Source organism: Excalfactoria chinensis, chromosome 1 (genome assembly GCF_039878825.1).
Source record: "Excalfactoria chinensis isolate bCotChi1 chromosome 1, bCotChi1.hap2, whole genome shotgun sequence".
NCBI lineage: Eukaryota > Metazoa > Chordata > Aves > Galliformes > Phasianidae > Excalfactoria > Excalfactoria chinensis.
The window spans coordinates 43,594-181,684 of NC_092825.1; the positions used below are offsets into that span (position 1 = coordinate 43,594).

The 138,091-nt window shown below is 53.4% G+C and overlaps 5 protein-coding genes and 4 non-coding genes across 14 annotated transcripts; 6 read left to right on the top strand and 3 right to left on the bottom strand.

Annotated features, from left to right (window-relative positions):
• The first annotated feature begins 62,132 nt into the window (after nt 1-62,132).
• MELK (maternal embryonic leucine zipper kinase) lies at nt 62,133-80,229 on the top strand. The gene is made up of 18 exons (XM_072340681.1): nt 62,133-62,241; nt 62,696-62,844; nt 63,130-63,215; nt 63,545-63,661; nt 64,224-64,367; nt 66,303-66,371; nt 67,429-67,521; nt 68,619-68,717; nt 70,177-70,245; nt 70,812-70,910; nt 71,849-71,935; nt 73,240-73,368; nt 74,869-75,015; nt 75,701-75,923; nt 77,469-77,562; nt 78,034-78,202; nt 79,060-79,163; nt 79,788-80,229. The coding sequence occupies exons 2-18, from the start codon at nt 62,781-62,783 to the stop codon at nt 79,963-79,965; spliced, it is 1,971 nt and encodes a 656-aa protein (XP_072196782.1). The 5' UTR covers nt 62,133-62,241; nt 62,696-62,780; the 3' UTR covers nt 79,966-80,229.
• Nucleotides 80,230-83,725: 3,496 nt separating this feature from the next.
• RNF212B (ring finger protein 212B) lies at nt 83,726-87,449 on the bottom strand. The gene is made up of 12 exons (XM_072355270.1): nt 87,231-87,449; nt 86,798-86,850; nt 86,517-86,585; nt 86,325-86,440; nt 86,196-86,256; nt 85,548-85,573; nt 85,428-85,474; nt 85,309-85,351; nt 85,163-85,215; nt 84,880-84,916; nt 84,356-84,799; nt 83,726-83,826 (listed from the first exon to the last, which is right to left on the bottom strand). Exons 1-11 carry the CDS (start codon nt 87,346-87,348, stop codon nt 84,673-84,675), a joined length of 750 nt encoding a protein of 249 aa, XP_072211371.1. The 5' UTR covers nt 87,349-87,449; the 3' UTR covers nt 83,726-83,826; nt 84,356-84,672.
• Nucleotides 87,450-87,501: 52 nt separating this feature from the next.
• On the bottom strand, nt 87,502-108,054 carry CARMIL3 (capping protein regulator and myosin 1 linker 3). 6 transcript variants are annotated; one of them, XM_072336345.1, is made up of 36 exons: nt 107,684-108,054; nt 106,560-106,650; nt 106,038-106,088; nt 105,532-105,591; nt 104,729-104,850; nt 104,317-104,396; nt 104,022-104,092; nt 103,370-103,443; nt 102,990-103,065; nt 102,450-102,538; nt 101,184-101,278; nt 100,624-100,710; nt 99,880-99,989; nt 99,456-99,533; nt 99,305-99,381; nt 98,658-98,762; nt 98,509-98,578; nt 98,330-98,411; nt 98,151-98,247; nt 97,803-97,857; nt 97,535-97,707; nt 97,394-97,462; nt 96,778-96,871; nt 96,605-96,703; nt 95,891-96,013; nt 91,811-91,924; nt 91,245-91,426; nt 90,164-90,251; nt 89,752-89,832; nt 89,359-89,425; nt 89,200-89,270; nt 88,330-88,394; nt 88,128-88,198; nt 87,926-88,019; nt 87,693-87,797; nt 87,502-87,619 (listed from the first exon to the last, which is right to left on the bottom strand). In XM_072336345.1, exons 1-36 carry the CDS (start codon nt 107,980-107,982, stop codon nt 87,556-87,558), a joined length of 3,429 nt encoding a protein of 1,142 aa, XP_072192446.1. In that variant the 5' UTR covers nt 107,983-108,054; the 3' UTR covers nt 87,502-87,555. The 6 variants fall into 6 exon arrangements, with proteins under 6 accessions (XP_072192446.1, XP_072192428.1, XP_072192437.1 ...); XM_072336327.1 differs by adding an exon at nt 88,710-88,771 and having other exon boundaries at nt 87,926-88,198; XM_072336309.1 differs by adding an exon at nt 88,710-88,771 and having other exon boundaries at nt 87,529-87,797.
• Nucleotides 108,031-112,026, top strand: LOC140252051 (dehydrogenase/reductase SDR family member 4-like). The gene is made up of 8 exons (XM_072336354.1): nt 108,031-108,267; nt 108,732-108,909; nt 109,450-109,551; nt 109,723-109,793; nt 109,898-109,949; nt 110,227-110,361; nt 110,756-110,811; nt 110,909-112,026. The coding sequence occupies exons 1-8, from the start codon at nt 108,155-108,157 to the stop codon at nt 111,021-111,023; spliced, it is 822 nt and encodes a 273-aa protein (XP_072192455.1). The 5' UTR covers nt 108,031-108,154; the 3' UTR covers nt 111,024-112,026.
• Nucleotides 112,027-113,644: 1,618 nt separating this feature from the next.
• LOC140247499 (U2 spliceosomal RNA) lies at nt 113,645-113,835 on the bottom strand. Its single transcript, XR_011902685.1, has one exon. It is a non-coding gene; the product is annotated as a U2 spliceosomal RNA (small nuclear RNA).
• A 3,407-nt stretch (nt 113,836-117,242) lies between these two features.
• On the top strand, nt 117,243-117,433 carry LOC140247500 (U2 spliceosomal RNA). The gene has a single exon (XR_011902686.1). It is a non-coding gene; the product is annotated as a U2 spliceosomal RNA (small nuclear RNA).
• A 2,514-nt stretch (nt 117,434-119,947) lies between these two features.
• LOC140247504 (U2 spliceosomal RNA) lies at nt 119,948-120,139 on the top strand. The gene has a single exon (XR_011902690.1). It is a non-coding gene; the product is annotated as a U2 spliceosomal RNA (small nuclear RNA).
• Nucleotides 120,140-130,033: 9,894 nt separating this feature from the next.
• On the top strand, nt 130,034-136,196 carry LOC140258489 (C-type lectin domain family 2 member B-like). The gene is made up of 6 exons (XM_072348812.1): nt 130,034-130,270; nt 130,654-130,794; nt 130,892-131,011; nt 131,541-131,725; nt 135,157-135,263; nt 135,358-136,196. The coding sequence occupies exons 2-6, from the start codon at nt 130,707-130,709 to the stop codon at nt 135,497-135,499; spliced, it is 642 nt and encodes a 213-aa protein (XP_072204913.1). The 5' UTR covers nt 130,034-130,270; nt 130,654-130,706; the 3' UTR covers nt 135,500-136,196.
• An 888-nt stretch (nt 136,197-137,084) lies between these two features.
• LOC140247501 (U2 spliceosomal RNA) lies at nt 137,085-137,275 on the top strand. Its single transcript, XR_011902687.1, has one exon. It is a non-coding gene; the product is annotated as a U2 spliceosomal RNA (small nuclear RNA).
• The last annotated feature ends 816 nt before the right edge of the window (nt 137,276-138,091 follow it).

The window sequence follows — 138,091 nt, forward strand, 5'->3', positions numbered from 1 at the left end:
GGAAGGGGTTACACATGTGTCTGTGTGTGTGCGCACAGGGCTGCACTACAGGATGTGGACGCGTGAGTGTGTGTGAGCACACAGATATTGTGTACACGCAGTGGCACAAACGTGTGCTTGCACAGGGGTGTGCTGAGGAGTTGGGTTGCACACAGGTGCACACACAGGGATGTTTTCTGGCAGTTGTTGGCACATACGCGTTCCCAGGGATGATTTGCACACGTCTGTGAATGCAAATGAGGACACACGATGCGGCGCGTGCACGTGGGTGTGCAAAAGGAGCAGAGTGGCGCACGTGTGTGCGTGTGCGTGTGGATAGGAGGAAGGCTTGGGTGCAGGTTGCCCTCTGCCGTGGTGAGTGGGGGCTCACGGTGTTGCTCAGTGGTAGATTTGTTCACGTTGAGTGCTCTCAGGAAACTCGCTCAACACTGAAGGCCTTGCAGAAGTCTGGCTGAGGGATGTCAGTTGCTTTTCCTTTCCCCACTGATGCTGTCACTCTGCTGTGGAAGGCCACCAAAGTGAGCAGGCTGCATGTCTGTGTTTCCGCTGATTCTCCATTTCCTTCTTGTTGCTCCCTGTGACCAGCAGGTTCAGCCGTGCTGCTTTCCTGCCTCCTCTGCTGGATTTCATGTGGTCGGGATGGAGCTCAGAGCTCCAGCTCTGAGAAAGTTTTTCTGAGCAAGTGACCATCTCTTTTCCATTCCTTTGCCCCTCAGAACAGTTTTCCAGTGGCTCTTGTCCAGTAATTCTTTGAACAGCCTGCAGCTGACTCTGCTGAAGCTCAGGGTCCTGACTTTGCTTTTTGCCAGGCTCGCGTTCCTTGAGATGAGGAACTCCAGGAGGGCATGGTCACTACAGCCCTGACCACCTCCAGTCTTAACCCCTGGCGTGCACCTTGTCCAGTAATGCTTCCCTTCTGCTTGATGTGCTCAATGCTTGGGCCACACAGTTCTTCTCAGTGCACTCCTTCAGTCTCTCAGACAGCTTGCAGCCAGCCATGCTGATTTCCCAGCCTGACTGGAATCCCCCATCAAGTTGAGTCAGTGAGCGCGGTGCTGCTGGTAGCTGCAGTAAGCAGGGCCCGTCAACAGGCTCCCTGGGCCAGGCGGCCTGGAGCAGACCCTCACCTCCAGAAGCCCATGATTGGTTCAGTCCCTAATTTGACCCGCAGGTTCTCAACGTGTTCATGGCTGTTCTTAGTCCTTTGCAGTCAGCTTCTTCATAAAGAGGGCAAATCCCTTGCCCTCCTGAATTCCATAGTAACAATCACGTCTGCTTTGTGTCAGGCTTTTGCTCTATTTGTTTATTTATATATTTATTTATTTTCCTTTCCCATTTTCTACGTAGGAAAATTAATTTCTGAGCCAGGAGAAGAAGAAGCGCAACATGCAGCAATCTTCCTTGCACTGCGCAGTTTGCATGAGTAGCCAAGTGCTCCTCAGGTCATGTGTGCTGCAGAGCTGACCTTGGTGGCAGGGGCCATGTCTTCATTTTCTACCTGCCCCGTGGGAACATAAGAAGACTATTCAGAGCAGGAGCTGCAGAGCAGGATGAACAGCATGAGAAGGTAAGGCTGGGAACCAAGGACACAGCTTTTGTGTCACTCACCCACCTGTGGCAGAGGTCAGGATTTCTGCAGGTATGGGAGATCACCCCATCACTTAGTGCCTTACAAGGAGCTGAGAAGCTTTTCTTGCTCAAGTCCTGCTTCCCAGCTTAACCACCTCCAGGGAAGTAGATGCCACTTTTCTGGTGTCCTTCAATTCCGTGCCCACATTTTCCCAAAAGCAAAAGAATTTGGAGGTAACCACCTGCAGTGAAGTGAGCGATTTCTGTGCCTATTTCTGATGGTGGCAATGACTTTGGAGGTCACACTTAATTGACGGTGCCTGTTTCCATTCTGACAAAGGCTGTTGTAGCAGCTGACTTCCCAAGGCTGCCATACGTGGTGATGATGCAGCCTTGGGCTTCTGCGTTTGCATGAATCCCACCTTTCCTTTCTCTGTCTTGCAGGTCAGCTGGTGCTGGAAGCGGACGGTATCTCAGTAGGAATGAAGGTGAGCGCAGGAGCAGATGCTGAGGCGAGGAAGGAAGTCCATGCTAATGAGCTCTGAAGCATCTGCAGGTACGGTACCGGAGGAGGCAGCAGTGATGCTGGAGGGCACGTGGTGAGTGCGTGGACAGGGTGGAACAAATGCGTGCGTGTGCTGAGGAGTTGGGTTGCACACAGGTGCAGACAAAGGGATGTTTGTGGTAGGTGTAGGCACGTACGTGTTCCCAGGGAAGGTCTGCACACGTCTGTGAATGCAAAGGAGGGCACAAGATGCAGTGCGTGCATGGGGGTGTGCAAAGCAGGCAGGGTGGCGCATGGGTGTGCGCGTGCACATGGATAGGGGAAGGCTGGGGTTACAGGTTGACCTCTGCTGAGGTGAGTGGGGGCTCATGGTGTTGCTCATTTGTTCACACTGAGTGCTAACAGGAAACTCACACACCCTTTTTGTTTTGGCTGTGTTAGGGCTGTGATCCCTTGCTGCTGGGATGGGGTGTTGGAAGGATGGTGTGCGTGCCGAGCTCCCATCTCTTTTGCAGGAATCAAGTGTAGAGACAAAGGGATGTTTGGGCCAGGTGACCGCAAGAAGGCTGGCTGTTTGGGATGGTGGCAGCTGATGGAAACAGGTATTCCAGGCTGAGAGAGCTAGGACTGTTAATCCTGGAGAAGATTCCGGGGAGATCTTATCCATGTGCAAATATACTGAATGGAGGATGCAGAGAATGGAGGTGATCTGCTCAGTGGTGCCATTGCCAGGACAAGAGACAGTGGCTACAGCCTCGGAGAGAGAAGGTTCCATGTAAACAATAAGTGTTTGACTGCTGAGGAGATAAAAGCATGTGCTCTTGAAATGAAGAAGGCTCAAACAGCAGACTTGAGGGTGCTTTTCCAGTTTTCTGGTTTGTGAAGACCCATTTATTTTCTTCTTGGAGTAGAAACACAGACTGAAGCCAGCAGAGTGCATGAGATCCAGCAAGAGGAAACACAGATGAAGGCAAATAAAGCTGAATTCCTCAGGTGATCAATTCTGCCTGCCAGAAAGCACAGTCACCAGCCTGGACTGTGGCCCGGTGCCTTTGCAGTGCAGCCCAGCCCAAACACAGCCCGAGTGCCCCGACAGCGTCACCTCCAAGCAGGACCAAGTCAGTGTCACTGAGGAGAAGCCGAGCCCTTGGATGGGAACCTGGAGTCAGGCCTGCAGTCCCAGGCACCAGGCAGCAACACGAGCTCTGAGCCACTCTCTCCTCAACAACAGAGAATGAGTCCCATCTTTCCCCGTACCTCTCCCGTCCTCCTTTCTGCAATTGAATAAAGGCACTCTGGTGCTCAATCAACGCCTTGACTGTGTTCCGAGTCTTCATTCACAGGGACCGGGAAGAATGCAAGAAACAGTCTGATGGCACTGCTGAGCCAGGAACAAGCTGCCCAGCGTGGCAGAGCGTGGTGCAGAGCTGTGCTGGGACCTCCTCCCTTCCTCTGCTGCAGCTTGGCGTGCAACCTCACCCACTTCTCTGACAGACCTGCTGATCCCACGCGTGCCATCGGGATGCTCTGGCACGGGATGTGCCTCCATACAAAGCTCCTTCCCACCTCCCAAGGGAAAGCAAAGCAACCCAAGCATCGCCAACAAACCTGCCCAGCAGACAGCAGGGAATGCAAACAGCTTCTGGCTGCTCCCCTGCACTCCCGTCCTTGGTAAGAGACCCCACGAGGACTGGCTGGGAAATCAGTGCATGACACACGTGAGTGTGCACAGGATTGTGCAAAGCAGTGGGGTTCCACGAGTTTGTGTGCATGCGCGTGTGTGTGTATTTGTGCATGGGTGCTGTTACACACGTTTGTGTTCATGTGTGTACAAAGCAGTGGGGTTGCTCTGGTCTGTGCATGTCAGTGGGTATGTGTGCAAGGACGAGCATGCACATATATGTGCGTGCACAGAGGTGTGCAAAGGGTTGGAGCTGTACACGGACAAAAAAATGCTGAGAGTGAATATGGCACCCTCCTTTGGAAACGTCAGGTGTCTGTCAGCTCTTCAGCTGTGCCCAAACACCTCCCAATGTGCTGCCACACCAGGACGTAATTCCAACCCCACACTGAGTTCTGCAATGTTGTGGTGCCATGTTGGAATCAGATGTGACCCCGTGGTCTTGCCTCCCCCCCTTGTGGGGGGTCATGGTGGAGCAGGCTGGTGGCCGTTGGTGATGTCATAAGCGGCTGGAATGAGGGGAGGAGCGGTGCGTTCTGTGTTCCTTTGTGGGCGAGTAGGAGTTCGGAGTGGTTGGTTTTCTTGTTGTTCTTGTGCGTTTAGTGCCTTTGTTTGAGTACCATCGTGCGCAGCATCCTGTAGGTAAGCTGAGCCAGCGTGGGATGGATGGGTGGGCAGCGAGGTGTTGAGAAGTGCTGGCTGTCAGCGCTCAAAGCACCATATTGCTTACTCTTGACCGTCAGACATAATCTTCCCCTGGTACACACATTCCAAAGGGGGTGTCCATAAAGGTGGCACCTGTCCCATGCTTCTTCCGTTGTCTTCTTTGCTCAATTATGGAAGCAGAGTAAGGTTGCTGGGTGGACAGGCATCACGTAGCCTGAGACTCAGCATGTCTTGCAGCAAGTGGATGGGACGGTTGTGCTGTGTGCGTTATGCCATGGCTGTCTTAGCCCTGCTCACTGACCTGCTCTTTCTCTCTCCTCTGCCCACCCTCCGCCCACTGCCTTGGTGCAGCTTTTGCTCTCATAAGATCTGAGCAGAGTGACCAGGAACTGCTGCAGATAGCCTGAGGTGATCTCGTTGCCAGGTACGTGCCATGTTTTGTCCCACCACGTCGTTTTACATGCCGTGGGTTTCTTCACTGCCCTCCAGCTCAGCCCTCAGAAGGGTGCTGTCTAATGCCCTGCTATCGCACTGTCAGAGTGCTCTGGGTGATTGCATCTGCTGCTCTGTGCCAGAGTCCCCATCTGCTGGCAGAGGGATAGCAACTTGGTACAGCGCTGCCTAATAGGCTGTCACGTTTGAATTTACTGAAGCAAGGGGTAGTTTCTCGAACACTTGCCTATGCCGCAGAGTATGCAAGGGTAGTTCTGAAGAAGTCCCTCCATACTGTGCTGGGTGAATAGAGAAAACAGACGTGTGTTTCTTCTCTGTTCCAGCTTGTCACACCTGCTGGGATGGGCAACGCATGCAGCGAGATCAGATGTGAGCCCGAGGTGGCGGGCACGGAGGTACAGTATGAAGCTCTGGCTTGTCTTTGTTCTCTGTGTTGAGCCAGCAGAGGGAGCCGCAGATGTGCTCTCCTGCAGGAAAGAATGGGCCAAAAAGGGCCTGGCCACCTGTCTGCGCCAGTGCCATTGCTGATGAGTCTGGGTAGAGAGAGATGCATCTTGGCATGGCCTGGCACTGCACGCCAGGAAGAGAAACAACTGTGATGAGAAGTGCAGCTCCTTCTGAAGTGCTCCTGATCAGGAGGGAGCGCATTTCCTGCAGCTTTCTCTGCAGATGTGCTCCTCCCCTTGAAATCCTCCTGGTTTGTCCTCAGCTCCTGACCACGGCCTGTGCTCTGTTTTGCAGGCTGATAACATGTGGAAGCCGCAGCTGGTGCGTGCGGAGTCATCTTTCAACGTGCCAGCGATTGCGGCAGCCCATGTTATTAAGCGTTACGTCGCCCAGGGGCCGGATGAAGTCTCCCTGGAGGTAAGCAGTTACAGGCGTTCCTTGTTGTCATGCACGGGAGAGTAGTCTAGGGTGTGAACGGCTCAGGAATCTTCTCAGACACCTTCAGAATGTCTCACGAGGTGAAGCTTCGAAGGTTCGGTTCCAGCTTAGACTTGCGCTGGGTCAGGAGGAGTTCAGCCATCTCTCCAGTATGGTTGGATTGGGCATTTGAACCTTGTAATCAAGCAGATCCTGCCCAGTATGGGAGCCTGGTCTCTGAGCAACAGCAGACGGGTGTGTGAAGTGTGCAGATGTGTTCAGGAAGCCCTGCTAACTGATGCCCGTGGTTAAAGTGGAGCTCTTGCATAGCCTTTGGCAGAGAGCCAGCTGATTTTGAGACCTGTTTCCTACTGCACAGCAGTACTGTGTATGTTGTGTGACTCTTGTACCTCCAAGTTCAGTTTTAGAAGGGAAAATGCCTTGGGGCTGCATTGGTGCAATTGCTGTCTAGCTTTAGGATATTCTGTGGCGCAGAAGAAGGCAGTTATTTGAGCTGTGCTTTCCTGCCAGCTGTGCTGAAGCTGGGATTGACGTTTCAATCTCTTGCAGGTGGGAGACTTGGTGTGCATTATTTCTATGCCACCAAAGGAGCTGAGCCCCTGGTGGAGAGGCAAGCTTGGCTTTCAGGTAGGCACACGCTTTCGACTAGAGAGCCCAACTTCAGTAGAGTCAGGAATCTCAGCTTGGAGCTGCTCTGCCTGCACAGGATGGCTTCCGGATGCAAACGGTTGCCCTGTGTCACTGTCAGGGGACATTCCCTTTGGCTCTGGGCTCAGGCTAATGCCCTCCTCTTTTTTTGTTCTTGTTACAGGTTGGGTTTTTCCCTGGTGAGTGCGTGGAGCTCATCAGTGGAAAAGTTCCCGAGTCCCTCATCAATTCATTGCCAAAGCCAGGTACACATGTTACATTTGACAATGCGGGTTAGTAAAATGGGGTCAGAGCGTGGCTTTCAGGGCGTTCGTTAATGCCCGCGTTGAGCAAGCTTAGCAACAGGACTGCATTAAGGTCCATGGGAACACGCAGAGATCTGGCCCAATCCCACTGTGTTTATTGTTGGGCTTGGGGAAGTCACAGAATCCTCCTGGAATGGCTTGGGATTGGAAGGTGCCGAAAGGATCATCCTCAGGCTCCAAGGCCCCTGCCTCAGTCTGGGTGCCCAGCCTGCGCATTTAGCAGGAGTCGAGAGCAGGCTGTCCGGGGCCCCTTCTGACCTGGCCTTGGGCACGTGCAGGGACGGGAAAAATCCGTTCTTGCGTGTCCTTGTTGGGAATGTTCTTCCCGATGTTCCGTGCTCGGTCGAAGGCGTTAAGCTCAGCCTCGTCCAACTGAGCCAAGCCTGAAATGAACTGGTTTCTTTGTTTTGTTTCTTTGCAGTGCCGAAGAAACGGGGCAAGCTCAGCACCTTCCTTCGTTCGGTGGTGAAGGCTCGCCCCAGGAGATCGGAGCAGCCGGAGCCGGCGAAGGAAGGGGTGTTTGGGTGTGACCTGGGGGAGCACCTTCTCCGCTCTGGCCGTGATGGTAAGGAACAGCCCATTGCTGAGATCTCCCTCCGCTGGGCATCTAAAGATGAAAGGGAGATCATATCCAACAATTGTTTCAGTCTGAAAACGTAGGAAGCCTTCTGGCCAAAGAGAGCATCCTGCAGCCTTTTCCTAGCTCTTCTGGTCGTGAGATTGGATTCCTCCATTCCCCAGGGAGCTGTGATGGGACTTGCAGTGTCTGTGATTTTGCCAGAATTACTTTCTCCAGGCTGTTGCTAGGTGGTGGCATTTCTGGAAAGCCAAGAACATGTCTCTGTGCAGCTTCCTCACAGCTGTCTCTGCCAGCTTTCTCCTCTAAGGAGGAAGCAAGTGGTAGCCCGGCTGGGCTTACTGGGTGGGATGTGAGAAGAGCAGGGCCAGACCCAGGACTTGAGTCAGAAGCTAAGCTAACCGCTGGCTCTTGTTCTGTAGTCCCCCAGGTCCTGCAGAGCTGCGCTGAGTTCATCGAGCAGCATGGCGTGGTGCAGGGGATCTACCGCCTGTCTGGCGTGGCGTCCAGGATCCAGCGACTACGGTAAGAGTGCTGCGACTGACACAGCTGTCAGCAGGGGCACGTGCCATGCTGCGGGCGTTCAGAGGAACCCCTTCCTTTTCTTGACTGTATTTGTTGTGGCTTTGGACTTGCTTTCCTCTTTCTCAAAGCCCTCTGCTCAATCCTGTGTCCTTCTCTGCAGCCATGAATTCGAGTCGGAGCAGGTTCCCGAGCTCAGCGTCCGAGACATTCACAGCGTGAGCTCCCTGTGCAAGATGTACTTCAGGGAGCTCCCAAACCCTCTGCTGACCGAGCAGCTGTATGGCAAGTTCTCGGTAAGCTCAGGGCAATGTCTTGGAAATGACACGTACCTCTTCCCTGGGCGTCCTGGCTGATGGTTGCAGCAGTGCCCCAGCTCCGAGGTCTTCTTTCTGTTAGCCCCATGAGGCATGTCTTTGCCACCTCCTGCCTCTGGCTGATGCCACTTCTGGTGGTGCCAGGAGGTGCTTACTTAAACCATTCACGATGCTTGCGAGAATTCCCTTCCCTTTGCTATTCCCGCCTGGTGTCTGAATCCCTTCCTGCCTTTTTCCAGGACGCTGTTTGTGCTGCCACGGAGGAGGAGCGGCTGCTCAGAATGCAGGACACCATCCAGCAGCTGCCCGCTCCTCACTACAGGTCAGTGCTGCGCTCGGTCTGCTGAGCTCAGCCCTGCTGCCTTTCAGAGGGCCATGATGCGATTCCAGGTGTTGCCTCACGCTGGCAGCATCATGCCTGTGCACGCTGAAGCGGCTGAAGGCTGCGTCGGGTCGGTTGACTGGGTCGGTTCCTTGGCACGGGGGCACGGTTGGTGCAGCCGATGGCTGCGGCTATGCTGTGCTGGGGCTTGGTGCTGCAGCGTGGTGGCACTTAGTTAAGTTTTACCTACTTCCTATTCGGGGACAGTAGCAATGACAACAACCAGCATGAAGTGAGGTTTGTTTTGTGCACTGCAGCACGGCTTGCTTTTTGGTGCTGAACATCTGCCCCTCTTGTTTTCCAGGACGCTGGAGTACTTAATGAAACACTTGGCGTCTCTGGCTGGGAACTGCTCCGTGACCAACATGCATGCTCAGAACTTAGCGATAGTGTGGGCTCCAAACCTCTTAAGGTAAACTTCTTTTTCCGTTTCAACACGATGCTTACTTCTGCTCCTGCCCAACGCCAGGGGCACAATTTCCAGATGACAGTTTCTAGTCACTTGTTTAGCTGGGACTGCTGTGTCCCTGCTTATCCAGGAGAATTTCGTCAGTGGCATCGCTGATTGCCCACTGCGGAAGTCTCCAGAGCCCAACTTGTCAGTTTTTGGCTACAGAAATTCAGACTTGGGGAAACGATCTTGGGGAAATGACTTGTAAGATCTGCCTTTTCTTCAGATCCCCGCAGAGCCAGTCTGCCTCCACCTATGGAGAAGCTGCATGCAAGGAGCTGCAGATGCAGTCAGATGTGGTGGAGTTCCTCATCACCCACACAGACGTCCTCTTCCCCTCCACATCCACACCAGCCGTGGGAGAGGGAGCAGGTGAGCGTCTTCCTCCATTAGCTTGATGTTGATCTGACACCTTGATCCAATCCAGGCCTTCTCCAAGACCTTTGAAAATGCTCTTACTGTTGAGGAGACAGCAGGCTTCTGGGTTTAGATTAGAATATGGTGCCCTGTTCCTGGATTCTGAGAGTGTCCAAACCCATAATTTACATGGAGAAAACCGTCACTGCCATTCAGATGTTTTGAGCCCCTCTTCTTCCAGTGGCTCTGATAAGCAAGTCTGAGAGAAATGCAGAACTGGGATGTCTGTGCTGCTGCTTTCTGATCCTCCCTCTTACCTGTGGTTTCCCCTTGCAGGGCACAGTTCTCTTGCTGGGCCCAAGTCTGTGTGGGTGTCTCCTCCATCTGCAAAGCTGCTCACGCTGCAGGAGGCTCTGGCAGAGAGGAGAGGCCAGAGCAGCTCTCCTGCTGCGACACGGAGCAGCAACACTGAGGTGGAGGAAGGCCCCGCAGCTGTAATGAGGATCTTCCACACAGTCCTTGATTTTCCATCTGAAAGGTAAAGAGGACTTCCCTTTCCAGCCCCTACCATCATTAGTCGGGTGGGTTTGCCAGGAATGGGCAACTGTCGTCAAGGGCTCGGAGCAGCTCTTCCCTCACCCTGCACCACGACTGGCAGCATGCTCTGTTTTCTCTCTCCAGACCAAGAGTGCCCAGCAAGAGGAAGCAGGCACCAGCTGGCAGTTGGCGTTCCTGCTTCTGCCTGGGCAAACCATCCCCTGCAGCCGAACGCCAACTGCAGAGCAGTGCCAGGGAGCCCTCAGAAGCAGAAGTGTTGGTCCTGGCAGGTAAGGGTGCAAATGCAGCTTTCAAAACACTGCTTGTCAGCAGCACAGGTAGGTTTCATGCTTTCAGTGGGCTTGTACCTCCTTCTGGCGTTCGAGCCCGTGCCTGACATCTTTGGTTCACCCCTGTCTTTCCCAAATGTGTCTCTTGTCAACACAAGAGGTGCACCTGCACGAGGATCACTGTCAAGACAGTGACACTGTTGCTAGAAGCCTATTTGCTTCTGCCCACCACCACTACGTAGCCAAATGTCAAGATCCTCTTTAAAGCACGATTCATCTTGTGAACGTTTGACACTAACCGCTGTGCATCTCCTCCTTCCTAGGTGACCCGAGCCCATGTGTTCCCCGAAGACGCCGGGCATGGGACGACAGCACATCCTGTGCTTCCATCAACGCAGAGCTGTTAGGAAGCACAGGATGCTGCATTTCAATCGACAGCCTTCCATATGGCACCATCAATGAAGATGAGAACGTCATCGTTGTTCAAGCCCTTGTTCATCCCATCCCTCCTGAAGCTGCTGACCTGAGCCTGCCAGACACCACAGGCACCAGCCTGGATTGGGACCCAGTGCAGGGGTCCCAGGACAGCACAATCCCAGCACAACCCGAGTGCCCCGACAGCAGCACCACCATGCAGGCTCAGGTCAGCATCAGTGAGGAGAAGCCGAGCGTCTTGGGTGGGGGCGTAGAATCAGACCACCAGTCCCTGCCTCCAAGCAACAGCACGAGCTGTGAGCCACTCTCATGATGATAAGGGAGGATGAATCCCACCTTTCCTTCAGACCTCACACCCCCTCCTTTCTCCTATTGAATAAAGGCCCGCTTGTGCTCAATCAACGCCTTGACTGCATTCCGAGTCTTCATTCGCAGAGATGGGGATGAGTGCAAGAAACAGCAAGGCAGCTCAGCTTGCACTGCTCTGGTTGTGGGGTGCGTGCAGGGACACTGTAACCATACAGGGAAAGGCTTCCACTGCTTCCTAAAGCTGTAGTCCAGCCCTGCTACTGCTCTGTGGCACAAAGCCCTGAGGGGTGTTACATATTGTTAACCCAAGAGAAGTCAGCTTCATGCACTGCGTTTTGTTGTTGCTGGGTGAGAGGGGGATGCACCTTGGTGAGAAGATGAGCAGCGCTGGATCTGCCTCTAAGAAGATGTCCTAAGGAGGATGTGAACACTGCTGGCACTTCCTCGTTGCACGTGCTTGGAGGATCTTAAGTTCATGCACATTTCAGGATGTCTGTCAACAGCTACGAGGAAATTCTCAAGTCCTGGGAATTGCATTAAGCAGTTGGAACGGGTAAGTGCCATCTTTGTACAGAAACAGCACGCCTAACAGTCTGTCTCACCACTCTAGAGTTAATCTGAGAATAGATTGACAGCTCATGTCGGTTCTCTATGTCAGGTTTCATTTGTATAAACTTGAAATTGGACTTTTGAAACCAGTTGGAAAATGATGGTGCCGATTACCTCTTCCTCTAGTATTACATTAGAGAAGAATTCACACTCAACTTTAAGCATCTGTATTTTGAACTGTGGGTGGTTTTGCAAAGGTAACACTCGGGCGGCATCTTCTTACTGGTGAAAGAGTTGCAATAAAAATCATGGACAAAGTTACTTTAGGGGTAAGCCAAAACGCATTTCAATATGATCGTATCTTCTGTTGGAGTTGTGGAGTTCTCAAGAACACGGGGGCAGGGGGATGGTACATAGGAATGCAGCCTGCTGGTCCCACTGGCTTTTGAAAGAAGCTGTAGAACTGGAAAAAGTTGAACAGAGCACCACAAATCTTGTTCCTCGCTGTTCAGAGGGCAATATTCTCTGGCTGTAAAGTGGAGGAAGTTCAACATCATGACAGCAACTTTCACAAAATGCCAATGAAAATGCTGAATGTTTTTCTGTTCAGTTTTCACAGATCTGCGTTCCAGAATTTCTATGGAGTGATGTCAGTCTTTGCTGAGTTGATGTTGAATTGTGCACTGTGCCATATGTGCTTTTTATGCTCCACAGCAGTCAGATGTGGTACCTGGTATGGCACAGTAGTTAGCGATTCCATAGCTTGCTTTCATGGTCTCTTAAGGATGACTTGCCTCGTGCTAAAACAGAAACTGATGCCACGAAGAACTGAAGTCATCCACATGTTTGCCCATTGTATCATGTAAGAGAGACACCAAAGAAATATTTACAGTCTTAGAGGTAAGAAATAGTTTCTGCCACACTTCGGTTTACTGTTTTTATCTTTAGCAGTAGACAATAATATAAAAATAAAGCTGAAATGAAATGATTCTGACAGATCTCAGTGGAGACTGGGTTCAAGATTCACTGGTTTGAAAATGAAGTAGGAAATGTGATATATTCTCTTTTTGTAGAAGCCATTAATCAGCACTCACGGTAAGAGAACTGGTTTTAATTCCTAACATATTTCAGTGTTTTGAAGTAGCATCTGCGAGGTCTGTGGGACACCAGAGCCCCCGAATGTCATCACCTTCTGAGTGATCTGTGCCACCCACAGCATGAATGCAATGCTTCAGTTACACAGTTTAAGGCCAGGGTCAGATTTCTTAGCTGGTGTGGTCTGCCACAGTGACGACCCAGGGCGTAACTGGAGCACTTGTGCATACTGCTCTGATTGAGCACGGGGAATGGGAGAGAGTCCTGTCGGTGCTGCTCCGTGCTTTCTGTGCTGCCGTTGTTACTGATCTTTCTCTGATACTTTCTAAATGCATTTTCAGATCACCTTATCTTACAGGGCATCTCTCTGATTTCACTGTTTCTAAATTGGAGAGAGAAAGTTACCCTGCTGTTGTGGTTTAACCTGGCAGGTGGCTCAGCAGCACACAGTCCTCCACTCCATTCCAGTGGACTGCAGGAGAGAACCGAAGGGGGGAAAAGTAACACAAAGTGAGATGGAATTATTTACTGAGATAGAGAAAGGGATGGTAGTTATGATGAATGCAAAAGCAATTGCTCACCACCTACCAGTCCGTGTCCAGTTAGCCTCCTGGTAGTGGAAGAGATTCACATGAAGTTCTACCCCCTTCAAAACTCTTTCCACAAGCTGTCGTATGGTATGGAACATCCCTTTGGCCGGTTTCAGTCAGCTGTCCTAATTCTGTTCCTTCTCACTTCCTTGGGCACTCAGCTGATGTTGACTTTGGCTTTGCACAACGCTGCCTGGCAGCAACTTCAAGCATCACTGCGCTGTCTACATTGCTTTTCTAGAACGAAAGCATTCATACTATCAGACACTGAAGAAAATTCAGTCCCAGCTGAAACTCAGACATCCTTCATCATCTTGTGCGTAGAATTCTTTCACTACAGGAAACGTTAGATACTTATTGCTATTTGGTACTACGTTCTGGAGCTGAGCTGGATTTTGTATCTTCCTCTGGAAGGGGAGTAAAGCATTATGCTCCTCATGGGACACAGATCTGATATGAGTGTTGGTTTCCCATTTTTGTTACACTCTTTGCTGCAGTTTGTATCTAGAGAACAGCCCTTGTGGTGTCAGTCTGTTGTGTAAACTGCTCTAGTTTCGTGCCTCAAGGAAGAGTGATCCTTTAAACAAATGGTGGCCATACAGAGGGTGTGGGGTGTGATGCATTCCTCTGGCCCCATCCAGTGGATTTTCTGTCACTGAAGACTTGAAGCACAGGTTAGGTACTGGAAGGCTTGAATCAGCCTCTGGCTGATGCCACTTCTGGTGGTGCCAGGAGGTGCTTATTTAAGCTATTTGCAATGCTTGCGAGAAATCCCTTCCCTTTGCTATTCCCGCCTGGTGTCTGAATCCCTTCCTGCCTTTTTCCAGGACGCTGTTTGTGCTGCCACGGAGGAGGAGCGGCTGCTCAGAATGCAGGACACCATCCAGCAGCTGCCCGCTCCTCACTACAGGTCAGTGCTGCGCTCGGTCTGCTGAGCTCAGCCCTGCTGCCTTTCAGAGGGCCATGATGCGATTCCAGGTGTTGCCTCACGCTGGCAGCATCATGCCTGTGCACGCTGAAGCGGCTGAAGGCTGCGTCGGGTCGGTTGACTGGGTCAGTTCCTTGGCATGGGGGCACGGTTGGTGCAGCCGATGGCTGCGGCTGTGCTGTGCTGGGGCTTGGTGCTGCAGCGTGGTGGCACTTAGTTAAGTTTTACCTACTTCATATTCAGGGACGGTAGCAATGACAACAACCAGCATGAAGTGAGGTTTGTTTTGTGCACTGCAGCACGGCTTGCTTTTTGGTGCTGAACATCTGCCCCTCTTGTTTTCCAGGACGCTGGAGTACTTAATGAAACACTTGGCGTCTCTGGCTGGGAACTGCTCCGTGACCAACATGCATGCTCAGAACTTAGCGATAGTGTGGGCTCCAAACCTCTTAAGGTAAACTTCTTTTTCCGTTTCAACACGATGCTTACTTCTGCTCTCCCCAGCCCCCAAGGCACAATTTCTAGATGACAGTTTCTAGTCACTTGTTTAGCTGGGACTGCTGTGTCCCTGCTTATCCAGGAGAATTTCGTCAGTGGCATCGCTGATTGCCCACTGCGGAAGTCTCCAGAGCCCAACTTGTCAGTTTTTGGCTACAGAAATTCAGACTTGGGGAAACGATCTTGGGGAAATGACTTGTAAGATCTGCCTTTTCTTCAGATCCCCGCAGAGCCAGTCTGCCTGCACCAGCGGAGAAGCTGCATGCACGGAGCTGCAGACACAGTCAGCTGTGGTGGAGTTCCTGATCAGCCACACAGACAGCCTCTTCCACTCCAAATCCACACCAGCCGTGGAAGAGGGAGCAGGTGAGCGTCTTCCTCCATTAGCTTGATGTTGATCTGACACCTTGATCCAATCCAGGCCTTCTCCAAGACCTTTGAAAATGCTTTTGCTGTTGAGGAGACAGCAGGCTTCTGGGCTTAGATTAGAATATGGTGCTCCGTTCCTGGATCCCGAGTGTCCAAACCCATAACTTACATGGAGAAAACCGTCACAGCTGTTAAGATGTTTTGCAAGCAGGTGAAGCTTGATTGAAATGTGGCAACAAAGCTTTCTGAGTTCCCTGCCCCCTAGGTTTTCTAGGGTTTTTGTTTGCCTGTTTTGATGCAGTGAGCTACTCTTAATTATGGCTGTGTTCTTTGCCACAAGCATACATCTGAGCACATACATCGGATAAGCAAGTCTGAGAGAAATGCAGAACTGGGATGGCTGTGCTGCTGCTTTCTGATCCTCCCTCTTACCTGTGGTTTTCCCTTGCAGGGCACAGTTCTATGGCTGCGCCCAAGTCTGTGTGGGTGCATCCTCCATCCACAAAGCTGCTCACGGTGCAGGAGGCACAGGCTCAGCGGAGAGGCCAGAGCAGCTCTCCCGCTGTGACACAGTACAGGGATATAGAGATAGAAGTGGAGGAAGGCCCCGCAGCTGTGCCAGGGAACTTCCACACAGTCATTGATTTTCCACCTGAAAGGTAAAGAGGACTTCCCTTTCCAGCCCCTATCATCTTTGGTCGGGTGGGTTTTATTGGTTTATTTTTATCCATGATGTCTCCAAGGACTCAACTAACATACAGTTGCCCAACAGGCTCAGTGGAGCCACACAAGGGTGCCATTCCTTCCTGGTTGGGCAGGCAGTCACAAGATGCAGAAAGCCACGCTGGCGTCTATCCTGGCCTGTGCTGGCTGTACCTGGAAATATTAGTGTTTTCCAGATTTCAGGGCCACGTGCCTGATACCAACTGCACCTCTCCTATAAGCAGAGCTGTTGGTTAGACTTGCTGGCATTAGAAATTAAAGATGGCAGTGAGCTGAGGCCAAGGAGGTATTAGCAGTAAGAGTCAGAAATGCTTTTGAGCTTCCCTTATGGCTGCACGGTTCCTCATAAAGCAGTTAACGCCTGCCAGCTCCTGTCCTGTCCGGCTGTGGAGCCTTTGCTCACATGCTCCGCATCTTGCTTGATATTGTTGAGAGGAATCTAGCCAGCAGGACTTGAGGGCTGAGCTGTAGGAATGGAAGCGTCCTCTGCTGTTTGAAACAGAGCGCGTTTCTAAGCTGTGTTTCAGCAGAAAGCAGGCAGGGCCAGGAACAGGCAACTGTTGGAAGCGCTCAGTGCAGCTCTTCCCTCACCCTGCACCGTGACTGACAGCATGCTCTGTTTTCTCTCTCCAGACCAAGTTCTCCCAGCAAAAGGAGGGAATCACCAGCTGGCAGTTGGTGTTCCTGCTTTTGCCTGGGCAAACCATCGCCTATGGCTGAACACCAACTGCAGCACAGTGCCAGGGAGCCCTCAGAAACAGAAGTCATGGTCCTGGCAGGTAAGGGTACAAATCCAGCTTTCAAAACACTGCTTGTCAGCAGCACAGGTAGAATTCATGCTTTCAGTGGGCTTGTACCTCCTTCTGGCATTCAAGCCCGTGCCTGACATCTTTGGTTCACCCCTGTCTTTCCCAAACGAGTCTCTTGTCAACACAAGGGCTGGACCTGCACGAGGATCACTTTCAAGACAGTGACACTGTTGCTAGAAGCCTATTTGCTTCTGCCCACCACCACTACATAGCCAAATGTCAAGAACCTCTTTCATGATTCATCTTGCGAATGTTTGACAGTAACACCTGTCTACACCTTCCTAGGTGAACTGAGCCCCTGTCAACCCCGAGGACCCAGGGCAAGTGACGATGGAGCATCATGTTCTTCCATCAATGGACAGCTGTTAAGAAGCACAAGTCACTGCAGTTCGGAAGACAGCCTTCTACAAGACAGGAACGACAGAGAAAAGGAGGTCATCATTGTTCAAGCCCTGATTCATCCCATCCCTACTGAAGCTGCTGACCTGAGCCTGCAAGACACCACAGGCACCAGCCTGGATTGGGACCCAGTGCAGGGGTCCCAGGACAGCACAATCCCAGCACAACCCGAGTGCCCTGACAGCAGCACCACCATGCAGGCTCAGGTCAGTATCAGTGAGGAGAAGGCGAGCCTCCTGGAGGTGGGCGTGGATTCAGACCACCAGTGCCAGGCTCCAAGTGCCAGGCTCACCAGCCAGGACTGTGGCCCAGTGCCTTTGCAACACAGCCCAGACCAAGCACAGCCTGAGTGCCCCGAAAGCGACACCTCCAAGCAGGACCAGGTCAGCGTTACTGAGGAGCAGCCGAGCCTCTTGGAAGGGGGTGTAGAATCGGGCCACCAGTCCCAGGCTCCAGGGAACAGCACAAGCTCTGAGCCACTCTCGTGATGACAGGAGAGGACGAGTCCCATCCTTCCTCCATACCTCACACCCCCTCCTTTCTCCTATTGAATAAAGGCATGCTCATGCTCAATCAATGCCTTGACTGCATTCCGAGTCTTCATTCGCAGAGATTGGGATGAGTGCAAGAAACAGCAAGACAGCTCAGCTTGCAGCTCTCTGGCTGTGGGGTGAGTGCAGCAGAGCTCTGCGTGTGTTCCCATTTTGCCTAGCTTTGGGACTCCTGCAGCAGGAGCTCTGCTACCGTTTTGTAAGGGAGCAAATAATTTCTAGCATCCTGGATGCTGCTCATGACAACCCCAAGCTTCCTGGCTGCGGCTTTGTGATGCTTTTCAGGGCCTTCTGATGCTCTTGGACGTCATGGCTGCTCCCTAACACCTCTGTCCTCCTGCCATGTCCATTCCTGGCTCCCACCTCTGAGCTGGCTCTGCAGATCATCTCCAGCCCTGCCATCATGGCGCTGTGGCAGGAGGAGCTCACCCTGACCAATGTCAGGCAGTGCTGCCTGCTTCTCTCACTCTCTAGACCAAGTGTAACTACACTGATGTGGAGACAAATGCTTTCTGTCACATCCTCCATCCCTGCAGACATTTACCTGTAGGCAGCTCTTTCAGAAGAAGAATCAAGCAGCAGAACCTTTTGCTCAGCTACAGCACACAAATGCTACAGAAACAACCCACAAGCTCTGGGTCTGCGGGTCTGCACAGGCATGCATGGACTGTGTTTGATGGTATCCCCATCCTTGCTTTCCTTCCCTGCTTCTTGTCTGATGGCACTGCTGAGCCAGGAACAAGCTGCCCAGCGTGGCAGAGCGTGGTGCAGAGCTGTGCTGGGACCTCCTCCCCTTCCTCTGCTGCAGCTTGGCGTGCAACCTCACCCACTTCTCTGACAGACCTGCTGATCCCACGCGTGCCATCGGGATGCTCTGGCACGGGATGTGCCTCCATACAAAGCTCCTTCCCACCTCCCAAGGGAAAGCAAAGCAACCCAAGCATCGCCAACAAACCTGCCCAGCAGACAGCAGGGAATGCAAACAGCTTCTGGCTGCTCCCCTGCACTCCCGTCCTTGGTAAGAGACCCCACGAGGACTGGCTGGGAAATCAGTGCATGACACACGTGAGTGTGCACAGGATTGTGCAAAGCAGTGGGGTTCCACGAGTTTGTGTGCATGCGCGTGTGTGTGTATTTGTGCATGGGTGCTGTTACACACGTTTGTGTTCATGTGTGTACAAAGCAGTGGGGTTGCTCTGGTCTGTGCATGTCAGTGGGTATGTGTGCAAGGACGAGCATGCACATATATGTGCGTGCACAGAGGTGTGCAAAGGGTTGGAGCTGTACACGGACAAAAAAATGCTGAGAGTGAATATGGCACCCTCCTTTGGAAACGTCAGGTGTCTGTCAGCTCTTCAGCTGTGCCCAAACACCTCCCAATGTGCTGCCACACCAGGACATAATTCCAACCCCACACTGAGTTCTGCAATGTTGTGGTGCCGTGTTGGAATCAGATGTGACCACGTGGTCTTGCCTCCCCCCCTTGTGGGGAGTCATGGTGGAGCAGGCTGGTGGCCGTTGGTGATGTCATAAGCGGCTGGAATGAGGGGAGGAGCGGTGCGTTCTGTGTTCCTTTGTGGGCGAGTAGGAGTTCGGAGTGGTTGGTTTTCTTGTTGTTCTTGTGCGTTTAGTGCCTTTGTTTGAGTACCATCGTGCGCAGCATCCTGTAGGTAAGCTGAGCCAGCGTGGGATGGACGGGTGGGCAGTGAGGTGTTGAGAAGTGCTGGCTGTCAGCGCTCAAAGCACCATATTGCTTACTCTTGACCGTCAGACATAATCTTCCCCTGGTACACACATTCCAAAGGGGGTGTCCATAAAGGTGGCACCTGTCCCATGCTTCTTCCGTTGTCTTCTTTGCTCAATTATGGAAGCAGAGTAAGGTTGCTGGGTGGACAGGCATCACGTAGCCTGAGACTCAGCATGTCTTGCAGCAAGTGGATGGGACGGTTGTGCTGTGTGTGTTATGCCATGGCTGTCTTAGCCCTGCTCACTGACCTGCTCTTTCTCTCTCCTCTGCCCACCCTCCGCCCACTGCCTTGGTGCAGCTTTTGCTCTCATAAGATCTGAGCAGAGTGACCAGGAACTGCTGCAGGTAGCCTGAGGTGATCTCGTTGCCAGGTACGTGCCATGTTTTGTCCCACCACGTCGTTTTACATGCCGTGGGTTTCTTCACTGCCCTCCAGCTCAGCCCTCAGAAGGATGCTGTCTAATGCCCTGCTATCGCACTGTCAGAGTGCTCTGGGTGATTGCATCTGCTGCTCTGTGCCAGAGTCCCCATCTGCTGGCAGAGGGATAGCAACTTGGTACAGCGCTGCCTAATAGGCTGTCACGTTTGAATTTACTGAAGCAAGGGGTAGTTTCTCGAACACTTGCCTATGCCGCAGAGTATGCAAGGGTAGTTCTGAAGAAGTCCCTCCATACTGTGCTGGGTGAATAGAGAAAACAGACGTGTGTTTCTTCTCTGTTCCAGCTTGTCACACCTGCTGGGATGGGCAACGCATGCAGCGAGATCAGATGTGAGCCCGAGGTGGCGGGCACGGAGGTACAGTATGAAGCTCTGGCTTGTCTTTGTTCTCTGTGTTGAGCCAGCAGAGGGAGCCGCAGATGTGCTCTCCTGCAGGAAAGAATGGGCCAAAAAGGGCCTGGCCACCTGTCTGCGCCAGTGCCATTGCTGATGAGTCTGGGTAGAGAGAGATGCATCTTGGCATGGCCTGGCACTGCACGCCAGGAAGAGAAACAACTGTGATGAGAAGTGCAGCTCCTTCTGAAGTGCTCCTGATCAGGAGGGAGCGCATTTCCTGCAGCTTTCTCTGCAGATGTGCTCCTCCCCTTGAAATCCTCCTGGTTTGTCCTCAGCTCCTGACCACGGCCTGTGCTCTGTTTTGCAGGCTGATAACATGTGGAAGCCGCAGCTGGTGCGTGCGGAGTCATCTTTCAACGTGCCAGCGATTGCGGCAGCCCATGTTATTAAGCGTTACGTCGCCCAGGGGCCGGATGAAGTCTCCCTGGAGGTAAGCAGTTACAGGCGTTCCTTGTTGTCATGCACGGGAGAGTAGTCTAGGGTGTGAACGGCTCAGGAATCTTCTCAGACACCTTCAGAATGTCTCACGAGGTGAAGCTTCGAAGGTTCGGTTCCAGCTTAGACTTGCGCTGGGTCAGGAGGAGTTCAGCCATCTCTCCAGTATGGTTGGATTGGGCATTTGAACCTTGTAATCAAGCAGATCCTGCCCAGTATGGGAGCCTGGTCTCTGAGCAACAGCAGACGGGTGTGTGAAGTGTGCAGATGTGTTCAGGAAGCCCTGCTAACTGATGCCCGTGGTTAAAGTGGAGCTCTTGCATAGCCTTTGGCAGAGAGCCAGCTGATTTTGAGACCTGTTTCCTACTGCACAGCAGTACTGTGTATGTTGTGTGACTCTTGTACCTCCAAGTTCAGTTTTAGAAGGGAAAATGCCTTGGGGCTGCATTGGTGCAATTGCTGTCTAGCTTTAGGATATTCTGTGGCGCAGAAGAAGGCAGTTATTTGAGCTGTGCTTTCCTGCCAGCTGTGCTGAAGCTGGGATTGACGTTTCAATCTCTTGCAGGTGGGAGACTTGGTGTGCATTATTTCTATGCCACCAAAGGAGCTGAGCCCCTGGTGGAGAGGCAAGCTTGGCTTTCAGGTAGGCACACGCTTTCGACTAGAGAGCCCAACTTCAGTAGAGTCAGGAATCTCAGCTTGGAGCTGCTCTGCCTGCACAGGATGGCTTCCGGATGCAAACGGTTGCCCTGTGTCACTGTCAGGGGACATTCCCTTTGGCTCTGGGCTCAGGCTAATGCCCTCCTCTCTTTTTGTTCTTGTTACAGGTTGGGTTTTTCCCTGGTGAGTGCGTGGAGCTCATCAGTGGAAAAGTTCCCGAGTCCCTCATCAATTCATTGCCAAAGCCAGGTACACATGTTACATTTGACAATGCGGGTTAGTAAAATGGGGTCAGAGCGTGGCTTTCAGGGCGTTCGTTAATGCCCGCGTTGAGCAAGCTTAGCAACAGGACTGCATTAAGGTCCATGGGAACACGCAGAGATCTGGCCCAATCCCACTGTGTTTATTGTTGGGCTTGGGGAAGTCACAGAATCCTCCTGGAATGGCTTGGGATTGGAAGGTGCCTAAAGGATCATCCTCAGGCATGGGTGCCCAGCCTGCGCATTTAGCAGGAGTCGAGAGCAGACTGTCCGGGGCCCCTTCTGACCTGGCCTTGGGCACGTGCAGGGACGGGAAAAATCCGTTCTTGCGTGTCCTTGTTGGGAATGTTCTTCCCGATGTTCCGTGCTCGGTCGAAGGCGTTAAGCTCAGCCTCGTCCAACTGAGCCAAGCCTGAAATGAACTGGTTTCTTTGTTTTGTTTCTTTGCAGTGCCGAAGAAACGGGGCAAGCTCAGCACCTTCCTTCGTTCGGTGGTGAAGGCTCGCCCCAGGAGATCGGAGCAGCCGGAGCCGGCGAAGGAAGGGGTGTTTGGGTGTGACCTGGGGGAGCACCTTCTCCGCTCTGGCCGTGATGGTAAGGAACAGCCCATTGCTGAGATCTCCCTCCGCTGGGCATCTAAAGATGAATTGTTTCAGTCTGAAAACGCAGGAAGCCTTCTGGCCAAAGAGAGCATCCTGCAGCCTTTTCCTAGCTCTTCTGGTCGTGAGATTGGATTCCTCCATTCCCCAGGGAGCTGTGATGGGACTTGCAGTGTCTGTGATTTTGCCAGAATTACTTTCTCCAGGCTGTTGCTAGGTGGTGGCATTTCTGGAAAGCCAAGAACACGTCTCTGTGCAGCTTCCTCACAGCTGTCTCTGCCAGCTTTCTCCTCTAAGGAGGAAGCAAGTGGTAGCCCGGCTGGGCTTACTGGGTGGGATGTGAGAAGAGCAGGGCCTGACCCAGGACTTGAGTCAGAAGCTAAGTTAACCGCTGGCTCTTGTTCTGTAGTCCCCCAGGTCCTGCAGAGCTGCGCTGAGTTCATCGAGCAGCATGGCGTGGTGCAGGGGATCTACCGCCTGTCTGGCTTGGCGTCCAGGATCCAGCGACTACGGTAAGAGTGCTGCGACTGACACAGCTGTCAGCAGGGGCACGTGCCATGCTGCGGGCGTTCAGAGGAACCCCTTCCTTTTCTTGACTGTATTTGTTGTGGCTTTGGACTTGCTTTCCTCTTTCTCAAAGCCCTCTGCTCAATCCTGTGTCCTTCTCTGCAGCCATGAATTCGAGTCGGAGCAGGTTCCCGAGCTCAGCGTCCGAGACATTCACAGCGTGAGCTCCCTGTGCAAGATGTACTTCAGGGAGCTCCCAAACCCTCTGCTGACCGAGCAGCTGTATGGCAAGTTCTCGGTAAGCTCAGGGCAATGTCTTGGAAATGACACGTACCTCTTCCCTGGGCGTCCTGGCTGATGGTTGCAGCAGTGCCCCAGCTCCGAGGTCTTCTTTCTGTTAGCCCCATGAGGCATGTCTTTGCCACCTCCTGCCTCTGGCTGATGCCACTTCTGGTGGTGCCAGGAGGTGCTTACTTAAACCATTCACGATGCTTGCGAGAATTCCCTTCCCTTTGCTATTCCCGCCTGGTGTCTGAATCCCTTCCTGCCTTTTTCCAGGACGCTGTTTGCTCAGCTACAGAGGAGGAGCGGCTGCTCAGAATGCAGGACACCATCCAGCAGCTGCCCGCTCCTCACTACAGGTCAGTGCTGCGCTCGGTCTGCTGAGCTCAGCCCTGCTGCCTTTCAGAGGGCCATGATGCGATTCCAGGTGTTGCCTCACGCTGGCAGCATCATGCCTGTGCACGCTGAAGCGGCTGAAGGCTGCGTCGGGTCGGTTGACTGGGTCGGTTCCTTGGCATGGGGGCACGGTTGGTGCAGCCAATGGCTGCGGCTGTGCTGTGCTGGGGCTTGGTGCTGCAGCGTGATGGCACATAGTTAAGTTTTACCTACTTCATATTCGGGGATGGTAGCAATGACAACAACCAGCGTGAAGTGAGGTTTGTTTTGTGCACTGCAGCACGGCTTGCTTTTTGGTGCTGAACATCTGCCCCTCTTGTTTTCCAGGACGCTGGAGTACTTAATGAGACACTTGGCGTCTCTGGCTGGGAACTGCTCCGTGACCAACATGCATGCTCAGAACTTAGCGATAGTGTGGGCTCCAAACCTCTTAAGGTAAACTTCTTTTTCCGTTTCACCACGATGCTTACTTCTGCTCCTGCCCAACGCCAGGGGCACAATTTCCAGATGACAGTTTCTAGTCACTTGTTTAGCTGGGACTGCTGTGTCCCTGCTTATCCAGGAGAATTTCGTCAGTGGCATCGCTGATTGCCCACTGCGGAAGTCTCCAGAGCCCAACTTGTCAGTTTTTGGCTACAGAAATTCAGACTTGGGGAAACGATCTTGGGGAAATGACTTGTAAGATCTGCCTTTTCTTCAGATCCCCGCAGAGCCAGTCTGCCTCCACCTATGGAGAAGCTGCATGCAAGGAGCTGCAGATGCAGTCAGATGTGGTGGAGTTCCTCATCACCCACACAGACGTCCTCTTCCCCTCCACATCCACACCAGCCGTGGGAGAGGGAGCAGGTGAGCGTCTTCCTCCATTAGCTTGATGTTGATCTGACACCTTGATCCAATCCAGGCCTTCTCCAAGACCTTTGAAAATGCTCTTACTGTTGAGGAGACAGCAGGCTTCTGGGTTTAGATTAGAATATGGTGCCCTGTTCCTGGATTTCCATGGAGAAAACCGTCACTGCCATTCAGATGTTTTGAGCCCCTCTTCTTCCAGTGGCTCTGATAAGCAAGTCTGAGAGAAATGCAGAACTGGGATGGCTGTGCTGCTGCTTTCTGATCCTCCCTCTTACCTGTGGTTTCCCCTTGCAGGGCACAGTTCTCTTGCTGGGCCCAAGTCTGTGTGGGTGTCTCCTCCATCTGCAAAGCTGCTCACGCTGCAGGAGGCTCTGGCAGAGAGGAGAGGCCAGAGCAGCTCTCCTGCTGCGACACGGAGCAGCAACACTGAGGTGGAGGAAGGCCCCGCAGCTGTAATGAGGATCTTCCACACAGTCCTTGATTTTCCATCTGAAAGGTAAAGAGGACTTCCCTTTCCAGCCCCTACCATCATTAGTCGGGTGGGTTTGCCAGGAATGGGCAACTGTCGTCAAGGGCTCGGAGCAGCTCTTCCCTCACCCTGCACCACGACTGGCAGCATGCTCTGTTTTCTCTCTCCAGACCAAGAGTGCCCAGCAAGAGGAAGCAGGCACCAGCTGGCAGTTGGCGTTCCTGCTTCTGCCTGGGCAAACCATCCCCTGCAGCCGAACGCCAACTGCAGAGCAGTGCCAGGGAGCCCTCAGAAGCAGAAGTGTTGGTCCTGGCAGGTAAGGGTGCAAATGCAGCTTTCAAAACACTGCTTGTCAGCAGCACAGGTAGGTTTCATGCTTTCAGTGGGCTTGTACCTCCTTCTGGCGTTCGAGCCCGTGCCTGACATCTTTGGTTCACCCCTGTCTTTCCCAAATGTGTCTCTTGTCAACACAAGAGGTGCACCTGCACGAGGATCACTGTCAAGACAGTGACACTGTTGCTAGAAGCCTATTTGCTTCTGCCCACCACCACTACGTAGCCAAATGTCAAGATCCTCTTTAAAGCACGATTCATCTTGTGAACGTTTGACACTAACCGCTGTGCATCTCCTCCTTCCTAGGTGACCCGAGCCCATGTGTTCCCCGAAGACGCCGGGCATGGGACGACAGCGCATCCTGTGCTTCCATCAACGCAGAACTGTTAGGAAGCACAGGATGCTGCATTTCAATCGACAGCCTTCCATATGGCACCATCAATGAAGATGAGAACGTCATCGTTGTTCAAGCCCTTGTTCATCCCATCCCTCCTGAAGCTGCTGACCTGAGCCTGCCAGACACCACAGGCACCAGCCTGGATTGGGACCCAGTGCAGGGGTCCCAGGACAGCACAATCCCAGCACAACCCGAGTGCCCCGACAGCAGCACCACCATGCAGGCTCAGGTCAGCATCAGTGAGGAGAAGCCGAGCGTCTTGGGTGGGGGCGTAGAATCAGACCACCAGTCCCTGCCTCCAGGCAACAGCACGAGCTGTGAGCCACTCTCATGATGATAAGGGAGGATGAATCCCACCTTTCCTTCAGACCTCACACCCCCTCCTTTCTCCTATTGAATAAAGGCCCGCTTGTGCTCAATCAACGCCTTGACTGCATTCCGAGTCTTCATTCGCAGAGATGGGGATGAGTGCAAGAAACAGCAAGGCAGCTCAGCTTGCACTGCTCTGGTTGTGGGGTGCGTGCAGGGACACTGTAACCATACAGGGAAAGGCTTCCACTGCTTCCTAAAGCTGTAGTCCAGCCCTGCTACTGCTCTGTGGCACAAAGCCCTGAGGGGTGTTACATATTGTTAACCCAAGAGAAGTCAGCTTCATGCACTGCGTTTTGTTGTTGCTGGGTGAGAGGGGGATGCACCTTGGTGAGAAGATGAGCAGCACTGGATCTGCCTCTAAGAAGATGTCCTAAGGAGGATGTGAACACTGCTGGCACTTCCTCGTTGCACGTGCTTGGAGGATCTTAAGTTCATGCACATTTCAGGATGTCTGTCAACAGCTACGAGGAAATTCTCAAGTCCTGGGAATTGCATTAAGCAGTTGGAACGGGTAAGTGCCATCTTTGTACAGAAACAGCACGCCTAACAGTCTGTCTCACCACTCTAGAGTTAATCTGAGAATAGATTGACAGCTCATGTCGGTTCTCTATGTCAGGTTTCATTTGTATAAACTTGAAATTGGACTTTTGAAACCAGTTGGAAAATGATGGTGCCGATTACCTCTTCCTCTAGTATTACATTAGAGAAGAATTCACACTCAACTTTAAGCATCTGTATTTTGAACTGTGGGTGGTTTTGCAAAGGTAACACTCGGGCGGCATCTTCTTACTGGTGAAAGAGTTGCAATAAAAATCATGGACAAAGTTACTTTAGGGGTAAGCCAAAACGCGTTTCAATATGATCGTATCTTCTGTTGGAGTTGTGGAGTTCTCAAGAACACGGGGGCAGGGGGATGGTACATAGGAATGCAGCCTGCTGGTCCCACTGGCTTTTGAAAGAAGCTGTAGAACTGGAAAAAGTTGAACAGAGCACCACAAATCTTGTTCCTCGCTGTTCAGAGGGCAATATTCTCTGGCTGTAAAGTGGAGGAAGTTCAACATCATGACAGCAACTTTCACAAAATGCCAATGAAAATGCTGAATGTTTTTCTGTTCAGTTTTCACAGATCTGCGTTCCAGATTTTCTATGGAGTGATGTCAGTCTTTGCTGAGTTGATGTTGAATTGTGCACTGTGCCATATGTGCTTTTTATGCTCCACAGCAGTCAGATGTGGTACCTGGTATGGCACAGTAGTTAGCGATTCCATAGCTTGCTTTTATGGTCTCTTAAGGATGACTTGCCTCGTGCTAAAACAGAAACTGATGCCACGAAGAACTGAAGTCATCCACATGTTTGCCCATTGTATCATGTAAGAGAGACACCAAAGAAATATTTACAGTCTTAGAGGTAAGAAATAGTTTCTGCCACACTTCGGTTTACTGTTTTTATCTTTAGCAGTAGACAATAATATAAAAATAAAGCTGAAATGAAATGATTCTGACAGATCTCAGTGGAGACTGGGTTCAAGATTCACTGGTTTGAAAATGAAGTAGGAAATGTGATATATTCTCTTTTTGTAGAAGCCATTAATCAGCACTCACGGTAAGAGAACTGGTTTTAATTCCTAACATATTTCAGTGTTTTGAAGTAGCATCTGCGAGGTCTGTGGGACACCAGAGCCCCCGAATGTCATCACCTTCTGAGTGATCTGTGCCACCCACAGCATGAATGCAATGCTTCAGTTACACAGTTTGAGGCCAGGGTCAGATTTCTTAGCTGGTGTGGTCTGCCACAGTGACGACCCAGGGCGTAACTGGAGCACTTGTGCATACTGCTCTGATTGAGCACGGGGAATGGGAGAGAGTCCTGTCGGTGCTGCTCCGTGCTTTCTGTGCTGCCGTTGTTACTGATCTTTCTCTGATACTTTCTAAATGCATTTTCAGATCACCTTATCTTACAGGGCATCTCTCTGATTTCACTGTTTCTAAATTGGAGAGAGAAAGTTACCCTGCTGTTGTGGTTTAACCTGGCAGGTGGCTCAGCAGCACACAGTCCTCCACTCCATTCCAGTGGACTGCAGGAGAGAACCGAAGGGGGGAAAAGTAACACAAAGTGAGATGGAATTATTTACTGAGATAGAGAAAGGGATGGTAGTTATGATGAATGCAAAAGCAATTGCTCACCACCTACCAGTCCGTGTCCAGTTAGCCTCCTGGTAGTGGAAGAGATTCACATGAAGTTCTACCCCCTTCAAAACTCTTTCCACAAGCTGTCGTATGGTATGGAACATCCCTTTGGCCGGTTTCAGTCAGCTGTCCTAATTCTGTTCCTTCTCACTTCCTTGGGCACTCAGCTGATGTTGACTGTGGCTTTGCACAACGCTGCCTGGCAGCAACTTCAAGCATCACTGCGCTGTCTACATTGCTTTTCTAGAACGAAAGCATTCATACTATCAGACACTGAAGAAAATTCAGTCCCAGCTGAAACTCAGACATCCTTCATCATCTTGTGCGTAGAATTCTTTCACTACAGGAAACGTTAGATACTTATTGCTATTTGGTACTACGTTCTGGATCTGAGCTGGATTTTGTATCTTCCTCTGGAAGGGGAGTAAAGCATTATGCTCCTCATGGGACACAGATCTGATATGAGTGTTGGTTTCCCATTTTTGTTACACTCTTTGCTGCAGTTTGTATCTAGAGAACAGCCCTTGTGGTGTCAGTCTGTTGTGTAAACTGCTCTAGTTTCGTGCCTCAAGGAAGAGTGATCCTTTAAACAAATGGTGGCCATACAGAGGGTGTGGGGTGAGATGCATTCCTCTGGCCCCATCCAGTGGATTTTCTGTCACTGAAGACTTGAAGCACAGGTTAGGTACTGGAAGGCTTGAATCAGCCTCTGGCTGATGCCACTTCTGGTGGTGCCAGGAGGTGCTTATTTAAGCTATTTGCGATGCTTGCGAGAATTCCCTTCCCTTTGCTATTCCCGCCTGGTGTCTGAATCCCTTCCTGCCTTTTTCCAGGACGCTGTTTCTGCTGCCACGGAGGAGGAGCGGCTGCTCAGAATGCAGGACACCATCCAGCAGCTGCCCGCTCCTCACTACAGGTCAGTGCTGCGCTCGGTCTGCTGAGCTCAGCCCTGCTGCCTTTCAGAGGGCCATGATGCGATTCCAGGTGTTGCCTCACGCTGGCAGCATCATGCCTGTGCACACTGAAGCGGCTGAAGGCTGCGTCGGGTCGGTTGACTGGGTCGGTTCCTTGGCATGGGGGCACAGTTGGTGCAGCCGATGGCTGCGGCTGTGCTGTGCTGGGGCTTGGTGCTGCAGCGTGGTGGCACTTAGTTAAGTTTTACCTACTTCCTATTCGGGGACGGTAGCAATGACAACAACCAGCATGAAGTGAGGTTTGTTTTGTGCACTGCAGCACGGCTTGCTTTTTGGTGCTGAACATCTGCCCCTCTTGTTTTCCAGGACGCTGGAGTACTTAATGAAACACTTGGCGTCTCTGGCTGGGAACTGCTCCGTGACCAACATGCATGCTCAGAACTTAGCGATAGTGTGGGCTCCAAACCTCTTAAGGTAAACTTCTTTTTCCGTTTCAACACGATGCTTACTTCTGCTCTCCCCAGCCCCCAAGGCACAATTTCTAGATGACAGTTTCTAGTCACTTGTTTAGCTGGGACTGCTGTGTCCCTGCTTATCCAGGAGAATTTCGTCAGTGGCATCGCTGATTGCCCACTGCGGAAGTCTCCAGAGCCCAACTTGTCAGTTTTTGGCTACAGAAATTCAGACTTGGGGAAACGATCTTGGGGAAATGACTTGTAAGATCTGCCTTTTCTTCAGATCCCCGCAGAGCCAGTCTGCCTGCACCAGCGGAGAAGCTGCATGCACGGAGCTGCAGACACAGTCAGCTGTGGTGGAGTTCCTGATCAGCCACACAGACAGCCTCTTCCACTCCAAATCCACACCAGCCGTGGAAGAGGGAGCAGGTGAGAGTCTTCCTCCATTAGCTTGATCTTCATCTGACACCTTGATCCAATCCAGGCCTTCTCCAAGACCTTTGAAAATGCTTTTGCTGTTGAGGAGACAGCAGGCTTCTGGGCTTAGATTAGAATATGGTGCTCCGTTCCTGGATCCCGAGTGTCCAAACCCATAACTTACATGGAGAAAACCGTCACAGCTGTTAAGATGTTTTGCAAGCAGGTGAAGCTTGATTGAAATGTGGCAACAAAGCTTTCTGAGTTCCCTGCCCCCTAGGTTTTCTAGGGTTTTTGTTTGCCTGTTTTGATGCAGTGAGCTACTCTTAATTATGGCTGTGTTCTTTGCCACAAGCATACATCTGAGCACATACATCGGATAAGCAAGTCTGAGAGAAATGCAGAACTGGGATGGCTGTGCTGCTGCTTTCTGATCCTCCCTCTTACCTGTGGTTTTCCCTTGCAGGGCACAGTTCTATGGCTGCGCCCAAGTCTGTGTGGGTGCATCCTCCATCCACAAAGCTGCTCACGGTGCAGGAGGCACAGGCTCAGCGGAGAGGCCAGAGCAGCTCTCCCGCTGTGACACAGTACAGGGATATAGAGATAGAAGTGGAGGAAGGCCCCGCAGCTGTGCCAGGGAACTTCCACACAGTCATTGATTTTCCACCTGAAAGGTAAAGAGGACTTCCCTTTCCAGCCCCTATCATCTTTGGTCGGGTGGGTTTTATTGCTTTATTTTTATCCATGATGTCTCCAAGGACTCAACTAACATACAGTTGCCCAACAGGCTCAGTGGAGCCACACAAGGGTGCCATTCCTTCCTGGTTGGGCAGGCAGTCACAAGATGCAGAAAGCCACGCTGGCGTCTATCCTGGCCTGTGCTGGCTGTACCTGGAAATATTAGTGTTTTCCAGATTTCAGGGCCACGTGCCTGATACCAACTGCACCTCTCCTGTAAGCAGAGCTGTTGGTTAGACTTGCTGGCATTAGAAATTAAAGATGGCAGTGAGCTGAGGCCAAGGAGGTATTAGCAGTAAGAGTCAGAAATGCTTTTGAGCTTCCCTTATGGCTGCACGGTTCCTCATAAAGCAGTTAACGCCTGCCAGCTCCTGTCCTGTCCGGCTGTGGAGCCTTTGCTCACATGCTCCGCATCTTGCTTGATATCGTTGAGAGGAATCTAGCCAGCAGGACTTGAGGGCTGAGCTGTAGGAATGGAAGCGTCCTCTGCTGTTTGAAACAGAGCGCGTTTCTAAGCTGTGTTTCAGCAGAAAGCAGGCAGGGCCAGGAACAGGCAACTGTTGGAAGCGCTCAGTGCAGCTCTTCCCTCACCCTGCACCGTGACTGACAGCATGCTCTGTTTTCTCTCTCCAGACCAAGTTCTCCCAGCAAAAGGAGGGAATCACCAGCTGGCAGTTGGTGTTCCTGCTTTTGCCTGGGCAAACCATCGCCTATGGCTGAACACCAACTGCAGCACAGTGCCAGGGAGCCCTCAGAAACAGAAGTCATGGTCTTGGCAGGTAAGGGTACAAATCCAGCTTTCAAAACACTGCTTGTCAGCAGCACAGGTAGAATTCATGCTTTCAGTGGGCTTGTACCTCCTTCTGGCATTCAAGCCCGTGCCTGACATCTTTGGTTCACCCCTGTCTTTCCCAAACGAGTCTCTTGTCAACACAAGGGCTGGACCTGCACGAGGATCACTTTCAAGACAGTGACACTGTTGCTAGAAGCCTATTTGCTTCTGCCCACCACCACTACATAGCCAAATGTCAAGAACCTCTTTCATGATTCATCTTGCGAATGTTTGACAGTAACACCTGTCTACACCTTCCTAGGTGAACTGAGCCCCTGTCAACCCCGAGGACCCAGGGCAAGTGACGATGGAGCATCATGTGCTTCCATCAATGGACAGCTGTTAAGAAGCACAAGTCACTGCAGTTCGGAAGACAGCCTTCTACAAGACAGGAACGACAGAGAAAAGGAGGTCATCATTGTTCAAGCCCTGATTCATCCCATCCCTACTGAAGCTGCTGACCTGAGCCTGCAAGACACCACAGGCACCAGCCTGGATTGGGACCCAGTGCAGGGGTCCCAGGACAGCACAATCCCAGCACAACCCGAGTGCCCTGACAGCAGCACCACCATGCAGGCTCAGGTCAGTATCAGTGAGGAGAAGGCGAGCCTCCTGGAGGTGGGCGTGGATTCAGACCACCAGTGCCAGGCTCCAAGTGCCAGGCTCACCAGCCAGGACTGTGGCCCAGTGCCTTTGCAACACAGCCCAGACCAAGCACAGCCTGAGTGCCCCGAAAGCGACACCTCCAAGCAGGACCAGGTCAGCGTTACTGAGGAGCAGCCGAGCCTCTTGGAAGGGGGTGTAGAATCGGGCCACCAGTCCCAGGCTCCAGGGAACAGCACAAGCTCTGAGCCACTCTCGTGATGACAGGAGAGGACGAGTCCCATCCTTCCTCCATACCTCACACCCCCTCCTTTCTCCTATTGAATAAAGGCATGCTCATGCTCAATCAATGCCTTGACTGCATTCCGAGTCTTCATTCGCAGAGATTGGGATGAGTGCAAGAAACAGCAAGACAGCTCAGCTTGCAGCTCTCTGGCTGTGGGGTGAGTGCAGCAGAGCTCTGCGTGTGTTCCCATTTTGCCTAGCTTTGGGACTCCTGCAGCAGGAGCTCTGCTACCGTTTTGTAAGGGAGCAAATAATTTCTAGCATCCTGGATGCTGCTCATGACAACCCCAAGCTTCCTGGCTGCGGCTTTGTGATGCTTTTCAGGGCCTTCTGATGCTCTTGGACGTCATGGCTGCTCCCTAACACCTCTGTCCTCCTGCCATGTCCATTCCTGGCTCCCACCTCTGAGCTGGCTCTGCAGATCATCTCCAGCCCTGCCATCATGGCGCTGTGGCAGGAGGAGCTCACCCTGACCAATGTCAGGCAGTGCTGCCTGCTTCTCTCACTCTCTAGACCAAGTGTAACTACACTGATGTGGAGACAAATGCTTTCTGTCACATCCTCCATCCCTGCAGACATTTACCTGTAGGCAGCTCTTTCAGAAGAAGAATCAAGCAGCAGAACCTTTTGCTCAGCTACAGCACACAAATGCTACAGAAACAACCCACAAGCTCTGGGTCTGCGGGTCTGCACAGTCATGCACCAACTGTGTTTGATGGTATCCCCATCCTTGCTTTCCTTCCCTGCTTCTTGTCTGATGGCACTGCTGAGCCAGGAACAAGCTGCCCAGCGTGGCAGAGCGTGGTGCAGAGCTGTGCTGGGACCTCCTCCCTTCCTCTGCTGCAGCTTGGCGTGCAACCTCACCCACTTCTCTGACAGACCTGCTGATCCCACGCGTGCCATCGGGATGCTCTGGCACGGGATGTGCCTCCATACAAAGCTCCTTCCCACCTCCCAAGGGAAAGCAAAGCAACCCAAGCATCGCCAACAAACCTGCCCAGCAGACAGCAGGGAATGCAAACAGCTTCTGGCTGCTCCCCTGCACTCCCGTCCTTGGTAAGAGACCCCACGAGGACTGGCTGGGAAATCAGTGCATGACACACGTGAGTGTGCACAGGATTGTGCAAAGCAGTGGGGTTCCACGAGTTTGTGTGCATGCGCGTGTGTGTGTATTTGTGCATGGGTGCTGTTACACACGTTTGTGTTCATGTGTGTACAAAGCAGTGGGGTTGCTCTGGTCTGTGCATGTCAGTGGGTATGTGTGCAAGGACGAGCATGCACATATATGTGCGTGCACAGAGGTGTGCAAAGGGTTGGAGCTGTACACGGACAAAAAAATGCTGAGAGTGAATATGGCACCCTCCTTTGGAAACGTCAGGTGTCTGTCAGCTCTTCAGCTGTGCCGAAACACCTCCCAATGTGCTGCCACACCAGGACATAATTCCAACCCCACACTGAGTTCTGCAATGTTGTGGTGCCGTGTTGGAATCAGATGTGACCACGTGGTCTTGCCTCCCCCCCTTGTGGGGAGTCATGGTGGAGCAGGCTGGTGGCCGTTGGTGATGTCATAAGCGGCTGGAATGAGGGGAGGAGCGGTGCGTTCTGTGTTCCTTTGTGGGCGAGTAGGAGTTCGGAGTGGTTGGTTTTCTTGTTGTTCTTGTGCGTTTAGTGCCTTTGTTTGAGTACCATCGTGCGCAGCATCCTGTAGGTAAGCTGAGCCAGCGTGGGATGGACGGGTGGGCAGCGAGGTGTTGAGAAGTGCTGGCTGTCAGCGCTCAAAGCACCATATTGCTTACTCTTGACCGTCAGACATAATCTTCCCCTGGTACACACATTCCAAAGGGGGTGTCCATAAAGGTGGCACCTGTCCCATGCTTCTTCCGTTGTCTTCTTTGCTCAATTATGGAAGCAGAGTAAGGTTGCTGGGTGGACAGGCATCACGTAGCCTGAGACTCAGCATGTCTTGCAGCAAGTGGATGGGACGGTTGTGCTGTGTGCGTTATGCCATGGCTGTCTTAGCCCTGCTCACTGACCTGCTCTTTCTCTCTCCTCTGCCCACCCTCCGCCCACTGCCTTGGTGCAGCTTTTGCTCTCATAAGATCTGAGCAGAGTGACCAGGAACTGCTGCAGATAGCCTGAGGTGATCTCGTTGCCAGGTACGTGCCATGTTTTGTCCCACCACGTCGTTTTACATGCCGTGGGTTTCTTCACTGCCCTCCAGCTCAGCCCTCAGAAGGATGCCGTCTAATGCCCTGCTATCGCACTGTCAGAGTGCTCTGGGTGATTGCATCTGCTGCTCTGTGCCAGAGTCCCCATCTGCTGGCAGAGGGATAGCAACTTGGTACAGCGCTGCCTAATAGGCTGTCACGTTTGAATTTACTGAAGCAAGGGGTAGTTTCTCGAACACTTGCCTATGCCGCAGAGTATGCAAGGGTAGTTCTGAAGAAGTCCCTCCATACTGTGCTGGGTGAATAGAGAAAACAGACGTGTGTTTCTTCTCTGTTCCAGCTTGTCACACCTGCTGGGATGGGCAACGCATGCAGCGAGATCAGATGTGAGCCCGAGGTGGCGGGCACGGAGGTACAGTATGAAGCTCTGGCTTGTCTTTGTTCTCTGTGTTGAGCCAGCAGAGGGAGCCGCAGATGTGCTCTCCTGCAGGAAAGAATGGGCCAAAAAGGGCCTGGCCACCTGTCTGCGCCAGTGCCATTGCTGATGAGTCTGGGTAGAGAGAGATGCATCTTGGCATGGCCTGGCACTGCACGCCAGGAAGAGAAACAACTGTGATGAGAAGTGCAGCTCCTTCTGAAGTGCTCCTGATCAGGAGGGAGCGCATTTCCTGCAGCTTTCTCTGCAGATGTGCTCCTCACCTTGAAATCCTCCTGGTTTGTCCTCAGCTCCTGACCACGGCCTGTGCTCTGTTTTGCAGGCTGATAACATGTGGAAGCCGCAGCTGGTGCGTGCGGAGTCATCTTTCAACGTGCCAGCGATTGCGGCAGCCCATGTTATTAAGCGTTACGTCGCCCAGGGGCCGGATGAAGTCTCCCTGGAGGTAAGCAGTTACAGGCGTTCCTTGTTGTCATGCACGGGAGAGTAGTCTAGGGTGTGAACGGCTCAGGAATCTTCTCAGACACCTTCAGAATGTCTCACGAGGTGAAGCTTCGAAGGTTCGGTTCCAGCTTAGACTTGCGCTGGGTCAGGAGGAGTTCAGCCATCTCTCCAGTATGGTTGGATTGGGCATTTGAACCTTGTAATCAAGCAGATCCTGCCCAGTATGGGAGCCTGGTCTCTGAGCAACAGCAGACGGGTGTGTGAAGTGTGCAGATGTGTTCAGGAAGCCCTGCTAACTGATGCCCGTGGTTAAAGTGGAGCTCTTGCATAGCCTTTGGCAGAGAGCCAGCTGATTTTGAGACCTGTTTCCTACTGCACAGCAGTACTGTGTATGTTGTGTGACTCTTGTACCTCCAAGTTCAGTTTTAGAAGGGAAAATGCCTTGGGGCTGCATTGGTGCAATTGCTGTCTAGCTTTAGGATATTCTGTGGCGCAGAAGAAGGCAGTTATTTGAGCTGTGCTTTCCTGCCAGCTGTGCTGAAGCTGGGATTGACGTTTCAATCTCTTGCAGGTGGGAGACTTGGTGTGCATTATTTCTATGCCACCAAAGGAGCTGAGCCCCTGGTGGAGAGGCAAGCTTGGCTTTCAGGTAGGCACACGCTTTCGACTAGAGAGCCCAACTTCAGTAGAGTCAGGAATATCAGCTTGGAGCTGCTCTGCCTGTACAGGATGGCTTCCGGATGCAAACGGTTGCCCTGTGTCACTGTCAGGGGACATTCCCTTTGGCTCTGGGCTCAGGCTAATGCCCTCCTCTCTTTTTGTTCTTGTTACAGGTTGGGTTTTTCCCTGGTGAGTGCGTGGAGCTCATCAGTGGAAAAGTTCCCGAGTCCCTCATCAATTCATTGCCAAAGCCAGGTACACATGTTACATTTGACAATGCGGGTTAGTAAAATGGGGTCAGAGCGTGGCTTTCAGGGCGTTCGTTAATGCCCGCGTTGAGCAAGCTTAGCAACAGGACTGCATTAAGGTCCATGGGAACACGCAGAGATCTGTCCCAATCCCACTGTGTTTATTGTTGGGCTTGGGGAAGTCACAGAATCCTCCTGGAATGGCTTGGGATTGGAAGGTGCCTAAAGGATCATCCTCAGGCTCCAAGGCCCCTGCCTCAGTCTGGGTGCCCAGCCTGCGCATTTAGCAGGAGTCGAGAGCAGGCTGTCCGGGGCCCCTTCTGACCTGGCCTTGGGCACGTGCAGGGACGGGAAAAATCCGTTCTTGCGTGTCCTTGTTGGGAATGTTCTTCCCGATGTTCCGTGCTCGGTCGAAGGCGTTAAGCTCAGCCTCGTCCAACTGAGCCAAGCCTGAAATGAACTGGTTTCTTTGTTTTGTTTCTTTGCAGTGCCGAAGAAACGGGGCAAGCTCAGCACCTTCCTTCGTTCGGTGGTGAAGGCTCGCCCCAGGAGATCGGAGCAGCCGGAGCCGGCGAAGGAAGGGGTGTTTGGGTGTGACCTGGGGGAGCACCTTCTCCGCTCTGGCCGTGATGGTAAGGAACAGCCCATTGCTGAGATCTCCCTCCGCTGGGCATCTAAAGATGAAAGGGAGATCATATCCAACAATTGTTTCAGTCTGAAAACGTAGGAAGCCTTCTGGCCAAAGAGAGCATCCTGCAGCCTTTTCCTAGCTCTTCTGGTCGTGAGATTGGATTCCTCCATTCCCCAGGGAGCTGTGATGGGACTTGCAGTGTCTGTGATTTTGCCAGAATTACTTTCTCCAGGCTGTTGCTAGGTGGTGGCATTTCTGGAAAGCCAAGAACACGTCTCTGTGCAGCTTCCTCACAGCTGTCTCTGCCAGCTTTCTCCTCTAAGGAGGAAGCAAGTGGTAGCCCGGCTGGGCTTACTGGGTGGGATGTGAGAAGAGCAGGGCCTGACCCAGGACTTGAGTCAGAAGCTAAGCTAACCGCTGGCTCTTGTTCTGTAGTCCCCCAGGTCCTGCAGAGCTGCGCTGAGTTCATCGAGCAGCATGGCGTGGTGCAGGGGATCTACCGCCTGTCTGGCGTGGCGTCCAGGATCCAGCGACTACGGTAAGAGTGCTGCGACTGACACAGCTGTCAGCAGGGGCACGTGCCATGCTGCGGGCGTTCAGAGGAACCCCTTCCTTTTCTTGACTGTATTTGTTGTGGCTTTGGACTTGCTTTCCTCTTTCTCAAAGCCCTCTGCTCAATCCTGTGTCCTTCTCTGCAGCCATGAATTCGAGTCGGAGCAGGTTCCCGAGCTCAGCGTCCGAGACATTCACAGCGTGAGCTCCCTGTGCAAGATGTACTTCAGGGAGCTCCCAAACCCTCTGCTGACCGAGCAGCTGTATGGCAAGTTCTCGGTAAGCTCAGGGCAATGTCTTGGAAATGACACGTACCTCTTCCCTGGGCGTCCTGGCTGATGGTTGCAGCAGTGCCCCAGCTCCGAGGTCTTCTTTCTGTTAGCCCCATGAGGCATGTCTTTGCCACCTCCTGCCTCTGGCTGATGCCACTTCTGGTGGTGCCAGGAGGTGCTTATTTAAGCTATTTGCAATGCTTGCGAGAAATCCCTTCCCTTTGCTATTCCCGCCTGGTGTCTGAATCCCTTCCTGCCTTTTTCCAGGACGCTGTTTGTGCTGCCACGGAGGAGGAGCGGCTGCTCAGAATGCAGGACACCATCCAGCAGCTGCCCGCTCCTCACTACAGGTCAGTGCTGCACTCGGTCTGCTGAGCTCAGCCCTGCTGCCTTTCAGAGGGCCATGATGCGATTCCAGGTGTTGCCTCACGCTGGCAGCATCATGCCTGTGCACGCTGAAGCGGCTGAAGGCTGCGTCGGGTCGGTTGACTGGGTCGGTTCCTTGGCATGGGGGCACGGTTGGTGCAGCCGATGGCTGCGGCTGTGCTGTGCTGGGGCTTGGTGCTGCAGCGTGGTGGCACATAGTTAAGTTTTACCTACTTCCTATTCGGGGACAGTAGCAATGACAACAACCAGCGTGAAGTGAGGTTTGTTTTGTGCACTGCAGCACGGCTTGCTTTTTGGTGCTGAACATCTGCCCCTCTTGTTTTCCAGGACGCTGGAGTACTTAATGAAACACTTGGCGTCTCTGGCTGGGAACTGCTCCGTGACCAACATGCATGCTCAGAACTTAGCGATAGTGTGGGCTCCAAACCTCTTAAGGTAAACTTCTTTTTCCGTTTCACCACGATGCTTACTTCTGCTCCTGCCCAACGCCAGGGGCACAATTTCCAGATGACAGTTTCTAGTCACTTGTTTAGCTGGGACTGCTGTGTCCCTGCTTATCCAGGAGAATTTCGTCAGTGGCATCGCTGATTGCCCACTGCGGAAGTCTCCAGAGCCCAACTTGTCAGTTTTTGGCTACAGAAATTCAGACTTGGGGAAACGATCTTGGGGAAATGACTTGTAAGATCTGCCTTTTCTTCAGATCCCCGCAGAGCCAGTCTGCCTGCACCAGCGGAGAAGCTGCATGCACGGAGCTGCAGACACAGTCAGCTGTGGTGGAGTTCCTGATCAGCCACACAGACAGCCTCTTCCACTCCAAATCCACACCAGCCGTGGAAGAGGGAGCAGGTGAGAGTCTTCCTCCATTAGCTTGATCTTCATCTGACACCTTGATCCAAGCCAGGCCTTCTCCAAGACCTTTGAAAATGCTTTTGCTGTTGAGGAGACAGCAGGCTTCTGGGCTTAGATTAGAATATGGTGCTCCGTTCCTGGATCCCGAGTGTCCAAACCCATAACTTACATGGAGAAAACCATCACAGCTGTTAAGATGTTTTGCAAGCAGGTGAAGCTTGATTGAAATGTGGCAACAAAGCTTTCTGAGTTCCCTGCCCCCTAGGTTTTCTAGGGTTTTTGTTTGCCTGTTTTGATGCAGTGAGCTACTCTTAATTATGGCTGTGTTCTTTGCCACAAGCATACATCTGAGCACATACATCGGATAAGCAAGTCTGAGAGAAATGCAGAACTGGGATGGCTGTGCTGCTGCTTTCTGATCCTCCCTCTTACCTGTGGTTTTCCCTTGCAGGGCACAGTTCTATGGCTGCGCCCAAGTCTGTGTGGGTGCATCCTCCATCCACAAAGCTGCTCACGGTGCAGGAGGCACAGGCTCAGCGGAGAGGCCAGAGCAGCTCTCCCGCTGTGACACAGTACAGGGATATAGAGATAGAAGTGGAGGAAGGCCCCGCAGCTGTGCCAGGGAACTTCCACACAGTCAATAATTTTCCACCTGAAAGGTAAAGAGGACTTCCCTTTCCAGCCCCTATCATCTTTGGTCGGGTGGGTTTTATTGCTTTATTTTTATCCATGATGTCTCCAAGGACTCAACTAACATACAGTTGCCCAACAGGCTCAGTGGAGCCACACAAGGGTGCCATTCCTTCCTGGTTGGGCAGGCAGTCACAAGATGCAGAAAGCCACGCTGGCGTCTATCCTGGCCTGTGCTGGCTGTACCTGGAAATATTAGTGTTTTCCAGATTTCAGGGCCACGTGCCTGATACCAACTGCACCTCTCCTGTAAGCAGAGCTGTTGGTTAGACTTGCTGGCATTAGAAATTAAAGATGGCAGTGAGCTGAGGCCAAGGAGGTATTAGCAGTAAGAGTCAGAAATGCTTTTGAGCTTCCCTTATGGCTGCACGGTTCCTCATAAAGCAGTTAACGCCTGCCAGCTCCTGTCCTGTCCGGCTGTGGAGCCTTTGCTCACATGCTCCGCATCTTGCTTGATATCGTTGAGAGGAATCTAGCCAGCAGGACTTGAGGGCTGAGCTGTAGGAATGGAAGCGTCCTCTGCTGTTTGAAACAGAGCGCGTTTCTAAGCTGTGTTTCAGCAGAAAGCAGGCAGGGCCAGGAACAGGCAACTGTTGGAAGCGCTCAGTGCAGCTCTTCCCTCACCCTGCACCGTGACTGACAGCATGCTCTGTTTTCTCTCTCCAGACCAAGTTCTCCCAGCAAAAGGAGGGAATCACCAGCTGGCAGTTGGTGTTCCTGCTTTTGCCTGGGCAAACCATCGCCTATGGCTGAACACCAACTGCAGCACAGTGCCAGGGAGCCCTCAGAAACAGAAGTCATGGTCTTGGCAGGTAAGGGTACAAATCCAGCTTTCAAAACACTGCTTGTCAGCAGCACAGGTAGAATTCATGCTTTCAGTGGGCTTGTACCTCCTTCTGGCATTCAAGCCCGTGCCTGACATCTTTGGTTCACCCCTGTCTTTCCCAAACGAGTCTCTTGTCAACACAAGGGCTGGACCTGCACGAGGATCACTTTCAAGACAGTGACACTGTTGCTAGAAGCCTATTTGCTTCTGCCCACCACCACTACATAGCCAAATGTCAAGAACCTCTTTCATGATTCATCTTGCGAATGTTTGACAGTAACACCTGTCTACACCTTCCTAGGTGAACTGAGCCCCTGTCAACCCCGAGGACCCAGGGCAAGTGACGATGGAGCATCATGTGCTTCCATCAATGGACAGCTGTTAAGAAGCACAAGTCACTGCAGTTCGGAAGACAGCCTTCTACAAGACAGGAACGACAGAGAAAAGGAGGTCATCATTGTTCAAGCCCTGATTCATCCCATCCCTACTGAAGCTGCTGACCTGAGCCTGCAAGACACCACAGGCACCAGCCTGGATTGGGACCCAGTGCAGGGGTCCCAGGACAGCACAATCCCAGCACAACCCGAGTGCCCTGACAGCAGCACCACCATGCAGGCTCAGGTCAGTATCAGTGAGGAGAAGCCGAGCCTCCTGGAGGTGGGCGTGGATTCAGACCACCAGTGCCAGGCTCCAAGTGCCAGGCTCACCAGCCAGGACTGTGGCCCAGTGCCTTTGCAACACAGCCCAGACCAAGCACAGCCTGAGTGCCCCGAAAGCGACACCTCCAAGCAGGACCAGGTCAGCGTTACTGAGGAGCAGCCGAGCCTCTTGGAAGGGGGTGTAGAATCGGGCCACCAGTCCCAGGCTCCAGGGAACAGCACAAGCTCTGAGCCACTCTCGTGATGACAGGAGAGGACGAGTCCCATCCTTCCTCCATACCTCACACCCCCTCCTTTCTCCTATTGAATAAAGGCATGCTCATGCTCAATCAATGCCTTGACTGCATTCCGAGTCTTCATTCGCAGAGATTGGGATGAGTGCAAGAAACAGCAAGACAGCTCAGCTTGCAGCTCTCTGGCTGTGGGGTGAGTGCAGCAGAGCTCTGCGTGTGTTCCCATTTTGCCTAGCTTTGGGACTCCTGCAGCAGGAGCTCTGCTACCGTTTTGTAAGGGAGCAAATAATTTCTAGCATCCTGGATGCTGCTCATGACAACCCCAAGCTTCCTGGCTGCGGCTTTGTGATGCTTTTCAGGGCCTTCTGATGCTCTTGGACGTCATGGCTGCTCCCTAACACCTCTGTCCTCCTGCCATGTCCATTCCTGGCTCCCACCTCTGAGCTGGCTCTGCAGATCATCTCCAGCCCTGCCATCATGGCGCTGTGGCAGGAGGAGCTCACCCTGACCAATGTCAGGCAGTGCTGCCTGCTTCTCTCACTCTCTAGACCAAGTGTAACTACACTGATGTGGAGACAAATGCTTTCTGTCACATCCTCCATCCCTGCAGACATTTACCTGTAGGCAGCTCTTTCAGAAGAAGAATCAAGCAGCAGAACCTTTTGCTCAGCTACAGCACACAAATGCTACAGAAACAACCCACAAGCTCTGGGTCTGCGGGTCTGCACAGGCATGCATGGACTGTGTTTGATGGTATCCCCATCCTTGCTTTCCTTCCCTGCTTCTTGTCTGATGGCACTGCTGAGCCAGGAACAAGCTGCCCAGCGTGGCAGAGCGTGGTGCAGAGCTGTGCTGGGACCTCCTCCCTTCCTCTGCTGCAGCTTGGCGTGCAACCTCACCCACTTCTCTGACAGACCTGCTGATCCCACGCGTGCCATCGGGATGCTCTGGCACGGGATGTGCCTCCATACAAAGCTCCTTCCCACCTCCCAAGGGAAAGCAAAGCAACCCAAGCATCGCCAACAAACCTGCCCAGCAGACAGCAGGGAATGCAAACAGCTTCTGGCTGCTCCCCTGCACTCCCGTCCTTGGTAAGAGACCCCACGAGGACTGGCTGGGAAATCAGTGCATGACACACGTGAGTGTGCACAGGATTGTGCAAAGCAGTGGGGTTCCACGAGTTTGTGTGCATGCGCGTGTGTGTGTATTTGTGCATGGGTGCTGTTACACACGTTTGTGTTCATGTGTGTACAAAGCAGTGGGGTTGCTCTGGTCTGTGCATGTCAGTGGGTATGTGTGCAAGGACGAGCATGCACATATATGTGCGTGCACAGAGGTGTGCAAAGGGTTGGAGCTGTACACGGACAAAAAAATGCTGAGAGTGAATATGGCACCCTCCTTTGGAAACGTCAGGTGTCTGTCAGCTCTTCAGCTGTGCCCAAACACCTCCCAATGTGCTGCCACACCAGGACATAATTCCAACCCCACACTGAGTTCTGCAATGTTGTGGTGCCGTGTTGGAATCAGATGTGACCACGTGGTCTTGCCTCCCCCCCTTGTGGGGAGTCATGGTGGAGCAGGCTGGTGGCCGTTGGTGATGTCATAAGCGGCTGGAATGAGGGGAGGAGCGGTGCGTTCTGTGTTCCTTTGTGGGCGAGTAGGAGTTCGGAGTGGTTGGTTTTCTTGTTGTTCTTGTGCGTTTAGTGCCTTTGTTTGAGTACCATCGTGCGCAGCATCCTGTAGGTAAGCTGAGCCAGCGTGGGATGGACGGGTGGGCAGTGAGGTGTTGAGAAGTGCTGGCTGTCAGCGCTCAAAGCACCATATTGCTTACTCTTGACCGTCAGACATAATCTTCCCCTGGTACACACATTCCAAAGGGGGTGTCCATAAAGGTGGCACCTGTCCCATGCTTCTTCCGTTGTCTTCTTTGCTCAATTATGGAAGCAGAGTAAGGTTGCTGGGTGGACAGGCATCACGTAGCCTGAGACTCAGTATGTCTTGCAGCAAGTGGATGGGACGGTTGTGCTGTGTGCGTTATGCCATGGCTGTCTTAGCCCTGCTCACTGACCTGCTCTTTCTCTCTCCTCTGCCCACCCTCCGCCCACTGCCTTGGTGCAGCTTTTGCTCTCATAAGATCTGAGCAGAGTGACCAGGAACTGCTGCAGATAGCCTGAGGTGATCTCGTTGCCAGGTACGTGCCATGTTTTGTCCCACCACGTCGTTTTGCATGCCGTGGGTTTCTTCACTGCCCTCCAGCTCAGCCCTCAGAAGGGTGCTGTCTAATGTCCTGCTATCGCACTGTCAGAGTGCTCTGGGTGATTGCATCTGCTGCTCTGTGCCAGAGTCCCCATCTGCTGGCAGAGGGATAGCAACTTGGTACAGCGCTGCCTAATAGGCTGTCACGTTTGAATTTACTGAAGCAAGGGGTAGTTTCTCGAACACTTGCCTATGCCGCAGAGTATGCAAGGGTAGTTCTGAAGAAGTCCCTCCATACTGTGCTGGGTGAATAGAGAAAACAGACGTGTGTTTCTTCTCTGTTCCAGCTTGTCACACCTGCTGGGATGGGCAACGCATGCAGCGAGATCAGATGTGAGCCCGAGGTGGCGGGCACGGAGGTACAGTATGAAGCTCTGGCTTGTCTTTGTTCTCTGTGTTGAGCCAGCAGAGGGAGCCGCAGATGTGCTCTCCTGCAGGAAAGAATGGGCCAAAAAGGGCCTGGCCACCTGTCTGCGCCAGTGCCATTGCTGATGAGTCTGGGTAGAGAGAGATGCATCTTGGCATGGCCTGGCACTGCACGCCAGGAAGAGAAACAACTGTGATGAGAAGTGCAGCTCCTTCTGAAGTGCTCCTGATCAGGAGGGAGCGCATTTCCTGCAGCTTTCTCTGCAGATGTGCTCCTCACCTTGAAATCCTCCTGGTTTGTCCTCAGCTCCTGACCACGGCCTGTGCTCTGTTTTGCAGGCTGATAACATGTGGAAGCCGCAGCTGGTGCGTGCGGAGTCATCTTTCAACGTGCCAGCGATTGCGGCAGCCCATGTTATTAAGCGTTACGTCGCCCAGGGGCCGGATGAAGTCTCCCTGGAGGTAAGCAGTTACAGGCGTTCCTTGTTGTCATGCACGGGAGAGTAGTCTAGGGTGTGAACGGCTCAGGAATCTTCTCAGACACCTTCAGAATGTCTCACGAGGTGAAGCTTCGAAGGTTCGGTTCCAGCTTAGACTTGCGCTGGGTCAGGAGGAGTTCAGCCATCTCTCCAGTATGGTTGGATTGGGCATTTGAACCTTGTAATCAAGCAGATCCTGCCCAGTATGGGAGCCTGGTCTCTGAGCAACAGCAGACGGGTGTGTGAAGTGTGCAGATGTGTTCAGGAAGCCCTGCTAACTGATGCCCGTGGTTAAAGTGGAGCTCTTGCATAGCCTTTGGCAGAGAGCCAGCTGATTTTGAGACCTGTTTCCTACTGCACAGCAGTACTGTGTATGTTGTGTGACTCTTGTACCTCCAAGTTCAGTTTTAGAAGGGAAAATGCCTTGGGGCTGCATTGGTGCAATTGCTGTCTAGCTTTAGGATATTCTGTGGCGCAGAAGAAGGCAGTTATTTGAGCTGTGCTTTCCTGCCAGCTGTGCTGAAGCTGGGATTGACGTTTCAATCTCTTGCAGGTGGGAGACTTGGTGTGCATTATTTCTATGCCACCAAAGGAGCTGAGCCCCTGGTGGAGAGGCAAGCTTGGCTTTCAGGTAGGCACACGCTTTCGACTAGAGAGCCCAACTTCAGTAGAGTCAGGAATCTCAGCTTGGAGCTGCTCTGCCTGCACAGGATGGCTTCCGGATGCAAACGGTTGCCCTGTGTCACTGTCAGGGGACATTCCCTTTGGCTCTGGGCTCAGGCTAATGCCCTCCTCTCTTTTTGTTCTTGTTACAGGTTGGGTTTTTCCCTGGTGAGTGCGTGGAGCTCATCAGTGGAAAAGTTCCCGAGTCCCTCATCAATTCATTGCCAAAGCCAGGTACACATGTTACATTTGACAATGCGGGTTAGTAAAATGGGGTCAGAGCGTGGCTTTCAGGGCGTTCGTTAATGCCCGCGTTGAGCAAGCTTAGCAACAGGACTGCATTAAGGTCCATGGGAACACGCAGAGATCTGTCCCAATCCCACTGTGTTTATTGTTGGGCTTGGGGAAGTCACAGAATCCACCTGGAATGGCTTGGGATTGGAAGGTGCCTAAAGGATCATCCTCAGGCTCCAAGGCCCCTGCCTCAGTCTGGGTGCCCAGCCTGCGCATTTAGCAGGAGTCGAGAGCAGGCTGTCCGGGGCCCCTTCTGACCTGGCCTTGGGCACGTGCAGGGACGGGAAAAATCCGTTCTTGCGTGTCCTTGTTGGGAATGTTCTTCCCGATGTTCCGTGCTCGGTCGAAGGCGTTACGCTCAGCCTCGTCCAACCGAGCCAAGCCTGAAATGAACTGGTTTCTTTGTTTTGTTTCTTTGCAGTGCCGAAGAAACGGGGCAAGCTCAGCACCTTCCTTCGTTCGGTGGTGAAGGCCCGCCCCAGGAGATCGGAGCAGCCGGAGCCGGCGAAGGAAGGGGTGTTTGGGTGTGACCTGGGGGAGCACCTTCTCCGCTCTGGCCGTGATGGTAAGGAACAGCCCATTGCTGAGATCTCCCTCCGCTGGGCATCTAAAGATGAAAGGGAGATCATATCCAACAATTGTTTCAGTCTGAAAACGTAGGAAGCCTTCTGGCCAAAGAGAGCATCCTGCAGCCTTTTCCTAGCTCTTCTGGTCGTGAGATTGGATTCCTCCATTCCCCAGGGAGCTGTGATGGGACTTGCAGTGTCTGTGATTTTGCCAGAATTACTTTCTCCAGGCTGTTGCTAGGTGGTGGCATTTCTGGAAAGCCAAGAACACGTCTCTGTGCAGTTTCCTCACAGCTGTCTCTGCCAGCTTTCTCCTTTAAGGAGGAAGCAAGCGGTGGCCCGGCTGGGCTTACTGGGTGGGATGTGAGAAGAGCACGGGCTGAAGCACGACTTGAGTCAGAAGCTGAGCTAACCGCTGGCTCTTGTTCTGTAGTCCCCCAGGTCCTGCAGAGCTGCGCCGAGTTCATCGAGCAGCATGGCGTGGTGCAGGGGATCTACCGCCTGTCCGGCGTGGCGTCCAAGATCCAGCAACTACGGTAAGAGTGCTGCGACTGACACAGCTGTCAGCAGGGGCACGTGCCATGCTGCGGGCGTTCAGAGGAACCCCTTCCTTTTCTTGACTGTATTTGTTGTGGCTTTGGACTTGCTTTCCTCTTTCTCAAAGCCCTCTGCCCAATCCTGTGTCCTTTTCTGCAGCCATGAATTCGAGTCGGAGCAGGTTCCCGAGCTCAGCGTCCGAGACATTCACAGCGTGAGCTCCCTGTGCAAGATGTACTTCAGGGAGCTCCCAAACCCTCTGCTGACCGAGCAGCTGTATGGCAAGTTCTCGGTAAGCTCAGGGCAATGTCTTGGAAATGACACGTACCTCTTCCCTGGGCGTCCTGGCTGATGGTTGCAGCAGTGCCCCAGCTCCGAGGTCTTCTTTCTGTTAGCCCCATGAGGCATGTCTTTGCCACCTCCTGCCTCTGGCTGATGCCACTTCTGGTGGTGCCAGGAGGTGCTTATTTAAGCTATTTGCGATGCTTGCGAGAAATCCCTTCCCTTTGCTATTCCCGCCTGGTGTCTGAATCCCTTCCTGCCTTTTTCCAGGACGCTGTTTGTGCTGCCACGGAGGAGGAGCGGCTGCTCAGAATGCAGGACACCATCCAGCAGCTGCCCGCTCCTCACTACAGGTCAGTGCTGCGCTCGGTCTGCTGAGCTCAGCCCTGCTGCCTTTCAGAGGGCCATGATGCGATTCCAGGTGTTGCCTCACGCTGGCAGCATCATGCCTGTGCACGCTGAAGCGGCTGAAGGCTGCGTCGGGTCGGTTGACTGGGTCAGTTCCTTGGCACGGGGGCACGGTTGGTGCAGCCAATGGCTGCGGCTGTGCTGTGCTGGGGCTTGGTGCTGCAGCGTGGTGGCACTTAGTTAAGTTTTACCTACTTCCTATTCGGGGACGGTAGCAATGACAACAACCAGCATGAAGTGAGGTTTGTTTTGTGCACTGCAGCACAGCTTGCTTATTGGTGCTGAACATCTGCCCCTCTTGTTTTCCAGGACTCTGCAGTACTTAATGAGACACTTGGCGTCTCTGGCCGGGAACTGCTCCGTCACCAACATGCACACTCAGAACTTGGCCATAGTGTGGGCTCCAAACCTCGTAAGGTAAACTTCTTTTTCTGTTTCAGCACAATGCTTACTTCTGCTCTGGCCCAACCCCAGGGGCACAATTTCCAGATGACAGTTTCTAGTCACTTGCTTAGCTGGGACTGCTGTGTCCCTGATCATCCAGGAGAATTTCGTCAGTGGCATCGCTGATTGCCCACTGCGGAAGTCTCCTGAGCCCAACTTGTCAGTTTTTGCTGCAAATTTCAGACTTGGGGAAACGATCTTGGGGAAATGACTTGTAAGATCTGCCTTTACTTCAGATCCCAGCAGAGCCAGTCTGCCTGCGCCTATGGAGAAGCTGCCTGCATGGAGCTGCAGACGCAGTCAGCTGTGGTGGAGTTCCTGATCAGCCACACAGACGTCCTCTTCCCCTCCACATCCACACCAGCCGTGGGAGAGGGAGCAGGTGAGCGTCTTTCTCCATTAGTTTGATGTTGATCTGACACCTTGATCCAATCCAGGCCTTCTCCAAGACCTTTGAAAATGCTTTTCCTGTCGAGGAGACAGCAGACTTCTGGGTTTAGATTAGAATATGGTGCCCCATTCCTGGATCCTGAGAGTGTCCAAACCCATAACTTACATGGAGAAAACCGTCACAGCTGTTAAGATGTTTTGCAAGCAGGCGAAGCTTGATTGAAGTGTGGCAGCAAAGCTTTCTGAGATCCCTGCCCCTAGTTTTTCTAGGGTTTTTGTTTGCCTGTTTTGATACAGTGAGCTGCTCTTAATTGTGGCTGTGTCCTTTGCCACGAGCATACCTCTGAGCACACTGTTACTTTGAGCTCCTCTTCTTCCAGTGGCTCTGATAAGCAAGTCTGAGAGAAATGCAGAACTGGGATGGCTGTGCTGCTGCTTTCTGATCCTCCCTCTTACCTGTGGTTTCCCCTTGCAGGGCACAGTTCTCTTGCTGGGCCCAAGTCTGTGTGGGAGTCTCCTCCATCCACAAAGCTGCTCACCGTGCAGGAGGCTCTGGCAGAGAGGAGAGGCCAGAGCAGCTCTCCTGCTGCAACACAGAGCATTGATGTCGAGGTGGAGGAAGGCCCCACAGCTGATCTGAGGAACTTCCACACAGTCCTTGATTTTCCATCTGAAAGGTAAAGAGGACTTCCCTTTCCAGCCCCTATCATCATTGGTCGGGTGGGTTTTATTGGTTCATTTTTTGTCCATTTTATATATATATGAGCCTGCCAGCTCCTGTCCTGTCCGGCTGTGGAGCCTTTGCTCCCATGCTGCGCATCTTGCTTGCCATGGTTGAGAGGAATGTAGCCAGCAGGACTTGAGGGCTGAGCTGTAGGAATGGAAGCGTCCTCTGCAACTGTCGTCAAGGGCTCGGAGCAGCTCTTCCCTCACCCTGCACCACGACTGGCAGCATGCTCTGTTTTCTCTCTCCAGACCAAGCGTGCCCAGCAAGAGGAAGCAGTCACCAGCTGGCAGTTGGCGTTCCTGCTTCTGCCTTGGCAAACCATCCCCTGCAGCTGAACGCCAACTGCAGAGCAGTGCCAGCGATCCCTTAGAAGCAGAAGTGTTGGTCCTGGCAGGTAAGGGTGCAAATGCAGCTTTCAAAACACTGCTTGTCAGCAGCACAGGTAGGATTCATGCTTTCAGTGGGCTTGTACCTCCTTCTGGCGTTCGAGCCCGTGCCTGACATCTTTGGTTCACCCCTGTCTTTCCCAAATGAGTCTCTTGTCAACACAAGAGCTGCACCTCCACGAGGATCACTGTCGAGACAATGACACTGTTGCTAGAAGCCTATTTGCTTCTGCCCACCACCACTACATAGCCAAATGTCAAGGACCTCTTCAAAGCATGATTCATCTTGTGAACGTTTGACACTAACTGCTGTGCATCTACTCCTTCCTAGGTGACCCGAGCCCTTGTGTTCCCCGAAGACGCCGGGCATGGGACGACAGCGCATCCTGTGCTTCCATCAATGCAGAGCTGTTAGGAAGCACAGGGTGCTGCATTTCAATCGACAGCCTTCCATATGGCACCATCAATGCAGAGAAGAATGTCATCCAAGTGCAAGCCCTGATTCATCCCATCCCTCCGGAAGTTGCTGACCTGAGCCTGCCAGACAGCACCGGCACCAGCCTGGATTGGGACCCGGTGCAGGGGTCCCAGGACAGCCCAGGCCAAGCACAGCCCTAGTGCCCCGACAGCAGCACCACCATGCAGGCTCAGGTCAGCATCAGTGAGGAGAAGCCGAGCATCTTGGAGGCAGATGTAGAATCAGACCACCAGTCCCTGCCTCCAAGCAACAGCACAAGCTCTGAGCCACTCTCTCCTCAACAATAGAGGATGAGTCCCATCTTTCCCTGGAGCTGCATAGCGAATGATACAGAGTGAATGTGAAACAGAAATGTGAACTTGATGAAAAAAAAAAAAAAGAAAGAAAAAAAGAAAAAAGAATTTAAAAAAGAAAAAGAAAAAATACACCAAAAATAACTTAATGATATCCTTGGGCTGCAAATAAGCAAGGTACTGCCAGCAGATTGAGAGAGATGTTCCTTCCCCTCAGTTCAGCGTTGTTGAGACCAGACATCGATCATCGTGTCCTGATCTGAGTTCTCTGTTACAAGAATCATACCTAAGGGAATCGAACAGAGGGCTCAGAAGATGATAAAGGGACTGCAACATCTCTCCTATAAGGAAAGGCTGAGAGAGCTAGGACTGTTAATCCTGGAGAAGATTCAGGGGAGATCTTATCCATGTGCAAATATGCTGAATGGAGGATGCAGAGAATGGAGGTGATCTGCTCAGTGGTGCCATTGCCAGGACAAGAGACAGTGGCTACAGCCTCGGAGAGAGAAGGTTCCATGTAAACAATAAGTGTTTGAGTGCTGAGGAGATAAAAGCATGTGCTCTTGAAATGAAGAAGGCTCAAACAGCAGACTTGAGGGTGCTTTTCCAGTTTTCTGGTTTGTGAAGACCCATTTATTTTCTTCTTGGAGTAGAAACACAGACTGAAGCCAGCAGAGTGCATGAGATCCAGCAAGAGGAAACACAGATGAAGGCAAATAAAGCTGAATTCCTCAGGTGATCAATTCTGCCTGCCAGAAAGCACAGTCACCAGCCTGGACTGTGGCCCGGTGCCTTTGCAGTGCAGCCCAGCCCAAACACAGCCCGAGTGCCCCGACAGCAGCACCTCCAAGCAGGACCAAGTCAGTGTCACTGAGGAGAAGCCGAGCGTCTTGGAGGGGGACTTGGAGTCAGGCTGCAATTCAAATGAAAGCCTTCTGAGTGACAGCAGAGACAGAGAGAAAGAGGTCATCATTGTTCAGCCAGTCATTTCTCCTAGTTCTGCTGAAGGGGCTGACGTGAGCCTGCAAGAAACCACAGTCATCAGCCTGGACTGTGGCCCGGTTGAAAGCATTTGAAAGAGGAGTTAATGAAGGCCCCAGCATTAGGACAATGGGGCAGAAGAGAACTGCACTGGTATCCCACACGGTCTCTACAGTGCTGGAGGTGAAAGGGGGACATTGGCTTTCCCCTCAGAGATTTTTGAAGTATCAGGCCATTCTAGTGGAGCAAGATGATGGAGAAATAACAGTAACAAATATTGTAAATCCAGCTGCTTTTCTTAGTGCAATTACAGGAGAACCTGTGTCTCACGACTGTTTAGAGACTATGGAAGCAGTCTATTCCAGTCGCAGAGACTTGAAAGAAGAACCACTGGAGGATGCGGAAGACACCTGATACACAGATGGGAGCAGCTTTGTTCGACATGGGAAGATAAAGATATGGACTGATTCAAAATATGCCTTTAGTGCTGTTCATGCACCCATATCAGCAATATGGAAAGAAAGAGGACTGTTGTCAAGCCAAGGGAAAGGTCTTAAACACGCTGAAGAAATAGTCAGACTCCTGGAGGCAGTCCAACAGCTGGAGAAGGTTGCTAAAATGCACTGTTGATGCCAGCAAAGGGGAGACAGTGCTGAAGGAATGGGAAATGTGCTGGCTGACAGAGAAGCAAAGCGAGCGGCAGAGGGTGAGGTGGTGGAGGCTTCCTTGATTCCAGATGGTAACATGCAGGTGGATGGTGAGCCAAAGCACTCAAAAGAGTATTGGAACTCGATAAATAATTATCAGGAAGGGCAGGTAAAAGAGGAAGGATGGAGCTTTCCAGCACAAGGGAAAAGAATGATTCCAGCAGCCATATGATGGGCTGTGGTGACTGAACACAGGAACACTCACTGGGGAGCAGAAGCATTATATAAATATCTTGTTCAACGAGTGGTCACCCGAAATTGGTATACTGCCATTAGGCAAGTGACCCAGCAATGTGAAGTTTGTTTACCAAATAATCCTAACACAGGCCACAAAGTTCAGTTGGGGCAAACAGGGAGAGAAATTATCCAGGACAATAATGGCAGGTAGATTTCTCAGAGCTCCCAAGAAAAGGGGGGTTCAAAAACATGTTAGTTTTAGCAGATACCTTTTCAGGATGGCCTGAGGCATACCCGTGCCTGACTAACCAGGCCAGGGAAGTAACAAAAGTTTTGTGACAAGAAATAATTCCAAGGTTCTGGGTGCCAGGAACAATCTCTTCAGATTGAGGCCCCCATTTTATTGCTAAAGTGGTTCAACAAGTCAGTACTTTATTGGGAATCAATTGGCAGTTGCATACACCTTACAGGCCACAGTCAAGTGGCCAAGTGGAAAAGAGGAGCCATTTATCTAAGCTGCAAATACTAAAAGTTGGCCAAGAGGCTGGGATTCCATGGTTGCAAGCACTGCCTCTGGCACTTCTGAGAATTCCAACTAAACCACTAAACCCCAACCAAGGAAGGATGAAGCCCATATGAAATTCTCTATGGGCGACCTGTGTGGTGCCTTTGCAGTGCAGCCCAGCCCAAACACAGCCCGAGTGCCCCGACGGCGTCACCTCCAAGCAGGACCAAGTCAGTGTCACCGAGGAGAAGCCGAGCCCTTGGATGGGAACCTGGAGTCAGGCTGCAGTCCCAGGCACCAGGCAGCAACACGAGCTCTGAGCCGCTCTCTCCTCAACAACAGAGAATGAATCCCATCTTTCCCCGTCCCTCTCCCGTCCTCCTTTCTTCAATTGAATAAAGGCACTCTGGTGCTCAATCAACGCCTTGACTGTGTTCCAAGTCTTCATTCACAGGGACCATGATGAATGCAAGAAACAGCAAGGCAGCTCAACTTGCAATGCTCTGACTGTGGGGTGCGTGCAGCAGAGCTCTGGGTGTGTTCCCATTTTGCCTTGTTTTGTGATGCCTGCAGCGAGAGCTCTGCTACCATTTTTTAGGGGAGCAAACAGTCTCTAGCATCCTGGATGCTGCTCATGAAAACCCCAGGCTTCCTGGCTGTGGCTTTGTGATGCTTTTCAGGGCCTTTTGATGCTCTCCGCTGCCTTGGCTGCTCCCTAACACCTCTGTCATCCTGCCGTGTCCATTCCCAGCTCCCACCTACGAGCTGGCCCTGCAGATCGTCTGCAGCCCTGCCATCATCACGCTGCTGCAGGAGGAGCTCACCCTGACCAACGTCAAGCAGTGCTGCCTGCCTCCCTCACTCTCTAGACCAAGTGTAACTCCGCTGTGGTGGAGACAGATGCTTTCTGTCACATCCTCCATCCCCAAAGCCATTTACCGGTAGGCGGCTCTTGCAGAAGAAGAATCAAGCAGCAGAAGCTTTTGCTCAGCTACAGCACACAAATGCTACAAAAGCAGAAACTGCCCTCAAGCTCTGGGTCTGCGGGTCTGCACAGGCATGCATGGACTGTGTTTGATGGTGCCCCCATCCTTGATTTCCTCCCCTGCTTCTTGTCTGATGGCACTGCTGAGCCAGGAACAAGCTGCCCAGCGTGGCAGAGCGTGGTGCAGAGCTGTGCTGGGACCTCCTCCGCTTCCTCTGCTGCAGCTTGGCGTGCAACCTCACCCACTTCTCTGACAGACCTGCTGATCCCACGTGTGCCATCGGGATGCTCTGGCACGGGATGTGCCTCCAACCCAAAGCTCCTTCCCACCTCCCAAGGGAAAGCAAAGCAACCCAAGCATCGCCAACAAACCTGCCCAGCAGACAGCAGGGAATGCAAACAGCTTCTGGCTGCTCCCCTGCACTCCCGTCCTTGGTAAGAGCAGTGGGGTTCCACCAGTTTGTGTGTGTGTGGATTTGTGCACGGGTGCTGTTGCACACGTTTGTGTTCATGAGTGTACAAACCAGTGGGGTTGCTCAGGTCTGTGCATGTCAGTGGGTATGCGTGCAAGGACGAGCATGCACATGTATGTGTGTGCACAGGGGTGTGCAGAGGGTTGGAGCTGCGCAAGGACATTGTGGTACCGGTGTGTGCGTGCACTTTGGGAGTGAAAGGAAGGGGTTCCACGTGTTTCTGTGTGTGTGCGCACAGGGCTGCACTAAGGGATATGGTTGTGTGAGTGTGTGAGCACATGGATAGTGTGTGGACGTGGTGGCACAAACGTGCGCTTGCACAGGGGTGTGCTGAGGAGTTGGGTTGCGCACAGGTGCACACAAAGGGATGTTCTCTGGTAGGTGTTGGCACGTACGTGTTCCCAGGGGTGGTTTGCACACGTCTGTGAATGCGAAGGAGGGCACAAGGTGCGGTGCGTGCACGTGGGCGTGCAGAAGGGGCAGAGTGGTGCATGTGTGTGTGTGCACCTGGAAAGGCGGAAGGCTGGGGTGCAGGTTGACCTCTGCTGAGGTGAGTGGGGGCTCACGGTGTTGCTCAGTGGTAGATTTGTTCACGTTGAGTGCTGTCAGGAAACTCGCTCAACACTGAAGGCCTTGCAAAGTCTGGCTGAGGGATGTCAGTTGCTTTTCCTTTCCCTACTGATGCTGTCACTTCACTGTAGAAGGCCACCACAGCGACCAGGCTGCATGTCTCCGTTTCCGCTGATTCTCCATTTCCTTCTTGTTGCTCCCTTCGACCAGCAGGTTCAGCCGTGCTGCTTTCCTGCCTCCTCTGCTGGGTTTCGTGTGGTCGGGATGGAGCTCAGAGCAGACCCTCACCTCCAGAAGCCCATGATTGGTTCAGTCCCCAATTTGACCCGCAAGTTCTCCATGTGATCATGGCTGTTCTTAGTCCTTTGCAGTCAGCTTCTTCATATAGAGGGCAAATCCCTCGCCCTCCTGAATTCCACAGTAACAATCACGTCTGCTTTGTGTCAGGCTTTTGTTTTCTTTTTTTTAATTATTACTATTCTTTTCCCATTTACTAGGTAGGAAAGCTACTTTCTGAGCCAGGAGAAGAAGAAGCGCAACAGGCAACAATCTTCCTTGCACTGCGCAGTTTGCATGAGTAGCCAAGTGCTCCTCAGGTCATGTGTGCTGCAGAGCTGACCTTGGTGGCAGGGGCCGTGTCTTCATTTTCTACCTGTCCCGTGGGAACATAAGAAGACTATTGAGAGCAGGAGCTGCAGAGCAGGATGAACGGCATGAGAAGGTAAGGCTGGGAACCAAGGAGGCAGCTTTTGTGTCGGGCAGCAGTGATGCAGAGGGCTCCCCAGCAGGAAGCTGGCTCATCCAAACGCTTGCTGAGTGTTTGGAAGCCCAAACCCTTATGGTCTCTAAGCTGAAGGCAGCCCAGAGGCAGCATCTCCTTGATCTGATCGTGGTGTGCCTGAGTGAGGGAGTGATCCAAGCTGGATGCAGAAGCGTCATCTTGATTTCTCTGATATTTGACTTCAGATGACACCTCTTGGGTGTTGGTTTCTTAAACTTTGGATCTAGGAGGCGGCCTCTCCCTTTGCTTAAGGTTGCAGTCATTGCTGGTGTGGGATCATTTGTGCCACAGCTGGTGAGCAGAGCTGTTGCTCTCACGAGCGTGCTGCACGTGGAGACAGAGCTTTGGACCCCCTTGCTAAAGACCACCCTGTGAGAGCCTGTCAGAAGCACTGCTGCGGTGTGCACGTGAGCTGGGCGCAGCTTAGGCTGAGCGGAACTTAGAGGTGAGCTGGGTTTGGTGCTGGGTGGTTGCTGGGAGGTGTCTCAGCAGAAAAGCCGGGCTGGGGTGGGCATGCTGCGTCAGTCCTCATCCCAGCTGGCAGTGAGAGTTGGAGGAGGGTGATGGGTGCTGCCTGCTCTCGCTGCTGCCATGAATTTGTGGCACAGCAGCACAGTGGTGAGTGAGCTGGGAGGGGGACGGACTGCTGCTGTGCATGGCTAGGCCAGAGCTGGAGGTTTGTCAGACACGTGAGTCCTGCTGGTGCAGCCATTGCAGCTGCAGCAGGAGTAGAAGACAAAGAGGTTTTCTTCGTGAGAGCAACACCAATGATTTGATTCAAATGTATGACTGCTATGAAGATGGTGAAGAACAGATCCATCTCAAAGACATGCTTGATCACATCAGGAATGAGCATGTGATCAAAGACAGCCAGCGTGGCTTTCCCAGGGGAAGGCCATGCCTAACCAGTCTGGCGGCCTTCTGTGATGGAGTGGCGGCATTTGTGGACAAAAGGAAGGAAACAGATGTCAATTACCTGGACTTGAGCAAGATCTTTGACATGGCCCTTCACCACATCCTTCTCTCTAAATTGGAGGGACGTGGATTTGACAGGTGGACCTGGTGGAGAAGGTATTGGTTGAAAGGCCACAGACAGAGGGTGGTGATTCATGGTTCTGTGTCCAGGTGGAGGCCGATAACAAGTGGTGTCATCCAGGAGTCTGTCTTGGGACCAGTGCTTTTTTACATCGTTATCAGTGACACCAGTGATGCAATTGAGTGCGCCCTCTGCTGTTTGCTGAGGGTGCGGCTGACACAGCGGAAGGAAGGGATGCCATTCAGAGGGACCTCGCCCGAGAGGTTGGCCTAGGTGAATCTAATGAGGTTCAACACAGCAAAGGGCAAGGTTTTGCACTTGGGCTGGAGGAATCCCAGGCATTCCTACAGACTGGGAGGAGCGGTCCTTAAGAGAAGCCCCGCAGAGAAGGACCTGGGGGTCCTGGTGGATGAAGAAGAGAACGTGAGCCATCAGCGTGCTCTTGCAGCTCAGAGAGCAAATGGTATCCCGGGCTGCATCAGAAGAGGGGATGGCCAGCAGGGACAGGGAGGTGATTGATCTTCATGATCCTTGAGGTCCCCTCCGACCCGGGCCATTCTATGGTTCTGTGATTACACTGGCTGTCCAAAATAATGGCAGCTGTACAGAAGCTGGATATATGTGGGGACAGCTCTTGTAAGCAGCTGATTTTAAGACCTTGCCCTAGTCGAGAGTCTAAATTGCGTGTCAGAAGAAAGCTGGGAAAGTGGTTCTTGCTCATTATTTTTCATTTGCTGATTCTTTCTTTAGGGTTCCTTTTCAAAAGGAGATTTTGGTGATGGAAGCAGTTGAAGAAGGAACAAAACCAGCTCTTGCCAGGAGTGCTTGAAGTCCCTGTGGAGAGAAGCAAAGAACCTGGGCTTCCTCTGGGATGCTCCCCACCATGTCTCAGGAAGGAGACAGCTGCTGTTCCAATTTCTGCTCTGTGTGTGGAAAGGTACGCCTGGGTTTCTTCTACTTGTTTTCTCTTTCTTTTTCTCTCTTTGAAGGAGAAGGGGTGGAGCAAGGGGAGACCCACTGGTCATTTGTTACCTCAAGAACAGGATGGATTCTGCATTCACCGTGAAAAACCTGGGCTAGTAGCATGGGCGTGTTTCAGGCTGGACTCTTCCTTTCCTGCTTGGTTTCCTTTTGGCTACGGGGAGACAGCTGTCTAAAGGTGTGTTTTCAAAGCCACTCTACAAAACCATGTTTCACTGTTGCAGGTGGTTCAGTGTGCTCTTGCAGTGTAGATGCGTTTGCTGTAGAATCTTAGTGGTTTCTGTTCCTAGGGGAGGACTGGGAGGAGGTAGTGAGAAGAGCATTCAATGCCTTGGGTGTATCTTAGTGAGAAATGTCGGCATTAGGTGCTGAGAATCTTCAGCTGTAAAAGGACAGTGAGGCTCAGACTCCTTAACGTGCTGGAGCAGGGTGGAAGCAAGGAGTGGGCACTGCCCTCCCAAGTGCAGGCTGCACTTGGTTATGGTCTGCCAGGTCTCTGCTGCCCTGGGTTTCTTCTGAGAAGTTTGTTGGAGCTGCTTGGAGTAGTGAAGGGTGGGGAAGAAGTGCTGTTCAAGAGCTAAGGCTCTGCATGATAATTTTGGATGGACTGAACCACGGTGTCTGAAGACATAGTTTCCATCAGAATGATCCCAGCATTGTGTCCCAGTGTCTCAGCTGAACCCCCAGAGCAGGTGTCTGAGAGCACCCACCTCCTCCAGCTGAGCCATAGGAAAGCTAACTGTGCCCAGGAATTACAGCTTATGCAGATTGAACATGCTTCCAAGTGTTTTCCTTAGTGATAAATGATGTCCCAGCACTCTGATATTCCATCTCTGGCACAATCTGGAGCATCTCTGCAAACCATGGGTGCCCCTTCCCACCACCGTTTCTTTCTTTCTCTCTCTCTTTAGAATCAGCGTGGTGCAGTTCCCTGCGTTTGTGAGCAGCAGCCAGCAGGCTGCAAGAGATCCGGTTGCACCTTTCAGCACACAGAGGGATGTGATGGGGACAGACTGTCCTTACCGCCATGCAGAAGTGAGTTTTTCCCGTCCTCTATCAAGAAGTATGAAAGAATAGAGTTTGAATGTTACTTCTGAGCAGGTGCTGTGCTGTAGGGGATGTCAGGTAACCATTCGTTTGGGGGTGCGGGAAGGAGCAGTGCAAAGTGATGTATTAGTTTGTGTTTTGGCTGTTGAAGTGCAGTTCCATTTTGGGGAGCCAAAAGATGGGCTAAGATGGAAACCAGAAGGGAGAAGGCAAGTACCTGGATAGTGGGCTGAGCTTTGGTGACTGCAGCCATTTGCAGGAGAAGTTTTGCTGTTTTGCACAGTGGAGTTCAGAATGGGAGCTGATGATGAATGGGAGCTGCTGGAGGGACAGACTTCCATGTACATGTTCCAGTGCCTCAATGACTTTCTTGTAGCGAGGAGCCCAAAACTGAACATAATACTTGAGGTGCAGCCTCACCAGTGTTGAGTACAAGGGGATGATCTCTCTGCTCCTGCTGGCCACACTATTTCTTATACAGGCCAGGATGCCGTTGGCCTTCTTGGCCACCTGGGCACACTGTTGGCTCCTGTTCAGCTGAGCATCGACCAACAGCCCCAGGTCCGTTTCCTCTGCACAGCCCTGCAGCCACTCAACCCCAAGCCTGTAGCACTGCATGAGGTTATTGTGGCCAAAGTGCAGGACCCGGCACTTGGCCTCGGTGAACCTCATCCCGTTCACCTCAGCCCAGTGATCCAGCTTATCTAGATCCCTCTGAAGGGGCCTCCCTACCCTCAGGCAGATGGACACCAGCTCCCAGTAAGACAGAAAGCGAAGAAAACAGAAATGAAGAAGGCTTCTCCAAGAGCTGCCACTGCACATGCAGAGGTGAGTCCTTGGTAAGGACAGACACAGCTCTTGTTCTCAGGGCCTCCATCTGTCAGACATGAATGAGACTGTAAAATCCTGAGTGGAGTGGCGTCCTATTTCTGCACTTGCTTTTTTTCTCTGCAGTCCTCTGCAGCGAACAGCCTTGTGAAGGCAATGCAGAAGCTGCAGCTGAAGGACGGAGGGGAGAAGCGTCAGAAGGCAGAGGCTGCAGTGCACAGCGTTACAGGGCAGCGCTGGGAGCACCGCCCAGCTCAGCACTCCGTGTCTCACTGCAGTCCATAAACAATCACAATGATGTGTTTGCAAAGAGCATGCGGCCTGATTTGTCCAGCAGCACTCAGCGAGCTGCTGCGTCACCTCCTCGTTCTTTGTCTCACGGCGCTGGGTCAGAATTCCCACAACTCCGTTTGTGAACTCTGCAGTTTATCAGAGCAGTGGGTGCACAAATCCTCTGCTTTGCCCATGAATGCACTGTCTGCAAAGCACGTGCAAGGAACTACGAGTAACACAGCCTGGCCACAGGCATGCTGAGTTAGAAATCTCCATGGAGCTGTTCTCTGAGTTGCCCCCAGAGCAGCACTCAGCGTAACTGAGCATGTGCAGCTGTCCCAGCAGCCGTCTCTGTTGGGGGAAGAGAGGCTCTGCCTGCTGACAGATCCCAGATGGCAGAGCTGTTCTTCTGACTTCCCTCCAATGGTCGCTTCCCTCATCTTCCCCCACTCTCTTCACCTGTCTTTATACTCCTTTTTACCCTACAGCAGTGCTTGAGGGCCCCCCATCATTGCATACCTTGGTTCTGAGTTGTGTAAAATTGTGTTGCTTTGCTTTGAAAAGCCTAGGCTAAAAACTCCAGAATGCCTCCTCATTGAAGGGGTGCAGCACCACAGAAGTAGATAACTTTTGGGCTGGAGGTGTTTTTCAGTTGTATGATGAGCAAACACTGTAATGAAGTGTTACACAAAATGAATGAGAAATCTATAAAGCAGGTGGTCAGGATGCTGGCATGATGATGTTACTTATGGAATAAGTGCTATTATTTGGTAGTATGTTAATAGTTTGCTAATAGACCAAAAACAAGGAGGGGAGGGAGGGGTTGTTAACAGAGGGAGGGGTTCTGGTAACAGAGGATGCTGAAAAGAAAGAAATTCTGAACGCCTCCTTTGCTTCTGTCTTTAGTGAAAGGGCTCTCCCCCAGGAATCCCAGACCCTGGAGGTTAATGAGAGAGTCTGGGGAATGGGAGATTTCCCTTTAGTCAGGGAAGAGGTGGTCGGTGAGTGCCTAGGAAACATGAAGGTCCATAAATCCATGGGACCTGATGGGGTGCACCCGCGGGTGCTGAGAGAGCTGGCACAGGTCATTGCAGAGCCGCTCTCTGTAATCTTTCAGAGGTCTTGGAGAAATGGGGAGGTGCCTGAAGGCTGGAGGATGGCCAATGTCACCCCGGTCTTCAAAAAGGGCATGAAGGAGGAGCCAGGTAATTCTAGGCCAGTCAGCCTCACCTCTGTCCCAGGGAAGGTGATGGAACAGCTTGTGCTGGATGCCATCTCCAGGCAACTAAGAGTAAAGGAGGTTATCAGGAGTACTCAGCACGGGTTCACCAAGGGGAGGTCGTGCTCGACCAACCTGGTGGCTTCTGATGAAGATGTCACTCGCTGGGTGGACGGGGGAGAGCGGTAGATGTAGTCTACCTTGATTTCAGTAAGGCTTTTGATACGGTCCCCCATGGCATCCTTATAACAAAGCTGAGAAAGTATGGGATAGATGAGTGGACGGTGAAGTGGGTCGAGAACTGGCTGACTGGCAGAGTGCAGAGGGTTGTTGTTGGCGGTGCTGAGAGGGGATTTGATCCAGGTTTATAAATACATGAGGTGTGGGGGCCATAGTGGTGAGACTGGTCTCATTTCAGTAGTGCGTGGGGACAGGGGCAATGGGCTGAAACTTCAGCATAGGAAGTTCCGCACGAATGTGCACAAGAACTTCTTTACGGTGAGGGTGACGGAGCACTGGAACAGGATGACCAGGGAGGTGGTGGAGTCTCCTTCTCTGGAGATATTCAAGACCCGCCTGGACGCCGAGCTGTGTGATGTGGTGTAGGGAGCCTGCTTTGGCAGGGGGGTTGGACTCGATGATCTCTAGAGGTCCCTTCCAACCCCTACAATTCTGTGATTCTGTTGGAATATGGGAATGCAAGAAAGAATATTCCAAGCAAAAGCTGTGGAGTGAGATAAATGGCCTGAGAAAGCAAAGCTGAGAACCAAGGAAGGCTCCAGAAGAGAAAACAAAGTCCAGTAGGGCGTATTTAGAGACAGGTGAAGAACCCTTGTGCGCACTGAGGAGTACTAGGGTGCTCTGGAACGTCTCTTGGGTTCCCTACAGCACACATACTTGCTCTGGGGCATGTCTGGATGTCTGTAGAGCTAATGGCGGGGCCCTGAGAATCCTCTGGGGCACACTAGGGCGCACTGGCTTCCATGCGAGTGTTCCCAGAAGTCAACAGAGAAGCCTTTGGAGACCCCTTGGTAAGACTCAGTGGGGCCCTGGAGTGATGTAGCAGCTTGTGCTGGTTGTATCTGCTTGGCAGGGAAGATTTCCCTGGTGGGAGCTGACTGACTGGGAGGTGATTCCCTTGGTTTAATTAATTACCGGGGTTACAATTAAATGACTGTTCAGCATTCATTAGAGATTTGTTTTCCCCAAGTCCTTCAGCCCTGCAGCTGTAGCAGCTGTAGCAGCTTCGCTAAAATACATCGAGTTCATTCAAAATTCCAGCGATGCTCCTGAGGCACCTGAAGTGCATTTGGGGGGGGGGCGACAAAACAGCTCTGAGAGAGTCATCGTCAAACCAGAACCTGGGACCGGAAACGAAGGGCAGCGATTCTGATAAGAACATTTAAGTTTCCAATGACCTTGTTCTAAGGTTGTATCTGACCGGGCTCCATCGCTGTGTTACGTTTATGGAAAGGAACGCGTTGCAGCCGGGAGCAGAAGTTGCAGCGAGGGACGTTCTCCAGGTGAAGCGCAGGAGACGTTTCTGCTCAGATTCGTGTCTCACGTTTTGTTCACACTCACTAAATGAGGCATTTTGGGGTACGTCCATCTGAGACACACCATGTCTGTTACTGACACCACCGCTGGGTAACAGCCATTCTTTGCCACGACAACCTGCAACGGCCGGGTCGGAAGGACCCCAAGGATGGCGGATCTGCTCCCCGCAACCAGCCGGGCCGCCGACCTCCGCGGTTCATCGCAGCGCCGGCCGCACGGCGCCCGCCCCACCCGGCCTCACGTGACACCCACCTAACATGGCGCCGCTGCGGAGCCGGAGACCCACCTAATATGGCGCCGCCGCGGCACCGCGCTCCGTTCCGCTCCTGCCTTCCTCCCGTCACGCATTGCGCGATCACGGCGGTTCCGGTTTCTGCGCGGCGGTGATTGGTTCCTCCTCTTCTGGCCGGAAGTGACTGTTCCGGCAGCGAAATTCAAACGCGCGTTGGGCCGCTCTGCCCGTGTTGGGTCCGACCCGGCGCCGCAGCTCCGGGAGCCGTGGTGGCGCGCTGCCGGTGTTGGGTTCGGTACGTGGCGGAGCCCGGACGGCCCCGGGAGGAGGGAGGGATGGGGAGCTCGGAGTCGCGCTCCGCGTGTCTGTGCTGCGGCGGCGGGAGCGGCCCTTCCTCGGGCGGCCTGCGGGGGGTCCGGCTGCCACAGCGCTGCGGAGCGGGGCCTGCGCTGACACAGCGCCCTGCAACCGATGGAGCTCCGACGGGACTGACAGGGAAAGGCTAACGCTGCTTCCTAAAGCTGCCTCCGGCCCTGCCAGCCCTGCCCTGCCAACTCTGCCCTCCTCTGTGGCACGAAGCCCTGAGGGCTGTTATTTCACTTCATTTCACTCTTATGCGTTTATATGGTTCACCCAAGGGAAGTCAGCTTCATGCAGCGCGTTTTGTTGTTGCTGGGTGAGAGGGGATGCGCCTTGATGAGAAGATGAGCAGTGCTGGATCTGCCGCGAGTGTCCCTTCTGCTTTTCAGAGTGTGTCCTAAGGAGGATGTGAACACTGCTGGCACTTCCTTGTTGCGAGTGCTTGGAGGATCTGAAGCTCTTGCACATTTCAGGATGTCTGTCAATGACTACGAGGAGATTCTCAAGTACTATGAGTTACATGAAACAATTGGAACGGGTAAGTGTCATCTTTATAGAGGAACAGCACCCTAACAGTCTGTCTCACCGCTCTAGAGTTAATCTGAGAATAGATTGACAGCTCTTGTCGGTTCTCTAAGTCAGGTTTCATTTGTATCAACTTGAAATTGCATTTTGAAACCAGTTGGAAATTGATGGTGCTGATTACCTCTTCCTCTAATTAAAGCATTACACACAGTGCATGCTAGGTGCTCTGCTTTACCTGTAGTATTATATTAGAGAAGAATTCACGCTCAACTTTAAGCATCTGTGTTTTGAATCGTAGGTGGTTTTGCCAAGGTAAAACTCGGGCGGCATCTTCTTACTGGTGAAAGAGTTGCAATAAAAATCATGGACAAAGTTACTTTAGGGGTAAGCCAAAACGCATTTCAATATGATCGTATCTTCTGTTGGAGTTGTGGAGTTCTCAAGAACATGGGGGCAGGGGGATGGTACATAGGAATGCAGCCTACTGGTCCCATTGCCTTTTGAAAGATGCTGTAGAGCTGGAAAAAGTTGAACAGAGCACCACAAATCTTGTTCCTCGCTGTTCAGAGGGCAATATTCTCTGGCTGTGAAATGGAGGAAGTTCAACATCATTACAGCAACTTTGACGTTTTATGTTCCACAGCAGTCAGATGTGGTACCTGGTATGGCACAGTAGTTAACGATTTCATAGCTTGCTTTTATGATCTCTTAAGGATGACTTGCCTCGTGTTAAAACAGAAATTGATGCCATGAAGAACTTAAGTCATCAACACGTTTGCCGATTGTATCATGTAATAGAGACATCAAAGAAAATATTTATAGTCTTAGAGGTAAGAAATAGTTTCTGCCACACTTCAGTTTACTGTTTTTATCTTTAGCAGTAGACAATAATATAAAAATAAAGCTGAAATGAAATGATTCTTAAATATCTCAGTGGTAAATGGGTTCAAGATTAGTTGGTTTGAGAATGAAGTAGAAAATGTGATATATTCTCTCTTTTTGTAGAAGCCATTAATCAGCACTCACGGTAAGAGAACTGGTTTTAATTCCTAACATATTTCAGTGTTTTGAAGTAGCATCTGCGAGGTCTGTGGGACACCAGAGCCCCCGAATGTTGTCACCTTCTGAGTGATCTGTGCCACCCACAGCATGAATGCAATGCTTCAGTTACACAGTTTGAGGCCAGGGTCAGATTTCTTAGCTGGTGTGGTCTGCCACAGTGACGACCCAGGGCGTAACTGGAGCACTTGTGCATACTGCTCTGATTGAGCACGGGGAATGGGAGAGAGTCCTGTCGGTGCTGCTCCGTGCTTTCTGTGCTGCCATTGTTACTTATCTCTCTCAGGTGCTTTCTAAATGCATTTTCAGATCACCTTGCCTTTCTTATTACAGTATTGTCCTGGAGGGGAGCTGTTTGATTACATTGTTTCTAAGGACCGCCTTTCCGAAGAGGAAGCTCGAGTCTTTTTTCGACAGATTGTTTCAGCAATTGCTTATGTTCACAGTCAGGGTTATGCCCACAGAGACCTCAAACCAGTAAGTTTGAACTGTAGTCAGTCTTTCATAAATAATAATGAATGTGTTTTTATTTTTCTGTTGGGAGAAAGAGTAAGGTACAGTCCTCCACTCCATTCCAGTGGATTGCAGGAGAGAATTAAAGGGGGAAAAAACAACACAAAGTAGAACTCATGGGTTGAGATAAAATTATTTACTGAGATAAAGAAAAGGATAATAGTTATGATGAGTGCAAAAGCAATTGCTCACCACCTACCAATCAATGTCCAGTTAGCCTCCTAGTGGTGGAAGAGATTTACACAAAGTTCTACCACCTTCAAAACTCCTTCTACAATATGTCATATAGTATGGAATATCCCTTTGGCCAGTTTAAGTCAGCTGTCCTAATTCTGTTCATTCTCACTTCCTTGGGCGCTCAGCTGAGATTGGCTGTGGCTCTGTACAACACTGCCTGGCAGCAATGGTAAGCATCACTGTGCTGTTTACATTGTTTCTCTAGAACGAAAATGTAGTATTATATCAGACACTGAAGAAAATAATTCAGTCCCAGCTGAAACTCAGACATCCTTCATCATCTTGTGCTTAGAATTCTTTTGCTACAGGAAATGTTAGATACTTATTGCTATTTGGTACTGTGTTCTGGAGCTGAGCTGGATTTTGTAGCTTCCTCTGAAAGGGGAGTAAAACATTATGCTCCTAATGAGACACAGATCTGAGTGTTGTTTTCCCATTTTTGTTATGCTCTTTGCTGCAGTTTGTATCTAGAGAACAGCCCTTGTGGTGTCAGTCTGTTGTGTAAACTGCTCTAGTTTCGTGCCTCAAGGAAGAGTGATCCTTTAAACAAATGGTGGCCATACAGAGGGTATGGGGTGAGATGCATTCCTCTGGCCCCATCCAGTGGATTTTCTGTCACTGAAGACTTGAAGCACAGGTTAGGTACTGGAAGGCTTGAATCTTTCCTCACAAGTAGGTTAGAGCTTTGCATTTTTTAAGCTGCCGGTATCTCTCAGTAAAGCAAATCATTACAGCACGAGCATTTTCCTAGGCATCTTATGAAATCCCTCTATCTAAAGAACCTTTCCCCTCTGAAAAAGAAAGCACTGTCTATACCTCTTAGAAGAAACTGGCTTCCAGCTGAGAGGCCGATGGATTTATAGGCTTGGACGGTAACTTGGTGTGGAGGGGACTTGTAGAGATCTGTGCCTGAACCTGCTGCTGTGGGAATCGTCAGACCAAGTTTCTCAAGAGCTTTTCCCACTCTCATCATCGCCTTCTCCCAGGGATGAGGCTGCATGTTCTCTCTGGGGAATATGTTCAGTGCTTGAAAAGCTTTTTCCTTATATCTAGTTTGCTATTTTGGTGTATGACTGCTTCCTGTCACTGTCCCACCATGACCTGCTGGCCAGAGCCTCTGGCCATCTTCATGCCCCCCCCGTAGGCATTGAGAAGCTGCCATGAGGTTCCTCTGCACTCTGAACAAACATCTTTCTCTCCAGCTTCTCTTCACTGAGTGGGAGCTTCAGTCCCCTGCACAGGCTGCAGGTCATCCACAGAATCTGTTTCAGGTTGTTATCCTTCCTGGCCAAAACTAGATACAGTGTTGTAGATGCGGTCCAATGAGTGTTGAAGCAGGAATGACTTGTCCTGGTCTGGTTGTGCTGCTTTTTAATGCAGCTATGTACATTGTTGTACTTCTTTTCTGTCAGAGCGCACTGCTGACTTGCATCCAGCCTGTGCTCTATCACCACTTGTCCTCCTAGTCCCCAGGTCCTTTCCAACAGATACAAGCTGGTATTTCCCACCTGGGCTATTGGAAGATGGGTACTTGCTAGCAGTCAGTGAAGATCTCTGAGAGTGAGAGAGAGCTTTTAGTAGACTGGGAACCACTGTCCACAAAATTATGTTTCCTTGGGCACTTGGGTGAGAATCATTCCTGACTGCTTCTTCATTCACCAGGAAAATCTGCTGATTGATGAGGAGCATAATTTGAAGCTGATCGATTTTGGACTCTGTGCAAAGCCGAAGGTAAAAGTATCTGTTAAATATAACGTGCCCCCAAGTAATGCATGTTTGACCGCGGTATGCAACAGGGACTTGTCCAAACAAACACCCTAAATTCGGGCTGTTTCTGTGGCTGACATGTAATTGCATCATGCTTGGAGTGGTCTGAACTGTGTGAGTGTGGTCAACAGATTGCTCAGAAGGACAGTTAGATTATTTTCTCGACATAGACTCCCTATTTTGCATAGTCTGAACTGTAGATAATCTTGTAGGTGTATCACCTGTCTTATGCAAGGGTCTGTAGTAGGAGTATGGGGTTGGTGTGCCTAAGGAACCTTCTAAGGAACTGTAAGTATGTTGAGATTGTGGATAGAATAAAATGACTTTTGCAGGTTACATAATGATCCTGTGGTTGCACATGCTTGAACTGAATTGTTTCTTGATCTTAAAACTGGTTTCCAGGAGCCTTTATTAACATGCAAGATGGGTGCTGGTAAGAAAGAATGTAATGGGAAGGCTGCCTTAATGATTCAAAGAGAATTACTTATCCTCAAATAATTTTTCCGGGCCAAAGTTAGAGCCTCTCACAGGTAATCAAGACCAACAGGCTGTTGTCTCAGTGGTATAACACTATCTTGCTCTGACCTGCTTAGAATAAAACACAAGTAAAGTAATAGGTTGCTCTGAATCAGGAAGTATTATATCAGTTGTTCTTTGTAAAGTTTGTAATGTTATTGCTTTAAATACTGTTCAAATGACCAGAGAGTCTCAATCACAATAGTTCCTGCATCACTTCTTTCTCAGTTTTGTGTTTGCACAGACAGTTCATCTGAGTAGATGATCAGCTGAGGAAAATAATGCATCATGCCAAGGGTACTAGATAAGTGAGCAGCTTGAGAACTGCACGTTTATATGATACTCTTAGACTCACTTGCTTAGTGAGGTCAATTACTGAACGAAAGCAAAATACATGATGAATTATGATGGGAGAAGAAGCCTCTGAGGCTTCTGAAGTGTTATTAGCAGAAGACATCAACTTTGTTAAAGCAAATTTTTCTCTCTGTTTTTTGTGTTATTCCAGGGAGGCCTTGATTACCGCCTGAACACATGCTGTGGAAGCCCAGCTTATGCAGCACCAGAGCTAATCCAGGGCAAAGAGTATATTGGCTCAGAGGTATGTAGACTGGTGTTTGTTTTACCCTCTTTCCCTTCCCTCTCCACAGAGCATTTAAACGCAGTGGAGCTCAGGTACACTCACTTGGTTTCCCTTCTGAATTCTGCGAGGCTGCATTGCTTGGTAGCTCTCAGAAGCTGTCAGTGGCCACAGACTAGAAAAGTGCAATTGGTCTCAGTTCACACAGCCGGCTGGTTTGTCTCTGGCTAATCCTGAACTGTCTCAAGCGATTGTTTCCTGCTTCAGGGCTCTACAAAACAGCAGCTTCAGAGATCTCTTTCTATTACTAAGTTTTTGAAAGAGCAATTTGCTCTGTTAATTATCCATCATCTGTCAAATTTTTTGTGCAGTCTTAGGATCTTTTTTGTCAGACTTGTCTTTAGCTGCCAAGTTGTATGTGAAGACTTGTTTCCGTTGTAATGCATCATGTACTAAAAACTGGGAGATGAAAATGTGAAGAGTTTTTCCAGCTTTGATTTCATGTCTGAAATTTTGGAGCCCATTCCTTGCAGTTGTTCATCTGTCCAAACTGGTCTGGTTTGGAATGCCCTCATACTTCTTGAATCGCTCTGCTGTTAAAGGCGGAGCAATTCCTACAAGTGCCATGGCCCCACTGTTGTTCTAATTCTGGCTTTGTTTGTTTTCCACACACTGCTTTTCAAGCCTCCTTTTTCTTTACAAAGTGAGAATTGCATTGTGAGGTGTGTGAACCTTGTTGTGCCTGTATATAAACAGAGCAGCAGCAGAGCCTTACAGGTGACTGTGCTGACAGCTCTCATAGCCAGTAACACACAGCTGTGCTAAATCCCTTGTGATGGCTTTGATTTCATTTTTGCCAGTGAAATCCTGGTAAAAGGAACTGCAGCAGTGTGATGAGCTAAGATGAAGATACTGGTTTTAGTAGCGCTCTAAGTTGAGTGGAAGAACAATTGAATGAGGGTTATATGCTTTCTCTGGGACTATAGTGTTCTTTTCTTGAGAGAAAGAGCCAGCTTTTCATGGGCTATGTGTGGGTGTTGGCAAGGGCAGACAATGCAATCTGTCAGTAAGCCATTTTAGGTACTTCAGGTTTGTAAGCTTGTCTTTTTGTTTTTCAGGCGGATATTTGGAGCATGGGTGTACTGCTGTATGCTCTGCTGTGTGGGTTTCTTCCTTTTGATGATGACAATGTGATGGCACTCTACAGGAGGATAACAGTAGGTATCGATGGTGCTAGAATACACTGAGAAGGGAAATAGCTGAGCTTGACAAGAGACCTTACTTTTCTGATGGCAGAACACGCTGAGCTGTGGGTAGAAAGGCCTGTCTGCTGAATATTGTCCCCCTTTTTTGCTGCTTTGTCTACCAGTATTTTGTGGACTTGGTTCCACACTTGGTTGGCCTATGTGGCACTGTAGCCTGATTCTATGACATGATAGCACACAGAATTTAAGAAGTATTTTCTTGCCAATGGGCTAGATTTTTGTATCTGATTCTTCAACTGGCTGCTCCCTATGCTATATGTAGTAAAAATATAAGCACATCATTTGATTTACCAGAAATGAATGTTATTAAACGCCAGCTCTTCTCATGTCTATGAAGAGCAAAGTTCTGCATTTGCTATTAGAATTTCCTCTTCCAGAATCAAGAGGCAATGCAAAACCCCATAGATTGCCTTCGGAATTCAGCATTTGGTTCCGTTTCCTTTTGGAGTGCATAACAACCTGAGCACATTAATTGAATGACGTGGCTTTTGAGTCTGGCACAAACTATGCTGTACATTGAGACTTTGTCCATTTGTAAGCAGGATTTTGTCCGTTTCTGCAGGACAGCAGAAAACCCTTCGTGCTAACCATTATGCCAAGAAGCAGAATGCAGCAAATGGCAGATGATCCAACTGCTTCAGGTGTTCGTTTCCTTAGAATTGTGAATAGTTTTGGACTGCGAGTTTGCAAGCAGAATGGAGCTCTTAAAGCTGTCAGAGATTATTTCTGCACTGCTTAGTCCTATCTGCCTAACATACACAGGATCTTAGAGCTTCATTGGTTGAACTGGTGGAACTTGCTTAAGTGAACTGGGATGAGCAAGTTTTAGAACTTAGTCAGAATGCAGTAAAAAATGGATAATCTCACAGGTATTAAGATACAGACTTGCTATTTCTGCACTGAATTTGTTTTAATTTTATGTGGCTGTGATCTGAAAGCTGCTTGAAATGCAGACACCTAGGCACTGTTGTGTAACTGAATTTCACATGTTATGGATCTTGAAATATCCTGGAATCTAAAACTCTGACTTGTTTTAAGTCTGCTGCTTGAATCTAACCAGGATCATAGTGTCTGTGCGCAGTATTTTGTTCCCCATAATCTTCATTTTGGGAATACTGAAGGAAATCGACTATGTGCCATAACTGTGGTCAGAGCAAAGTATGTCTGGTGTGATCTTATGCATTTTGTAGCTCTTGTGAGCAGTTTGCCTTCCAGCATTGCCCTCAGCCAAGCACATCTTCATTTCACCATTGAATTTATTCAAGTGATTCTTAAGGCTGATTTTGCATATGTCTGTTCCTACGTTTGGAAAGTAAAGAAATGTCAGTATCATCCAAATAGTTGTTCAAGGTTCATTCTAAATCCTCTTTTATTTTAGTTATTTTATTTTCATTATTTTTTTTTATTGCAGAGAGGAAAATACAGTGTTCCAAAGTGGCTTTCACCTAGCAGTACCCTGCTACTTAACCAGCTGCTACAGGTAAAAGAGCTGCTTCTATTCAGATGGATCTACAAAATGCTGTTGCATAAGCTCAAAACACTGGTGGAGTACCTAGAAAGTATTCAATGTTTAAACAAGTTTAACTGTTCCATGCTTTGAATCCTTGAAGGTTAGCATTGCCGTGTGCTGGAAATTCTCAAATAAAAACATGGTACTAGTTATGGCTTATAGAAACAATTACTATTTTAGTAATTAAACAGTCTTCACACAGCTTGCATTTGGATGTTCTTAACCGTGCTGTATAACTAAAAGTGATTTATAAACAAAAGATGTCTCATAAAGAAAGCTGAACATACTCAGTATGCATTTGAGCTGTATCTAGGCAGTCTGATAAATACAAAATGCTTGTGGAACGTTTGCTGTAACCGCAGGTTCTGTAACTGCTCTTCCCAGCTCAGGTGTTTGACCTTCCTGGTGGTGAAGTGATGAAATACTGCTGGTTTCTGTTTGTGCTTCTAGGCACCTCGAAGCTCTTAGGAATAGAAAAATTGTCTCCAGTTCTTTTCAATGCTATAAGTAACAGCTCGAGTGTTTCTGCCCACTAGGTAGACCCAAAGAAGCGGATTACAGTTAAACAACTGTTAAGTCACCCTTGGCTCATGCAAGGTTATTCTGATGCTGTTCAGTGGCAAAGTAAATACCCAGTAAGTATGTATACCCAAAGAAGCCGAAGTATTTTCTGAAATCTTGTCTGGACCGCTGGCATCCTCACAGCATGGAAGTGAGAATACATTGCTTCAGAGGCTGCTGACAAGTGGTGTTTCTCAGGGGTCCACCTTGGGACCAGTGCTCTTCAACATCTTGATCAGTGACAAAGAGAACAGAACTGGGTGCACCTTCAGGAAGTTTGCAGATAGCCCCATGCTGAGAGAGAGGTGCAATTGATAAAACAGGAGGTAGGGATGCCTCATCCCTGGTGGTATTCAAGGCTGGGCTGAATGAGGCCCTGGACGGTTTGATCTGGTGAGTTGCAGCTTTGCGACTTGGAACTTGATGATCTTTAAGGTCCGTTCCAACTCAAGCCATGCTACGATTCTCTGGATCTGTGCTTGTCATTTCTGTCTCCTTGTCTCTCAGTTGTCTTCCATGTATGAGAGGCTCGGGTAGTGGGGGTGGGATGGAGGTGGGAATTGGAGTGTGTGGAGAGGTTGTTGCTGCAGATACTGAGAAGTTACTCTGCATTTGCAGCCAATGGCTGCTATTGGCCACTGGGTGCCACTGTTTCTCTGCAGAACAGCTGTGCTGTGCATGCAGCTCAGCATGCTGTACATGCCATGTAACTAGTGATTAAGAAGGGACAGAAGTGTAACTTCTGCTCTAGTAAAAAGTCTCATCTACTGACAGGTTTTGTACTTGAATTCAGAGCTCAGAACCTGTTGCCACAGAGGGACCAGTTGCTGAAGTTGGGTGGCTTTTTCTGTTTGCTGCCTGCAATATTTAGCCAGAATACTAATTATTCAAAATAGAAAATCTGAAATCATGGCTAATTATTGACTGCTGCATAGCAGAACACTGTCACGGTCAGATTGGGCTGTGAGATGACTTGAAAGCTGTTTCTTCAGTATAGGTCTTGTTCTTGCAGGTGGGACACCTTGATGAAGACTGTGTAACAGAGCTTTCTGTGTTTCACAACAAAAGCAGAGAGACTATATCAGCATTAGTATCAGAGGTAATAAACATATGCCAATAAATCATTTATTTAAGCCCACTCCTACAGTAAATATCCTTACTGCATTAACATACTCTAATGCTCACTCATTTTCAAACATGAAGTATTTCATACCTTTCAGAGGTAAGGTACCCTTACAGAACTTCATAGTCTCTCCTTACCTAATAACTACATTTCTGAAGTTCATTATTCTTTTATTCTCATTTAATTGTGTTTTCTCAGCCTTTGTATGTTATTTATATGTTCTATTCTACCATGCTAAAATCCTTATGAATCTCTGGAAGTCCAGGCAGACTCAAAACAGAAACTTATGGATGAACAGCAGACATTACATGCTGGCTTAACTCACTGCTTTGAAACATTTCACTAAGAGGTGGAAAATATCAACACATCACTCAGACAACAAACAGGTTTGGGGAGTTACAACTCACAAACACCGAAAGAAATAAATTCATTCCAGTATCTTTTGAAAATAAATGAGAAACGCTGAACTGAGCACTTCTAGAGATGCTGTACAAATGTTAATAATGGCATTCCAAGCTGTAGAAGAGATTTAATACATGATGTGCACTCTGGCTTTAACCTGAATCTGAAAATTGTCTCTTGAAATTGAACTGTCTTTCTATTAAATAGAAAGTGGTAGAATTCGCAGGATTGCCAAGATTTCCGTATAACTTTAGTAGGAATAGATGTAAATTGTAAATTTTATCTAGGAGGGATCATTTGTGGAGTCACTGTTACTTCAGGTATAGGAAATGATGGGAACAATCGACCTACAAGGGGAAGAAGTTCTTCCGTTTAAGTCTGTAATACTTTCACAGTCTTTACTCAAAGGACTACTAGTGCCTTATAAGTCATCCAAGCTTAAACTACACTGCAAGTCTGTCAAGCATTGTACCCATGGTTCTCACAGTAGTCAAAAAGCTGCTGAAAATCAAGCTGAATGTTGATGCTCCTTGGAGCTGGACTGAAACATGACCCCCAAAAATGGAAGTCCAGCTGAAACACTGTACAAACTGAATTAATAGGAGCTTTGCCATTCACTTCAGTAGAGAGATTCTGGCACCAGCTTTAGTTTTCACTTTCAGCAATTGTACACTGACTTTCAAGCAAAAACAAGTGTAGCCTGCTTCTTCATCTCAGACATGTTGTGTGAATCAGCTCAGGCCTGAAACTACCCGAATGTGACCAGACACGAAGGTTGCACATCAAGGGGAAAATACTGCAGACATGCAGAAATTCTTAGAATGCTTTCTGTGTAGTGACAATTTTTCTGAAGAGATGTGAATACTCCTGTTTTCTAGTGGAATTACGACCAGATGTCAGCAACGTATCTCTTGCTTCAGTCCAAGAAGGCTCGTGGCAAGCGCATGCGCTTAAGAATTCCATCACAAACAGGACACGCCAGCACCACACAGTCAGGAAGCCTGGGGGTAAGTTTTGGAGTTCAGCACAACGTTCTGGTAAAAATGCTTCTGTGTGCTGAAGCTCTGCCTGGGTCAACAGCCTGGTGGCCTAATCATCAGTAAGGGAGCGTGTGTGCAACCAGTCTTGTTCTATGGTAAGGACACCCACTTAGTGTATGAAGGCAGAGGATGTAACCTTTCTAGATTTCATTGAGGCCTTTGATCCTGTCACAGCATCCTTCCAGACAAGTTATCCAAGCGTGAGATGGACAGGTACAGGCTATACTGAGTGAATGGGTCTACATCTACTAGTGGACACTCACTAGCGGTGCTCCCAACACTCCATTTTTGGGCAAATCCTGTTTAACATTTTAATCAATGACTTGGATGCAGGAGAGACATGCATCCTCTGAAGGTTTTCTGATGATATTTAACTAGGAAGTGCTGCAGGCTCCTTGGAGAGATGAGAGGCCTTGCAGAAGAATCTAGACAGATCTGAGCAGTAGGCAGTCAGCAATGACATGGAGTTCAGCAGAGGAAAATGCTGGGTACAACTTTTTGCAAAGTTTTATGTGTAAGGAAATTCCAAAAAAATCCCCATGGTCTACATTTCTTCTGAAACATAATAGTCAAGGTATCCTGTTCAGGCTTTCATATTGTAAGGGAACGTGATTTCTGTTACGGAATGGAGATTGTCTGTAGCTAGCAGCCCTCTGAAAAGGGCCTTTTAGTAGGTCATCATAAAGCTTCCCTAGATCTGCTGTTTCTGCTTTCAGTAGTAATGTGACATGGTCATTGTGATAACTATGGACACAGGTCGGGAGACACATCTGTCAACAGAACATAGCTTCCAAAAATGCTTCCTTTCCATCTCAGGACTCGTAAGGTAGCTGCATGCAGTTTTGGTGAGGTGGTATGAAACAAGTCCAGGGGAAAGATGTTCCTGAAATCATAAAAAGCTGTCAGAAACAAGGGATGTTTTGATACCACAGTCATATGTGTTGTGAGACACGAGGGTTAGAAATCTTGACTGAATTCCATGACTCAGTAAGGAACTTTTTCCTGCGCTCACTCATAGGCTTTCACGTGCTGGTTCAAGCAGTGTTGCAGATTCCATACTCACGTTTTGGATGTGACTTGTTCACCTTTACGTGAGCCACTTTCAGAACTCACTGCATTCTTTTCTTCAGTTCTTTCCAGGCTGTTATTTGACTTTCGGTGAAAAGAGCTTGTGGCCCAAGTCTTCAAAGGCTACAAGATGCTGCTCTTGTTGACACAGGCTGTGAAAGATAACTTGAGCTCTGAGAATAATTTCCTTTCTGCTCTTGATATGAACGTCAAATCCACAATTACAATATTAAGAACATAATATAAAAGCTGGTGCTGCTGGCATGTGGACTTCCATTAGCTGTTAGCCACAGTTTGGAACTTGCAAAGCAATCACATTTAGATTTTACTGATATGTTTTTCTGATGAAATCTTCCTTTTAATTCTGCAAAAGAATCTCAATTGAACATTTCTTTTCAGCCTGAAAAGGCGACAACATATGAAGATGTGCCAGACGGCAGCAATGTACCAGATGCATTTGGATCCATGGAATTTTCTGATGCAGCTTCACTGTTTGAAGAATCTCCACTAGAAGAGTTTATTCTAAATACTCACAGAACAGAGCAGGTGTGTGGAGATCTAGTGCTAGTTTCTTACAGAAAAAACACAGTTCTTAATCCAGAAATCTACTTCTCATTGTATATAGTGCTTACTACGTATCTAGTGGGCCTTGACAAAAGGGAGATACAGATTGAGCAAAGAAGTTTGTTAAGCATCAATTTTGGTGCCTTCTGCCTGTAGGTCATGGTTCGTTTGACGAGAACCCCAACTCCAGTGTTTGGTTTGCACAGAAACAGCAAGCAAGGGAACAAGTAAAGGAGTCAGTGGGGATTTTAAAACACAATGGGAAGCGCTAAGGCACAGTTAATAAGATTCTGGAGTTAGGCTAGAGGTGGACAGAGTTTAAAGGTACCGAAAGAAATTCAATCTTACTGTGCTGGACGAGAAAATCCAGTGAAGTGATTCAAATTTTGCAGCAAAACCAAGTGATAATTCATAGTTATGTTTAGATAAGATGGTGAGGAGTAATCCTAAATGTAGGATTTAGACAAATCAAAAAATGACATTTGGCCGTCTATAAGAAACAAACACATTCTAGGAGAGAATCACAGTTTTAAACTATTTTGATCAATGGACAAGTAGTGTGTGGTATTTTTGTAAGCATTGTGTCTGACCTTCTTAGCTGTTAGAATTTCCTTGACAGTAACTTCTCCGGATGTGATCAGAATACCTTTTGTTACATCTCTGGCAGCATTCGAGGCACGATACTCAGCTGGGTGATATGGAATTCACACTGTCAACTCCAGTGACAAGAAAAGTGGCATCTAAGAAGCGTGCAAACAAAGAGAACGTTGATGCAGAGTCAGCGTTAAGAAATGAGCCGCCCTTTGCACTTCCTGCTCCAAAGGCCTTTTCAAAGAGTCAGACAGAGAAGCAAGTGGAAGGCATACCCTTTCAGGCGCCTACTTCCAAAGGTATGTTGTATCTAACAAATGAAAACCTAGAACACGTGTAGCTTAGGAACTTTTTAATTTAAATATGAACACAATACTTGTAGATCCTGAACTTCTGTTTCTGGAAGAATTATGTATGGGTCTGTTTGGTCACAGCACATATATTCACCAGCCTGTACATCTGACAGTGTGGTTTAACCATATGCCAGGGCTATTAATTATAGAAATTCTCACAGTTTCACAAGGAGGCCTTTAAATGCATTCAGAAAATGAGACAAGTGCTGTTTATGAGCGTTTTTTGTTTTTTTTAATGGGCTACTATTTTGAGTGAAAGAAAAGGGTATGCTTTTACTTAAGTGTGCATTTACTGCATTGTGCTCCTAAACGAAATGTAACCTGGTGGATTCCTCATGACAGCACACCAGTACTTTCATGTATCCGTTTGGTGTGGCACTGAAAATACTTAGGCTAACAATGCAGACACCTACATTTATGTGATAGACCACAGAGATGTGTCCATGCTGTATCAGCTCTTCCAAGTTAAAAAAATGTTTGTCCTCAGCCTGTTTTAGTGTTGATACTGCACATATTAACTCTGCCCTTTAAGGTACTAAGCATTTCTTGCAATTGGAGATTCTTCTGTTCCAAATGCTCAGGAATATTGTTCAGAAACACCACATCTTTGCAGGTTAATATGTTATGATGGGTTACTGAACATATCAATTTCCTTTGTTAAGTTTTCAAGGAGTGTATTACAAAGGCTACTTGTTCACACAGGATTCATTTTTGTCCTAAGACTGTGTGGTAACTTGTGATGTTTGTACGTTAAAAAAGTAAAAGTGGGTATTTCTTACATAAGAAGGGCAGTAGTGTGATTTCTGCTCATTTTTATTAGATATTCCTGAGTTAAACAGTTAAAATGGTTTTGTTATTCTACTGGAAGTTGTTACATTCAGTATAGGTTAAGGCAGTACTTAGAGATAATGAATGGTGGAAGTACCTCTTGGAAATGTTGAGAACATCGTTGTCTGGGGACAACTGCAGCTCCATAAAGCTGAATCTTGGAGCTTTTAGATTGAGTTGTCACTGCAAATTCTAAACTGTTCCATGTAACTTTTCCAACGTGTGGATAACAGAACTTCTTAGGCTGCTGCTTAACACGTAGCATTAACTGTGGGTAATTCACACCTTTCATATAAAGGAAATTACTTCATGTGAAATGGAACTTTCTGACACAGTGAATTCCTCAGTGTTTGTCCTGAGAGCAGTGCCAGAGCAAGAAAGCAGTTCTGTCTAATCCTCATCCCTTCCAAACCTGTAATGCTGAACTGCACCGGTCCCTCACAGACTTGACTTACAGAGCCCTGAGGAAATCAGGCTCAGATTTCTTTCGTAGTCTTGTTGTTGTAGTTAAAACCTATTTCATCACTCCAGAGAAGCAGAGTAGAGATAGATGGGAGGCTGGCTTTAAACAAATTAATTGCTGATCATGAGAAATCTGACTGGAGAAAAATAAACCCTCTACTTCAAAAATGCACCTGCTTTGGTTTGGGTACTTTCTTTCAGAGAGCCAATTCACAACAGTCACCCCCGTTAAGAAGCCCAAAGCACCAACAAATACGTATGAACTGACAGCAGCTGAGGTCCTTCCTGAGAGGAGGTAAATGTCCAGTTATCTGTATGTGGTTTTGGTTTAGAGCTGTGCTGCCTTAATTGATGAACAGCCTAGGAAGCACTGTTCACAACAGCAAGCTATCTTTCCTTTCTCTTGGTTAAAGTTTCCTTAAACCTCTTTCTGTATTAACTGGGAAACACTGAAAGCAGGAAAAAATAAAAAATAATTAAAAAAATTAAAACTAGAAGTCACCCATCTTCAGAACTTCATTCCTGTTTTCCATAACATGAATCCTGTCTTCTTCCATTTTCCCAGAGTGCTGCAGTTTTAAAATGCATCTCTGAGCTCAAAGCTCAACTAACTTGGACGCAGAGACTCTCATAATACACAATAACATACAATAATAATCTTCCTTTTGCTTTCTGCATTGTCAGGTCTGGTAACATTGTAATAGAGTATCTGAGATAACTGCCGTCTGCTGACAAGAAGAAGCTAATGGATCTGGTTCTGTCACAGGTGTCATTCTGTGGATTTAGATCTCAACCTGGCTCATGTGGATAGCAGCCAGAAGAAGAGAAAGGCCAAACTGTTTGGAAGTTTTGAAAGAGGCCTGGATAAAGTGATTACAATGCTTACGCCAGGCAAAAAGAAGCGATTCAGTAGGCAAAGGCCAAGAAAACTTAAGGTATGATTGCTAGAGAAATATATTATGGAAATGGTAGCTCCTGAAAACACTTAATACTATTAGGAATGGCCTTGTGAAAAAAAAGTCTGATCTGAGTAGCCTGCGCTCTATAGAAAACTGCCCTTGCTTGTTCTGTTTTTCTACTGGTGTGATAACGGTCCTGTTATTGCCCAGTGATTTAATGCTGGCTTCAGCTCAGGTGAGTCACCAGCACTTCATGGGAGAGGGCTGACCGCTGCTTTTTTGTATGTCAACTCACCAAACTGGAGGGGGATGTAGGATGGGTTCAAAGGAGTCCTAGCTGACAATGTTTAATGATGTTATTTCCATAGAGACACTGCTAGCTTTCCCTCTTAACCTTCCCTTTCCCAGGCTGAACAGACCCGGGTTTCACAGCCTTTCCTCATAACGGAAACACACACTGTGCTGCTATCACAACCCTCTGAGCTCTGCTAGTCAGACAGTTCTCAATCCACATCTATGTGGTGGGGCAGCGTCACAGCGTCCTCAAAATGTGGTTTCGTGGCTGGATTCTGTAATTCTGCCAAGCGAGCACTGCTGGCTACACACCCATCTCTGTGCTCCCCTGGCCCTTCGCTGCTGCTTTGGGTTTTATGCTGGCTTAGAACTTGTGCAGGCTTTGATATGAATTGTCCAAAAGTTGTTGGTTAGTGTTCCTGCTGTCATTCCACTGTCTTAACAGCGATCATCCTGGGGAGTGAAGTGTTTATCAACATGGTTAGAGATGTTCTGCAGCTTTCAGCATGAAAGGTTTCCATCGTAAAATCCAGTTTTAGGACAAAGATATTTCCTATGATTCTGTTTGTTGTTGTTGTTAATGAGCTGACTTCTTTTAGGAGCACTATAACGTCACCAGGACCCAACTACTGAATCCAGACCAGCTGCTGAACGAAATCATCTCTGTCCTTTCAAAGAAGCAAGTGGAATACATTAAGAAGGGGTAAGTGGAAACAGCACGGCTTCACCTTGTACGTGCCTAAACAGTTCCATAGCAAAGCAAGTATTTTGATTTACTTTCTCTGCCCCACTCTGTAAAATACAACACGTTTAGAAAAAGCATAGGGAACATTAAATGAATATGTGCATTAAAAACTGTCCACATTATGCAAAATGGTGTTAAATGAGTTCCCATAGAACTCTCTGGCAAATATGAAGCAGTAATGATGACGTAGCACTTGGAGGCTGATGTGTCGTCTGTCCCCTGTAAAGCTGTAAATACAAAAGTTTAGCTGTATCACTGTATTAAACTGTGTTATATACAGTCACAGACAACTGGGAGAGATCATGTGTGTAACCGTGACACTCACTCTTGGTAGTTAAAACGCGCAGATATTTGGCCAAGAAATCGCAGAATTATGGAATCCTCAGAGCTGGAAGGGACCTATGAAGGCACCACTGCTGGACTGAGGTGCTCAGCTCTCAGCTGACTTCATCCTGGGCTGTTTTGTCATGTGAATGCCAGTGGGGTGCTTCCAATGAAGTGCTTCCATTCATTCAGAATCGTTCAGTGCTAGTTTTGAAACATGGTTAGACTGTTATTCTGCTTCTCCTTTGTTCTGTGCAGCTACACCCTGAAATGCCAAACAAAGCCAGATTTTGGCAAAGAAACGATGAAGTTTGAGCTAGAAGTGTGTCGGCTCAGCAAGAATGGAGCGGTTGGCATCAGGAGGCAGAGGCTCAGAGGGGATGCTTGGGTCTACAAGAGGCTGGTGGAGGACATTTTATCCAGCTGCCGAGTGTGACAGCTGCTGAGGAAGCAGATGCTGCTGAGGAAGCCACGACGTCGTACTGAGACTTCAATCATCATGTTAGAAGAACCAGTTTGGGAATGTAAATTGTGTTCTCCTTCACGGCTGCATTTGCGAACTCTTGTTGGCTCTGATAGTTTTAACCGTCCTCTTTGTGTATATGCCCACCGCACAGTTCCTTTTATTACAAAAACTGTCAATTTTTGCTCCATGTTCTGCAATTGTAACTCGACTGAAATAAAATTCCTTAAGCTACCCCCCCCTGCTCCACTGCCCCGTTTTTCATATTTGCAATAAGAAGTTACTGATATTGAAATGCAGAGGCTCAGTTTTGGTACTGTTCCAGTTATCAAACACACGTGGCACAGAGTTGAAATGGGTGCTCAGTGCCGTACCAAACTGAGCCATCTTCAATAAATGGGAAGTCGAGAGGGCCAGGACTTAAGCTGTGATCCAATGTAAAACATTGCTACAGCTCATTGCTAAGCCTCTGTGATGCTTTAAAAAGTGAGTGTTCTTCTGATGCTCGTGTGTTCCCTGGTCGTTATTTTATGAGCAGTGCAGCACCTTTAAGTGGCTGTGAATGAAGCAAACATTTCTAACAGCTGAGAGGGGATGGTGTGAGGGGTGCACAGAGAGCCAAGAGCCGGGCAGCCTCCTGCAGCTGCTCCTGCCCCACACCTCCTGCCGGGCTGCCCAGGATCTCTGCCCAGGATGGGGACACAACCACAACTTCCCCCTTTGCAACAAAGCTGAGCACATAACCTAGAAGCGCAAAGCCCTTAGAAGCCCTTGGTCAGATTAACCTGCTGGAACAAACATTTTTGTGCTCTCACAGACCCGCTGAGTGGTGGGTCTGACCAGGACCCCTTCCCATCACTCACTTCCTTATTGCCCTTAATGGACAGGTTCGCTTAGAGGAGATTCTCCCACAGACTCTTCAGATGCTATTAGCTCAATGCAAAAGCACTGATCACTACTACAAATAACATCTGAGATCTGCAGAACTAGGAAGGAAACACAGGAGTTGACAGAGGCGTTGGGATATCCCTCATGAGACAGAATGTCTCCAGAGCTTGATTTCTTCTGTTACGCAGTTTCACCTTTATCCTGCATCAGGAATGTGTGAGAACGTGAGCACCGACCGCACTGACACACAACTAAGCAGCAGCATCAGAGGGCAACTCTGTTGGAGCCTTCCTGCATAGAAATGCCCACTAACACCTAGAAAGGGGGCTGCGGCCCACAGCATCGTGCGGCAGGTTTTCCTCCATGAAAGGAACTGTGGCCTGTGCTGTGTGTAAGCCACGTTATTGGCTCTTTCCTGGATGAGACTTTCTGTATATGGGGGCTACAGCGACCCACAGCTCAGGACCCAGCAGGATGTATCCATCATAGCACTGACTGACCAAGGTGGAAGTCTCTATCGCTTCTTTCTAACTGCAGGTTATCGCACCTCTGCTCTTCAGGTAGGAAAAGAACTTGGGAAACTGCACACGGTGAGTGGAATCCACCCCATTAAACACCCTGATCAATGGATCCATCCCATTAAACACCCCGTTCTGACGCAGACAAACCCTCTCCTGGCGCTGGTTGAACGTCTCAGACTCGCAGGGCAAAGACAACCCGGGGAAAGCCCGGGAATCGCGGGATGAAAAGGACACGCATGCGCCGTGCTGCCCGCGGCACCAACCAACGTAACGGCCGCAGTGTCGCCGATTGGCCACAAGGCGGCGCCAGAGGCCGCGGGAACAACCGGCGGGGCGGGGGAGGCGGAGCCGCTCTACGTTCCACTTCCGCGTCAGCGGGCGCGGGCGCCGCACTTCCGGAAGAAGCTGTGACCATAGAGACGGGCGGCGCAGAGCGGCAGCGGGAAAAATAAAAGCCGCTTCCGCTTTTGTGCGGCTTTGGCGGGCGGGAACCATAGAGAGCGGGGGAACCCCGGGCTGCGAGGTGGGACCCAGCGCCCACAGACGGGACCCGAAGGCCGCTCCGGGCCCGCAGGGTCTGTCGGAGCGACGGCTGCCGCTCAGCGATGGGGGCGCAAAGATCCGCGGCCACATCCCGGCCCGATGTCGGGAGCGAGGCCCTACAGAGGGATCTGGACAGGCTGCAGAGCCGGGCTGAAGCCAATGGGATGAGGTTCAACAAGAGCAAATGCCGGGTCCTGCACTTGGGCCACAACAACCCCAGGCAGCGCTACAGGCTTGGGGCGGAGTGGCTGGAGGACTGTGTGGAGGAAACGGAGCTGGGGGAACTGATTGATGCTCGGCTGAACGTGAGCCCACAGTGTGCCCGGGTGGCCAAGAAGGTCAACAGCATCCTGGTGTGTATCAAGAATGGCCAGCAGCACTAAGGAAGTCATCCTGCCCCTGTACTCGGCATTGGTGAGGCCTCACCTCGAGTGCTGTGTCCAGTTTTGGGCACCTCAGCACAGGAAGGACATGGAGGTACTGGAGCAGGTCCAGAGAAGGGCAACGAGGCTCGTGAAGGGCTTGGAGAATCAGCCCTATGAGGAGAGACTAAGGAAGCTGGGGCTGTTTAGTCTGAGGAAGAGGAGGCTGAGGGGAGACCTTATTGCCGTCTGCCAGTACCTGAAAGGTTCTTACAGTGAGAGTGGGGCAGGTCTCTTCTCACTAGTGACAAGTGACAGGACGAGGGGAAATGGCCTCAAGTTGCACCAGGGCAAGTTTAGGTTGGATATTAGAAAGAACTTCTTTACAGAAAGGGTAGTTAGGGACTGGAATGGGATACACATGGTTAGGGACTGGAATGGGATCCACATGGTTAGGGACTGGAATGGGATACACATGGTTAGGGACTGGAATGGGATACACATGGTTAGGGACTGGAATGGGATACACATGGTTAGGGACTGGAATGGGATACACATGGTTAGGGACTGGAATGGGATACACATGGTTAGGGACTGGAATGGGATACACATGGTTAGGGACTGGAAGGGGATACACATGGTTAGGGACTGGAATGGGCTCCCCAAGGAGGTGGTTGAATCGCCATCCCTGATGTGTTTAAGAGCCATTTGGATGTGGGGCTCAGGGATATGATTTAGCAGAGGGTTGTTAGAGATCGGCTACTGGTTGGGCTGCGGTTGGACTTGATGATCTTCAAGGTCTTTTCCAACCTGGGTAATTCTATGATTCTATGAGCTGCGAACAGCCGCACGTCACACCTCCAACCGCTCATCATCACATCTCAAACCTCTTATCACACCTCCAACCGCACGTCCCACCTCCAACAACGACAGACACCGGCTGTAAGGGATCAGGGCACTTTATACACTCGGCAGCAGATCGCTGCAGCTGCAGCCATCAGCCCGCGGGCAGCTGCTCCCTCCCTGCCCACAGAGGCGCCTCCACACCCAAAGCAGCAGCTCCTTTGCCCTCCCCGCTCACTAAGAACCTACAGCTCTCATCACCCCCATAACTCAACCCACAACCGCCTCCAGCTGAACCTCACCCAGCAACCGTGTGGGCCTCAATCTTAACAAAAAGGCCCCTCACCCCAAAGGCACCGTAAGGAAATTCCTTGTGCCCAAACGCCCCCTTTGGCTGCAGCAGCCCCTCCATGCCCAGCACAATCCCTATAGCAGCTCCTCCCCACTCCGTCCCTGCAGATCCTCACACTGTATTCCAGTGCTCCTGCAGCAATCCCTGCAGCAATCTGGTGCTCCTGCAGCAATCCCTGCAGTAATCTGGTGCTCCTGCAGCAATCCGGTGCTCCTGCAGTAATCCCTGCAGCAATCCAGTGCTCCTGCAGCTCGCCCGCGCTGTTGGCCGTGTTTCCTGTTGGAGCCAGCCACGAGGGCTCCCTCGGTGCCCGCACAGCAGAGCCCTACAGGGACAAACAGACTAACAGTGGCGGCCACCAGCCATTTTGTGGCCACCATTATGGCCAGGTGGCCACGACCCCATTGAACACATCGTGGTCAAACTGCAGCGCTCTGGGGCTGGACGCCCCATACGGGGCTGAGGGATGTGGTGGATAAGGGTCAGCTCTACGGGGTCCCTGTATGGCCTTGAGAGTGCACAGTGACACCTACACGGCCTTGGGGTCCCTCCATGGAGGTACCAGTTCCCTTCAAGCAGAACGCAGCCCTCAGGAAGTCTTTATGTAGCTGGGGTTCCCACCATGAGTCCTACACCGAGCCCTGGGTTCCCACCAGAGGATTAAGGATCCCCACGAGCAAAATCTGCTCAGCAGAAGCTCCTGCAGGGCCGTGGGGCTCCAACCAGGCGGTCCTTTCACACAGGGCACAGCTCCTATGGGAACTTCCATTGGGCCTTAACATCCCCAGCATCAGGTTTGGGGCTTCCCCCAGCCGCGCTCTGCCTCCACAAGTTTCCCCTGGCTCCAAGCGTACCTTGGCCTGCATGGCGATGCTCAGCAGGAGGTGGAAGCCGGGCCTGGAGGGCACCATGGGGAGCAGCGAACCCTGCAGCAGCCCCAGAACATCCCACAGAATTGCAAAGAGCAGGAAAACAACAGGAACTGCTGGAGTCTGGGCAGGGAGGCAGAGGATCTCGGAAAGGCGGCTGCTTCCAAGATGGCTGCCCCACCGCCACAGCGCAGCGATGGTCCCGCGTGGCTGGACAACGCAAGGGCTCCCCCAGCACTCCACAGGGCGGCTCCTTGAGCAGGGTGGGATGCAGCCTCGGCCCAGGCTGTGCCGTGCTGGGCTCAGCCACGGGGGGGCTGCAGCCCAGCAGAGAAAAAGCGCTGGCGCTCACCGGGCAGGACAGTGACCGGCAGCGGCGGAGTGGTGAAAGGAGCCCACAGCGGAGTATGGGAAGCCAGCAGGGCGGACCTGGAGAGATGGGAGCGTTGGTGGGCACAGGGACACTGGGTGCCCAGACAGCACAGCCAGCCCCGCGCTGCACCACTCACCTGTGGGCCAGACCGGGGGTGGAGCCTGGAGAGGGGGCTGCGGGGCAGAGGGGCAGGGTCAGAGGGGAGAGACAAGGCTGGAAATGGAGTCAAGAGAGCAGTGGGGAAGCCACGGGGTGCAGTGATCAGTGGTGTGAACCAGAGGGGCTTTGGGTGGGGGGCTGCAGGCACGGGGGTGAAAGGGCTGGAGGAACGTAGGGCTGGGGATGCGGTGGGGCTGGGAGCCTGGGGGTGGGCACGGCTGGGAGGGGAGGTGGCACTTGCAGCAGGTTTGGGGGCTCACCCAGCCACGTCGGGGTGCTGCTGGCCGAGGGCTGCTCCAGTGAGGCTAAACGGCTGCATTGTGGGAGCACATGTGGGGGGAAAAGACACAAATCTGAGGGTGTGCCCCCCGTTTCTGCAATAGGGCAATCCGGGGGCCCTGCTCACCTCACCACCTGCCCGCTGAGCTGCCGCCGAGGCTGTGGGGTGACTGGAGCAGACAGAGGCATTTTAATGAATTCCTCTTAAAACTGGGTGGAAACGGGTAAAATTAGTGGGGGCCCTACCTGTTGTTGCTGGGGAAGTGATGCCAATGGGCCGAGGAGTGCTGCTCCTGCGTGGAGAAATGTGGGTGCTGATCGATGGACCCTCCCCCTTTCCCCAAGGTTATAATGCTTGGGGCTCACCTGCTCGACCGCCACGTAGGGGAGACCTGTGGGAAGAAAAGGAATTAAATTGGGGAAAACTGGAGTAAAAAGGGGAGAAATGCAGGCATGACTAAGGAAAGGGGGCAAAACTGAAGGGTTTGGTAAATGAGGGTGTTATATGGGAAAAAATGGGTAAAAGGGCACTTAAATCTAAATCTGCCTAAAGGGGGCTACGAGGATGGAGACAGATTCTTTAGCAGGGTTTCTGTTGTGATAGGACAAGAGGGAAGGTTTCAAACTAAGAGGAGAGACTGGATTGGAAATAAGGAAGGAGTTTTTTTAACAGTAAGGGTGGTGAGGCATTGGCAAAGGTTGGCCAGAGAGGTGGTGGTAGCCCATCCCTGCAGACACCACGGGCAGGGGATGGGACTCTGAGCACTGATGGAGCTGTGGGTGTTCCTGCTCAGTGCAGGAAGTGGGACCTGATGGCCTTAGAAGGGCCCTTCCAACCCAAAAGGTTCCATGATCGTCAACAAGGAAAAATAGGGAGCTAAAGAAGGAAAAATGGGGGGCTAAATGTGAGAAAAGTGAGAATTAAATATAGAAAAATTTGAGGCTGACTGAGGAAAAAAAGGAGACTGAAGTGGTGGGAAAAAGGTGAGCATTAAACAGAGAAAAAAGGGTGACCTCAGCCTCCCGCAGGTGCCTCCGCAGCTCCCCGTTCTCCCTTCGAAGCTCCTCTGCTTCTCTGTGGGAAGCCTGAGTGAGGCCGGGGGGTAAGAGGGGCACAGGGCAGCCCCCGGCAGTGGCACCCACCTCTGCTTGGAGTCCAGCGCCCGGCGGGCGTCCCGCAGTGCTGCCTCAGCCCGGCGCGCTGCGTCCCGGTGGGAGGCGAGCAGCAGGTCCACCTGTGCCTGCTGGAAGCGCCAGGCCTAAGGGGAGACACCTGGGGTCCGTTGTGTTCTGGGGGCGTTTACAGATGGCGGGGAGCCCCCTGAGTGTGCTCACCTGAGAGATGTGTGCCAGGCGCTGCCGGGCAATGGCGGCGGGGCTCTTTAAGAAGAGTGTCTCCTCCGGCTGTAAGTGGGGGAGGGAGAGGAGGACAGCACAGAAGGACAACATGGCCAGGTGCCTTCCAGGCGGCAGCCCACAGGGGTACAAAATGGCAGCCAAAATGTGTGTATGTGAAGGGGGAGGCGCACAAAGATGGAAACCAGGGAGGCGAAACCAAGATGGACCCTTTGTGGTGTGTTGGGGGGCAACCAGAACGATGGTCCCGGGACACTCACCTGCTCGGGGATGGGGAAGTGGCGGCACGCGGCAGCACAGATGGGGCACGGCCCTGCGGTGTGGGGAGCAGGTTAAAGGCCCCCAAACAGCGCTCGGTAGGGCCCAGCCCTCAGCCCCCCCCAACGGAACAGCCCCAGCCTGAAGCCATCGGGGCAGGACGGGACGGGGGTATTTTCAGGAGCCGAAAGAGGTGCCTCTCTGCGCCTCCATGGCGTGTGGGCTAAAGATGCGGGTGGGTCCTTACGGGCAGTTTGTTGGGTTAAAAGTCTGGGGGTCCCCAGACCGTGGGGATGGAACATGGCGCCCCTCAGCGGCAGCGCCGTGTGGGGCTGCAGGCCCAGGACGGCCCTTCGGCTGGGATACGACTCGGAGTCTCCGCTCCGTCCTGAGGGGCCGCGCGGGGGGATCCGGGCCGTGCGGGGGGCTCCGTACCTGCGACCAGACAGGCCTCGCACAGCACGTGCCCGCAGCTGGTGACGGAGAAGCGGGCGCCGTCCTGCCGGTAGCAGCGGTTGCAGTGGAACCAGTCCCGGCCGGGGGGCACCGCCATGGCCCGGAGCGGACGGCGGCGGGAAGCGCCTGAGGGGAACCGTTACAAGGGCGGGAAAGGGGCAAAGGCGGAGAGGGGCGCGGGAAGCGGCGGCGCGGTCAGTGCTGTCAGTCAGTGCTGTCAGTCAGTGCTGTCAGTCAGTCAGTGCTGTCAGTCAGTGCTGTTAGCGCCATTAGCGCCATTAACGAGTCCGGCCCAGCTTTCCCCTCAGTAAAACTTTATTCCCATCCGTTCGCGGCCGTCCGCGCCGTCCCGGCCGCCTCTCAGGTGCCTGCGGGGAGAAGCGGCCGTGGGAGCGCGGAGATGAGCGGGTTGTTCCCCTCCGAGCAGCGCGGCGGCCTCACCTCCTCCCCCCGGCCCGGGCCCGGCGTCCGCCTTGTCGCAGGAATGGGTTCGCTGCCTCCGCTGCGGCTTCGGGGGCGGCGGCTGGCGGCTCCTGTCCGAGGTCCCTGCCACAGAGCGCTCCGCCATCCCGCCACGCCCCGCGAACGTCGCCCGGACCGCTCCGCCATCGCGGCGCATCCCCCGCCCCCCCCAGACCTCGCCCCGCCATCGCGGCGCCCCGGGCCGCCCTCACCTGTCGGGGCGGTGGGCGGAGCCTCCGGGCTGGCCCCGCCCCCTCCCTCGTCGCCGCAGCTCAGCGGGGGCCGCGCTCCCATCCTGGGCGGGGCCTGGAGTCGCACGAGGGGAGGCGGAGCTTCCGGCACGCAGCCCCGCCCCCAAAGGGGCTCTGATCCCGGAGATGGGCGGAGCCCGGCCGGCCCCGAGCTGCCACTCACCTGAGGGGGCGGGGTCTGCGGGGAAGGAAGCCCCGCCCACTCGAGGCTGGGGCTGCCGGCTGCCGGAGGAGCTGCCGTGGGAAACGTCAATGAAGGGGAGAAAACTAATTGGGGGAGGGTCCTCATGAAGGGGGGCTCTGCAGAACCACCGGCATCGCGGGAGGATCTGAGCACCACGGACGGCTTCTGGCAGGGAACCCACCTGATGCCTCTGAGCCGGGGCTGCAGCCATGCTCCTGGGGGTAGGGGGGCACGGCGGGGGGCAGCCTGGGGGCGACACAGCCCGTGTGACCGCAGGAACCCCCCATCGCCCCCTCAGCCCCCCCGGGATCACAAACTAACCGTCACCTCCACAACACTCTCCTCATTCCCCCCCCCCGAAGGCTCAGTTACCCCATTTTTGCACCCCATAACACTCAGTAGAACCCTGTGATCCTCACCTACCCCCTCACGACCCCCCTGCAGTGTTCCCAGCTGCGTTCTCCCGGACCCCAACAGCTCCCCTTCCCCCCCCGGCCCGCACTGATCCCTCTATCACCATCCTGGTGCCCCCTTGCACCCCAGTCCCTCAGCCCAACTCACCGGCCAAACTCCTCCTGCTGGGGGGAGCCGCCCACCGCCGGCGCCTCGGGAGCCCTGAAGTGCTGGGGGAGGAGCGCCGCGCTTTTAAGGGAGGCCACGCCCATCCCCGGAAGGGGGCGGGGCTTATGCATTGGGGGCGTGGCCAGGGGACATTGAGCTGGTTGGGGGGCATTGAATGGTGGGCGTGGCCAAGAGCAGGTGGGTGGGGCTGTGGGAAGGGGGCGGAGCCACGACTTGGGGGCGGGGCCACGAGGTGCTCAGCTGGGTGGGGCCTGTGGGTGGGGAGGGGGCGGGGTCACGTGGCGGTGGGTGGGGCTTGGTGCCAGCAGAGCGGGCCCACGTGGCTGTGGACACAGCCAGCAGACAGGGGATGTGGCTGTGGGATTGGGGCCCAGCCTATCTATCTCTGTCTATAGGACAGGCTATGGGGCTGTGGGTCGGTGGGTGGAGCAATGGACAGGGCTTGGTCGTGGTGGGCAGCGATACTCACCAGCGGGTGCGGCTTGGGATCCCCCTCAGTGCTCCTGGGGGGCGACGGTGACTCCAGGCCCTCAGACTGGCCTGGGGGCAGTGACATTTGTGGAGACGCATAACAGTGCGTTACCACCATCAGTGAGGTGTGATGCTGCGTGCCAACGCAGCTGCTCACCCATGAAGGCGGACGGCGGGCGGGTGCGGCGGCAGCAGCGCCTGTGTCGCTGCAGCGTCGGTGCATCCTCCAAGGGAAGAACCCAAAAGCCCTTTGGTTTCATCTCAGAATTGCCACGTGAATCCAACCCCCTCTAGTACACCCAAACCCACAGCAGAGCCCCAAAACCCTTTTGCTTCCCCATGCATAAACCTCCCCCAGATCCCCTGCCTTCCTCCCAAAACTCTATGGCACTCAAAACCTGCAGCGCAGTCCCCAGAGCCCATGGACTCCGCCCAGATCTCCCCTGTGATCCACAGGGCACCCCAACACCCCATAGGGATCACCCATCCCCCCGTAGGATGCACGTGACCCCCAGATTTTGGATGTTTCCCAAACGTTTGCCCTCCTTACAACATCAACGCCCAGCTCCTCATCGGTGCTGTTGGACGGCTCCTGCCCGTGGGGACTCCTCGGATCCTGCAGGTGCTGGGCCTGATATTGTAAGGTTTTGCATCAACAGAGTGTTGGAGAATATCAGGGACCTCAACGGTGTTGGAGGAATGAAAAGTTATTGGATGACTGGGAGGATGCTGGAGGACTTTGGGAGGTTGGAGGACACCACAGAATGTTGGAGATCCTTGAAGGGTGTCGGGAGACCCAAAAAGTATTGGAGGATCTCAGGGGGTTGGAAGTCTCCAGAGGATGCTGGGGAACCCAATGGGTGTTGGAGGACCTCAGGGGACTGGAGAACCTTGGAGGGTGTCGGAGAACTTTGGGGGCTCACGTTGACCCGGTGGCTGTTGGAGAATCGGGGGGGACTCACCAGTGCCTGGTGGACACGGCGCAGCTCCCGCAGCAGCTCAGCCACCACCGCCTGCGTCAGGGACGTCACCAGCGCCAGCTGCACCTCCCTGACCACAGGAACACTTGGGGTGGTGGCAGCACCAGCACCCCTTCTAGTGCCCACCAGTGCCCTCCCAGTACATTCCAGTGCACCCTAATCCCCTCCCAGTGTTCCCTGATCCCCTTCGAATCTCCCACACATCCCTCCCATTATGTCCCACTGCCTTCCAGTTCCCCCCAGCACTCCCCCAGTAACCCTCAATGCCCTTCCTGTATATCTCAGTGCCCTTTCAGTATATCTCTGTGCTTCCCTGCGTATCTGAGTATATTCCCCTCCATTCCAGCATCCTGCCAGTATGCCCCACTTGCTTCCAGTACACCCAAGTGGCTTCCTGGTGTTTTACAGTGCCTCCCTATTGTCATGGCAGTCTGAATCTATCCTAGTTCACCCCGATGCTCTCCCAGCACATCCTAATCCATCCCAGTCCATCCCAGTGTCTTCCTGGTATATCTCAGTGCCTTTCCAGTCACCTCTAGTGCTGCCTCAATCCCTCTGCCCTATCCCAGTGCTCTCTCATTATGAACACTCCCAGTCATTTGCAACGCATCCCAATGTTCCCCACGGCCCTTCCGGTGCCTTTCCATTATACCTCGCTCCCATCTATCCCAGTGCACCCAGTCCGTCCCAGTGTACCCAGTCCGTCCCAGTGCACCCAGTCCGTCCCAGTGCGCCCAGTCCATCCCAGTACACCCAGTCCGTCCCAGTGCACCCAGTCCGTCCCAGTGCGCCCAGTCCGTCCCAGTGCGCCCAGTCCGTCCCAGTGCACCCAGTCCGTCCCAGTGCGCCCAGTCTGTCCCAGTGTGCCCAGTCTGTCCCAGTGTGCCCAGTCCGTCCCAGTTTGCCCAGTCCGTCCCAGTGCGCCCAGTCCGTCCCAGTGCACCCAGTCCATCCCAGTGCACCCAGTCCGTCCCAGTGCGCCCAGTCCATCCCAGTGCACCCAGTCCATCCCAGTGCACCCAGTCCGTCCCAGTGCACCCAGTCCATCCCAGTGCCTCCTTACCCCAGCTGCTCCCGGATCTCCTCCCCTGCCCGCTCCAGCAGAGCCCCCGGGGCCAGACCGGGGGGCAGCGGGGGGCGTGGCCGAGGCGCCCCCCCCAGCCACGCCCCCCCTGGCCACACCCCAGCCGCCGTCGCCCGGGGGCAGAGCTCGGCGGCCCGACCCAGCAGCGCCTCCAGCAGCACCTGGGGAGGGAGGGGGACTTCCGGTTGGAGGGGGGGACTCCCGGTGGGGGGACGCCACCTTGGATGGCTCTTCCCTTCCCTTCCCTTCCCTTCCCTTCCCTTCCCTTCCCTTCCCTTCCCTTCCCTTCCCTTCCCTTCCCTTCCTCGTTGGGGTTTTGGCTGCGTTCGGAGCCCGCAGCACTCCCAGTTCCCTCCCAGCACCTCCCAGTCCCTTCTGTTCTCTCCCCGTCCCTCCCAGCACACTCCCCATCTCTCTGGTTCCATCCCAGCTCCCTCCTTGTCCCTCCCAGTTCCTTCCATGCCCCTCATTCCCTCCCGCTCCCTCCCTGTTCCCCATCAGACCCCTCCCCTTCCCCCCACTCGCTCCCATTGCCCCGCTCTCACCTCCAGCTCCTTGTCCACCGCCTTGGCCACGTCCCCAGCCACTCCCTGCAGGAGGAGCTGCAGCGGCCCCGCTCCAGCCCCGGCCGGACCCAGCGCTGCCAGGCTGGGGAACAGCTGGGGGTCACAGGGTCAGGAGGGTGATCACGTGACCATGAAGTCATAGGAGGTCACGGGGTCGTGGAGGGGCACAGAGGTCACAGAGGTCACGGGAGTTCAAGAGGAATGTGGCAGTCATGAGGTCATGGGGTCGTGTGAGGTCATGGGGTCTTGTGAGGTCATGAGGTCACATGAGGTCATGGGGTCGTGTGAGGTCATGAGGTCACATGAGGTCATGGGGTCGTGTGAGGTCATGAGGTCACATGAGGTCACATGAGGTCATAGGGTCGTGTGAGGTCATGAGGTCACATGAGGTCATGGGGTCGTGTGAGGTCATGAGGTCACGTGAGGTCATGAGGTCACATGAGGTCATGGGGTCGTGTGAGGTCATGGGGTCGTGTGAGGTCATGGAGTCATGTGAGGTCATGAGGTCGTGTGAGGTCATGAGGTCACGTGAGGTCATGGGGTCGTGTGAGGTCATGGGGTCACGTGAAGTCATGGGGTCGTGTGAGGTCATGGGGCCATGAGATCTTGGGGTTGTGGGCAGTAACCATAAAACGGCTGAGCTGGAGGAAGCCTTGAAGCTGATCCATCCCCTGCCCTGCCCTGGGCTGTGCCCCCCAGCTCAGCCTGCTCCGGGCCCCATCTACAGCCACGGGGCACTGGCAGGGATGGGGCACCCGCTGCTGCCCGGAGCCATTCGAAGTCAGCCCGGTTCCTGCTCAGACTCAGCCCAGGTACCGTAAGGCCGCCCCGAGCTCTCCCCGCCGCCGTCCGTTCTCCGGGCTGCGCAGTTCTCCTCGGCCTTTCCCCACCCACAGCCCCAGCCATCCCCGCGCCCTCCCCCAGCCCAACTCCCGCAGCCCCACAGCTCAGTGCTGCGGGGAAGGGATCCCGAGGGCTGAGCAGAGGGGGGTGGTCCCCGCCCCATTCCATCCCATACGCCCATTCTGACCCTATATCCTTATTCCCACCCCACACCCCTATTCCATTCCATACTCCCATTCTGACCCTATATCCCCATTCCGACCCTATACTCCCATTCTGACCCTATATCCCCATTGCCACTCCATGCCCCCATTCCTCCCCATACCCCCATTGACCCCCATAGCCCTATTGCCCCCCTATGACCCCATTCTGACCCTATATCCCCATTGCCACTCCATGCCCCCATTCCTCCCCATACCCCCATTGACCCCCATAGCCCTATTGCCCCCCTATGACCCCATTCTGACCCTATATCCCCATTGCCACTCCATGCCCCCATTCCTCCCCATACCCCCATTGACCCCCATAGCCTTAAGTAAGGCTTTTGATACGGTCCCCCATGACATCCTTATAACAAAGCTGAGGAAGTATGGGATAGATGAGTGGACGGTGAAGTGGATCGAGAATTGGCTGACTGGCAGAGTGCAGAGGGTTGTCGTTGGCGGTGCGGTGTCTGGCTGGAGGCCTGTGACTAGTGGTGTCCCCCAGGGGTCTGTGCTGGGTCCAGTCTTGTTCAACATCTTCATCAACGACCTTGATGAGGGGATAGTGGCCACCCTCAGCAAGTTTGCTGATGACACGAAGCTGGGAGGATTGGCTGACACGCCTGAAGGCTGTGCGGCCATTCAGAGAGACCTGGACAGGCTGGAGAGCTGGGCAGTAAGAAACCGGATGAGGTTTAACATAAGCAAGTGTAGAGTCTTGCATCTTGGTAGAAATAATTGCATACACCAGTACAGGTTGGGGGAAGACCTGCTGGAGAGGAGCTCTGCTGAGAGGGACCTGGGCGTCCTGGTGGACGACAGGTTGGCCATGAGCCAGCAGTGTGCCCTTGTAGCCAAAAAGGCCAATGGCATTCTGGGGTGCATTAAAAAGAGCGTAGCCAGCAGGTCAAGGGAGGTGATCCTCCCCCTCTACTCTGCCCTGGTGAGGCCTCATCTGGAATACTGTGTCCAGTTCTGGGCTCCCCAGTACAAAAAAGACAGGGATCTCTTGGAAAGAGTCCAGCGGAGGGCCACAAAGATGGTGAAGGGCCTGGACCATCTCCCCTACGAGGAGAGACTTAGGGAACTGTGTCTGTTTAGCCTTGAGAAAAGAAGGCTGAGAGGGGACTTGATCCAGGTTTATAAATACCTGAGGTGTGGGAGCTATAGTGGCGAGGCTGGTCTCTTTTCAGTAGTGCGTGGGGACAGGACTAGGGGCAACGGGCTGAAACTCCAGCATAGGAAGTTCCGCACGAATGTGCGCAAGAACTTCTTTACGGTGAGGGTGACGGAGCACTGGAACAGGCTGCCCAGGGAGGTGGTGGAGTCTCCTTCTCTGGAGATATTCAAGACCCGCCTGGACGCCTACCTGTGCGACGTGGTGTAGGGAGCCTGCTTTGGCAGGGGGGTTGGACTCGATGATCTCTAGAGGTCCCTTCCAACCCCTATAATTCTGTGATTCTGTGATTCTGTGATTCTGTGATAGCCCTATTGCCCCCCTATGACCCCATTCTGACCCTATATCCCTATTGCCCCCCTATATCCCCCTTCTGACCCTATATCCCCATTGCCACCCCAAAAACCCATTCTGACCCTATATCCCCATTGCCACCCCATAAACCCATTCTGACCCTATATCCCCATTGCCCCCCTATGACCCCATTCTGACCCTATATCCCCATTGCCACCCCATACCCATATTCCATCCCATACCCTCATTCCAACCCTATATCCCCCTTCTGACGCTATATCCCTATTCCAACCCTATATCCCCATTCTGACCCTATATCCCCATTGCCACCCCATAAACCCATTCTGACCCTATATCCCCATTGCCCCCCATAAACCCATTCTGACCCTATATCCCCATTGCCACCCCATAAACCCATTCTGATGGGATCTGGATCCAGCAGGGATTGTACACGTTCAGTCTCATCAGGTGCCCTCAAACTTGCTCTTCCCTGGTGACATCCATGCACTCCTCCCAGGGCACCCATCCCTGCTCCCACTGCCTGTGCTTCCCTCTTACTCCTCGAATGGGAGGTTCAAGTCATGTCAGGGTCAGATGGGGGGGGAGGACAGAAGGGTCGTGTGAGGTCATGCAAGGGGTCAAGAGAGTCATAGTGGTCATGGGACAACGTGGGAGGCCACAGGAGTGATGGGGGGTCATGAGGTTATAGGGTCGTGGGAAGTCAAATAAGTCACGGGGTATCATAGAGTTCATGGGGGATCACAGGGGTCACTGGGTCACAGCGGGGTTCATAGGAGATCATCAGGATCATGGGGGGGGCAGGGGGGTCACAAGGTCATGGTGGAATTTTGGGGGGCAGTCAGCGCCCCGGGGCTGATTTTGTGATGCTGGAGGAGATCTGGGGTCTCGTTTCTGGGGGAAGGACACTGTTTCTGGGGGGGTCTTGGGGTGTGAGAGGGCTTCTGCTTTTTGAGGGGGAGTTCTGTTTTTATTGGGGGGGGAATATGTTTCAGCTTTGGGAGGAGATGCTTCATTTTGGGAGGCATGCTTTGATTTCTATAAGGACCATGTTTGTGAGGGGCTCTCTTTATTTGGGTGGGAAGCTTCAGTTTTGGGGTCAGATGTTTCTATTTTGAAGGTGATGCTGTTTTGGGGGGATGTTTCTGGGGTTCCTTGAGGGGGAATGGGGGGAATGCTTCAATTCTGGGGAGGAGCTTCAACAGGGGAGTCAGATACTCCCATTCCGATGGGTACGATGGGGTTTTCTGCAGGGCTCCTGGGTGCTCTGGGGGCTCGAATTTGCGGGGGAGAGTCTTCCATTTGGTGGTCATATGCTAAAAGTTGGGATGGGGGGGGGGTCCTGTGGATATTCCTGGGGTTCTTTGAGGGTTCTATTTTTTGGGGGGGAGAAGATGCCCCAATGTGGGGGTCGGATGCTACACTGCTGGGTGCGCTGCTGGGGTTTGGGAGTGTTTTGGGGCTATCTTGGGGCATGCAAGCTCCAGTTGGTCTCTGTTGGGTACATGCTGTTGGGGTGCTCACCGCACGGGCGTTCCTGGCTTCCCGCAGCAGCTCCTGGGCCTCTGCAAGGTCCCGCTGGGCCCCTGGGTGCCCCCGCAGCCCCCGCGCCGCCGCCTGCACCCGTCCGCTCAGCCGGCAGAGCATCTGCAGCACATCTCCTTGGCAACAGCCCTGGCAACCACCCTGGCAACTGGCAACCATCCCGGCATCCCCTCAACAACTGCCCCCGTCATCTCAGCAACCTCCCCAGCAACTGCCCCAGCACCTCATCAGCCACCTCCCATCACCCTGGCAACCATCCTAGCAACCATCCTAGCAACCACCCTAGCAACCAACCATCCTAGCAACCATCCTAGCAACCATCCCACTGCCCCAGCAACCATCCCAGCGTTCTGCTGGAACACTTCCCATCGCCCCAGTAACCATCCCAGCAAACACCCTCTGACATCTCTTGTCAACCACTCCAGGAACAACAGCAGATTCTGCTCTTATTGCCTCAGCAACTGCCCTGGAAACCACCAAGGCAGTCCCTCAGTAACACTCATAATCACCCCAAAAGCTGCCCTAGCAATGACCCCAGTAACCTCCCAAGCATCCTTCTGGCCACTATCCCGTATCCCTCTCGCTTCCCACATCTGCCCTATGGCTGACACAAATGGGCCCCACATCTGTCCTCCCCTGCCCCACAAGCATCCCCAAGACCCCAGGTTCCCTGTGCCCATGGGGAAAGATTACTTGCTCGGCCGTGCTGGTGACAATGCCCCGCTGCAGCCGGAGCACCTGCTCTGGTGGCACCTTGGGACCGCGGCCATTGCGTAGGAGGCACCACTGGATCTTCAGGAAGGAAATTGGGATGCCTGAGACTCCCAAACACAAATGTTAGAGAATCCCCAGCTGCCTCCACTCACCTGCTGCCAACCGGTGTCTGTCCGCTCTGGGGCACTTCGGTAGGCAGCTGTGAGATCACAGAGGGGAAGGGCCATGAAGGTCAATGTGTGGTTGCTGTTGAGAGGACATGGATCTGCTTGGGATTGCATTGACCAGTGCACAGTGGGTTGATTGGTCAGCAGCTGGTTGATCACCGTAGAGCCAGTTGACCAGACTGGATCCCACTGACTGGTTTGAAATGAGCTGACTGTTCTAAAGATGACTGACCAGCCTAGAGATGGTTGCCCAGTCTAGAAGCAGTTGAGTGGTTGTGATCCAATTGACAAGTTTGGGTTGGGTTGTCTGGTCTAGACATTGTTGACCAGTCTAGAACCAGTTCACTAGTTGGGAACCCACTGACTTGGCTGGGATGGATTGCCCAGTCCAAAGATTAGTTTAGAACCAGTTGGTAACTCATCAACCCATACAGAACAGCCAGTTGCACAGTCTAGAATTGACAAGTAGGTCCAAAAACTGGTTGGCCTGTTTGGAGACCCAGGTATCATGTCCAGATCTGGTTGGTTGTTTGAACCTGGTGTTCACACGCTCCAGACAGGGTGTCCACCTGCAGTACAATATGCTCGTGGTCCCACTTACCTCTCCATGGCCCTGGCGATGTCCTGGAAGCCCACAGCTGTCGTGTTGTTCCTGTCCCAGCTGAGGCTCCTGCCATGGGACCACAGGTGACATCGGGGTGGAGAGACCACCCCTGAACCCCCTGTGAAACCACCCACCCACCGCAGGGTGCTGTTGATCTGCAGGGCCTTGGCCAGCATCTTGGCGCCCATGTCCTCCATGAGGTTACCGCTGAGGTCCACTTTGGCCAAGCAGGCATTGCTGCCCAGTGCATTCACCAGGATACAGGTCCTGGCCTTCAGCCTCGATTCAGCCACCGACAGCGACTGCAGGGACTTATGGGAAGGGCAGAGAGGACATGAGATGGGGTCCAGGGGATACACAGGAGTGGATGCCCACCTGCCATCCCACTGTCTCCTGGGGAACTCACGCAGTCGTCCTCCTGGATGACCTGGACCAGCTTGTGGAGGATCTCCTCCAGAGTTCTGAAGGAAGAAGAAACAGCGGTGGGACATGGACACAACCTGGCCCATGGGGTCTTAGAAGCTGTCAGTGATCGCTCTGGGGTCTTGGTGAGCCTCCATGGGCACAGCATGGGCACAGCATGGCCCATCAGGTCTTGGTGGGCTTCCATGACATGACATTGGCCATTAGGACCTAAGTGTACCTCCTTGGACTCAGCCCAACCATGGTTCTGTTTACTTTCTCCAGGGCCGGTGGGAAGGAGGGCCCTCATAAGGCCCTATGGGACCAGGGGGAGCCCACCAGGGGCACTCACCGTGCCTTGACACTGAAGTTCTTGCCCAACCAGAGATGCTTCAGGGCCTTGTTCCTCCCCAGGGCTGGTACGAGCGTCAGCAAATCGGCATCAAAGCCTGAGAGAAACGTGGGGAGAAACTGGAGATAGCGGCAGGGTTCCAGGCCAGCTCCCAGGATGGGGTTTCTCCCTCTTCTCACCATTATCTGAGAGGTCCAGGCTGCCCACAGCACTGATGCCCCCCAGCAGCTCCTCCAACACACGAGCCCCCGGTGAGCGGAGCTGTGAGGCAGCACCAAGAATGGGACAGACAGAAAATGACGTGAGAGGTGGAGTGCCCACAAGGACCCTCCCTCCTTGGCCGTGTCCCCCATCCCACCTCACAGCCACTCAGGTCCAGGTGGAGGTCGCTCAGGCGGGTGTTGGCGGCCAATCCCTGCAGGAGAGACCTGGGGAGGGCAGGTCGCGGTGCGCCCACCACCCCATCTCCCCAGAAGGCAGCGGACCAGCCCAGGGGATGATGCTCACCTGAGAGCTTCAGGGGGCAGCCGCACGCCGGCCAGGCTGATGTGGGACAGGGCAAAGGTGCTGCAGAAGAACTGCTGCAGGCTGGGTGGGACCTCGCGGGTCTTCCTGAGGGGAGGCGGAAGCAGAGCTCCATCAGCCCGACCCATCTGGGGCCAATCAGGCACTCCCCAGACCAACCAGTTGGGTCAAAACCCAATGAAACCCTTGGACATCCAACAGAATTTTGACCACCCAACACACTACCCGACCACCCAATGGGGTTCCTGACCACCCAATGAGGTTCCTGACCACAGAACAGGATGTTCAACCACCCAGTGGTGTTCCAGATCACCCAAGAGATTGGCCAGTTGGGTGCTCCAATGCCCAGAGGGCTCCTTCCACTATTCACCAGGGTGCTCAACCACCCAGTGGCATTTATTGATTGGCCAATAGTGCACTCCAGTGCTCAGAGGGGTTCTCTACCACCCATCAGGATGCTCTACCACACAGTGGGATGGCCATCCACCCAATGATATTCCAGACAACCTCTCTGCCTTCGTGACTGGCCGGTAGGGTACTCCAACTCTCAATGGGCTCCCAGCCACCTCCCCAGGCCCCACCTGCCCCCTGCCCCACAGCCACCATCGACATGTGGGGCAGGAGCTGACCGGTGGCAGAAGCTGTTCCCGGCCACGTTGAGGTAGCTGAGCCGTGAGCAACAGCCGTGCAGCAGCGCCCCGAAGAGCTGGGAGGCACAAGGGGGGCATCAGCCCCACGACTGCCCCATGGCAGCCCCATGGCGACCCCACAGCCCCTCACCACATCAAGGGCGCAGTCAGTGGAAGCCAGGTCAAGGTGCAGGAGGGCGTTGGGTTGAGCCAGGAAGGCAAAGAGGTCCTGGAGGTGTGGAGTAGAGCCTGACCCCACGGCTGCTCCATAGTATACCACCCAGTCCCATAGTACCACCCACCCCATCCAGCACCATCCAGCCCATCCAGCCCTATTGCATCCCACTGTACCCTGCCCCACACCCCCTCTCCAACCCCACAGCAACTTCTCCAGCCCCACAACCCCTTCTCCAGCCCATAGCATCCCCTCCAACGCCATACAGCCTACCCAACTCCATAGCACCACTCCAGCCCCATAATATATATCCAAACCCCAGTACCCCTCATTGACCTCCACTGCCCCACCGCCTCATAGTGCCCCATCCCTGCCCCATAGCACCCCATTCCCATCCTACAGCGCCGTGGGGGCTGCCCAGCAGCCCAGGATTGTGGCCCAGGTCCAGCAGTTGTAGGGCACTGCGGAAAGCAGGGTTTGCGCCCAGCGCCCGGCCCAGCGCTGCCAATCCTGTAGGGCAAGTGTGGGGTGCAGTTCCCATGGAGGAGACCCATAGGAACCCATGGAGGCACAGAGAACCACAGCACACATAAGCATTCCACTATTTCCATGCACAGCCCAATAACTCCAGGGGACTCCCCAGAACCCAACAGGAACACCAGTACATTCACTGGCACCTCACAACCCCCATATATACCTCCCCAAAGTATGTTGGTACCAAAAAAATAGTTTTCACACCAATAATCTGTCCACATTTAGAGTGCTCCATGCTGCAGCAAAAGCAGCCCACTAACACAATCTTCCCCTCCCACCAACCCAACAGAGCTTGCCATAACCTCAGTGGACACCCCAACACCTCCATGTGCACTCCAGTATCCCCATGGGGCTCCACATTACTCAGTAGGTCTCCTTAACCCCATGGGCACCCCAAAACCTTATGGGGCATACCGTAACCTAGAAGACACTCCAATTTTCTTGTGGGCACCCAATAGCCCGATAGGTCCCCATCACACTGCAGGGCACCCCAAAACCCTATAGAACACCAAATGCCCCTTAATATCCTTTCCCCTCCCTCATATTCCCTCCAGTACCGCATACCCATCACACCCTGCCCCACAACACCACACAGTGCCCCCAGACCCACCTCGTGCCCCCAGGCTGCAGTGGGGCAAGCGCAGCCGTCGCAGTCCCCCTGGCAGCCCCAGGAAGCGCTGACTCAGTGCTGCCAAGCCTGGGAAATGACTCCGAAATTGAGGGAGTGCAAAATAAGGGCAGACCCCAAAAGTTTGGGGAACACCAAATAAGTCTGGTGGGGGTGGAGGGAATCAGGGAGTCAGGGGGCTTGGGGGCAACTGGGGGGATTTGTGGGGGGCAGTGGATGTTTCAGAGTAGGAGAGAGTATGAGATTCTAGGGGGATTTCTGGATTACAGTAATGGGATCTGGGGGACAATTGGGGGTGCAAAGGGGCATTTTGGGTGGGATTTGGAGGAAGAATTGCTGGGGTGCAAGAAAAGGATTTGAGGTCTAATGGGAGAATTGGCGCGTTCTAGAGAGATTTGTGAGTTCCTATAAGTGGGTTTGGGGTGCCATGCGGGGCTCTGAGGCGCAGTAGGAATTCTGGGGAGCAGTGGAGATAAGGGTTAGGGTTAGGGTTAGGGTTAGGGTTAGGGTTAGGGGTAGGGGTAGGGGTAGGGTTATATCACCTTTGTCCCCCAGGGGTCCACGGGGCAGCTCCAGGCATCGCAGCGGTGGGTCTGGGTGCGCCGCCAGCGCCGCTGCCAAGCGGGAGGCAAAGTCCCTTGGGAGGGAATGCCAAATTTGGGCACCTCAAACTGAACCACCCCAAGCCCCCAAATCTCACCATAAATCCCCCCAAACCCACCAGGATCTCACTCAAAACACAAAATGCAGACTGAATTCCCCCAAGGGCTTCCCCAAGTGCTCCTCACGCACCCCAACCCAAAAGATATCCAAACGCCTTAAATCCGATCCCGCATAATCTCAACTCCCCCCAACTAAAGGGGACATCTCCAACTTCGTACCCCTCTGAAGCATCCCAGCACCCCACAGGATTCCCCTGAACCCCGTCAAGATTTTCCCCGAACCTCTCAAATTCCACTTAGATCTTGTCCCTCCATACTCAGGGTGCACCCACAACCATGTCCCTTTAAACCTATATAGCATCCCCCAATAGCCCCTCCAAATCCCCAAATCCACCCCAAAAGCCACAAATCTTTCCCCTCCCACGTTTCGGGTGTGCCAACAAATTTGTGGCCCCTAAAATTCCCCCAAAACCTTCAAAAATGCCCCCAAACCTCTCAAATTGCTACCTAAACCCACCCCCTATCCCTCACCCCCTCCTGCCTTAGGACATACTTCCCAGTTTGATTTGAAGTATTCTGAAGTCCTCTAAAATCATCTAAAATCCTAAAATATCCTCAACCCCCCAACTCCCCCCTCAGAATCCCCCAGATCTCCACAAATCCCCACCACCATCACCCCAAACCTCCCAAATGCTCCAGACACCCAAACCCGTAACAGTCCTTCCAACTGAACCAAAATATCCACATCTCCCTCCCAACTGTACCAACATCACCCTGGAAATACCCCGACGCCGTTAACATTTCCCCCCTAAAAAGACAAAATTCCTCCAAATCCTCCCCACACCCCCAAAACCAAACCAAACAAAATGGCCCCAAATCTCCCCAACCCCCCAATATCGACCACGATCCCCCCAACGCCCACAACAGTGTCCCAAAAATCCACTCCTCCAAAACTCCCAAACCTCCAAAAATCCCCCATATTCCCCCAAATCCTTCCAGGATGGTCCCCCTAAATCCTGCCAAGACATCTAAAATCCTGCCCCAAACTCCTCCAGAACCATTCTAACATCTCCATCCCCCAGGATCCCCCCAGATCCCACTCAGGGTGCACAGCCCCAGCCCCAAAGGGATCGACCCCAAACGTACGCGTTTAACCCCACGTTGTCCAGGATCAGTTCCTCCAGCGCGGGTGAGCGACGCACAGCATGCAGCACCTGTGCCTGCACCTCACTGCTCTGCACCACAACGTGGGAGACACAAACATTGGAGGCAGAACCCCAAAATGGGGAGCACCTCGAGAACGGGGCAGGGGTGGGGACCCAAAACCAGGAGTATGGAGGGTTAAGGGAGTGAGGGACTCCTAAAGCAGTGCAGAAGGATACGGGGAGTCCCCAAACTGCGGGGGCCCTGAAACTTGTGGGACCTCAAGACAGGATGGAGGAGGCTGTGGAAACCCCGACATTGATTCTGAGATGGAAGTGAGGTGTTGGGGGACCCTGAAGATGGAGGGAGTTCAAAAATGTGGCAAGAAGGTAAACAGATCACCCCAAAGCGTGTGCAAAGGGACAGTGGGTTCCCACAAATTTGAGTACTGGGGGAATATGACTGGGAGGCTCCCACAGTGGGGGTTTGGGAGGGGATCCCAAAGTGGAGGCTGTGGGGAGGTGCTGGGTTTGGGGTACACACCAGGCGTAGGTCACGGCAGCACAGCCCCCGGAACCAGCGGTTGTAGCCCAGTGCTGCCACTGCGAGCGCCAGCTCCCTGCAGCAGTGCCACAGTAAGCACACACAATTCCCCAGTGCCTCTCAGTAACCCTGAGCCACCTCCCAGCGCTCCCAGTAAGCGTCAGTGTACTTCCAGTAGCTCCCCATTGCCCTTCCAGTGCCCCCATGTGCTCCAGACCCCCTCCCAGTACTCCTATTCTCCCTCCCAGTGCCTCCCACTGTTCCCAAACCCCTTCCAGTGACCTCCTTTCCCCTTCCAGTGCCTCCCAATAGCCCCGAGCCTCTTCCCAGTGCTCCCAGTAACACCCAGTCCCTCCCAGTACTCCCAGTGCCACCATCACCGGCTCTCCAAGTGGCTGAAGTCCCGCAGATCGAAGCATCGCCGCTCCCCCGCATGGTACAGCGTGTCCACATCCTGGGGGGACCCCAAAACCCCCATAGACCCCAAAGACACCCCCAGAGAAATCCATAGACCCCATAGACCCACCACTGGCCCACAGGACCCCATAAACCCACTATAGCCTCCCAGGGACCCCCTAAGGGTCCCTGGAAGGATCCCAAGGACTCCCCAGTAGCCCCCGTAGAGTCCCAAGACCCCTGTCGGCGCTGTCCTTGGTTCTAAACCCACAAACTACCATAGACCCGCCCCCCTAAAGCCCCATTCTCCCTTTGCATCCCAAACACCTCTGAATCTCCCACATTTATCCCCATAGATCCCTCAGGACAACAGAGATCACTTAGACCCCCAATGACCACCAAGACCCCCCAAAGATTTCCCCATAGACCCCTCAAGGCCCCTTAGGAACGCCATAGAAACCCCCCCAGAAAGCTTCTCATAAACCCCGTCCACCCAGGCAAAGCACCCCACCACACCCTCTGAAATACTGCCCTCATTTGTTCCCTCGAAGGCCTCTAGGGCCCCCATAAACCTCCTAAAGCCCCCCAGAGAACCCCTTAAAGCCCCCCCCAACGCCCTCAATTCCTGCCACGCACCCACTGCACCTCCTCCCGGCAGCTCAGCCCGTTGTAGTCACACAGCGCCGCGTAAGTGTCCGAGAAGCCCCCTGTGGGGGTCGGGGGGGAGAAGGCGTGGCCGATTTTGTCCACGCCCCCTCCCCAGACCACGCCCCCGGCGACAAGCCCCGCCTCCTGGCCCCGCCCCTTCCCTCTTACAGTACAGCCTCCGAGGCCACGCCCACCCCAGGCCACGCCCACCCCAGATAATCCCTCCCATGACGAGGCCACGCCCCTCCCGTAGCCACGCCCCCTTCGAGGCCACGCCCCTCACCGCAGACGCTGGGGCCGCTGGAGGCGGAGCTCTCGGACGTGGGGGAGGTGTCGAGGGGCGGGGCCGGGGGGAGGGTCCAGCTGCGAGTGGGGACAAGCGTGAGACCCCCCGCCCCGCAGCCCCCGATGTGACCCAGTGCGTCCATTCCCACCTCAGCTCATTGCTGTACACCCGGCACTCCCCGCGACCAGCCACCCCAGCGCCCTCCCTGCACACCCCAATCCCCCCCGACCCCTGCCAGTCCATCCCAGTATAACCCAGTGCCATCTCATCCTCCCGCAGGCTGCTCCCAGTATATCCCAGCTCCTTTCCCTCCCCGTCCTGCCGTCTCCTAATGCCTCCCGCTCCCCTCCCTGCCCCCCCCCCCCCCACCTACCCCAACCCTCTCCCAGCATATCCCAGTATGGCTCACACGGGGGGGGCGCAGGGCAGGGCCCGCCCCAGGGCAGCTCCCAGCTCCCGGGCCAGGCAGGCGGCAGCAGCAGGGGTGGCAAGGGCCAGAGCCAGGGGACCCCGCTCCGTGTCCAGGCGCACCTAGGAACTGGGGGTACTGGAAGGCACTGGGAGGCATTGGGGGGGGGGGCTGGTAGAGGCCTGGGGGTAACTGGGGCTCTCTAATGGAGATGGATGGGACTGGAGAGGGACTTGTACATACTGGAAGGCACTGGGAAGTACTGGGAGGGTGCTGGGAGGGGGTAGGAGGGCTCTAGAAGAGACTGGAGGAGTACAGGGAAGTTCTGGAATGTAGTGGAAAGATACTGGGGTGTCTTGGAAGAAAAGATAACACCGGGAGACTGGGAGGATGGAGGTAGAACAGGATGTGTCCTAAGAGGGACCGGGAGGCACTGGGACGTACTGGGAGGTCACTGAGAGGTGCTGGGGGGGCACTGGGAAGGTAGTGGAATCTGACTGGTTCATACTGGTCCATAATGGGAGTCAATGGGATATACTGTAAGGACCTGAGAGGCACTGGGAGTCACTGGATGGAAACTGAGCAGGCAGTGGGGGACCACTGGTCCAAACTGGTCCATATTGGTCCATACTGGGAAGCATTATAAGTTAAAGGAATGACTGAAGGGGACCATTAGGGGGGTACTGGCAGTCACTGGAAGGGCACTGGGGCACACTGGGAAGCATGATGCACTCTGGGCAAGTCGTTGAGGGTCCCCAGTCCACATTGGCCCATACTGGTCTGCACTGGGAGCTGGTGGGTACCTGGGTGGGGCTGGTGGCGCTGATGCAGCGAATCTCCAGCACACTCAGGGAACCTTCAGCCTGGCAACAAATAGGAATCTTTGTGCACATGGATATGCAGATGGGCATGCAAATCCTCATGGAAATCTTTGTGCAAACAGGTACGAACGGGCTCAGCAGTATGAAGAACTTTGTGCAAGAGGATGGACTCCATGTGCATGTATTTGTGCAAATCCTTGTGCAAATTATCGTGCAAATTTGCTTCATGTGAATGTTTGTGCAAAAGTCAGACTTGTGCAAACAGTTCCTCCTGTGAACCCTTGTGCAAATGCTCACACAAATGCTTGTGCTAGGGAACAGGCTCATGCAAATCCTCACGTGGTTTCTCATGCAATGGATTGTGCTGGGGGATGGACTCATTCAGATCCCTCTGAATGTCCCTATTCAAATGATTGTGCAAATCCCAGTGCCAATCCTTGTGAAAATCAAACACATTCACTTATGCAGATTCACATGCAAGGGCTCACCTTGGCCGGCGTCGTGGGGCCAAAGAGGTGCAGACGCCAGGCAGTGAGGGCCTGGGGGACAGAGGCAGGCACCCAGTGCTCGCAGTGCCTCCAGTAAGAGCTCAGACCCTTCCCAGTGCCCCCTGGTTCTCCCAGTGATCTCCCTGAGCCCCCCATTTGGATCCTTTCCCTTTTCAGTGCCATCAGGCTCCCTCCCAGAGCCCATTTCCCCTTCAAGTGTCCCTGTTCTTCTTCCCAGTACCTCCCAGTGCCCCCATGTGCATTTCAGTGTCCCTGTTTTCAGTCCCAGTATCTCCCAGTAGCCCCTGACCCCCTCCCAGTGCTCCCAGTAACTCTTAGGTCTTGAAAAGCGAATGTCACAGACCCCCTTTCAGTGTCTCCATTTCTACTCCCAGTAACCCTGAGCCTGCTCTCAGTATTGCCAGTGCTTCCAGTAACCCCTAGGTCCCTCTCAGTGCCCTCAGTCCCCCCTCCCAGTGCCCCGACCCCCCTCCCATTCCTCTCATCCCTCCCAGCTCCCACCAGGATCCTCTCCTCCAGCCGACGGGGTTTGGTCTCCAGGCGGGCACGCAGCAGCAGGTGGATGCGGGGCCGCCCCAGGGCCCGGCGGATGCTTTCTGAATGGGGTTGGGGGTTACGAGGGGAAGGATTCACCCCGGTAACCTCCCCCCAAATACCCCCCAGTGCTATCCCCCTCCCCGCTCCCATGGCCGTTCGGCGCAGGTTTCAGCACCACGGACAGCGCCCGACCTCGTGCCGTAGGCGGTGCTTTGGGGGCACGGGGGGAAAAGGGGGGGGGGCTGGGGAGCTCTAGGGGGGTTATGGGGGAACCTGGGGGGTTATGGGGTCTGGGGGGTTATGGCGGGACGTGGGGAAGCATAGAAGGGATCTGAGGGGGTTTATGGGGCTAGGGAGCTTATGGGGGTGATATTGTACATTAGGGGCCAACGGAAGGGTTGCGGGTGCCTTATGGGATTATGGGGGGATGTTACAGGGTAATTGGGGCCAGGTTATGGGATGGCCGTGGAGGGGATCTGCGGGGAATGTGGGGAGTGCGAGGAGTGTTGAGGTGATGGGGAAGGTCAGTGGAAGAGATCTGGGGATTATGGGGGTCCAGAGAGTGATAGGAGGGTTATGGATGGAATATGGTGGCTCCATAGAAAGAAAATGGATCGCTATGGGGTGATGGACTAATTGGCACTGAGGAGATCTGGGGAGATAGGAGGCGATTGGATGGGGGATGTGGAAGGATATGGGGTGAGATATGGGGGCCTCCGAGCCCACAGGAGAGCATGGGGGACCCCATGGAGGGAGATATGGGGGGAAATTAGGAGAAATTGAGAAAATTGGGGGAAAATGAGGGGATTCGGGTCGGATTTGAGCGGAAATAGAGGGAAATTGAGCACGGATCTGGGGGGAAATAGAAGCATTTAGTCGGGATTTGAGAGTCAATGGGGAGATGTGAGGTGAACCGAGGGGAACTGGGTGGGATTTGGAGGAAAATGGGGGGATTGAATGGAAAATTGAGGGGATTCCGCGGGAAATTGGAGGATTTTGAGAGGGCTGGCGGCGAAATGGGGGGACGCGGGTGGGATTTGGGGTGAAGTGGAGGGATCTGGGGTGATGGCGGCGCCGGGCGCCGGTACCTTGCAGCTCCCGGGACACGTCCCCCGCCGGCGGGGCCATGCCGCGGCCGAGAGGACCCGAGCCGAGCCGATCGAGGCCGGAAGTTCCCGAGCGGAGCCGGAAACGTCCGAAGGATCCCGAGTGCAGCCCGGCTGTTCCCGGTGCGCTCCGGCGATCCCCAGTAACCCTCGGCGCCCCTCCCCAAACCCCCCCCGTGCCCCTCCCCAAATCCCCCCAGTGCCGCCCGTTCCCCCGGTGCCCGCTGTCCCAACACCTCCTTGTACGACCTCAGCCCCCCTATTCCCCTGCTGGCCCCCATAGCTCCCAGTACCTCCCAGTTCCCCCCAGTCCCCCCGATCCCCCTCCCTCTTCCCTGCCGCCCCTCCCCCCTGCCGCCCCCCCCGTCGGCCCTCCCGACCCCCCCAGCGCTCCCGGTCCCTCCTTCCGGCCCCTCCCCCCGTGGGGCAAAGGCCGCGGGGCGGTGCGGGGCGATGTGGGGCGCTGTGGGGCGCGCGGGGCTGCGGGCTTTGTCCGGGGGGGCTGCCCCGAATCCCGGGAGGAGCCTGGAAGGGAAGGTGGCTCTGGTGACCGCCGCCACCGACGGGTGAGTGACCCACCGCGCGCCGTGACCCCCCGGCTCTTCCGCTCCCCGCCCCCCCCGTGGCTCCCATCTCCCCTTTGCCTGACCGGTGACCCGTAGCCTCTATGTCCCCTTTGGCCCCCACGTGCCCCCATAACGCCCTGTGTACCCATAGGAACTCCATAGCCTCTTCATCGTCCCACAGCGTCCCCGTGTCCCCTCAGCCCCAAACGTCCCCTTTATCGCACCAAAGACCCCCTACAAGTCGCCCTATAAACCTCCCCATAGTCTCCGTCAACTCACAATCCCCGAGTCCTCCCGCCCCCCCACCCCCCCAAAACCCTTTTGACCCTGTAGACATTTCCAGTGACCCCCCATCATCCCAACCATCCCCATGTTTCCATAGACCCGCCGTGTCCCCACGACCCTCCCGTGCCCCCCCAGGGCCCCCTTTCCCCACGGTGCCCCCGTCCCCTCCCTGTGCGCAGGATCGGGCTGGCGGTGGCGCAGAGTTTGGGGGCGGCGGGCGCCCGGGTGCTGCTGAGCTCCCGGCGGCAGCACAACGTGGACGCGGCCGTGCAGAAGCTGCGGGCTCAGGGCCTGGAGGTCAGCGGGGTGGTGTGCCACGTGGGGCAGCCCCAGGACCGGCAGCGCCTGGTGCAGACGGTGAGGGGACGTGGGGGGTGTGGGGGGATGTGGGGCAGCGGAGCTGGGGGGAGCTACAGGGAGATACGGTGCAACGGGGAGAAGGAGGATTGTGGAGGGCACTGGGTCTATGGGAGCCTGTGGGGTTATGCAGGGTCGGTGGGGCTATGGAGATAATGGGGTTATTGGGGGCAGTGGGTGACTGTGGGGCTGTGGGGTGCACTGGGGCTATGGGGTCCTGTGGAGTCATAGAGCTCTGTGGTCAGGGAGGTCTCATGGGGTTATAGAGCACCGCGGAAGTTCCACTGTTCTATGGGGAACTGCTGGGGTACCATCACATTGTGGGGTATTGGGGGGATCTTATCGTTCATGGGGCTGTATGGCGGGGGCTGTGGGTCTGTGAGCAGCCCCATGGAGTTGGAATCCCACTGTTATGTGGGGGGTCCCATTGGTCTGTGGAGGCTCCACTGAACCTTGAGGCACTGTGAGTATCCCGTGGGGTTCTGAGGGCATCCCATTGGTCTGTGGGGTCCATCACTTTTGGGGTGGATCCTCCCACAGGCATTGGACACCTATGGTGCCATTGACATCCTCGTCTCCAACGCCGCCGTCAACCCGGTCATGGGCAGCACACTGGAGGTCGAGGAGGCGGCCTGGGAGAAGGTGACCCCCAACCCCCCCCACGCCCTGCCCCACTGACCAGTGTCCACACTGACTGGACTGCCCCACTGACACAATCCACTGACCACAACCCACTGACCACAACCCACTGACACAACCCACTGACACAACCCACTGACCACAACCCCACTCTGGTGGCTCTGCCCTCTCCAGATCTTCCAGGTGAACGTGACGGCAGCAGCCATGCTGGTGAAGCTGGTGGTGCCCCACATGGAGAAGAGAGGGTGAGAAGGGGGTGGGCTGTGTTGGGGAGGAGGGGCTTAATGGAGAGAGGGGTTTCTTGGGGGCGGGTCCATCTGACAGCGGTCCACCCCTTTCCTTCCTGCAGTGGAGGAGCCGTGGTGCTGGTGACATCGGTGGCTGGGTTTATGCCCTTCCCGGTGAGTGGGGAGCGATGGGGGTGGGAGAGGACTGCTGGGATGGGGAGGGGGGAGGGAGATGGTGAGGGTGGGTCTGGTGGGGAGATGGTTGTGGTGGCCGGACAGTGGGGTGGAGGAATGGGGGGTGGTGGATGGAAGAAGGGTGAGGTGGAGGAATGGCTGCTGGGACGTGCAGTGTGCAGCCGCTAATGGGATGGATGGACGTATGGTGGGGACAGACATGGTGGGACGGGTGGAGGGACAGACGGACGCAGCACAACCAGCCCTTGCTTTGCAGGCTCTGGGTCCGTACAGCGTCAGCAAAACAGCCCTGCTGGGGCTGGTGAAGGTGTTGGCCCCGGAGCTGCGCGCCCGCGGAGTGCGCATCAACGCCGTCGCCCCCGGCCTCATCCAGACCCGCTTCAGTGCCGCTGTGAGGGCAGGGGGGGATGTGGGGGGTGGAGTCGGGTGGTGGTGGGGAATGCAGAAGGGCAGAGCTGTGCCTGAGGGGTCATAGCATGGTAGAATCACAAGGGTGGAAAAGACCTGCAGGGTCATCTTACCCAGCTGTCCTCCCAGGGGTCTGAGTGGGGCAGGGCATGAAGCAGTGTCTTGTATGTGGGGTGGGGGTTGGGCAGGGCATGAAGCAGTGTCTTGTATGTGGGGTGAGGATGGGGGTGGGGCCTCGTTTGGGTGTGGTTGTGGGGTGGGTGGAGCCTCTGGGAGGCGGGTGACCTGGTAACCAATGGGAAGATGGGTTGGGTGGGAGGAGCCGGAGGGGGGAGGGGTCTGTGATGGGAGGGGGCTGTGACATCCCTCTCTTGCAGCTGTGGGAGAACGAGGCCACCAAGGAACAGCTGATGTCCTCCATGGGGATCGACAGGTGGGGAACGGCCCCGAGGGCCTCAGCCTGGGGAAGAGGGGCTGTGGGTGGTGGCGGTGACAAGGGGTGACCCCGCAGTGTCCTTCCCTGTCCCCAGGCTGGGAACGCCGTCGGATGTGGCCGAGGTGGTGTCGTTCCTCTGCTCCCCTGCTGCTTCCTACGTGGTGGGAGAGACCATGGTGGTGGCCGGGGGGACCCCATCCCGCCTGTAGCAGACCCCGGAGAGTGTGGGGATGGCATCACCGCGTGGCACCTGGGGGTGGTCTGTGAGAGACACCGTGTCTGTAGGGGAGCTCTGGGGACACTGATGGGACACTGAGGTTTAGTCTTGGAGGATGAGGGGACCTATAGGGGACATCAGGTCCACAAGAGGCACTTGGGGCCATTTGAGGGGAGCTGGGACCTGCAGAAAACTTCTGGGTGTGCCATGGAGGTTTTTGTAGGCCCCAGTGTCTCCTTGGATGTCCCCATTGTGTTTCTAGGGGGATCAGCAGGGAATACCAAGGCTTACGGAAGCGTATGGGGACATCTGGGGTGCTCTGTAAGGAATACTGAGGGCTGTAGGGGGTGTTTATGGCATTTGTGGGGGATATTGTGGTCTACAGAGAAGTTTAAGGGGGCTTGTAGGAGACGCTGAAGTCAATATGGGGCGTTTGGGGCAATCTGTGGTGACATGGAGGCCCATGGGAACACCCTCAGGGACACTGGGATCCATAGGGGACACTCTAGGAGCTATCAGGTAGATTTGGGGTCACTTCAGCATTTTTGGGGCACTTTGGATCCCCCAATAAATCCACTGACACTGCCCTGGTCACAGCTCAGAGGTGTCTGTTTGGGGCCATCGTGGAGTGCCATCACAGCGCTCAACACGGGGGCGGCCACCTTGAAGGGACAGGCATTATCTTGAGCTGGCATCTTCTTGGACCCTTTGGGCCTCCTGTGATACCCCCATTTCCTCATGCTCCCTGTTAGCACTAACAAGCAGCACAATGGCAGTTAATGGGGTCCATTTATTGCCAGGGACAATTAATAATCATAGAGTCACAGACTCGTGGAGGTTGGAAAAGATGCCTGAGATCATTTAGTCCAACTCCAACCCTTCCCACCATGCCCCACTATGTCCCACATCTCACAGCTTGGTGTGGCCTCTGCAAACATGGTGAAAGCCGGCTTACAGTGGCATGAACACAAGCCCCACATTACAGCTGCTGGGTTTTGCTTTTGTGTGCATCGCTCTGTTTTGGAATCATTGAGACACATCAGCAAAGAAATGAAGAGACTTTATGGGAATACAGCCCCAGTTTACCTTTGAGTTTATTGAGTTCCCTCTGGATGGCACCCCTCCGTTCTGCTCTATCAGCCGCACCGCTCAGCTCGGTGTCATAGCAAACTGCTGTGGGTGCACTCAGTCCCCATCTGTGTCGGTGATAAAGATGTTCAGAGCACCGGCCCCAGGATGGACGTTCATTCCTGCCCTCCACACGGAGCCGCAGACCACAACCCTCTGCTGCAGCCTTCCGTCCAATTCCTCGTCCACCAATCAGTGCATCCTTCAAACCCACATACCTGTAATTTAGCAATAAGGACGTGGTGGGGGACCAGGTCAGAGGCCTTGCAGATGTCCAGGTGGATGACATCAGTTGGTTCCCGTTGTCCTCCAATGCTGTCACTCCAACACAGGAGCCACCAGATGGGTCAGACTCCCCTCCTCTTGGTGAAGCCGTGCTGGCTGTCTCAGATCACACACTCATCCCTCATGTGCCTGAGCATCCACTCCAGCAGCATCCCTTCCAGCAGCATCCCCTCCAGCAGCATCCCCTCCAGCAGCATCCCCTCCAGCAGCATCCCCTCCAGCAGCATCCCTTCCAGGAGCGTCCCTTCCAGGATCATCCCTTCCAGGACAGTCCCTTCCAGGAGGATCAGCTCCGGGATCTCCCCATGCGCAGTGTTGAAGCTCACTAACTTGTAGTTCCAGTTCCCCCTTCCTCCCTGTGATGTTTCCCTTCTCCCGGCCCCCAGGGACTTTGCCTGACAGCCACATCAGGCAGCTCCGTTCTAGCCCTGGGCTGGGTTCCATCAGCCCCCATGTCCTGCACACATTCAGTCTCATAGTCGGTCTCCGATTTGCTCTGCCCTTACAGCCGGGGGCAGTTTGCTTCTCCAGATCCACCAGGAGCTTCAGGTTCAGGACTGTGATGTTCAGAGATGAACAGGCTGCCAGTGAAGCCTGAGGCAAAGAACACACCGGGTACCCCAGCCTCCTCCACGTTTGCTGCACCCAGTTCTCCTTTCCCATTGAGCAAAGGAGGTTCGCTCTCCTTGGCCTGTCTCTCCTGGCCTATGTACGTGTGCCATCCCTTCTTGTTTTTAACATCCCTTTCCATCCAGTTCCATCTGTGCCTTCACTTTCCTGCTCCCATCCCTGCAAGTGCAGACAGCAGCCCTGTACTCACTGCAGGTGACACGTCCCTGCTCCCACTTCGCCGCTTCTTCCCCTTCTTTCCCCTCCCTTTGCCCAGCAGATCCTCGCTAAGCCGTGCTGCTTCCTGCCCCCCCCTCCTTCCTGCTCCTTACTCTGAGGGACGCAGCGCTCAGACCGGCTCCTTAGCGAGCAGCCCCGGCTCCTTCCGCCCCATTGACTCCAAGCGCTTCCCAGGAGGCTCCGACGGTTCCTTGAACAGCCTCATTTGGGCTCCGCAAAACAGCCCGGACTCCGCGAGGGGCCGGATTCAACATCACGGCCGCGGTTCCAGCGGCGCAAGAGCGCCCCCTGCGGGACACAGCGCCCAGCAGCCCATAGAGCTCTATCTTTAACCAACATGATTCCTCCCGGGGGAGGTGCACCGTGCCCGGAGGTACTGCCATACCGGGACGATGCGCGGAGCGGAGGGAGCAAGCTCCGGGTCCAACTCCCGCACCCAAAAATCCGTTTAATATAAAGTCCTCTCATCGAGGACGTATCAGATATTAAACTGATAAGAACAGATACTACACTTGATCTTAGCCAAAAGGCCGAGAAGCGATACCCGAACCCACGCCCGCACACCTACCACCGCCACGCGCGCCCCCGACACCTCACGGACGCGCACCCACCGCCCGCACCGACCCCTCCCCCGCCTCCCCAGCCCCGTCCATCACCGCGCACCGCCCGCTCCGCTCCCGCTCCTTCCGCGTTGGCGGCCCCGCCGGCCCCGGTTCATGGTGCCGGAGCGCTCTCAGCAGCCCCCGCGGCCAAGATTTGCATGTCCCCGCCCCCCCCGCAGTGCTGCCGCTCGGACGCGGGGCTCGCTGCGCTGGTGCTGCGGTCGGGGCGGTGCGGGCTGGTGCTGCGGGGCTGGGGGCGCTGATCTGAGGATGGGGCCCGTCTGAGCTCGGAGCAGCAGGAGACGACTTGGAGCCGGCCCGTAGCGCTGCTGAGCCGCACGTGGCGGCTCTGCGCTGCGGGAAGCACGGCGAGCAGCGCAGCGACTTCTTGCTCGGCACTGAGCGCGTTCAGCCCCTGCCATGAAGAACCGCGTAGGAACCGCTGTGAGCAGAACCAGCAGCGAGTCGTGGGATCAGAGAATCGTAGCAGCACGGAATCACTCGGGTTGGAAATGACCTTAAAGATCATCGAGTCCAACCACGACCCAGCCATCCGCCCCCAGCTGACAGCCCTCTGCTCACTCGTGGCCGCATCCGGACGGTTTCTAAACACCTCCAGGGCTGGTGACTCCAGCACCTCCCTGCGCAGCCCATTCCAGCACTTCACAGCCCGTCCTGTACACAAGTGTTTCCTGACATCCAACCCAAACCTGCCCTGCCACAACCTGAGGCCATTTCCCCTCGTGCTGTCAGCAGTGAGAAGAGCCCAGCCCCGCTCTGACAGCTTCCCTGCGACCCCAGAATCACCATCAGGAGTTGCCCACTCTTCCAGAGACCACAAACTTTCCTTCTGTTCTTCGGTTCCAGCCGAAGGTCTCAGTTCAGCCAGCCCGGCCTCCCAGCCTGTGGGCACAACTTCATGCCCTGGGGACGCTCAGCTCCTGCGCCTTTAAAACAGCTTCCCCAAAGTATTCCCAGCCTTCCTGGGCTCACACGCTCCAAAGCTGCCTCCCAAGGGACCCTCTCAGCCCCGGTCCCTTTGGGATGGGGGTGGGATGGGGGCTCTCCCCGGGTTCTCCCCACTCGGTGGCGCTACCGAATCCAACCAGAGCTCACTTAGCGCTAAAAGCTCCTCAGCAGAGAAAAAACGACGGGTCATCGTCCTGCTGAATGGAGCAGAAGGGCCGGCATGGAAAGCAGCCCCTCTGCGCGGGGAGGTCTGCCGCCTCCTGGGGGCCTGGGGTAAAGACAGGAAGAAACTTCTTCCCCCGTCGGATTTCTGCCCCCTGTTGTTGTTGGCAGCGATGAAATGGGAAGAACTTCCCTAGAGACTGAAAAAGGAATTCGGAGCCTCCGGGCGGCAGGTGAAGGGTTTGGGAGCACAAGTTGCGTCCTTCTCTATCCCTCCGGTTACAGGGGACGATGAGGGGCTAAACGTGATGGGCCGGATTCATCGCTGGCTCTGAGCCTGGTGTGCCCGGCAGGGCTTCGGGTTTTTTGACCTCTGTTTGACTTTGTTTTTGACCTTGTTTGACAAGGGAGGCCCGGCTCGGGTGCCTTTACAGCAATGCACACAGCATGGATGGGTGGCAAACAGGAGGAGCTGGAAGCCACTGAGCAGCTGGAATGCCACGATATGGTCACCATCATGGAAACGTGGTGGGATGACTCACACGGCTGCACTGCTGTGATGGATGGGGACCGGCCTTCAAAAGAGACAGGCAAGGCAGGAAGGGTGCTGGTGTAGCTCTCTGTGTTAAGAAAGAATGTGAATGCATGGAAATTAATGATGATAATGTTGAGAGCTTATGGGTCAGAATAAAAGAGAAGGCCAATAAGACTGATATTATCATGGGAGTCTGCTACAGGCCACACAGCCAGGATGGAGAGCTGACAAAACACCTTGTAGACAGTTGGGTGAGGACTCACGGTCTCTCCCCCTTGTTCTCAGGGGGGATTTCAATGTCCCGGGCATCTGCTGGATTCATGATGCAGCAGGTAGGGATCAGTCCCGGGGTTCCTGGAGCTGGTGGGGATCACTTCCTGACACGACTGGAGCGGGAAGAACGAGGGGAAGCCAAATCCTGCACCTGCTGTTCGCTAACAGAGAAGGTCCGGTGGGGTGTGAAGGTTGGAGGCCGCCCGGGGCAGTGATCAGAGATGCTCCACTGCTCCATCCTTGTTGAACCGCGGAGGAGGGGCAGCAGAACGGCCGCCTTCTGCAGGGCAGACTTGACTTTAACCTCTTCGGGACCGGGGCTGAGAGGGTCCCTTGGGAGGCAGCTTTGGAGCGTGTGAGCCCAGGAAGGCTGGGAATACTTTAGGGAAGCTGTTTTAAAGGCGCAGGAGCTGAGCGTCCCCAGGGCATGAAGTTGTGCCCACAGGCTGGGAGGCCGGGCTGGCTGAACGGAGACCTTCGGCTGGAACCGAAGAACAGAAGGAAAGTTTGTGGTCTCTGGAAGAGTGGGCAACTCCTGATGGTGATTCCGGGGACGCAGGGAAGCTGTCAGAGCGGGGCTGGGCTCTTCTCACTGCTGACAGCACGAGGGGAAATGGCCTCAGGTTGTGGCAGGGCAGGTTTGGGTTGGATGTCAGGAAACACTTGTGTACAGGACGGGCTGTGAAGTGCTGGAATGGGCTGCGCAGGGAGGTGCTGGAGTCACCAGCCCTGGAGGTGTTTAGAAACCGTCCGGATGCGGCCAGGAGTGAGCAGAGGGCTGTCAGCTGGGGGCGGATGGCTGGGTCGTGGTTGGACTCGATGATCTTTAAGGTCATTTCCAACCCGAGTGATTCCGTGCTGCTACGATTCTCTGATCCCACGACTCGCTGCTGGTTCTGCTCACAGCGGTTCCTATGCGGTTCTTCATGGCAGGGGCTGAACGCGCTCAGTGCCGAGCACGAAGTCGCAGCGCTGCTCGCCGTGCTTCCCGCAGCGTAGAGCCGCCACGTGCGGCTCAGCAGCGCTACGGGCCGGCTCCAAGTCGTCTCCTGCCGCTCCGAGCTCAGACGGGCCCCATCCTCAGATCAGCGCCCCCAGCCCCGCAGCACCAGCCCGCACCGCCCCGACCGCAGCACCAGCGCAGCGAGCCCCGCGTCCGAGCGGCAGCGCTGCGGGGGGGGCGGGGACATGCAAATGTGAGTCGCGGGGGCCGCTGGGAGCGCTCCGGCACCATGAACCGGGGCCGGCGGAGCCGCCAACGGAGAAAGAGCGGGAGCGGAACCGGCGGTGCGCGGTGATGGACGGGGCTGGGGAGGCGGGGGAGGGGTCGGTGCGGGCGGTGGGTGCGCGTCCGTGAGGTGTCGGGGGCGCGTGGGGCGGTGGTAGGTGTGCGGGCGTGGGTTCGGGTATCGCTTCTCGGCCTTTTGGCTAAGATCAAGTGTAGTATCTGTTCTTATCAGTTTAATATCTGATACGTCCTCGATGAGAGGACTTTATATTAAACGGATTTTTGGGTGCGGGAGTTGGACCCGGAGCTTGCTCCCTCCGCTCCGCGCATCGTCCCGGTATGGCAGTACCTCCGGGCACGGTGCACCTCCCCCGGGAGGAACAGCGATGGTTAAAGGCAGAGCTGTATGGGCACTAGTGCTGTGTCCTGCTGGGCGCTGGCTGCTGGGGTCGCTCCCATTGGGCGCCGTTGGCGGAGCGCAGCGCTGTGCTGGGGGCACCGCTCGGCTCCGGCTTCAAACCGTTTCCCCTCGTCCTGCCGTTTATCAGCGTGGGTTCGTGAAGGGCAGGTCCTGTTTGACCAACCCGATCTCCTCTATGAGCTACTGACCCGTCTGCTGCATGAGGGAAAGGCAGTTGCTGTGCTCTACCTGCACTTCAGCAAAGCCTTCGACACTGTCTCCCATGCTGTTCTCCTGCAGAAGCTGGCAGCCCGTGGCTGGGACGGGGACACTCTGGGCTGGGTGAGGAGCTGGATGGAGGGCCGGGCTCAGAGAGTGGTGGTGAATGGAGTCAGATCCAGCTGGTGACCGGTCACGAGTGGTGTTCCCCAGGGGTCGGTGCTGGGGCCTGTCCTCTTCAACATCTTTATTGATGACCTGGATGAGGGCATTGAGTGTGCTCTCAGTAAGTTCGCAGATGACACTAAACTGGCTGGGAGTGTGGATCTGCCCGGGGGTAGCGAGGCCCTACAGAGGGATCTGGACAGGCTGGAGAGCTGGGCTGAAGGCAATGGGATGAGGTTCAACAAGAGCAAATGCCGGGTCCTGCACTTTGGCTACAACAACCCCGGTCGATGCTACAGTCTTGGGGTGGAGTGGCTGGAGGACTGTGTGGAGGAAACGGACCTGGGGGAACTGATTGATGCTCGACTGAACATGAGCCCACAGTGTGCCTGGGTGGCCAAGAAGGCCAACGGCATCCTGGCCTGCATCAGAAACAGCACTGCCAGCAGGAGCAGAGAGGTGATTGTCCCCCTGTACTCGGCACTGGTGAGGCTGCACCTCGAGTTCTGTGTCCAGTTTTGGGCCCCTCCCTGCAAGAAAGACATTGAGGGTCTGGAACGTGTTCAGAGGAAGGCAACAAAGCTGGTGAGGGGTCTGGAGCACAATGGGGCAATATGAGGAGAGGCTGCGGGAGCTGGGAATGTTCAGCCTGGAGATGAGGAGGCTCAGGGAAGACCACATTGCTCAATATAACTTCCTGAAGGGAGGTTGTAGTGAGCTGGGGTCGGCCTCTTCTCTTGTGTCATTAGTGATAGGACCAGAGGGAATGGTTTCAAGCTGCGGCAGGGGAGATTCAGGCTGGATATTAGGAAATAGGACTTCTCAGAAAGGGTGGCCAGGCACTAGAATGCACTGCCCAGGGAGGTGGTGGAGTCACCGACCCTGGGGGTGTTCATGAAAAAACTGGATGTTGTGTTGAGGGACATGGGTTAGTGGGAGCTATTGGTAATAGGAGAACGGTTGGACTGGATGATCTTTTAGGTCTTTTCCAACCCTGGTGATTCTATGGTTCTGTGATTGTCTCCGCTTGTCAAGAGCTGACTCCCCTCCTGTCTGTAGGATCCCTTCAGGTCCTGGCAGGCTGCAATGAGGTCACCCCACAGCCTTCTCTCCTCCGGGCTGAACAAGGTTGGAAAAGACCTCCAAGGTCATCCAGCCCAACCATCCACCAGTACGAGCACAAGAAACCGCTTTAGGAATTGCACAGGACACCGAGAGCTGACCTGGCAACAATGCAGCCGACCAACCCCAATCCCACTCACCCTTCAGGAGCGGTAAGTCTGGGCCAATTGCATTAACAGAATCGTAGAATCATAGAATTACTCAGGTTGGAAAAGACCGCAAAGATCATCTGCAGGAGCGGGACTGTGGAACTCAGAGATGACTCAATGCGAGTTATCAACTCAGTACAACTTCATTACGGCACAAACAACCTTTTATACCCCACAACTGCAGTCATGGCATAATATGATTGGATAACTCCGACAATGGCACAACACATGATTGGCTGCCTTCCACCCCAACAAACGATTGGCTGCCTTCCACCCCATCTAAACAGTTTAACAATACCCCGACCACCAGATGCCCCTCACTGGATCCTGATGTTCACCCACAAGCTCTTGACCCCGTCATGTCTGGGCTTCACTCCCGCCTCCCATGATCACGCTCTAACAGTAGCACTCGCAATCTGCAGCCTAGTGCTCTACCTACTAACAGTGATACCCACCCAAAAACTACCGTCAAACACCGTAGACGCCCAAGAAGTAGAACTAACTTGAACGATCCTCCCAGCAACCGTCCTGTTCCTACTTCCCCTCCCCTCACTACAAAACCTCTACAGAATAGACGAAATTGAAGAGCGGCCGGTGAGGGGCGGGGACATGCAAATGTGAGTCGCGGGGGCTGTTGGGAGCGCTCCGCCACCATGAACCGGGGACGAGCGGGTCCGCCAACGGAGAAAGAGCGGGAGCGGAACCGGCGGTGCGCGGTGATGGACGGGGCTGGGGCGGTGAGGAACGGGTCGGTGCGGGCGGTGGGTGCGCGTCCGTGAGGTGTAAGGAGCGCGCGCGGGACTGGTACGTGTGCGGGAGCAGGCTTGGGTATCGCTTCTCGGCCTTTTGGCTAAGATCAAGTGTAGTATCTGTTCTTATCAGTTTAATATCTGATACGTCCTCGATGAGAGGACTTTATATTAAACGGATTTTTTGGGTGCGGGAGTTGGACCCGGAGCTTGCTCCCTCCGCTCCGCGCATCGTCCCGGTATGGCAGTACCTCCGGGCACGGTGCACCTCCCCCGGGAGGAGCAATGCTGGTTAATGGCAGATCTGGTTTTCGAGGCGCCCCTATGGGCGCATCTCCGCACAGCGCCGCGTTCCGCTGCCGCTGACTTGGAGGAAGGAGCCGCGGGCGAAGAAGAGGCTCAAGAAACACCGACTGAGCCGGTGCTGGAGACTCCACTGCCCCGCACACAGCGCCGGCCTTCAGCGCTCCGCGTTCGCACCGCGCCACGAAGGGCTGTGGGGGTCTCCGTGTCTGAGCCGTTATCTGGGGCTGTACGCGGCTCAAGGGAGCGGAGCGACTCGCTTTCGAGCCCAAGATGCCTTTCTTACACGCGATAGACTCGGCTCGTCGTCTTCCCTGCCATCTCGTAGGGCCCGCGGCCTGGGGGCTCAGACTCCGCCTCTGGAACTCCCCATTCATTCGTTCGGCCCGAATGGGACGGACCGTTCCGAGCGCTGCGGGCTGCAGAGACGGCAGCGAGGATGGCCGAGAGAGGGCGGGCTGATGAGGGCAGAGAAGGGCTCTGCTGACCCCGAGCTGGGAGATGATCCTACAGACAACCTTTCCAAAGGAGATTCGGGAGCGGAACGGACACAATGAGTGCAAGCAAAGCTTGGAGCTCCAACTTCTGCTTAGCGGCATCCAATGGACACGACACGGAACTGCTGGGGCTGCCCGCAACGGGCCCGAGCGGCACCGACCGACCGCAGCGCAGCGCACAGCGGCCCCCAGCGGCCGCCGAAACGGCCCCGAAATGACCCGAAATGACCCCAAACTGGCCCGAACCGGGCACAGCCCCCAGAAGGGCGCTCATAGGGCCGCACGGCGGTAAAGAAGTGCCAGAAAAGTGCCGCACAACGAGGAGAAAACAGCCCAAAGCTCTTTTGGGACGATGCGCGGAGCTCGGCCACGTGCGGTCCCGGCCCTGGAGGTGCCCGCGGGTGGCGCTGCGCAGCCGCAGGTTGGTGGGGGGCTGCGCCATCCCGTCAGCACCCCGCACTCCGCGCTCTGCAGCCCCTCTCTCCCTCTCCGCTCTCCGCTCCCACACCCGGCACAACGTGGAAGGTTTGTCCAGCAGCGCTGCCCGGGCTGACGGGGATGGGATGCATCGTGCCAGCAGACCTTCACGGACTCTGTTCTCTTACCCCGATTGAACTGTCGGATTTCTTATGAGAAATGCAGCATTGCTTCAGGCTGTGGGGAATTCTGTTGTTGGTCTCCTGTTGTCACCGTGTGGAGGTGGTGGGTGGTGCGGTGTGGAGGTGTTGTGGTTGGAGGTGTTTGGTGGTGGAGCTGAGATCTGCCCGTCCTGTTCTGGGAGCTGGGAGAGCAGATGGGAAAGAGGGAGGAGACGCTGAATGTCACATTAATTATTACAAGGGGTTAAGAGCAAAGTAGTGCCTTTTTGTCACCCAAACTTGAATGGCCCAAACAGACACAAACTGCACCAAATCATCCCGAAATTGACTGAAACAGCCCTAAATAGCCCCTAAAACTGCGACACGGAGCCCCAAAATGCACAGAAGTGACACCAAAGGACTCAAAACCCACTGAATTGGTCCCAAATGTGCTGAAACTGCCCATATCAGCCCCAAAATCAAAACAGCCAAAACAGACACAAATGGCCCTGAAATGGCTCTAAATAGATCCAAACTGCCCCAATGGAACTCTAAAGGGACTCACGGGGGCTCAAAGTTATTGCAAACTGACCTGAAACAGCCCCAAAAACACATGAAAATAGACCTTGATGGCCCTGATGGGCCCCAAATTGACCCAAACAGCCTAAAACAGACCCAAATGAATTAAAAAGTGAACAAGATTAACACAAATGGCTCTAAAGTAGCAGGAAATAGATGTAAACAGCCCTGAGTGGCCCCAAACTTGACTCATCAACAAAAGAACCCAAAGTGAACCCAGAATGGCACTGAATTGACCCCAACATAACCCACAAGTGACCCCAAATGGCAGAACACAGACACGAATGACATCAAAATGGTCCAAATGGCATCAAAATAAGCCCAGACTGATCCTGAAATGATCCCAAAGAACCGCCCCCAAGCAGGTCTGAGTCAGTTCCAAAATGGCCCCAACATGGCTCTGAAATTGCACTGAAATGCCATAAAATGACCCCAAATAGCCCTGAACACGCCCAGAGTGATCCCAGGGAACAGCCCTCTGATGGGCCAAGGCAGCCCCAGAGTTCCTGACACAGGTTTATGATTTTTGTTATCAGTTATTCCACACCACGCCTTCATGCACTGCATTTGGAGTTAAAGTCTGACTGCTCCCATTCCGTGCTGCTCACAGGAACTGCTGCCGGGCCAGGCACAGACAGATCTACAGATAACTCCAAGACAGTTGGTGGTGCATTGCTGGGAATCAAACCTCCTGTTTGGCAGCCAAGTATCAGAATTGAGCCACCCGTGCAATACTTGTTATGCAGGAATGTCCTGGCTCTGCAGGGTGGTACCTCGAGCCCTTCCCCCTCTTCCCACCTGCAGAGCCATTTGGGGTTCACAGAATCACAGAATTGTAGGGGTTGGAAGGGACCTCTAGAGATCATCGAGTCCAACCCCCTGCCAAACAGGCTCCCTACACCACATTGCACAGCTCAGTGTCCAGGCGGGTCTTGAATATCTCCAGAGAAGGAGACTCCACCACCTCCCTGTGCAGCCTGTTCCAGTGCTCCGTCACCCTCACTGTAAAGAAGTTCTTGCGCACATTTGTGCGGAACTTCCTATGCTGAAGTTTCAGCCCATTGCCCCTAGTCCTGTCCCCACGCACTCCTGAAATGAGACCAGTCTCACCACTATGGCCCCCACACTTCAGGTATTTATAAACCTGGATCAAATCCCCTCTCAGCACCACCAACGACAACCCTCTGCACTCTGCCAGTCAGCCAGTTCTCGACCCACTTCACCGTCCACTCATCTATCCCATACTTCCTCAGCTTTGTTATAAGGATGTCATGGGGGACCGTATCAAAAGCCTTACTGAAATCAAGGTAGACTACATCTACCGCTCTCCCCCCGTCCACCCAGCAAGTGACATCTTCATCAAAGGCCACCAGGTTGGTCGAGCACGACCTCCCCTTGGTGAACCCATGCTGAGTACTCCTGATAACCTCTTTTTCTCCCACTTGTCTGGAGATGGCATCCAGCACAAGCTGTTCCATCACCTTCCCTGGGACAGAGGTGAGGCTGACTGGCCTATAATTACCCGGGTCATCCTTCATGCCCTTTTTGAAGACCGGGGTGACATTGGCCATCCTCCAGTCTTCAGGCACCTCCCCAGTTCTCCAAGACCTCTGAAAGATTACAGAGAGCGGCTCTGCAATGACCTGCGCCAGCTCTCTCAGCACCCGCGGGTGCACCCCATCAGGTCCCATGGATTTATGGACCTTCATATTTCCTAGGCACTCACGGACCACCTCTTCCCTGACTAAAGGGAAATCTCCCATTCCCCAGACTCTCTCATCAACCTCCAGGGTCTGGGATTCCTGGGGGAGAGCCCTTTCACTAAAGACAGAAGCAAAGGAGGCATTCAGCATTTCCGCCTTCTCAGCATCCCCCGTTACCAGAACAGCCCCCTCACTTAGTATGGGGCCCACATTCTCCCTAGCCTTCCTTTTGCTGTTAACGTACTTAAGAAAGCCTTTTTTATTATCCTTGATCTCCTTAGCTAGATTCAGCTCCAGGTGGGCTTTAGCCTTCCTGGTCGCATCTCGGCAGTCCCTGACTACATTCTTATATTGTTCCCAAGTGGCCAGACCCTTTTTCCACATATCGTGTACTTTCTTCTTTCTGCAGAGCTTGCACATGAGTTCCTTACTCATCCACGCAGGTCTCCTGGCACCTTTTCCCGACTTCTTAGTTACAGGGACGCACCGATCCTGAGCCTGGAAGAGGAGCCATTTAAATGCTAACCAGCTCTCACAGGCCCCCTTGCCTTCTAGCACCCTGGCCCACGGGATGGCCCCAAGTAGGTCCTGGAGGAGATCAAAGTTGGCTCTCCTGAAGTCCAGGGTAGCAATCCTACTTTTTGTTTTGCTTCCTCCACTCAGGATCTCAAACTCCACCATCTCATGGTCGCTACAACCCAAGTTACCCCAGACTTTTACTTCCTTAATGAGTCCTTCCTTGTTGGTGAGAATAAGGTCCAGCAGCACCCCACCCCGTGTCAGTACCTCGACCATCTGCATTAGAAAGTTATCTTCAACGCACTGCAAGAACTGTCTGGACCGTGCATGCATGGCCGCGTTGGTCGTCCAGCAAATATCTGGATAATTGAAATCCCCCAAAAGTACCAGTGCCCGGGAGTGTGACGCTTGTCATGGGTTAAGCTAAAATCTACCAGCACCCATGACAGGGGTATAGACGGCCTGCAGGACCGCTATCCCAAAAGGAAAAAGGAAAAAGAGAAAAGGAAAATAAATACAGCGGCAACGATCTAAGGAGGCACACTTATTTACTAAATACTATGTCGGAATACAGAATAACACAATATAATACAATATAATTGGAATTAAGGCTAACGAATCAAGTAAAATAAGAGGGAGTGAGTCCCAAAACCGAGAGGCCTGCTGTAACTGTAGGCGGAACGGCTGGGACGCTCCCACACGGCTCCCCCCTGGCTGGCAAGGTGCAAGGGAGGGAGTCCAGCACCAAAGTGAGATTATATAGAGTCCGTGTCATATGACTGACCGTGGTGTTCCCTGGGACATTCAGTCTTCTTTTGTGAGCAGCACATTCGTCAAAATTACCCATGCTTTATCATGATGTTATGATGTGGAATACTGATAGCAAAATTACAACATTGCAAAACCATGACAACGCTACTTCCACTTGGTTACGGAAGGCCTGATCATGGGGCCTGTAGTACACACCCACAACAGTGTCTCCCTTCCCAGCCTGGCGCTTGATTCTCACCCACAAGCTCTTGACTGCTACATCACTCTCCCCCAGGTGGAGTTCAATACATTCTAGCTGCTCTCTCACATAAAGAGCAACTCCACCACCCCGCCTTGCCAGCCGATCTTTCCTAAAAAGCACATAGCCCTCCATGACAACATTCCAGCCATACGAGCTGTCCCACCACATCTCCGTGATCGCAATGAGATCATGGTCACGCGACCGCATGCAGAACTCCAATTCTTCCTGTTTATTTCCCATGCTTCGCGCGTTAGTATACAGGCACTTGAGAGAAGCAGCATCTCCCCACCCCTCTCCATGCCTTTGAACCCATTGTCTGCACCCAACAAGCTCTGCTTTGAGTCTTGAACTGCCGCCTCAGACCCAGTGGCCCTCATTTTGTCCCCCTCCCCCTTCCTACCTTGTTTAATCATATGTCAATAAGTCCTGACGGTTCCTCGGCTAGAACCCTCCTACCCTTTTGAGACAGGCCGCTTCCATCTGCAGCCATCATGCCAGGAGCCGAGTAAATTCTCCCATGATCAAAAAAACCAAAACTCCTATGTCTGCACCAACTCCTTCACCATTTGTTTAAGAGGTTCCTCTTGGTTCCCCCGCAGCGCTCAGCCCTGAGCTCAGCTCATTCCTCATGTGATCCAGCATGTTGTCCAGGAGGATCCACTCCATGATCCTTCCAGAGGTGAGACTCACTGTCCTGCAGTTCTCTGGGTCCTCCTTGCTTCCTCTCTTATAAACGGGAGCGATGTGACCCTTTTTCAGTCTCTGGGACTTCACCCAACAGCCACAACTTTTCAAATATGATGGAGAGCTGATCGGCAACCACCTCAGCCAGCTCCTTCAGAACCCCGGGATCCATGCAGTCTGGCTCCATGGATTTGTACACATTAATTCCCATGAGGTGGTCTCAGACTTGCTCTGCCCATACACTGTGGGGGGTTTCCTCCCCAAGTCCCCACCTGGAGGCTCACGGATGGGAGCTTCAGGGACATGAGAAATACAAGAGTCCTTCTCCAGCTGCCAGTGAAGACCAAGGCAAAAAACTCGTTGAGCACATCAGCCTCCTCCATATCTGTTGTAGCCAGTTTTCCCTTCTCGTTTCCCAAAGGAGGTACACTCCCTTTGGCCTGTCTCTTCTGGCCCATGCACCAGTTGAATTCCCTCTTCTTTTTGACAGCCCTCAGTGTGATAGGTAAGGGTTGAGTTTGTTAGTCAAATCTAAACTCAATGGTGCTTTCTCAGGTGTCTGGGAATGTAAATAGTGCCCTAAAATGTAACTGGTGTTGTAAAGGACTGAAACTAAGAAGCTGCAGACATTGCAAACTACACATTGCCGGGGCACATCAGCTGCTAGAAAATAACCAAAGAATAATGGAAAAGACTTTCAGCCCCACAACCATCAGGAGGCAGGAAAATGAACCCCCAGCAACAACCTACGACCACAGCAACAACCTGCACAGCTCCAAGAATGACTGTAATGTATGTAGGAGATATAATTATGGAAATACAGAGCCAGTCCTTCATTCAAATTGTGACCTTGGTGGAGTGGAGACTCCCTTCGTCGCCCAGCGCTGTTTTGCTCACTCTACCACCTTGCTTAATTGAATAAAGCTATCCCTTTGAGTGTCAGACTAGACACTGTCTGGTTATGTCACAAGAATCTATAAGACTCACCAGGTTCGGTGTTATGGTTTTGTAATTTGGTTGGTGTTGCTATACAACATCAGAACATCATGTGGGATAATGGGAGTTAATGGGAAAAGCTTTTTTCCTTTCTGTGGACTGCCTTAAATGTGCTTGTGGGAAGCGGCCCCAGAGGGGAGGTGGGGAAGGGGACGGGGTTTTTTTGGCCCGGCTCCCTGCCAGGAGACAGAGTGGTCGGGACTTCCTGCCTCCCACAGCCCGTCGGTGAGATTGGGATTTGGTTTTCTCCTTGTTGGAACTCTCTGGTTGTTGTTTAGTGTTTCTGGGTTTATTAAACTGCCATTCGTTCTCAGATCATCCTTTCTTTCTTCATTTTTTTCCTCCTAGACCCATTCGCAGTCTCCCTTCCCTCCCCCTCTCCCACAGCGCACATGGTCAGGCTGCGCCGCACTGTTAGAGACAGGAGGGACTTTTGTTCCTGCTCCCCTTGGGATTGTTCCAGTTCTCAAGAAGGGAGCTCTAGTCTGGGCGGCATCCCAGTATTTCATTCCCAGGTGACTCACCCTTCTTTCCACACCAGGTAAAATTCCATTTCCCTCAGGCTGCCTGGCTCCTTTCCAACTCATGCTGTTTCTCGCCTCCTCTGCCTGCTTTCTGAAGCTGGGAGATGGAGAGCTCTCACGCTCCCAGTGGGGCACCCTAGAAGAATCACCAGTGTTGGAAAAGACCTAAAAGATCATCCAGTCCAACCGTTCTCCTATGACCAATAGCTCCCACTAACCCATGTCCCTCAACACAACACCCAGTCTTTCCTTGAGCACCCCCAGGGTCGGTGACTCCACCACCTCCCTGGGCAGTCCATTCCAGAGCCTGGCCACCCTTTCTGAGAAGTCCTATTTCCTAATGTCCAGCCTGAGTCTCCCCTGTCGCAGCTTGAAACCATTCCCTCTAGTTCTGTCAATAATGACACAAGAGGACAGGCCGTCCCCCAGCTCACTACAACCTCCCTTCAGGAAGTTATATTGAGCAAGAAGGTCTCCACTGAGCCATCTCTTCTCCAGGCTGAACATTCCCAGCTCCTGCAGCCTCTCCTCATATGGCCCCATTGTGCTCCAGACCCCTCACCAGCTTTGTTGCCCTTCTTTGAACAAGTTCCAGACCCTCAATGTCTTTCTTGCAGGGAAGGGCCCAATACTGGACACAGTAAACTGATAAGAACAGATACTAGACTTAATCTTCTCCAAAAGGCCCAGGAGCAATTAGGGTTAGGGTTAGGTTAGAGCAGCGGGCTTTGCTGCACTCCATTGTCTCTAAGGACAGCTTCCCAGCAGATCTCACCTAACAGTTCCTTACACAGCCTCAGGTTCAGTCTCCCAGAGCTCAGGGTCCTGACCTGACTCCACACCGAGTGCTGGATGGCAGCAAATCCATGGTGGGGTTACAGAAGTAGAACAACCAGCTGCGCGGATCTGCTGCACTGGGGGAAGCTGTCGCAGCTCGGGTGCAGCACGGGGCTGTAAAGGAGCATCTCAGAGCGTCACGGGGTTATCCCTGGGGATCAGACCGTGTCGGGGGGACACAGGGCCCGGGAAAAGGAAAAAGAGACACAAAGGAGAGAAGGGAAAAAATAAAGGGGTCTGCCCTGACTGTGTGCTCCGGGAGAGGGGGAAGGGGAAAGGGAGCGAGCAGATGGTTTAACAAAGAGAAAACACAACGGCAGCGATCTGAGGAGGAAACTGACTCCATGTAACCAAACCAGAGCAAACGAGGGAGATGAGAGCACCCAAAGGACGAGTCGAAGCACGGCAGTGCGAGGGCAGCACGCACTGTGATCCGCGGCGAGCTGAGGCGGCCCGAGGCAGAGAGCAGCTGGGTCTGGTCCAGAGTCCCACCCCGCTTCCTCCTCACGCCAAGTCCGCCGGGGATGGGAACCGGGACATGAGCTCATTAACTGCCACCGTTGTGCACAATGTTCTGATGTGCAGCACCGACACGAATCACCAAACCACAACACGGAGATGCTCCCGCAGCCACGAACCCCTGCAGGGCAGCGGGACGCCCAGCGGTGGATGGGGACCCAGGATGGAAGCACCTGGGTGGATCCAGAGCGGCAGCATCAGGGTGGGTGTCTGCTGCCCAGTGGAGGAAGAGGTGCGACCTACGGATGGGCTGCGGATCGAGGGGTGGATCGATGGGCACTGCAGCACAACGTACCCGTGAACGTGAGACGTGCTCTGTAATTCAGCACGTCGAGTGGATAAAGCCTCTCTGACACCGCGAGAAATACAGCGCGTGATTTGTCAGAGAGCAGATCTCTTGTGAGAAGGACTTGATTCAGGACTGCAGCAGTGGGTGTCCTGCAAGCAGGAGCGCCCCTCCAACAGCACAGCGCAGCCGGCACCAACAGGTCCTCCCAGTTCCTCATTCATTGAGCATTCTGGGTTCCCAGCCTGTCCATTTCCTTGTTAACTCAGCACTCCAGGTGCACAACCCGCCCACATTTACCACTGTATCTCCATCCTGATCTCACCAACCCGTCACCTCTCTCTCACTCTCCGTTCACTGTGTCTGCCCACCCATTTCTCTGATCTTGGTGGCCGAGCCTCTCACTACCTGCTCATCTGCTTGTCCAGGCGTACCCTCACTGCTATGCCATGCTGGAGAAGGAAACACCATTATAACTCTCACAGCAGGGATCAGTAGGTCAGTTTCAGAACCAATAGCTGAATTTAGCCAAAGGAATCCATGAGTGATTGATCTGAAATCTTCCATTGCTGCTTTATTGGGCACAGTGTTGTTTTCATCACTAATTTTGCTCAGGGGACGTAATAGAACACCTCCATCTTCCACCTCGGTGACTTTGCCCCACGAGGAGCACTGCAGCCCCAATGGAGCACTTTTATCTTCGGCCTCACAGCACACGGACATTTCCTCGGGCTCCACAGACACTGCTTGAAAAGCGGCTCCCTGTGCCATAGTGAGCACTGGGAATGCTCTGAGCTGGGGAACAGCGGGTGGCGGTGGGACATTCCATGATGGAGATGATGGTGAACGAAGGGGAAGCAGTTGGGGGGCACTCGAGCAGCCTGAATAGCACCGAGCATGGCCAGAGGGACAGCAGCAGTATGAGAGACATTGATAAATAATGAGGGTGGAAGGCAGTGTATTGCGAGTGTGTAAGAGCTCTTCACATGTAGAACTTCGGAGGGTGTGCTCTGCTGTCACGCTGCCCAGATCATTATCTTAAGCAATAAAGGAGTGCCACGTTCTGACAACACATTCCAGTTAGATAATTTACATCATCTCCGAACCAATTTAAGGACAGCACCAGTTGGACACAGCAGCCGGCTCTGAACGCCGGGCACAGAGTGTGTGTGAGCAAAGGGAACGGAGGGAGCTCTGCCCACCGGGACTGAGCGCTACGAGGAAACCGAAAGGGAAAGGAACCACGAACGGCTCCGCCGGTGGGGAGGGGAAGAAGGTCTGTGAGTGCCGGGCACAGCGGGGACAGAGGGGCTGCGACCCCAATGCTGTGAGAGACATCACAGGTCCTGGACTGAAAACAGCAGCAGGTATGGGAGGGGAGGGCAGAGGAAGGTGGAGGGGGATGGGGGGAGAATATTTAGGGCCTTTGGGGCATTCTGTGGACATTGGGGAAGGAAGGTTTTAGAATCTTTTCTACACCCTTTTGAGATGCTTCTCTGTCATTTCAGGACCAGTGGAAGGATGGGGCCCATTTGTGCCTGTTTTGGGCTGTTTCACTTTTGGGGCTGTGTTGTCCATTCAGTGCTGTTTCTGTGTGTTTTGGTGCTTTGTGTCCACAGTTGGGGCTCATTTGGGTCCATTTACATCTTTTAGCTTTGGATACAGATAAGGCACTATTCTGCTTTTAACCCCTTGCAATACTTAAACTCACATTCAGCGTCTCCTCTCTCCCTCCCATCTGCTCTCCCAGCTCCCAGAACAGGACGGGCAGATCTCAGCTCCACCATCCAGCAGCTCCACACGATGACAACAGGAAACCAACAGCGGAATTCTCCGGAGCACGAAGCAGAGCTGCTCTGCCCAGGAGAAGAAAACCAGCAGTTCAAACAAGGTAAGAGAACAGAATGTGTGATTGTCTGTTGGCACGTAGCAGGAAAGTGCCGAGTGGGGGAACAGAGCCCAATCCCATCTGCTCTCTGCCCCAACAGGCTGGAAATGGAACGTGGGCAGAAGGAAAAGCGCCTTTTTGTGCTTTGTGAGTGGAGTGCTGCTGGGCGTCATCGTGGGCGCCATCATCATCCTCATCGTCAGGCTGGTGTCTGGGAGAGGTGAGCGCACCCAGCATCCCACTGTGGGTGCAGGACGGGGGACGATGGGGTTTCCCAGTGCCCTGAGCTCCTCCCCAAGCACAGCCCCCATCCCACCTCCTGGGCGCCCACGTGGTGCCCCACAGAATCACAGAATGACCCAGGTTGGATGGGACCTCAAGGATCGTGAAGCTCCAACCCCCCTGCTTGGCAGGGCCATCATACTTCCACATTTACTAGATCAGGTTGCCCAGGGCCCCATCCAGCTTGGCCTTGAACACCTCCATGGATGGGGCATCCACAACGTCCCTGGGCAGCCTGTTCTAGGACCACACCACTATCCTAGTAAAGAACATCTCCTAACATCCAACCTAAATCTACCCTCTTTCAACATAAATCCATTTCCCCTTGTCCTGCTATTATCAGCCCTCTCGAAGAGTTTACTCCCCTCCTGGATATAGGCTCCCTTCAGGAACCAAACAGCATTCAGGACAAAAATACACCAGTTCCAGATCTTTGCCTCTCATTTGCCCACTTGTTTCCCTTGCAGTGCTCCAGCGCTGTGAGCTGTGCTCACCGTGCCCAGAAGTTTCCCATGTTTGCCACGACGCCTGGGTCGGTTTCCAAGGGAAATGCTATTATTTCTCAGACACAGAGAGTGCGTGGAACAGCAGCAGGGAGCACTGCCAGCAGCTCGGAGCTTCCCTGGCCACCATAGACAGCAAAGAGGAGATGGTGAGAGTGGGACGTGAGCCGCAGTGCCGGCACGGGGCTGGGAAGCCCAGACTGGTGGGGCCGCACCAACTGCTGCCGGTGCCCCCAATTCACCCCAAGCCAAAGCCGTGAGGAGATGCCTTTGGGGAAAGCAGCGGGCTGTGCAGGGACAGTGTCACGGCCTCATCTCCCCCCGGCCCTGCCCCCCGTGGGCGCTGTGCTGAGCCCTGTACCGCCATGGGGAGGGCTTTGTCCGTGTCACTGTGCAATGACCAAACTCCAGTGGTGGGACCTGAGATGTGGGGTGGAAGGGTGCTCCTACTGGCTCAAAGAAGACATGGCTTTGCTTCAGCAAGCTGGCTGTGTGCATCGGCAGGCTGGCTGTGCTCAATGTGGTCAATGGAGTGGAATCCAGTTGGCGGCCGGTCACAAGCGGCGTCCCCCAGGGCTCGGTGCTTGGGCCGCTTCTGTTTAACATCTTCATTGATGATTTGGATGAGGGGATTGAGTGTACCCTCAGTAAGTTCGCAGATGACACTAAGCTGGGAGGGAGTGTTGATCTGCCTGAGGGGAGAAGGGCACTGGAGAGGGACCTGGATAGACTTGATCGATGGGCCAAGGTTAATGGAATGAGTTTCAATAAGGCCAAGTGTCAGGTCCTGCATTTTGGTCATAACAACCCCAGGCAACCCTACAGGCTTGGGGAGGTGTGGCTGGAAAGCTCCCAGACGGAAAGGGACCTTGGTGTGCTGATGGACAGTTGGCTGAATGTGAGCCAGCAGTGTGCCCAGGTGGCCAAGAGGGCCAATGGCATCCTGGCTTGTATCAGCAATGGTGTGGTGAGCAGGACTAAGGAAGTCATCCTGCCCCTGTACTCAGCATTGGTGAGGCCTCACCTCGAGTACTGTGTCCAGTTTTGGGCACCTCAGCACAAGAAGGACATGGAGGTACTGGAGCAGGTCCAGAGAAGGGCAACGAGGCTCATTAAGGGCTTGGAGAATCAGCCCTACGAGGAGAGGCTAAGGAAGCTGGGGCTGTTTAGTCTGAGGAAGAGGAGGCTGAGGGGAGACCTTATTGCCGTCTGCCAGTACCTGAAAGGTTCTTACAGTGAGAGTGGGGCAGGTCTCTTCTCACTAGTGACATGTGACAGGACGAGGGGAAATGGCCTCAAGTTGCGCCAGGGCAAGTTCAGGTTGGATATTAGGAAGAGCTTCATTACAGAAAGGGTGGTTAGGGACTGGAATGGGATAAACAGGGAGGTGGTTGAATCGCCATCTCTGGATGTGTTTAAGAGCCGTTTGGGTGTGGTACTCAGGGATGTGATTTAGCAGAGGTTGGTTTTTTTTTTTTTGGTTTTTTGTTTTTTTTTTTTTTGGTTTTTTTTTTGTTTTGTTTTGTTTTGCTTTTTTTAAAGATGGGGTACTGGTTGGGCTGCGGTTGGACTTGATGATCTTCAAGGTCTTTTCCAACCTGAGTAATTCTATGATTCTATGATTCTAATGTGAGAGGACTGAAACTTGAGCTGCTGGGGTGAGGGGATGCATTGCTGAATGGCAGAGAAGAGCCTGGGAAGTAGTGGAGGCAAAGCTCAGATTTGTCCCTCAGGTTTGTGGGATGGCTTCTCTAGGGAGGCTGTGTGCCTGGAAGCCCTGCTGGAGTGCCTCTGTATCAATGCACGTGGCATGAGAAATAAGGAAGGGGAGCTGGAATCTGTGGCACATGCGGAAAACTTGGATCTTAATCGCCATCATGGAAGTGTGAGATCTCCTGGGGAGTCCTTGCAGACAAAGGAGAGGAACAAAGCTGGCTGCTCTTACAGGATGCCCATCAGGGAGCACAAGAGCTCCCCACCCCTCAGAGTAAGAAAGCTGGCAGAGGAGGTGGAAAAACTGCGTGGCTTGGCAAGGATCTGCTGGGAAGACTGATCTTATCGCCATCATGGATAAGTGGTGAGATAATTCACATAACTGGAACACCACCACTGAGCGCTGTAATCTTTTTCGATGGGATAGGCGAGGTAGGAAAGGTGAGGGAGTTGTCTTCTTTGTTATGGATTATGTAGATGGGAGTCACACTGTCAGCCTGTAACGATGACTTTCTGGTTCAGGTACCTTACAGACTGATTGGAGGTGAAACGTTGCTGGGTCCAGTGCTCAAAAATGCAGAGATCATGAAAGATATGAAATGAGAGGCAGGCTGGGCTGCAGAGACCATGCCCTGGTTGAGTTAATGACCTCAAGGAATGTGGGACTGACACAGTGGGGTCGGGACCTGAATTTCAGGAGGCCCAATTTCAGGCTGTGTAAGGAATGGTTGGGTGAGATCTCCTGGGGAGTCCTTGCAGACAAAGGAGAGGAACAAAGCTGGCTGCTCTTACAGGATGCCCTTCTGGGAGCACAAGAGCTCTCCACCCCTCAGAGTAAGAAAGCTGGCAGAGGAGGTGGAAAAACTGCGTGGCTTGGCAAGGATCTGCTGGGAAGGCTGAGGGAAAAGATGGGCAAGCACTGGCAGTGGGAGCAAGAATGTGTCACCAGGGGGGATTGCAGGGATGCTGTCTGGACTTGCAGAGATGAGATTAGGAACACAGAGGTACAGATGGAACCGAACTTGGTGAGGGACGTTCAAAACAAGCAGGTATCGTATGGGTACACGAGTCAGCAGAGACAGGACAAAGGGAGCGCACCTCCTCTGCTAAATGGGAAAGGAGGACTGGCAATGACTGGTGTGGAAATGGCTGAGGTATTCAGTGGGGCCTTTCCTCAGCCTTCACTGACAGCCAGGATTATCACATCCCTGAACCACACAGCCCTGAATCTCCAGGTGGGAACTGGAGAAGCAAACTCTCCCCCATAAGCACAGAGCAAATGCGAGACCAACTAATGAGTATGAATCATAAAATCCTTGGAGAGATGGAAGGAACCTCTGAAGGCAATCTTGTGCAGCTCCCTGCAATCAGCAGGAACACCACAGCTCTACCAGGTTGCCCATGGCCTGATCCAGCCTTGCCTTGAAAGTCTCCAAGGATGGGAGACTTGAATGTATACGAGTGCATGGGGCCGGATCACGTGCATCCCGGGGTGCTAAGGGAGCTGCCTGATGTGGCTGCCAAGCCGAGCTCCATCAGGTTTGAAATGTTGTGACTGTCAGGCAAAGGCTCCAGGGACCAGAGATGAGAAACATGGCCAGGAGACCTCATTGCGGCCTTCCAGTATTTAGAGGGAATTGATAGACATGGGGAAACGGACTGACGTGTTGTCTGGGTACACGGTGATAGTGAGGCTGTGGACACCCCATCCCCAGAGGTGCTCAAGGCCAGGCTGGATGTGGCCCCGGGCACCTTGATCCAGGCTGTGGTCTATTGGCTGGCAGCCCTGCCTGTGGTGGGGGGTTGGAACTCGGTGCTCCTTGGGGTCCCTCCAACACAAACCATTCTGTGATTCCATGATTCAAAGGAATTCATGCTGCAGTTCCGGGGCCCGGCCAACTGTTGGATTGGGCTGCACTGGGCAGAAGGGGACGAGCGCTGGACGTGGGCCGATGGCAGCGCCTTCAGCAACCGGTCAGTGTGAGCGTCCGTCTGTCCGGGTGGGATCTCTGACAGGGTAAGTTTGGGCCGGGATTGGGTTTCCCATTCTGCTCCCTCCTCTGCTCAGGATCCAGCCGCACGATGGAGGCCGATGTGCGTACCTGAATGGGGACAGGATCAGCTCAGCCCTCTGCCACACTGAGAAGTTCTGGGTGTGCAGCAGAGCCGACAGCTCCGTCCACTGGGAGCAGAAGGCATTCCCATATTAACCGATCCCATCAGCAATAAGGTCGTTGCAAGGCTGCAGGGCGCTGCAAAGCCATCGGTGAAACCTCCCACCTGCTTCATTCCACCACTCCTGCTCTTGCCTCTGCTCGTAGCCATGCAGCTGTTGCTGCTCATCTCCTGGGAAAGAGACGTACATCCCCGTCCCTTAAGAACTGCCGGTTGGTAGAAACAGGTTGGGTCAGGAGGGGCCTCAAAGGTCACAGCACCCTGAGATGGTTGGGTCGGAAGGGTCGGGATCTCCCCCCCACTGACTTGTGGAATCAAACTCTATAATCCAGATATTGGTTATAAAGCAGGTATGTTTATTCCAGCGTTGCGCAGCGCCGGGTGCAAGGGGGATAGCTCCTCCAAACTTACACACCGACTTGCAAAATCGTGACACAGATATAGGTACATTTAATGCATAGTCAATGACTTCTTGGACTTCTAATACATAGTCAATAGTTCTCGGAATACTGATACATATTCAATAGCTCTTTAGCATGCAGAGCCCCTCTTGTCTTAACGGGGGAATGCAACTCCTCTTCTGGTATTTGCTCCTCCTTGCCTGATGTTGTCTGTGAGGTCTCACTCCTTATCTGCATCCTCCCTGCTCTCCTAGGCCCCTTGTTTCTTGTTACTTTTAAGTTTCCTTTACTTATTTCTATAAACTACCCCCTCTTAGCCCCCTTGTATTCGGAATTCTAGCAGAGCACCTGTTTTCCTGCTTCACTGTTCACCTCGTCCTTCTGCACGGTGTGGGAGCAGCGTGAGCACAGCAGGGCGCAGTGCTGCTCCCCGTGCTGCCGACCGGCTGTTGGCTGCACTGAAGGTTGCGGTATTTCCCAGCTCTGTGTTTCTCTGTCACATCTCGGTGCCGCCGCTCTGGCGCACGATGCTGACATCGCTCTGAGCTGCTGTTTGACTTCGGCTCCGTCCCGTTTTGCTCCCGGGGCCGTTTGAGCGGAGCTGTGGGCGCTGGGTTTACACCATCACACCTTTCCCACACCACCACCTGCTGCCATTCCGAGCACTTCTGTGTCCGTGCGGCCGAATCCTGCAGCGTCTGTCAGCGCCGAAGGGGTCGAAGAGCGGCCCATAGTGAGAAGGCAAAAGGTCAGCGCGCTCGGACAAACAGGCACACACCAACATGGTTGAATATAGCTGCGTCCATTTACTGCCCGGATGATCGCACTGTGCCTTACGGGGAGCGTCCTCTAAGGGCCCCTGAAGGTCACGGCATCACGTTCCGATCCCGCGGTGCCGCCCCGCTGCGGCCGGACCCGAGGCTGAGGGCGGGCACTGCTGCTCCCCGCCGGGCTCCGCGTCACATCGCGGTTCGGGGCGGGAGGCGGGGACGGGTCCATGCAAATCTGAGGCGCAGGGGCTGCTGGGAGCGCTCCGATACGCTGCAACGGGACCGAGCGGGGCCGGTACCGGGGACGGAGCGGGAGCGGAACCGGCGGAGCGGGGTGATGGACGGGGCTGGGGAGGCGGGGGAGGGGTCGGTGCGGGCGGCGGGTGCGCGTCCGTGAGGTGTCGGGAGCGCGCGTGGGGGTTGGTAGGTGTACGGGGGTGGGTTCGGGTATCGCTTCTCGGCCTTTTGGCTAAGATCAAGTGTAGTATCTGTTCTTATCAGTTTAATATCTGATACGTCCTCGATGAGAGGACTTTATATTAAACGGATTTTTGGGTGCGGGAGTTGGACCCGGAGCTTGCTCCCTCCGCTCCGCGCATCGTCCCGGTATGGCAGTACCTCCGGGCACGGTGCACCTCCCCCGGGAGGAACGAGGATGGTTAATGGCAGAGCTGTTGGTGATGGTACTGCGGGGTTCTCCGTGGTACCGCAGCCCCCATCGAGCACGGCCGAGTCCGCTCGGTTTCCCCGCAGGGCTCCTCGTATCCCCAGCTGCCGCCCGCCCCCTCGTCCCGTCCCAGCGCGGCTCCCGCGGAGGTTCCCCGCCGCTCCATCCCGGGGCGCCGCGGGGACAGAGACGGGGGGGCCGGCCGCACAGCGCCCCCTATGGGCGGATCTCCGCACAGCGCCGCACCGCCGTGGCGCTGAGCCGCGTTCCGCTGCCGCTGACTTGGAGGGACCGAAGGAGCCGGGGCTGTTCGGGCTGCGGAAGAGCAGGATGAGGGGAGACCTGATTGCGCTCTGCCAACAGCTGGAAGGGGCTCCCGGCAGAGCGGGACTGGGCTCTTCTCGCTGCTGACAGGACGAGGGGAAATGGCCTCACGTTGTGCCGGGGGCGGGTTCAGGTTGGATATCAGGGAACACGTCTGTACAGAACGGGCTGTGAGGCGCTGGAATGGGATGCACAGGGAGGTGCTGGAGTTACCAACCCTGGAGGTGTTCAAGGAACGTTTGGACGTTGTTGTTGAGGGGCGTGATTTAGTAAGAGCTATTGGTGATGAGTGGCTGGACTGGGTAATCCTGTGGGGCTTTTCCAACCTTGTTGATTCTGTGTGATTCTGGGTTTTTAAGCACTGGAATGGGCTGCCCGGGGAGGTGGTTTGAGTGACCATTCCTGGTGTGTTTAAGAGCCGTTTGGATGTGGTGCTCGGGGCCGTAATTGAGCAGAGGGTTGTTA

Bases quoted from the DNA above. Each gene is read 5' to 3' on its own strand.
- MELK (XM_072340681.1), top strand. From the start codon at position 62,781: ATGTCTGTCAATGACTACGAGGAGATTCTCAAGTACTATGAGTTACAT. The intron at 70,246-70,811 runs GTAAAAGAGCTG...TCTGCCCACTAG, and splicing joins TACTTAACCAGCTGCTACAG to GTAGACCCAAAGAAGCGGAT. The intron at 78,203-79,059 runs GTATGATTGCTA...GACTTCTTTTAG, and splicing joins AAAGGCCAAGAAAACTTAAG to GAGCACTATAACGTCACCAG.
- RNF212B (XM_072355270.1), bottom strand. From the start codon at position 87,348: ATGGCGGTGCCCCCCGGCCGGGACTGGTTCCACTGCAACCGCTGCTAC. The intron at 86,586-86,797 runs GTGAGTGTCCCG...CCCCACTTACAG, and splicing joins ACTTCCCCATCCCCGAGCAG to CCGGAGGAGACACTCTTCTT. The intron at 85,352-85,427 runs GTAGGGCCCCCA...TGTCTGCTCCAG, and splicing joins CACTTCCCCAGCAACAACAG to TCACCCCACAGCCTCGGCGG.
- CARMIL3 (XM_072336300.1), bottom strand. From the start codon at position 107,982: ATGGGGGCCAGCAGGGGAATAGGGGGGCTGAGGTCGTACAAGGAGGTG. The intron at 102,539-102,989 runs GTGTGTACCCCA...GTTGTGGTGCAG, and splicing joins GCTGCCGTGACCTACGCCTG to AGCAGTGAGGTGCAGGCACA. The intron at 88,772-89,199 runs GTGAGTATCGCT...CTCCTCCCCCAG, and splicing joins ATCCCAAGCCGCACCCGCTG to CACTTCAGGGCTCCCGAGGC.
- LOC140252051 (XM_072336354.1), top strand. From the start codon at position 108,155: ATGTGGGGCGCTGTGGGGCGCGCGGGGCTGCGGGCTTTGTCCGGGGGG. The intron at 108,268-108,731 runs GTGAGTGACCCA...CCCTGTGCGCAG, and splicing joins GTGACCGCCGCCACCGACGG to GATCGGGCTGGCGGTGGCGC. The intron at 109,794-109,897 runs GTGAGAAGGGGG...TCCTTCCTGCAG, and splicing joins CCCCACATGGAGAAGAGAGG to TGGAGGAGCCGTGGTGCTGG.
- LOC140258489 (XM_072348812.1), top strand. From the start codon at position 130,707: ATGACAACAGGAAACCAACAGCGGAATTCTCCGGAGCACGAAGCAGAG. The intron at 130,795-130,891 runs GTAAGAGAACAG...CTGCCCCAACAG, and splicing joins AAACCAGCAGTTCAAACAAG to GCTGGAAATGGAACGTGGGC. The intron at 131,012-131,540 runs GTGAGCGCACCC...TTTCCCTTGCAG, and splicing joins CAGGCTGGTGTCTGGGAGAG to TGCTCCAGCGCTGTGAGCTG.